Source organism: Pristiophorus japonicus, chromosome 4 (assembly GCF_044704955.1).
Source record: "Pristiophorus japonicus isolate sPriJap1 chromosome 4, sPriJap1.hap1, whole genome shotgun sequence".
In the NCBI taxonomy this organism is placed as follows: domain Eukaryota; kingdom Metazoa; phylum Chordata; class Chondrichthyes; family Pristiophoridae; genus Pristiophorus; species Pristiophorus japonicus.
Genome location: NC_091980.1, coordinates 45389789 through 45533967, shown reverse-complemented (window position 1 = coordinate 45533967; position 144179 = coordinate 45389789). Strand labels below are relative to the sequence as shown.

The 144179-nt window shown below is 42.8% G+C and overlaps 2 protein-coding genes and 1 non-coding gene across 4 annotated transcripts in view; 1 reads left to right on the top strand and 2 right to left on the bottom strand.

Moving 5' to 3' along the window:
- Window positions 1–66658, bottom strand: part of LOC139262887 (gamma-aminobutyric acid receptor subunit beta-2) — a 454786-nt gene extending 388128 nt beyond the window's left edge. The window contains exons 1-3 of one of the 2 annotated variants that reach the window (XM_070878139.1): window positions 65900–66658; window positions 65657–65748; window positions 64880–64947 (exon numbers count right to left, since the gene is read on the bottom strand). In XM_070878139.1, coding sequence (XP_070734240.1) covers window positions 64880–64947; window positions 65657–65748; window positions 65900–65976 — 237 coding nt within the window. In that variant the 5' untranslated portion in view covers window positions 65977–66658. The remainder of the gene's footprint in view (window positions 1–64879; window positions 64948–65656; window positions 65749–65899) is intronic. The other variant, XM_070878141.1, reaches the window with a different exon arrangement.
- A 7091-nt stretch (window positions 66659–73749) lies between these two features.
- Window positions 73750–126920, top strand: gabra6b (gamma-aminobutyric acid type A receptor subunit alpha6b). The gene is made up of 9 exons (XM_070877208.1): window positions 73750–73808; window positions 74321–74541; window positions 74639–74721; window positions 84454–84597; window positions 90694–90846; window positions 92611–92825; window positions 97767–97779; window positions 110453–110484; window positions 126492–126920. Exons 1-9 carry the CDS (start codon window positions 73806–73808, stop codon window positions 126780–126782), a joined length of 1155 nt encoding a protein of 384 aa, XP_070733309.1. The 5' UTR covers window positions 73750–73805; the 3' UTR covers window positions 126783–126920.
- LOC139263617 (U2 spliceosomal RNA) lies at window positions 124638–124834 on the bottom strand. Its single transcript, XR_011593175.1, has one exon. It is a non-coding gene; the product is annotated as a U2 spliceosomal RNA (small nuclear RNA).
- Window positions 126921–144179: the final 17259 nt, after the last annotated feature.

Genomic DNA, 144179 nt, shown 5'->3' with positions numbered 1-144179 from the left:
GGACTTTACACTAAACATTGTAAGAATAAAAGTGTTTAGTAATGATTAAATTGATTTTATTTATATATATGTGTATGTGTATGTGTGTGTATATATATATATATATATTAAAAGTTAGATTATATGGAAAAGCTGCATTGTTTGGAGAGAAAAATGGATACCTTCCCCAAATTCATGTCTCCTGGCTGGGCAGAGCTCAAGTTACAAAGCAAGCATGGCTTTGAAACTCACCAAACGAGAAGAGATGTTAATTGGAAAGCCATTAACCTAATCAAGGAATGGCACCAGCCCGCCAGATAGATAGACACATGTATGAGAAGAAGCCAATCAGGAATGACCCGGGAAACAATACCCAATCCTGAGGCTCTCAGAAAGAATAGCCTTAAAGGATATTAAAAGTCAAGCCAAAGGTTGCTGTTTCCCTGATAGATGTGCATGTGTGTGTGTGTTTAATAAAATTATTCCAAATTGTTTTAAAAGAATTGGTCTTGCTGTCAATTTAATGCCAGAGATTCAGAAATCTTACAAAATTGGGGGCTCGTCCGGAATCTGGCGAAACAGCTTTTAATCATTCTTTTGCACAATTGGAAATCTCGGGAGGTGATTCTAACCTGTGTTGCGAAGTGTAAACTGTAAACTTTTAAACAGATCGGGAGAATTTGCGTCTTAAGGAGCAATCGTCTCGATAGTTGGAACTGTTTAAGTAGGGACCTACCAGTAGTTAAATTCAAAAGACACAGGATGAAGGGATCGATCATGTACAGAAAACCATCAAAAGATAGAGATAGTCTATCAGGATAAAGTGTATGAAAAGGTATCCATAAAGAATATATAAGAGTTACCGTACTTCCGTAAGGGCCAACATGCATCCTTTCCGGAGCTCGTGGCATTTATCCAGGAGAAAGTAAATCAAGGAGAGCCAAGGCCAAAACGGGTAAATGGTCTCTTGGCATTCTGTGCACATTACTGCGCTCAGAGAGATAAGGAATTAATGAGGCAGGATGCAAAAGAGATTCAAATCTGCCAAACGTAGTCCTCCAGCCTGGCACAGCAGCCGATGCAGTCATGACTGAGATCCTAAACCATTTTGGGATCCAAAATTTAAACTTAGTGGCTCTGCTTAATCAGACCAAGCAGCGCCCAGAAGAGACCCTTAGAGCCTTAAGTAATCGCCTGTACAATATCTATGAATGTACCCAGAACCAGGCACCGGTAAATGCTGCAGTAGGAAAGAATCAGGAACAACTTAAATTGATGTTCCTGACCCAACTCCACTCTTTAGTTAAAATCACCCTGGGCATAGCCATGAGTCCCACCAATCAGTGGATAAATAGAGAGACCAGCACTCAAAATAGCCTGGGAGGTGGTAAAAGATCAGTTAAAGGTGAAGTCACCACCCACTGCAAATAAACCAGCATCAACGATGAAGGGATCTAGGTGTTACCCCTTTAAGGGACAGTGCTTTCATTGTAAGAAGGTAGGCCACCGAGCAAAAGACTGCAGCAGGCCCAGACAGGCACCGGACCACAGTGCAATGCATAGATACCTCCCGAGGGACGAATCCAAGCCCTCTGGGACGGACCAACGATTGGCTCAGTTGCCACGGCGGGGGGGGGGGGGGGGGGGCGGGGTTGGAGATGGGGAGATGCAAAATCATTTACCGGTGCAGGCAATCGCCGATGCATACTCATTACTGAGACCCCTTCAAGGATCCACCCATGATGGAGATCGGCCCCCAAAGATTGGTCGGAAGTGGGGTTCCAACGTGATAGTAGCGGGAGACCAGTAGTCCTTCTTGTCTTACAAGGGGGCTGGCAGCAGATTATGCTTATCGATACTGGCTCAGCTGTTATCATCATCCACACCCCATACCCTGAACACCATGCAGCGGCGGGCAAGGGTTGTATGACCCTTAAAGAGTTTAATGGTGATACAACCACCGCATATACAGGGAAGGCCACTGAACTTCAGTTGGAAGGCCTCACCTGTAAGGTCCCAGCACCTATGCTGATGACCAACCCCGACGGAAGGGGTATTGTAGGGACTGATGTGTTGGATGAGTATGGCGCGATGATACATTACAATCAGGACTGTATGTGGATAGGATTGAGAGATAATGCGAGAGTGATAGAAATTTCAGATGCTCACTCGGTTTTTGCTATTAAAAAGCCATCCGAGTATGACCCTCCAGGGAGCGAAAATTAAGCTGTGGCAAAACGGCCCTGGAAACAATACCCAATTCTGAGGCTTTCTGAGCAAGAATGGCCTTAAGGGATATAAAAAGTCAAGCCAAAGATTGCTGAGTCTCTTCCCCTTAGCACACAGCAAAAGCAGGAACCTCACTCCACAGTAGAAGCAAGGACGAACACCATGTGCTTGTGCTTTGCCAGAGGGAAGTAAAGTATACCTTTTTTATTGTAACATCATTGTATCTGTTGTAACTAAGTAGATCCGTAGGATAGCTGAGAACTGCTGTTTCTCTGATGTGCATGTGTGTGTTTAATAAACTTATTCCAAATTGTTTTAAAAGAATTGGTCTTGCTGTCAATTTAATGACAGAGATTTAGAAATCTTACAACATCTGCTCTATGAGAGCTCCAGTTCTGGTGTGGCTTTCACTGTTTGAATGCTGAGAGTCTCTGCTTTGGTTCCAGCCTGATGTCATGAGCCAGGTAGTCAGGGGATAACTCATCCCCAAGTAGCCAGCCTCCACTGCGGGAAGAGGGGTTATTGAGGACGGGCACAGGGTTTAACTCCCAAGTTTCGCTCAGTATAATAGTAGCCAAAAATACTGTCAAAAACCACCAAAACACTCACCAGCACTTAATCAGATTTACCCAAAAAAGATGAGTGTACCTTTAAATAGTGCTTTTGCAACATGCTTCCTAACTGTTAAGGCAATAACTTCATGTTGCGGTTAAAACCCAATCAATCAGGAGTTTCTACACACAAATTCAGGAAATGGGTCCTTATTCAGGTGCAGGACCCTCTTTTTATTTTTAAAATCTATGCTGTGCTCCTTACAGGTGGCCACCAGAGGCATCTTTAAAAAAAAATCTCAGGGCAAATTTAGCAGTGGCCCGGGCATACGGACGTGTGCTGTCGCATTACTAAATTAAGCACCTTTGCTCCTGTTTCACGCCTCAACAATGGTTGCAACGGTGATAAATTTAGATCTATTACTGTTATAGAGATCTGTGCTCTCCTGCTTGGGTTTGAGCTCTTCTGCTTGAGTCTCAGTTCTTCTGAAAGCTGGAGCCAAGAAATAAATCAAAAAGACTTCTAAAATGCAGTTTGTAACATTAGATTTGAATGGTCAAACATCTCAAGTGTTTTAACAATATTACATACAGTATACTGCATCTAAGTGAGGTGATTTAGTAATTATATATATATATTATGGACAATTATTTTCATGAACAATGGGCCTAACATCCATTTCAGGCGAGGATCCTGGAAGCCTCGTTTTATGCTGTTACCAATATGATTGGTGCATTTCATCCGCCATATTGAATGCTTTGGCACTTGTTTGACACCTGTCAAACAAGCACAATGTCAACATATTTATGGGTCTTTATATGTGCAGCTTACAAGGTAATTTTTTTTTTTTAATGGAAAAATTGAATTGTCTGATTGTTATAATGAATAAGTTTGTTTCGTGATTTTTTTCAAACAGATTTTTGTGCTCAAGAGTACAAAACACTATTCCACTCTTGACACCTTAGACCCCAAAAATTGTGACGCTCCACTGCTGGCACAGTGAATGTAGGTTGGTAGGTTGGTGCAGCTTTATAACCCTATCCTCGACTGACCCTCATGTCTAGCAATGCTCTGCGCTGGAAACAGAACTTAACAAATCAGCACTTCCAGGTTAGAATTGCATAGGTAAGCCCAACTATGTGTTTTGACTCCAAATTTAGAATCTAGTGCAATATTTTCATTTTCCATTTGCGATTCAAATAAATACTAAATCATAAGCAGGGAAACTAATAATGAATCAAGGACTGGAACTCATTACAGTTAGCGTAAGCAAGAAAACAGTATTAGAAAAAATAATAGTCCTAAAGACTGCCGAATCCCCAGGTCCTGATGGTTTGCATCCCAGGATTTTAAAGGAAGGAGGTGAGGAAGTTGTAGATGCTTTAGCCAGAATCTTCCAAAGCTCAGAGAGTGGTGAACCTGTGGAATTCTCGACCACAGAAAGTTGTTGAGGCCAATTCACTAAATATATTCAAAAAGGAGTTAGATGTAGTCCTTACTACTAGGGGGATCAAGGGGTATGGCGAGAAAGCAGGAATGGGATACTGAAGTTGCATGTTCAGCCGTGAACTCATTGAATGGCGGTGCAGGCTCGAAGGGCCTACTCCTGCACCTATTTTCTATGTTTCTATGCTTCTATTGATTCAGGAATGGTTCCATTAGAATGAAAAATTGCAAATGTATCTCCATTATTTAAAAAAGGAGAGAGAAAATCCAGGAAATTATAGACATCTGTTGTGGGGAAATTATTGGAATTTAAAATTAAATGCCAAATGACTGAGCACTTAGAGAAATTTGAGCTGATTAGAAAGAGCCAACATGGATTTATATAGAGTAGATCATATCTAATGAATCTAATTAAATATTTTGAAAAAGCAACTAAAGTAGTAGACAGGGGAATTAATTGTATTAGTCATTAATGGGATATAAGCGTCGCTGGCAAGGACTGCATTTATTGCCCATTTCTAATTGCCCTTGAAAAGGTGGTGGTCAGCCTTGACTACATGTCTATGGTGTAGTTTATATGGACATCCAGAAGGCATTCGATAAGATTCCACATAAAAGAGTATTAGCTAAAATTAAAACTCATGGAACTAAAGGCAAATTATTGACTGGGTTAGGCAGTAGAAGACAGAATACAGGTATAGGGATAATGGATAAGCACTCGAATTGGAAGGAAGTACCTAGTAGTGTCCAACAAGGAACTGTGCGGGGGCCTCAACTATACACAATATTTATAAATGACTTAGATAATGCAAGAGAGAGTCAAATATCCAATTTTGCCAATGACACAAAGTAGTGTGGAGGGAGCATAAGATTACAAAAGGAGAGTGATAGATTAAGCAAGTGGGCAAAAATGTAACAGATGCATTTCAACGTATTTTAGACCAGAAAAAGAATAGGTCAAAGTATTTTTTACATTTTGAAAAGCTAGGAACAGAGGAGGTCCAAAGAGATTAAGAGGTCCATGTACACGGATCACTATCGGTACAAAAAATAATCAAAAAGGCTAATGGATTATTAAGATCATAAGAAATAGGAGCAGGAGTAGGCCATTCGGCTCCTTGAGCCTGCTCCGCCATTCTATAAGATCATGGCTGATCTGATCTTGCGCTCAGCTCCATTTCCCCGCCCACTCCCCATAACCCTCCACTCCCTTATCTTTCAAAAATCTGTCTATCTCCACCTTAAATTTATCCAATGACCCAGCCTCCACAGCTCTCTGGGGCAGAGAATTCCACAGATTTACGACCCTCAAAGAAATTCCTCCTCATCTCAGTTGTAAATCGGCGACCCCTTATTCTTAAACTATGTCCCCTAGTTCTAGATTACCTCACGAGTGGAAACACCCTCTCTGCATCAACCTTGTCGAGCCCCCTCAGTATCTGATATGTTTCAATATGATCTCCTCTCATTCTTCTAAACTCCAAAGAGTATAGACCCAAACTGCTCAACCTTTCTTCATAAGGCGGCAACCCCTTCATCTCAGGAATCAATCTAGTGAACCTTCTCTGAACTGCATCCAAAGCAAGTATATCCCTCCTTAAATGAGACCAAAATTGTATGCAGTACTGCAGCTGTAGTCTCATCAAAACCCTGTGCAGTTGCAGCAATACTTCCCTGCTTTTATACTCCATCCCCCTTGCAATAAAAGCCAACATTCCATTTGCCTTCCTGATTAGTTGCTGCTAACTGCATACTAACTTTTTGTTTCATGCACAAGGACCGTCCCTCCGAACTGCACCATTTAGTAATCTCTTTCCATTTAAATAATAATTTGCTTCTTGATTTCTCCACCAAAGTGGGTAACCTCACACTTTCCCACATTATACACCATCTGTCAAATGTTTGCCCACTCACTTAGTCTGTTTATATCCCTTTGCAGATTCTTTGTGTCCTCCTCGCATCTTGCTTTCCCACCCATCTTTGTATCATCAGCAAACTTGGCTACATTACACTCGGTCCCTTCATCCAAGTCATTAATATAGATTGTAAATAGTTGAAGCCCCAGCACCGATTCCCATGGCATCCCACGAGTTACCGTTTGCCAAAGGAAAATTACCCATTTATCCCGACACACAGTTAGCCAGTCCGCTATCCATACTAATATATTACCCCCAACCCAGTGAGCTTTTATAAGAACATAAGAAATAGGAGCAGGAGTAGGCCATATGGCCCATCGAGCCTGCTCCGCCATTTAATACAATCATGGCTGATCCGATCATGGACTCAGGTCCACTTCCCTGCCCACTCCCCATAACTCCTTATTCCCTTATCGGTTAAGAAATTGTCTATCTCTGTTTTAAATTTATTCAATGTCCCAACTTCCTCAGCTCTCTGAGGCAGCGACTTCCATAGATTTACAATCCGTTGAGAGAAGAAATTCCTCCTCATCTCTGTTTTAAATGGGCGGCAACTTATTCTAAGATTATGCACCCTGGATCTAGTCTCCCCCATCAGTGGAAACATCCTCTCTGTATCCATCTTGACAAGCCCCCTTAATCTTATAAGTTTCAATAAGATCACCTCTCATTCTTCTGAATTCCAATGAGTAGAGGCACGACCTACTCAACCTTTCCTCATGTCAACCCCTTCATCTCCGGAATCAACCTAGTGAACCTTCTCTGAACTGCCTCCAAAGCAAGTGTATCCTTTCGTAAATATGGAAACCAAAACTGTACGCAGTATTCCAGGTGTGACCTCACCAATACCCTGTATAACTGCAGCAAGACTCTAACCCCTTTGCAATAAAGGCCAAAATTCCATTGGCCTTTCTGATCACTTGCTGTACCTGCATACTAATCTTTTGTGTTTCATGCACAAGTACCCCTAGGTCCCACTGTACTGCAACACTTGGCAATTTTTCTCCATTTAAATAATAACTTGCTCTTTGATTTTTTTTCTGCCAAAGTGCATGACCTCACACTTTCCAGCATTATACTCCATCTGCCAAATTTTTGCCCACTCACTTGGCCTATCTATATCCTTTTGCAGATTTTTTGTGTCCTCCTCACACATTGCTTTTCCTCCCATCTTTGTATCGTCAGCAAACTTGGCTACGTTATAATCAGTCCCTTCTTCCAAGTCGTTAATATAGATTGTAAATAGTTGGTTCCCAACACTGATCCCTGCGGCATCCCACTAGCTACTGATTGCTAACCCGAGAATTAACCATTTATCCAGACTCTCTGTTTTCTGTTAGTTAGCCAACCCTCGATCCATGCTAATATATTACCCCCAACCCTGTGAACTTTTATCTTGTTCAGTAATCTTTTATGTGGCACCTTGTCAAATGCCTTCTGGAACTCCAAATACACCACATCCACTGGTTCCTCTTTATCCACCCTGTTCGTTACATCCTCAAAGAATTCCAGCAAATTTGTCAAACATGACTTCCTCTTCATAAATCCATGCTGACTCTGCCTGACTGAATTATGCTTTTCCAAATGCCCTGCTACTGCTTTATTTAATAATGGACTCCAGCATGTTCCCAATGACGGATGTTAGGCTAACTGGTCTATAGTTTCCTGCTTTCAGTCGGCCTCCTTTTTTAAATAGGGGTGTTACATTTGCAGTTTTCCAATGCACCGTGATATCTGGTAGATTACAACAAATGCATCCACTTGTTAGGCTAACTCGTCTATAATTTCCTGCTTTTTGTCTGTCTCCTTTTTGAAATAGGGGCTTTATATTTGCAGTTTTCCATTCTGCTGGGACCTCCCCAGAATCCAGGGAATTTTGGTAAATTACAACCAATGCATCCACTATCCCTGCCGCTTTGTAGGATCTTGCGTGGACATCGTTGGTGGTATTTCTCCAGCGACTTGAGGTGTCTACTGTACATGGTCCATGTCTCTGAGCCATACAGTAGGGCGGGTATTACTACAGCCCTGTATACCATAAGCTTGGTGGCAGATTTGAAGGCCTGGTCTTCAAACACTCTTTTCCTCAGACGGCCAAAGGCTGCACTGGAGGTAGTGTTGAATCTCATTGTCAATGTCTGCTCTTGTTGATAAGAGCCTCCCCAGGTATGGGAAATGGTCCATGTTGTCCAGGGGCATGCCGTGGATCTTGATGACTGGGGGGCAGTATTGTGCGGCGAGGTCAGGCTGGTAGTGGATCTTCGTCTTACGGATTATCAGCGTAAGGTCTCCGCAAGATCCTACAAATCCCCCGGGGGTCAGACGCACCAACGTTAGCGTCCTCGACCAGGCCAACATCCCCAGCATTGAAGCACTGACCACACTTGATCAGCTCCACTGGGCAAGCCACACTGTTCGCATGCCAGACACGAGACTCCCAAAGCAAGCGTTCTACTAGGAACTCCTTCACGGCAAACGAGCCAAAGGTGGGCAGAAGAAACGTTATAAGGACACCTTAAAAGCCTCACTGATAAAGTGCAACATCCCCATTGACACTTGAGAGTCCCTGGCCAAAGACCGCCCTAAGTGGAGGAACTGTATCCGGGAGGGCACCTCGAGTCTCGTCGCTGAGAGCGTGCAGAAATCAAGCACAGGCAGCGGAAAGAGCATGCGGCAAATCTGTCCCACCCATATTCCCTCAATGACTATCTGTCCCACCTGTGACAGAGTCTGTGGTTCTCGTATTGGACTGTTCAGCCACCTAAGGACTCATTTTTAGAGTGGAAGCAAGTCTTCCTCGATTCCAAGGGACTGCCTATGATGATCCCTGCCGCTACTTCTCTTAAGACCCTAGGATGCAAGCCATTATCTTGTGCAGTAACCTTTTATGTGGTACCTTGTCGAATGCCTTCTGGAAATTCAAATACACTACATTCACTGGTTCCCCTTTATCCACCCTGCTCGTTACATCCTCAAAGAACTCCAGCAAATTTGTCAAACATGATTTCCCGTTCATAAAACCATGCTGACTTTGCTTGATTGAATTATGCTTTTCCAAATGTCCTGCTATTGCTTCTTTAATAATGGACTCCAGCATGTTCCCAATGACGGATGTTAGGCTAACTGGTCTATAGTTTCCTGCTTTCAGTCGGCCTCCTTTTTTAAATAGGGGTGTTACTTTTGCAGTTTTCCAATCCACCGTGATCTTTGGTAGATTACAACAAATGCATTCACTATCTCTTTTAAGACCGTGGGATGCAAGCCATTAGGTCCGGGGGACTTACCATCTTTAGTCCCATTATTTTACGCAGTACTTTTTCTTTAGTGATAGTGATTATTTTAAGTTCCTTCCTCCCTATAGCCCCTTGATTGTCCATTATTGGGATGTTTTTAGTGTTTTCTACCTGAAGACCAATACAAAATATTCTGCCATTTCTCTGTTCCCCATTAATTCCCCAGTCTCATCCTCTAAGGAATTAACGTTTACTTGAGCTACTCTCTTCCTTTTTATATACCTGTCGAAGCTCGTACTATCGGTTTTTATATTTCTTGCTAGTTTACTCTCATAATCTATCTTTCCTCGCTTTAATTTTTTTTTAGTTATCCTTTGCTGTTTTTTTTAAAATTTCCAATCCTCTATCCTCCCACCAATATTGGGCACTTTGTATGACATTGTTTTCAGTTTGATAACATCCTTTAGTTCCTTAGTTAGCCACGGATGATGTGACCCCTCTATTTTTCATACCAAAATGTAATACCTCACATTTATCAGTGTTGAAATTAATTTGCCAACTATATGTCCATTATGCAAGTTTATTAATGTCTTCCTTTGTTGAGGGTAAGAGAGGATAAAACCATTGGTCCATACAGATTATATCCATACATTTTCATTTCTAAATCTCATCATCTGATGTCAGGTCCACCCTGTTCTGTTTCCCTGGTAAATACTGAAGCAAAGTAATTTGTTGCAGTCCTCAAGATTGACTATTTCCCACCTCACCCCACCCCCAAATTTAGTGTCATCCGGAAATTTAGAAATGATTTTTGATTCCAAACTCTAAATCGTTGATAGAAATTGTGAACAACAGTGGTCCCAGCACTGATCCTTGTGGAATACCACTTTCCATCCTCTGCCCTCTGAATAGCTACCCTTTACACTTGCTCAAAAGCAAAATACTGCAGATGCTGGAATCGGAAATAAAAGCAGAAATGCTGGAAATCTCAGGTGGTCAGACAGCATCTGTGGAGAGGAAGCAAAGTTTTTATTCCTTTACTCTTACTCTCTGCGTTCGGTCTTTAAGCCAGCTAGCTAGCTATCCATTCTGCTACCCGTCCCCTGACTCCGCATTCTCTAACCTTATCCATAAGTCTATTATGTGGTACCTTATCAGAGGCCTTTTGAAAATCTAGATCAAGTACAACTACTGCATTACCTTGTCTACTCTGTTACAAAAAATTCAATGAGGTTGGTCAAGCAAGACTTCCCTTTTGAAATCCATGCTGAATATTCATTATTATATTTTTGGTATTGAGATATTCTTCCATTTTCTCCTTTAGTAGAGATTCCATTATTTTTTCTACCACCGATGTTAATCTGACTGGTCTATAGTTCTCTGGGCATGGTCTATCTCCCTCCTTAAATATAAGAATTATATTAGTTATCCACCAGTCATCTGGCACTACACCTTTTTCTAACAAATTATTAAATGTGTGTAGTAATGCCTCTGCTTTCTCTTCCCTAGATTCTTTTAAAATGTGCAGATATAATCCGTCCGGATCAGTGGTTTTATCTTCTTTAAGTTTGATTAGTTTATTTAATATATCTCCTCTTTTTATTTTCAATGCAGCTATTTCATTTCTAATCTCATCATCTGATGTCAGGTCCACCTGTCCTGCCTCCCTGGTAAATACTGAAGCAAAGTAATTATTTACTATTTCTGCCATCTCTCCATCACTGCCTGTGGTATTATCCTGTCCATCCCTTAGTGGCCCTATTCCCATCCCGACCTTCATTTTTTTTATTGATGTGTCTGTAAAATGTTTTAATATTTTGTTTTACGTTCCTTAATAATTTAATTTCATAATTCCTCTTTGCCTTCTTAATTGTTTTTTTTAAACTTCTCTCCTAATCTCTTTGCATTCTCCCTCATCATGCTCTCCCTTGCTGTCCATGAACTTAATGTATGCCACTTTCCTTACCCTCAATTTTCCCTTATGTCTTTATTAATCTATATATTTAGCTTGTTCTTGTTTTTTAGCAGAATATATTTTTCCTGGACTCCGCTGAACACAGTCTTAAATATTTCCTATTGCTGTTTTACATCACTGTTTGCCAATATTGTTGTCCATTTTATTTTTCAAAGTTCTATTACCAGCCCCTCAAAATCATTTTTACTTCAATCTATTACCCTTGTCTTCTTCATACTTACATCCTTCTCAATTATTATCTTAAAGTGTATTATATTATGGTCACTATTGTCTAAATGTCCCCTTACTTTTACTTGTGTTATCTGCTCTGGTTCATTCCCCATTACATGATCCAATAGCAAATCCTCCCTTGTTGGGCTTTTTACATATTGGGGTAGAAAGGAGTCCTGTACACCTTATAAGAACTCCATTCTCTTATCCCTTTTACCTACTTCTTCTGGCCAATTAATATTAGAGTAGTTGAAATCCCCATGTTCTTTTACTAATTTCCCTAATTTGTTGGCATATTTCTTCCTCTGTCTTCCTTCCACTATTAGGTGGTCTGTAGACTACTCTTACTAGTGCGATTGATCCTTTAGTATCTTTTATCTCTATCCACATGGATTTTATTTCTATCTTGCTGATAGCTGCATCACTTTTTCCGACAGCCATTATGTTAACCCTAATAAATACAGCTATTCCACCTCCTCTTTTACCGCTCTCTATCTTTTCAAATTTGTTATACCCGTTATATATGTAAACTTGTATTTACTCTGTACAGCCACCAGAGGGCTCATTCCCTGGAGTCCCAAGGGATCCCACAATCCCTTGGGAGCACAGGTATTTAAGGAGGCTTCACAGGTTAGAGAGGCACTCTGGAGACCTGCAATAAAAGACTACGGTCACACTTTACTTTGAGCTCACAGTGTTCAGTCTGACTCTTTCTCCATACACAATACCCTGCAATGTTTAATTCTCAGTCCTGATTTTTCTGTAGCCATGTTTCAGTAATCCCTACTATGTCTGGTTCCTCGTAACATTTTATTGCCTCCGGCTCCCCTGTTTTATTACGGGCACTGTGTGCTTTGCTGTACAGACAGTTTAACTCGTTTTTAATAGCAGTTACTCTCACTATTTTCAAACCATCTTTTTACACTCCTGTTCTATAACTGTATTTATTCCTTGACCATCAATGTCCTCCCTTAGTTTATTCTTTCCTATGCTCTCCAGTTTTGTTTATATTTAGGCAGGTTGCATTTCTTGTAAATTCCTTCCCCCGTCTTACTAGTTTAAAGCCTTTGCCATCTCCCTACTTACCCTTTTCCACTATGACATGGGTCCTTTCCTGGTTCAGGCGGAGCCTGGTCCATCAGTACAGCTCCTTCCTGTCCCAGTACTGGTGCCAGTGTCCCATGAAAAGGAACCCCTCTTTCCTACACCAGCCCTTTAGCCATGTTAATTCTCCTGATCTGACTATTTCTATGCCAATTTTCACGTGGCTCGGGCAATAATCCGGAGATTATTACCCTCAAGGTCCTGCTTTTTAATTTAGCTCCTAACTCCTGATACTCCCTCAGCAGGACCTCCTCCCTGATCCTACCCATGGCATTTGTTCCGACATGGACCACGACAACTGGATTTATCCCTTCTCTTTTCAAACTCCTCTCGATCTGCCACAAGATATCCCTCAACTAAGCACAGTGTAGGGAACACACCCTTTGGGATTCTTGTTCTTGGCTGCAGCGGATGCTAGCTATCCCCCTATCACTACCACATTTCTATTCTGCTCTTCCATCCCTGTCTCCACCTGATCCAAGACTGCTATCTGAGCCATGGTGCCTTGGCCTGCATTGTAGCTGTTCTCCTCGCAGTCATTCTCATTGTCCTCAGAGGTAGCTAGTACATCGTACCTGTTACACAGGATCAGTGTCTGAGGGACCTCCTTCTCAACCTATTCCAAGTCCTCGCTACCTGGCTCTCTGACAGTCACACCAGCCCTTTCTTGAACCTGTGCTTTCCACTGGTAAGTGACTGCATTCTGGATAAAACTACCCAGAAATTCCTCTCCTCCCTTATGTTTCGGACTGTCTCTAACTCGTACTCCAGCTCAATTACTCTGATCCAGAATGACTGAATGTAGAGACATTTCCTGCTGATGTGGGAATCCGGGACAGTCTTGCTGTCTACAAACCACCACATACTACAGTCCCGACGCAAAGCTTGCCCTACCATCTCTAGTCTTTATTTATTTGCTTATTTAATTAAAGATTTTTAGTAAAATTATTTATAGTAAGTTAGTAAAATAAAAAGTAATAGTTATAGTTCCCCAGCTCTTAGTTTAAACTACTGCCTAGCTTAGAAAAAAAACAAAACATTGTAATACTCACCAACCAATCACCTACCTGCTGTCCTGTGATATCATTACTTGATTTTTTTTGCGTACCATGTACAGTTCTAGGCACCTCACCTTAGAAAGGATATATTGGCCTTGGAAGGAATGCAGCGCAGATTCACTAGAATGTTACCAGGGCTTCAAGGGTTAGATTATGAGGAGAAATTACATAAACTAGGCTTGTATTCCCTGGAATATAGATGATTAAGAGGTGATTTGATTGAGATTTTTAAGATTTTGAAAGCAATGATACAGTAGATAGAGAGAAAACTTTTCTGCTGGTGGCGATGTCTAGGACAATAGGACATAATCTTAAATTCAAAGCCAGGTCATTCAGGATAGAAGTTAGGAAACACTTTGCCACGCAAAGGGTATTAGAAGTGTGAAACAGTTGATACTAACTCATTTAATCATTTAAAATCGGAGATCGATAGATTTATACTAGCCATGGGTACTAACAGATATGGAGTCAAGGCGGGTGGATGGAGTCAGGATACAGAGCAGCCACGAATGACCTCATTGCAGGCTCGAGAGGCTGAGTGGCCAAAATGAAAAATGTCTTTACCAAGACTAATTTTTTAGTTCTTATTCAAATTTTACTTCAATTAATGAAGGTAAAAAAATTGTGGGTCTATTTCGTTTTTGATGTTAATGTCCCCTGCTAAGATTGTAGCAATCTCTTCTTGCATGAATGTCCAAGGAACATTTGAACCTATCAAAGGGCATTTTTCTCAACTGGAGCAATACACTTCTCCATTCGTCCCGAGCCTTGATGTGGACCCATGTTTTCAAGCAACTTGATTGAGATCTACACTCAATCCCATTTCAATTAGAACCTTTAAAGCCACTGGAGGGGAAATTTTCATCCCATCAGTCAAGACTGAATTTGAATCCAGATCCCAGGGATCATCGGGTAGTATTCTAATCATATGCTAACCAGTCTCGTAACCACTATGAGTTTAGACAAAGAAAAATGCTATGTTTAATTAATGTAACTGATTGAAAACAAGACTATTTGAAAAGCTTCACAGAATCATGACTTGGAGTTTGCTCTGTATAGGCAGGAGTAAACCTGGCATTAAATTAGTTCCTGCTCATTTTCTGCACTTTGCACATCATAATAACCACAAATCTGAATATTTAAATATCCACATAAACCATTTAAGCAGCTGGCACCAGTAGTATGTAGGGCAGGAACTTGATGTGAGTGGCAAGACAAGAATGGTGTTCTTGTGGCCTCCTCCCAGTGCGATTTGAATACAGGGCTATTGCTCCACTGCACCATGTCCAAGAAGAGAGAGAACTTTAAATAATACAACTGCGTGGAAATAAGCCAACCTTATCTCTAAGCTTTATAAAACCGACAAGAGAAGGATTGATAATTCCCATGATTAACCTTATTTCAAAGGAATTCCAAATATAAAATGATTCAGAAAGTACTAAAATGTGGCAAATATGGAAAATTATATACATGGTAATAAACTAAAGCATCATTTGATCTCATAAGTAGCAGAGAAAGTCAGTCTTCAATAAGGCAAACTCCTTGATAATAAGTACTGCTTTGTCTGTGCCTGTCAACTTGTAATAATGATATTTGACTGCAGTTGATGAAACAGTGGAATCATGGGACATTGATAAAGTACAATGGCTGGACCTCAAAGATCTCAACATACGAACATGTATTTGAGATCATACTGCGAAATCATATGTAAAAGAACAAAATGAATGCAAGGAAAATCATCTTTCCTTAAAGAAATTCAGTTATCCAATTAGTCAGAAGCCCTGATCACTGATGAATGCTTGGCTTCTGACTAAGGAGGCACTTACTCTTAAAAGTATTCCATGATCTGTAACCACTGCTGATCTTTTATGGTTTGCTTGAAAACTAGAAACATCTAAACGGAACTGCAGCTCTGTAGAATATCAGACTTTGCTTCTGCAGTGTATTGTAGTAATCTGGCTTTAGTTATAGTCAGTTGCTCTACTGTGGAGGACAGATATACTGAAGGTTATTCTAGCCAATCAGATTCAAAAGTATGTCAATTCTTATGAAATTAATTAATTAAATTGCTCATAAGTTGCCATAAATCTCCACTGAAGTTTCTATTGCTGTATACCACTTGGAAGAAATGATCCATTATTTTCTTTGGAAAAAAGGAACTAAATTCAGTTAACTAAAATGGGTACTGTGTGCAGCGTCATTTTTGTACCAGTGTAAAAGATTATATATGTGCTTGAGTGTGTCACCTTTGTAAATCGTGATTTCGCAGATATCACAAGAATATAGACCCAACTAACTGCACTCCAAGGCCACGTTTAGTAGCCCCAAGCACCTTTCCCTGTTATACCACACCACCTCTCCCATAGTTATCACTAACAAAATACTGAGGCATGTAATGCTAACAAAAGCATTATATCACTTATGTGTTACGGGGCCCAGAAGAGCCGAGGACCCAGGGGCAGCACGGGCCTGCCCACACTGCGATAAGTGTGCGCACTAGGTCCGTGCAGCAGAGCAGGTCTCCAGTTGTCCTGGTTAACCCTTGCCACTGGATAAAGGCCTAGCTCTGTCAAGTCCGTGTGATGGCTGGTGCGCTGGTGTCACCACACGTTAAAAAAATTCACGCACAGGCATCTTCCACACCCCCAATTGGAGTTCAGGACTGGAACATCGGATCATTCATTGAAACACCTGTGAACTCATGGAAGCAAGCAAGTCATCCTCATTCGAGGGACCGCCTATGCATGCAATGCATCACTTATGTTCCTGAAATTGCTGTGTAAACAAAACTCATAATAATGCCATCAGGTATATCGAGGTAGGATTCTAGAAAAAAAAATCGCCAAGGATTAAAAGTGAATAAATAAATAAGAAGAATGTCAGTTCGTTCCCTGTACAAGAAGGCCTGGTATTTCAAATCTTGTAGAGGCTTTGAGACACACTCAGCTGACAAGGTATACAACCACCTATATGTAAAAGACTAAACATAAATTATTTAACTAAACTGTCATTGGTTTATAATGACAGTTCAATAAAAGGATTTTTCTTGAACTTGGCACATAAAGTGAAATGTATGCCATGCATCGGCTTAGGCAAGAAGAAACAACTGCACTGACAGAATACAGAAATGAATCCAGTTCATTTTTGCCTGCCAATCCAGAGCAGTCCTTCATTTTCTAATACAGTTGCTGGAAAAACTGCAGTAAAAGTGATTTCTGGTAAAGTATCTTAAACTGTGAAACAATGCTCTGTTCAAATCCTTCAGATCTTGCAGTGGATAGAGTAAAAAAAAACTAAAATCTATCCTGAGCACAGAGCTTGGAGATTCACAAACTGAGTGATTCACAAGCAGAGTGAGGAATTTTGTGAGCGCGGGAATTCGGTGGAGAGCAGGAAGGCAGTGGAGATGTTTGACTGAAAAGGAGGAGTGAATCTACAGAACCCAAGGTCTCTAAGTTAATAGACACGAGAGCACACGAGGGCAGACCTGCGGACAGCGAGGAGTGGCCGCAGATAAAGGAAGGCCGAAGAGCCCGGAGGGAGCGCAAGTGTCAGGCAGCAAGGTAAGCGATGTCATCACAAGGGAAGGGGCTGATTGATGAGTAGTTGGTGATTGTTTTTTTTAAGTCTCAACCTTATAGATGTTAACTAACATTTTTCTTTTTTTAAGTAACTTAATAGTCGAATAAATAAAGGCATGGCAGAGCAGCTCAGTCCAACGGAATGCACATCCTGTGCCATGTGGGAACTCCGCGACACTTCCCATGTCCACGACAACCATGTGTGCAGGAAGTGTCGTCAGCTGGAGGAGCTCGAGCTCAAGGTTTCCGAGCTTGAGCAGCAGCTGGCATTATTGCAGTGCATCCGGAATGCTGAGAGCTACTTGGATAGGATGTTTCAGGAGGTGGTCACCCCGCAGCTAAGGAGTGTGCAGGCAGAGAGGGAATGGGTGACTGCCAGACAGAAGAGGAGAATCAGGCAGGTAGGGCAGGAGTCCCCTGAATGCATCTCGCTCTCTAACCAGTATTCTGTTCTGCGTACTGGTGAGGACGATGGTTCCTCTGGGGAGTGCAGCCAGAGACAAGTCCATGGCATCACGGGTGGCTCAGCTGTACATGGGGAAGAAAGAAGAATGGGAGAGCAATAGAGTTAGGGGATTCGATAGTTAGGGAAGCAAACAAGCGTTTCTGCGGCCACAGATGTGACTCCAGGATGGTATGTTGCCTCCCTTGTGCCAGGGTTAAGAATATCACTGAGCGGCTGCAGAACATTGAGGGAGAAGGGTGAACAGCCAGAGTTTGTGGTCCATATTTTTAGTACCAACAACACAGATATAAAGAGGGAAGAGGTCCTGCAGGGACATTTTAGGGAGCTAGGAAAGAGATTAAAAAGCAGGACCTCGAAAGGTGGTAATCTCTGGATTAGTCCCGGTGCCACGAGTGAGTATAGAAATAGGAAGATAAAGCAGATGAATGCATGGCTGGAGAGATGGTGCAGGAGGGAGGGCTTCAGATTCCTGGGGCATTGGGGCTGGTCTGGGGGACCTGTACAGGCTGGACGGATTGCACCTCAACAGAACCGGTACCAATATCCTTGCAGAGAGATTTGCTAGTGCTGTTGGGGAGAGTTTAAACTAAGTTGTCAGGGGAATGGACACCAGGATGTAGCATTAGAAAGGAGAAACAAAGGGCAAAAGGGATTGGGAGAGATGGATAGCAGTAAAGCAAGAAATAGTAAGGTAGTAGGCAAGTTCAAACTAAGAGAGAACACAGGATGATCTAAGAGAGGTTTACAGTGGAACCCCCCAAACATAACAAACAGCATATGTATCTGAATACATAGTAAACAAGGTTGGTGAACTGCATGTGCAAATAGCCACATGTAAATATGATGTTGTGGCAATAATGGACACCTGGCTCAAAAAAGGGCAGGATTGGGTATTAAATATTCCTGGATATAGGGTGTTCAGGAAAGATAGGAGGTGGTGTGACAGTATAAGAACATAAGAATTAGGAACAGGAGTAGGCCATCTAGCCCCTCGAGCCTGCTCCGCCATTCAAGAAAGATCATGGCTGATCTGGCCGTGGACTCAGCATCACTTACCCGCCCGCTCCCCATAACCCTTAATTCCCTTATTGGTTAAAAATCAATCTATCTGTGACTTGAGCACATCCAATGAGCTAGCCTCAACTGCTTCCTTGGGCAGAGAATTCCACAGATTCACAACCCTCTGGGAGAAGAAATTCCTTCTCAACTCGGTTCTAAATTGGCTCCCCCGTATTTTGAGGTTGTGCCCCCTAGTTCTAGTCTCCCCGACCAGTGGAAACAACCTCTCTGCCTCTATCTTGTCTATCCCTTTCATTATTTTAAATGTTTCTATAAGATCACCCCTCATCCTTCTAAACTCCAACGAGTAAAGACCCAGTCTACTCAATCTATCATCATAAGGTAACCCCCTCATCTCCGGAATCAGCCTAGTGAATCGTCTCTGTACCCCCTCCAAAGCCAGTATATCCTTCCTTAAGTAAGGTGACCAAAATTGCACACAGTACTCCAGGTGCGGCCTCACCAATACCCGATACAGTTGCAGAAGGACCTCCCTGCTTTTGTACTCCATCCCTCTCGCAATGAAGGCCAACATTCCATTCGCCTTCCTGATTAACTGCTGCACCTGCAAACTAACTTTTTGGGATTCATGCATAAGGACACCCAGGTCCCTCTGCACCACAGCATGTTGTAATTTCTCCCCATTCAAATAATATTCCCTTTTACTGTTTTTTTTCCTCCAAGGTGGATGACCTCACACTTTCCGACATTGTATTCCATCTGCAAAACCTTAGCCCATTCGCTTAACCTATCTAAATCTCTTTGCAGCCTCTCTGTGTCCTCTACACAACCCGCTTTCCCACTAATCTTTGTGTTATCTGCAAATTTTGTTACACTATACTCTGTCCCCTCTTCCAGGTCATCTATGTATATTGTAAACAGTTGTGGTCCCAGCACCGATTCCTGTGGCACACCACTAACCACCGATTAACAACCCGAAAAGGACCCATTTATCCCGACTCTCTGCTTTCTGTTTGCCAGCCAATTATCTATCCATGCTAATACATTTACACTGACCCCGCGTACCTTTACCTTCTGCAGTAACCTTTTGTGTGGCACCTTATCGAATGCCTTTTGGAAGTCTAAATACACCACATCCATCGGTACACCTCTATCCACCATGCTCGTTATATCCTCAAAGAATTCCAGTAAATTAGTTAAACATGATTTCCCCTTCATGAATCCATGCTGCGTCTGCTTGATTGCACTATTCCTATCTAGATGTCCCGCTATTTCTTCCTTAATGATAGTTTCAAGCATTTTCCCCACTACAGATGTTAAACTAACCGGCCTATAGTTACCTGCCTTTTGTCTGCCCCCTTTTTTTTTTTAAACAGAGGCATTACATTCGCTGCTTTCCAATCCAATGGTACCTCCCCAGAGTCCAGAGAATTTTGGTAGATTATAACGAATGCATCTGCTATAACTTCCGCCATCTCTTTTAATACCCTGGGATGCATTTCATCAGGACCAGGGGACTTGTCTACCTTGAGTCCCATTAGCCTGTCCAGCACTACCCCCCTAGTGATAGTGATTGTCTCCAGATCCTCCCTTCCCACATTCCTGTGACCAGCAATTTCTGGCATGGTTTCTGTGTCTTCCACTGTGAAGACCAAAGCAAAATAATTGTTTAAGGTCTCAGCCATTTCCACATTTCCCATTATTAAATCTCCCTTCTCATCTTCTAAGGGACCAACATTTACTTTAGTCACTCTTTTCCATTTTATATATCTGTAAAAGCTTTTACTATCCGTTTTTATGTTTTGCGCAAGTTTATCTTCGTAATCTATCTTTCCTTTCTTTGGTTAAGGAAAATGTTAGTGCTGTAGAGAGAGGATGTCCTGGATGGATCAAGGACAGAATCTATTTGGTTAGAGTTAAGGGCGCCAAACTTGGTGGCAACTAAGTTCCGCCGAGATCCCGACGGTACTTTGGGCAGAAGTTTCATGAAAAAATCTTGGAAAGACCACCCGGCATCAAAAATGTGACTTATGCCCTGAATTTAGACAGCAGCTCCCATTCTCAGCGGCAAATGCCCTCAGCAAAGTACTGCCAAGGATTGAGTCGGGTCCAGGGAGGGGGGGAACTGATATAAAAACGTTTCAAAAAATACACTATCCACTTGAATCGCTGCAATAAAAATAAAGAAAAGTGCACTAACTTTTTTTGCAGGTCTTCATACATACCGTTGAGGTTAGACCTGCTCCATGCAGTGATTTTTTTCCCCTGCTGCAGCGGATGACCTCCCAGACCAAACTGGCTGCTCGGTGGGCGGGAGGACACTTATGCACGCCGGCGGGACACCTCCTTCAAACTCGCTCAGAGGGGAGACCGCCCAGAAAACTCCGAGGCAGGGGACGGCAAGTCCACCAATTTCGGCCCCCAAAAATAATAGAGGTCCCATTACACTACTAGGTGTATTCTACAGGCCACTAACTAGTGGGAAAAATATGTAGGAGCAAATTTAGAGAGAAATTATAGAAATGCGCAAGATCTATAGAGTAATGATAATGGGGGACTTCAACTATCCTAATGTAGACTGTGATAATAACAGTGTAAAGGGCAGAGAGGAAAAACTTCTGAAGTGTGTTCAGGACAAGTTTCTTGTTTTTTGATGAGGTAACAGAGAGGGTTAATGAAGGCAATGCAGTTGACGTGGTGTACATGGATTTCCAAAAGGCGTCGACAAAATGCCACATAATAGGCTTGCCAACAAAGTTGAAGCCCATGGAATAAAAGGGACAGTGGCAGCATGGATAAGAAATTGGCTAAGTGACAGGAAACAGAGTAGTGGTGAACGGTTGTTTTTCGGACTGGAGGAAGGTATACAGTGGTGTTCCCCAAGGGTCGGTACTGGGACCAATACTTTTCTTGATATACATTAATGACTTGGATGTGGGTGTATAGGGCACAATTTCTAAATTTGCTGTTTACACAAAACTTGGAAGTATAGTGAACAGTGAGGAGGATAATGATAGACTTGAAGAAGACATAGAAGACAGGCTGGTGGAATGGGCAAACACATGGCAGTTGAAATTTAACACAGAAAAGTGTAAAGTGATGCATTTTGGTAGAAAGAATGAGGAGAGGAAATATAAACTAAAGGGTAGAATCCTAAAGGGAGGTGCATGCACAGAGAGACCTAAGGATATATATGCACAAATCGTTGAAGGCGGCAGGGCAGGTTGAAAAAGCGATTAAAAAAGCTTACAGGATTCTGGGCTTCATGAATAGGAGGTATAGAGTACAAAAGCGTGGAAATGATAAACAAACCTGTTCAAAACACTGATTCGACCTCAACTGGAGTATAGTGTCCAATTTTGGTCACCGCATTTTCGGAAAGATGTGAAGGTCTTAGAGGGTGCAGAAAAGATTCATGAGAATGATTCCACGGATGAGGGACCTCAATTATATGGATAGACTGGAGAAGCTGGGGTTGTTCTCCTTAGAACACAGATGATTGAGAGGAGATTTGATAGAGGGGTGTGGACAGAGTAGATAGAAACTGCTCCCATTAGAAGGGTCGGGAACCAGAGGACACAGATTTAAAGTGATTGGCAAAAGAACCAAAGGCGACATCAGAAAAACCTTATTTACACGACGAGTGGTTAGGATCTAGAATGCACTGCCTGAAGGGATAGCGGAGGCAGACTCAATCACTGCTTTCAAAAGGGAGTTGGATAAGTACCTGAAGGAGAGATATTTGTATGGCTACGGGGAAAGAGCGTGAGAGTGGGACTAGCTGAAGCGCTCTTGCAGAGAGCTGGCACAGGCTCAATGGGCTGAATGGCCTTCTTCCGTGCTGTAACCATTCTATGATTCTATGATCTTGATAAACACTGCTGAAGAAACTTGTTAATGAGATGGATCCACTCTGGGTCACTGTTCGGAATGTATGAACATAGGAATAGCTTGACCAAAAAAGACCAAATTCAATCTAGATCACCTTCTATCATCAGTTGTATGATGCAATAATAATGGAGCTGTTGAATACTCATGGCAATCAATCTCAATCAATTACTCTACAACAGACCCAGCCATGAGGTGAGGAAAAACTCCCAGTGGTGGAAAGCTTTGAGAAGCATACTTTCAAAGTCACCTGTTATTTAGAAAGACACGGATTAATCAAAGACAGTCAGCATGGATTTGTTAAGGGAAGTTTGTGTCTGACTAATCGATTGAATTTTTTGAGGAGATAACAAGGAGGGTCGATGAGGGTAGTGCGCTTGATGTGAAGGGTTAATGAGGGTAATGCGCTTGATGTAGTGTATAAGGATTTTAGCAAGGCTTTTAATGAGGTGCCACATGGCAGACTGCTCACAAAAAAGCCCATGGGATCCAGGGAAAAGTGGCAAGTTGGATTCAAAATTGGCTCAAAGGGAGGAAGCAAAGGGTAATTGGTTGATGGGTATTTTCGTGACTGGAAGGCTGTTTCCAGTGGGGTTCCACAGGGCTCAGTACTAACTCCCTTGCTTTTTGTGGTGTATATCAATGATTTAGACTTGAATGTAGGAGGTATGAATAAGAAATTTGCAGATGGTACTAAAATCGGCTATGTGGTTGATAAAGAAGAAGAAAGCTGTGGACTACGGCGAAAACGAAGGTGGGGCGGGAAATTTATCGCCCAACTAATGTTTGCGCTTTGTGGAGCAACTTTCGTCATTTGGGCTTTGCACCGGACACAAAGAGATGCTTTTTGTACTTCTTTCACGGCGCAAAAACGGGATCCTCACCAACTTTAGTGTGGGGCGGGAGCACTCCGAGAGAGCACTTGGGAAAAAATTCACAAAAACTTTAAAAACATTGGCAACACCCTTACCACACAAATCGCTGCAAAAAAAATAAATACTTTAACTTACCTTTTTTACAGTTTATCCAAGTCACCGCCGCTGGCAGAGCTCCACAGCTGTTTTCTCCCTGGCGGTCATCGCGGGGCGCGTTTCGCGGGAATGAGTCGCGTGATTGACGAAACCTGTGCCAGTGTCGCAATGCTCCCAGGCAGTGCTTCTAAGCGCCGCTGCAAAAACCAACCCAAGGATCGTGCCTGCACAAAAAACAGCTGACCGCCCCATTTTTTGCCGCAGACGGTCAAAACGCGGGGAAAACCAGGTCACAAACGATCCAAAAATCCAGCCCGAAAGCTGTACACTGCAGAAAGATATCAATGAACTGGTCAGGTGGGCAGAAAAGTGTCGAATGGAATTCAACCCGGAGAAATGAGAGGTAATGCACATGGGGAGGGCTAACAAGGCAAGGGAATACACATTAAATGGTAGAATACTAAGTGTAGAGGAGCAAAGAGACCTTGGGATGCATGTCCACAGATCCCAGGTAGATAAGGTGGTTAAGAAGGCATACAGAATACCTGCCTTTATTAGCCAAGGCATAGAATTCAAGAGCAGGGAGGCTATGTTTGAACTGTATAAAAAACTAGGTAGGCCACAGCTAGAATAATGTATGTAGTTCGGGTCACCACATTACAAGAAAGATGTGATTGCATTAGAGAGGGTACAGAGATTTACGAGGATATTGCCTGGACTGGACAATTTTGGAATGAGGAAAGATTGGATAGGCTGTGTTTGTTTTCTTTGCAACAGAGGAGGCTGAGGGGAGACACTATTGAGGTGTATAAAATTATGAGGGGCCTGGATAGAGTAGATTGGAAGGACCTATTTTCCTTAGCAGAAGGGTCAACAACCAGAGAGTATAGATTTAAAGTAATTGGTAAGAGGTTGTGAGAGGATTTGAGGGGAAATTTCTTCCCCCAGGTGGTGGGGGTCTGGAACTCACTGCCTGAAAGGATGGTAGAGGCAGAAACCCTCACCACATTTTAAAAGTGCTTGGATGTGCACTTGAAGTGCCGTAACCTACAGGACGACGGACCAAGAGCTGGAAAGTGGGATTAGGCTGGATAGCTCTTTGTCGGCCGACGAGAACACGATGGGCCAAAATGGCCTCCTTCTGTGCTGTAAATTTCTATGATTCGATGATTCTTCCTCCCAACCATGCTACACTTACCATGTCATGTCTCAAATTACTCATATACTGTACCTCAAAATATAATTTTCTGAAACAAATCTATCTAATTTGAATTTAAATGAATAAACACCATCTGCTTCCCCCATCTCCCTAAGGAACCAGTTCCATATATTTACCACTTGCTCAATGAAATAATGTTTCCGCAGATTAGTGTTAAATTTACCCCACCAACGCAAGCTGTGTCCTCCGGTAATGGTCCAGGTGAAATAACATGCCTGGTCTACATTAACTAGTCACTTAAGAATCTTAAAAATGGCAACAATATCACATCTCAAGCTTTTCATTTCCAGTGAGAACATGCCAATTTAAGTAATCACTCATGAGAATTCAATCCCTCCGGCCTCTCAATCATTCTGGTTACCCTCTTCTGTATTCTTTCAAGAGCAGCAATGTCCTTTTTGCACTCTAGCGACAAGAACTGTACATCGTATTCTAATTGTGGTGGTACCAATAATTTATAGGGCTGGAAATTCAGTAATTACCGCCACCGCCCACGTCTCGGCGGTAAATGCTGATCGCGTTTTTAGTACAGCCGGAATACCGCTAAGAACGAAAGCTGCCTGTTTTGTGAAAATTTGGCCAGCAGTAGCAGTAGCAGTAAGTATCCGGTGGTGGTGGTATTTTTGGTCGTGCAAGGCTAGCGTCCGGGAAAACGGGCCTTCTGTGCATGCGTGATTTTTTTTTTTCTTCTCCGATATTTTTACCATGATTCGGGGTCTAGGGTCGCCCACGCATGCACAGGGGGGGGGGGGGGGAAAGAGAGAGAGAGAGAGAGAGAGGAGCGAGCGGATATTTCAAAAAGAGGTCGTTGAGCAGGTCTTATTGATATTAATAACTTGAATTTTAGAATTATAAACAACTGTTTTGTAGAATCCACAACGGTTTTGAACATTTTGTACATTCTTTGAATATTTTCCTTACAAATAATGGAGAGAGAGAGAAACATAGAAACATAGAAAATAGGTGCAGGAGTAGGCCATTAGGCCCTTCGAGCCTGCAACGCCATTCAATGAGTTCATGGCTGAACATGCAACCTCAGTACCCCATTCCTGCTTTCACGCCATACCCCTTCATCCCCCTAGTAGTAAAGACTACATCTAACTCCTTTTTGAATATATTTAGTGAATTGGCCTCAACAACTTTCTGTGGTAGAGAATTCCACAGGTTCACCACTCTCTGGGTGAAGAAGTTTCTCCTCATCTCAGTCCGAAATGGCTTAGCCCTTATCCTTAGACTGTGACCCCTGGTTCTGGACTTCCCCAACATTGGGAACATTCTTCCTGCATCTAACCTGTCTAAATCCGTCAGAATTTTAAACGTTTCTATGAGATCCCCTCTCATTCTTCTGAACTCCAGTGAATACAAGCCCAGTTGATCAAGTCTTTCTTGATATATCAGTCCCGCCATCCCGGGAATCAGTCTGGTGAACCTTCGCTGCACTCCCTCAATAGCAAGAATGTCCTTCCTCAAGTTAGGAGACCAAAACTGTACACAATACTCCAAGTACAACTGTAGCAATACCTCCCTACCCCTGTACTCAAATCCCCTCGCTATGAAGGCCAACATGCCATTTGCTTTCTTAACCGCCTGCTGTACCTGCATGCCAACCTTCAATGACTGATGTACCATGACACCCAGGTCTCGTTGCACCTCTCCTTTTCCTAATCTGTCACCATTCAGATAATAGTCTGTCTCTCTGTTTTTACCACCAAAGTGGATAACCTCACATTTATCCACATTATACTTCATCTGCCATGCATTTGCCCACTCACCTAACCTATCCAAGTCACTCTGCAGCCTCATAGCATCCTCCAAGCAGTTCACACTGCCACCCAACTTAGTGTCATCCGCAAATTTGGAGATACTACATTTAATCCCCTCGTCTAAATCATTAATGTACAATGTAAACAGCTGGGGTCCCAGCACAGCACCTTGCGGTACCCTACTAGTCACTGCCTGCCATTCTGAAAAGTACCCATTTACTCCTACTCTTTGCTTCCTGTCTGACAACCAGTTCTCAATCCATGTCAGCACACGACCCCCAATCCCATGTGCTTTAACTTTGCACATTAATCTCTTGTGTGGGACCTTGTCGAAAGCCTTCTGAAAGTCCAAATATACCACATCAACTGGTTCTCCCTTGTCCATTCTACTGGAAACATCCTCAAAAAATTCCAGAAGATTTGTCAAGCATGATTTCCCTTTCACAAATCCATGCTGACTTGGACCTATTATGTCACCTCTTTCCAAATGCGCTGCTATGACATCCTTAATAATTGATTCCATCATTTTACCCACTACTGATGTCAGGCTGACCGGTCCATAATTCCCTGTTTTCTCTCTCTCTCCTTTTTTAAAAAGTGGGGTTACATTGGCTACCCTCCACTTGATAGGAACTGATCCAGAGTCTATGGAATGTTGGAAAATGACTGTCAATGCATCCGCTATTTCCAAGGCCACCTCCTTAAGTACTCTGGGATGCAGTCCATCAGGCCCTGGGGATTTATCGGCCTTCAATCCCATCAATTTCCCCAACACAATTTCCCGACTAATAAGGATTTCCCTCAGTTCCTCCTTCTTACTAGACCCTCTGACCCCTTTTATACCCAGAAGGTTGTTTGTATCCTCCTTAGTGAATACCGAACCAAAGTACTTGTTCAATTGGTCTGCCATTTCTTTGTTTCCCATTATGACTTCCCCTGATTCTGACTGCAGGGGACCTACGTTTGTCTTTCCTAACCTTTTTCTCTTTACATATCTATAGAAACTTTTGCAGTCCATCTTAATGTTCCCTGCAAGCTTCCTCTCGTACTCTATTTCCCCTGCCCTAATCAAACCCTTTGTCCTCCTCTGCTGAGTTCTAAATTTCTCCCAGTCCCCAGGTTCACTGCTATTTCTGGCCAATTTGTATGCCAGTTCCTTGGCTTTAATACTATCCCTGATTTCCCTTGATAGCCACGGTTGAGCCATCTTCCCTTTTTTATTTTTACACCAGACAGGGATGTACAATTGTTGTAGTTCATCCATGTGGTCTCTAAATGTCTGCCATTGCCCATCCACAGTCAACCCCTTAAGTATCATTCACCAATCTATCCTAGCCAATTCACACCTCATACCTTCAAAGTTACCCTTCTTTAAGATCTGGACCATGGTCTCTGAATTAACTGTTTCATTCTCCATCCTAATGCAGAATTCTACCATATTATGATCACTCTGCCCCAAGGGGTCTCGCACAACGAGATTACTAATTAATCCTCTCTCATTACACAGCACCCAGTCTAAGATGGCCTCCCCCCTAGTTGGTTCCTCGACATATTGGTCTAGAAAACCATCCCTTATGCACTCCAGGAAATCCTCCTCCACCGTATTGCTTCCAGTTTAGTTAGCCCAATCTATATGCATATTAAAGTCATCCATGATAACTGCTGCACCTTTATTGCATGCACCCCTAATTTTCTGTTTGATGCCCTCCCCAACATCACTACTACTGTTTGGAGGTCTGTACACAACTCCCACTAACGTTTTTTGCCCTTTGGTGTTCTGCAGCTCTACCCAACTAGGGGGGAGGACATCATCCAAGCTAATGTCCTTCCTAACTATTGCATTAATCTCCTCTTTAACCAGCAATGCTACCCCATCTCCTTTTCCTTTTATTCTATCTTTCCTGAATGTTGAATACCCATGGATGTTGAGTTCCCAGCCCTGATCATCCTGGAGCTACGTCTCCGTAATCCCAATCACATCATATCCGTTAACATCTATTTGCACAGTTAATTCATCCACCTTATTACGGATACTCCTTGCATTAAGATACAAAGCCTTCAGGCTTGTTTTTTTACTACCCTTTGTCCTTTTAGAATTATGATGTAGTGTGGCCCTTTTAGTTTCTTGCCTTTGTTTACTCGGCCTTCCACTATTGCTTTTTACCTTTCTACCATCTGTTTCTGACTCCATATTACTTCGCCCTATCTCGCTGCATAGGCTCCCATCCCCCTGCCATATTAGTTTAAACACTCCTGAACTGCATTAGCAAATGTTACCCCTAGGACATCAGAAGGAGAGGGAGGGATGGAAAGAGGGATAGGGGGAAGGAGGAGGGCCAAAAGATGTTCTATGGACACCCAAGAGGCTTTGGTCCATGAAGTGGAAGCTAGATGGGGTCAATTAACCCGAGGTGGATCCGCCCCAGCAAAATATCAGCGTATATGGAGTGAGATTTCAGAGGCGGTGTCCTCAGTGGCACAGGTCCATCGGAGTAGCTGGACAATTAGGTTAAACATTGCTATTGTCATCTTGGCAGAAGAAAATATCCAGCAATCATGCTGAGCGGCGGTGCACGGGTTGAGGCCCACCAAACCTAACGAAGTTGTCCGCCCTGGTCAGAGCTTGGCTACCCATAGTGGTGCTGAACCGGTGACAGCAGAGGGCAAGTCTTGCATAATCCCCAGGCTATGTTGCGGTCATGTAATTTAATATTATGTCAATATAATGTTGAAATAATGTAATGTAATGCTGGGACCATGAAATGTTTCTGTCCATTCGGTTTAGGCTAATTTCATGTATTGTCTCTCGGCGGTCCTCTAGATAAGCCTGCGTGTGTGTACTCATGTCACCCTGACCTCCTCCCCTGCTGTCAACCACTCATAATGGCCCTGAAATCCCAGCCTCCTGGGTCCGTACGGAGTGTGTACGGACCCAGGAAGACATCGCAAAAGCCGGTTTTCGGCACGCAATCCGCATGCACCAAAAAACGGCTTTTCCGATCTGTCAAATTTCTGGCTTGACAGATCGCACGCATCTCGGGGAGAAGGACATTCCCACGGCAGAGATTGGGTATATTTGCCCATCTATTGCCCGACGATTGTCCTTAAAACCCTTGCGCCTGGTAAAAACAGGCGCATAGCCTACCTTTACCAATGTAGATGTGGCCCTCACGGCTAAAGGGATCAAGGGGTATGGAGAGAAAACAGGAATGGGGTACTGAAATGCATGATCAGCCATGATCATATTGAATGGTGGTGCAGGCTCGAAGGGGCAAATGGCCTACTCCTGTACCTATTTTCCATGTAAGAGTTTTAAAACATACAAAAATAAAATTTTAAAAACACATTTTAATGTTAAATACTAAGGTACGTTTAATTAAACCATAATTAAAACTTTTTTTTTTTAAATCGGCAAATATTTGTGTTTCAAAAACATTTCCATCAACTTTAATTTCTATAATGTATTTGAGGTGTTCTTTAAATTTTTTTGGTCGTGTTTGAGTGTTTCTCATTCATAGTAATAGGAGTTTCAGTCTTATGAAACTCCTATTACTACGAACGAGAAAATACTTTACCGTGATTGAGTGTCCAGGCCCACATGACTCCTACGGATGCTCCGTTGCACAAGAAGAGGAGGCCTCGAGTCCAGGAGCTCTAGTGAGCGTTCAACCAAAAGGTAAGTGCGTATCTTTTCACCTATTTTTAGTCGAACGCCTGCGGGAAGAAGAAACCGGGATTTCAGGGCCATTATGTTTTCTAGTGCACAGGAGGAGCAGCATGCTGTCCAGGCTACAGGAGTGTTCACCTCCACCAGACAAATATGGGTGTCTGAAGAAGATTCAACAGAAGACGACGTTCGCCCGGATGACCCGCTTCAAACTGTTGTGGTCGGGTGGAGGGTTGGAGAGATTGTAGAATAAGTGCAGGAGGAGGATGAGGATGAGGATGAGGATGAGGATGAGGATGAGGATGAGGATGAGGGTTGGAGAGATTGTAGAATAAGTGCAGGAGGAGGAGGAGGAGGAGGAGGAGGATGATGATGATGATGATGATACTCAGGGGTCTATTTTACTTACGGCCACCTCTTCCTCATCAAGATCCCTTTTTGTTGGGTTCCCCTCAGAGGAAGAAGCGGGACCAAGCGGTGTGCAGCAGCGTACCCAGAGTGTTCCATTCCGTATGCCGAATCCGCGGAGGTTGATCCGGCAAAGCAGGCAGACGTCAACCTGGACACGGTGGGACTGTCTAGGGTGAGCATCAACGTAGGCTGAGAGCTCTTCCAGGCCATAGGTAGCATAGCCGGAAACAGCGCCGCACAATCCGCATGTCAATTGGAGGACATGGCAGAGCTGATTGCGGCGGTGCAGTGAACCGCCGCTTCCATCGATGCCATGTGGCAATTGAGAAGTCAACATATGGCACTGCACCCCACAGCAGCAGAGGTACTCTGCAGCACAACGTCATGATCCCAACACGGCTAGGGTAGGGGTAACGGGAAAAAGCAATTGGGGATAAGGTGGAGGGGTGGGTGGGGAAAGGCGATGGGAATGGTGGCCGCAGGTAGAATTGGTGCTGGGTAAGGGGTGTTGTGGGTGTTTGTATGTAGTTTTTACTGTTTGAAATCTAATTTTTAAACTTCAATCAAAAATTATTGCAGGTTGGGGGGTGTTGGTTGTTGTTAATGTTTGTTTTGTGTTGTTATAATTCAATGAAATATTTTATTTCACACATTTTATTTTAAAACATTTATTATTTAATTTTAAGTTTTACAATGTTCTTCAAAATGTCAAATTTTATGAAAGTATTTTATTCAACTTAACCATTCTTGTGCAGTTTCTCATTCACTTTTAGAAAATGAGGGGTAACAATCATTTTAGGGTTGCATACAATGGCCAGGCAAAGGTGAAAGGTAACTCTCACCATTCAAGCAAAGCGTTCATTTATGAGCTGCTGACGTAGCAGTTTTACAGTTGTGAAAGCTCCATGAGGCTTCCCCTGTGGTGTTGGGGGGAGTGGGGGGGGGGGGGCAGTGGGGGAGTGGGGGGGGGAAAGGTGGTGGTGGTGACGGCATGGGTTCACCACCAGGCTCCTCCCCTCTCTCCTGAGTTGGTCCTGCAGTCTCCTGTGGCAATTCCTGTCCCCTCATGATGGCTAAGTTGTGCATCATGCAACACATCACAATGAACTTAGCAACCTGCTCAGGATGGTATTGCAAGCTGCCTCCAGAGTGGTCCAGGCATCGGAGGCGCTGCTTCAGCACTCCAATTGTCTTTGACAATATTGCATGTGGCTATATGGCTGTTATTGTTGCGATGCTCAGCATTTCTACAGAAAGGGGCGTCATGAGCCAGATGGTGAGACCGTATCCTTTGTCCCCCAGCATCCAGCAGTGACCTTGTGGCTGACAGTTAAACAAGTCAGAGACCGTGGTCTCACGCAAGATGTACGCATCATGGATTCTCCCTGGAGAATTGGCATTTACTGCCATGATGCGCTGCGTGTGATCGACGACGAGCTGCATGTTCAGGGAGTGGAATTCCTTTCGGTTTCGGTACACCTCTGGCTCCTCTAAAAGGTGCTCACAGGGCGATGTGTGTACAATCTATGGCAACCTGGATGTTGGAGAAGTTAGCAATTCTTGAAAAACCCAAAGCCCTCTCACTCTGTGCCTCCCGGTCCTTGGGAAGTTTATATAGTCCAGCCTGCGTGCATAAAGCGCATCAATTACCTGGCGAATGCAGCGATGTGTGGCGTACTGAGAGATGCAGCATATGTAGCCAGCTGGTGCCTGAAAGGAGCCGGATACATAGAAGGCAAGAGCCGCAGTCAGCTTCACCTCAACGGGCAGTGCGGTCCTGTTGGTGCTGGTAGGCAGCTAGTCTGCCCTTATGAGCTGGCATGTCTCATTGATCACCTCTTTTTGGAAGGGCAGCCTTCTAACGCACTGTGTACCGGACACTTGCAGGTATGAGCACTTCTCCCTGTAAATTCGTTTGGGGTAAGGCCTCATCTTCCTCCCAAGTCTACGACCTCTTTGGGCACATACTGCTCTTCAATAAACCTTCTTCCAGCTCTATTTCGCAGCATGCAAGTAGTCAGCAATATTGGCACAGAAATTACAGGCCCATTCCTTTTAATGTCCTAAAATGTCCTCAAGTATCCTCAAATAACCACAAATGTCCTTTAAATTAACCACAATGTGCTCAGATTCTCTCAAATATATTCAAACACCCTTTAAATCTACTCACAAATAACTTTTAAGCTCTCACTGATTTCAAACAGCCTTTCCTCAAGATCCTCCAATTTTATGGCGCCCCTACCGCTGGGTTAGGATCAGGTAAGACCCGGGTTTTCTGGGCAGTATTTTAGTCCAGCGGTTAAAATGGGCAATTTGATTAATTTACCGCCGGCAGTATTTTTGGGCAGTATTTGGTCATTGCACGAAATAGGACGTCAAAATAGCTATGAAAAAAATGGGCGGGCAGAATAGTTTACCACCGGCGATAATTGACTGACAAATTTATCGCCGGCAATATTTGGGCGGTAAATGGCTGGTCATTTCGAGTTTGGCCGTCATTTCAGCGGTAAACTGTTTTCCATTGGTAAATGGGAGCTAAATGGGTGGAAAGGTGATAAATTTCCAGCCCACAATGTGGCAGGATTGCCTCAATATTGACCTTTTAATATATCCTAACATCTGATTTACTTTATTCACTGCCACCGAGCATTGTCGTGATTGACAATAAATTGAAACTATCAGGATCCTCAGATCTCTCTCATTTTTCATACACATTGGGCCTGAAATTCCGATCGAGGTCATCCCGCGGGCAAACGACTGAAAAAGTTTTTAAAAAGATGCGCACCTACTTGTTCCTGCTGCGCCCGCATGAACTTCCGATCCTGAAGCCTTCGCTCCTATGCATCAGAGCGCGTGCACATCGGGATGTGCGAAGGCCTGGAGCTGGAGTCACATGGCTCTGGGCAGCCAATCAACTTACAGTATTTTCTCATTCATAATAATGGGAACTCCATAAGTTGGAGTTCCCAGTATGAATGAGAAACCCACCCTCCCCCCCTCCCAAACACACAAAACACTAATAAAAAATAGAAAAATACAGTACATATTTAAGATTCATAAACTAAATTTCTTTTTAAAAAAAAGTCAGGAACATTTTTTTTTTTATAAGTTTTTTTTAATTATGCCTTAAAATAAACTTACCGTTGTGGGGAGGGTTGTTAACAATAAAATGTGTTTTTATAACTTTATTTTAAAAATGTTTGTGTGTATTTTTAAACACTTGCGCCTGTAAAAGTAGGCTATACGCCTGCTTTTTCAGGCGCAAGATTTTTGAGGATGTTTGCTGGGCAAGATATGCGTAAATATCGGAAATCTTGCCCTGCAAGTGTCCTCCCTCCCGACACGCGCGCTGAAAACCGGCTTTTCCAATGCCTTCCCGGGTCCGTTGAAACTTCATACGGACCCGGGACATTGGAATTTCAGCACCATTATTTTCTTTTAATTTAAGTGGTAGTCTCTGCCTGGATTTTCTGTCCCTGTGTTAAGCACTTCGCATTAAATTTTATCTGCCACCTGTCTGCCAATTTCCGAAGTATATCAAGTCCCTCTGTAGGCACCTCTCTAGTATCCAGTGATTTCTGGAAGATTTATGCCAGAGTTCCTGTAATTACCTCCCTTAGTTCCTTAAAGATCCTCAAATGCAACTTATCTACCGCCCCCCCGTTTGCTATTGTGGTGAACCAAGAGATCATACCAGTGCAATGGTGTATGGGACCGCTGCCTCAGCCCATTCACCTCATATCTTTTTTTATATATATTCTAAGAAGGAACAAACCAGTAAGGCAGAGATGCTTTTTAAAATAAATGCCTTTTACTTTGTCTACTAAGTAATAACAGTTTAAAATGCAGTTCAAGACTCAAAAATGGACTAATCTAACCAGTTACATATCTTCGCACTGACATTTTATTTTCCTCGATTATAAAACAGGAAAAGCATAAATCAAAATGTCAAGTATGGATTAGGTTGTGCACAATGTGAAAAAGTATTATATTGGATTTCACTTGTTCTCCTGAGACTATCAATAAAAACGTCTGATTCTACCACGTCTGATCTATTGATACCCTGTACCCATAAACTCAGTCCCTTTTGACATTACACCACTTTACATCATAAACCCAAAAATTGTCTTATCAACCTGCACGCTGTCCCTTATACATATTAGATGATCACCCATGGTGTACTTATGATAAATTGGATGATATGCATTTTATAATGGGAAGAACATTATACCACCTAACATCAATGGGATTGATTTTAACTTTGGCCAGACTTCAGTTGGGTGACGGGCAATGCAATCCCACTGCGTACCCAAAGTCTCTGCCGAGTGGTCCAGGCCATGTTGAAGGCTCGGCTTCATTTATATTAGACTGCCAATCTGCGACTGCTATTCCAGCTCGCTGGTCGGGCGGCTGGGAGCAAAAGGCAGTACCAATATATAATTCTGCTTTAAGATGAAGCTGTATCCCTTATAAAATACAAAGGCGTGGAAATTCGGTCGCTCCTTTGTTGCGGTATTAACCCAGGCAGAGCGGTAAATTTTGCACTCGGAAATGGTTTGCGTCAGCCGCAAAATTCACCAGCTCGGCCGAGTGTGGAACGGAGTGTGAAGGAAGGCGTTCCGCACCTCTTTTTAGGGCACTAGGCCAACTGAGCAAATTAAAATCCCAAGGTAAACAGCCGACCTCAGAGCGCCCGAAGAGAAGCTTCCATGAAAAAACAAATCTGAAAAAACCCACCATAAACATTCCCAATACTTTCTTGATGTCATAGCCGCATGAATCGCAAAAATTAAAAAATTTAAAACAATCACACTTACCTGAGGTAGACATTCCTTCCTTCACCACGGCTGCTACAGTTGTAACTGCCAGTTGTCAACAGGCAGTCCCACTAGGGCGTGCTGCGGTGCACTACGAATTGGGCGACTTTCAAATTTCAAGCCGGTGTCACAACCAAGACATTGTACACTGGGTCGCCTTTCCCGGGCGGTACTGCTCCGCGTCCCCGCAAACCCAGCACCAAATGTCACGGCGGGGTGCTGGAAGCTGGCCGCCCACCCGGAAATGTTTTCCACTACCACTAACCGAAAATCAAGCCCAAAATCTATTGCTATTAAGTAAGCCCAGGTAGTAGTCCATCAGAATTGAATTGCTCTTTGGCAAGAGTAATCTGCAGATTAGAAGATTCTTGTACATTTCAAGCTGATCCTTGGATGAAATATCTGACACTCTCTTTGTTCAAAAAACAAGATAGAATTTTTTTACAGATGCAAAACTATCATTTATGTGTCAGTTTGGTTCAGTTGGTAGCACGCTTGCTTGCCTCTGAATCAGAGATGGTGGGTTTAAGCTCCTCTATCACATTGATCATATAAGGATAGATCTTCTGCTGCAGATACATTAAGGTGCATATCCAGCAGCAAAAAGAGCCAGATTTTTTTTTTTTTAATTTTCAGGTTTCCTCATGCAATCCAACACTGACTGCACAGACCCTGGCATCAGACAGAAATTTTCCAAACATAATGGTATAAAGTTAATGGTATTTATGGATTCTGCATATTCTAGCATTAACCAATTTGTGTCACAAAGCTGCCAATAAGAAAAGTCGCTTGCTAGCTGTATGGCTAGCATTAAGCACCAGCATTGCAATACTGAATGTCTGGGAGCTGTCCCTTGCATGAATTGCTGGAAAATAACGTAATGATCTTACTAGCTCAGGTAAAGCAATAGAAGGTAGCCGCACCAAACATTTCTGCCACTTATAAAGACATCCCTTCACACTGCCCCAGAACCAACACTTGTGCCCTTCACATGCCCAGCCTTCATCTAAAAATGTTTTCATTCACTCATAGCCTTACATGAGATATTAAAAAAATCAGGTGAGAAATAAGCTTCAGATAGTACTTATAAAGGTTCAGTCTAAGCCCTTGAAACTTTCTTCCACCATCTCTGTCCCACCAAGCAAACTTGGACAACCAGTTTATAATGAATGAATTTGAATCAGCACAAATGAGGCGGAAATTACATCACCACCTCATTATTGCCTCATTTGCATGTATCTACCCAAAATTGATGGGCTCTTCTGTCAGAAATCAGAGTGGAAAATGGTGTTACTGCTAAAGTGGATGGAAATACAGCACACAAATCTCTTGCTCATTTCCTGCTGCTGCCACCCCCAATTAACGTCGCAGAATTGGGAAGAAGCCAGTGGGCTTTTGTCCAAACGTTTGCAAACAAGGATGTCTGCACGAAACACAAAAGGATAGTATGCAGGTACAGCAAGTGATCAGGAAGGCCAATGGAATCTTGGCCTTTATTGCAAAGAGGATGGAATATAAAAGCAGGGAAGTCTTGCTACTGCTATACAGGGTATCGGTGAGGCCAAATCTGGAATGCTGCGTGCAGTTTTGGTTTCCATATTTACGAAAGGATATATTTGCTTTGGAGGCAGTTCAGAGAAGGTTCACTAGGTTAATTCCAGAGATGAGGGAGTTGACTTATGAGGAAAGGTTGAGTAGGTTGGGCCTCTACTTATTGGAATTCAGAAGAATGAGGGGTGATCTTATCGAAACGTATAAGATTATGAGGGGGCTTGACAAGATGGATGCAGAGAGGATGTTTCCACTGATGGGGGAAAGACTAGAACTAGAGGGCATGATCTTAGAATAAGGGGCCGCCAATTTAAAACTGAGATGAGGAGAAATTTCTTCTCTCAGAGGATTGTAAATCTGTGGAATTCACTGCCTCAGAGAGCTGTGGAAGCTGGAACATTGAATAAATTTAAGACAGAAATAGATAATTTCTTCAACGATAAGGGGTTATGGGGAGCGGGTAGGGAGTTGGAGCTGAGTCCATGATCAGATCAGCTATGATCTTATTGAATGGCGGAGCAGGCTCGAGGGGCCGTATGGCCTACTCCAGTTCCTATTTCTTTTGTTCTTGTGTTCTTATAAAGAACAATAAACTGGGGGAAATGAACTGGTACAATGGTACAGGTCTAGGTCGTTTCCAAGTCAGGACCAAGACCACCCCAACCTCTGTTGTCGAGCTACAGTACGCGAACGACGCCTGCGTCTGCGCACACACAGAGGTTGAACTCCAAGTCATAGTCAACGTACTTACTGAGGCATACGAAAGCATGGGCCTTACACTAAACATCTGTAAGACGTAGGTCCTCCACCAGCCTGTCCTCGTCCCTCATCACTGCCTCCCAGTCGTCAAGATCCACGGCATGGCCCTGGGCAACGTGGACAATTTCCCATTCATCGGGAGCCTCTCGTCAATAAGAGCAGACATCGACGATGAGATCCAATACTGCCTCCAGTGCACCAGTGCAGCCTTCGGCTGCGTGAGGAAAAGAGTGTTTGAAGACCAGGCCCTCAAATCTGCCACCAAGCTCATGGTCTATAGGGCTGTAATAATACCCACCTTCCTGTACAGCTTAGAGACATGTACTTGTACAGTAGACACCTCAAGTCGCTGGAGAAATACCACCAACAATGTCTTCGCAAGATCCTACAAATCCCCTGGGAGGATAGACGCACCAACGTTAGCGTCCTCGACCAGGCCAACATCCCCAGCATTGAAGCACTGACCACACTTGATCAGCTCCGCGGGGCAAGCCACATTGTTCGCATGCCAGACATGAGACTCCCAAAGCAACGCTCTAATCGGATCTCCTTCATGGCAAACAAGCCAACGGTGGGCAAAGGAAACGTTACAAGGACACCCTCAAAGTCTCCCTGATAAAGTGCAACATCCCCATTGACACCTGAGAGTCCCTGGCCAAAGACCACCTAAGTGGAGGAAGTGCATCCGGGAGGGCACTGAGCACCCAGAGTCTCATGCCGAGAACAGGCAGAAATCAAGCGCCGGCAGTGGAAAGAGCATGCAGCAAACCTGTCCCACCCACCCTTTCCCTCAACGACTATCTGTCCCACCTGTGACAGGGACTGTGGTTCTCGTATTGGACTGTTCATCCACCTAAAGACTCATTTTTAAAGTGGAAGCAAGTCTTCCTCGATTCCAAGGGACTGCCTTTGATGATGATGACAGGTCTTGGATTTCTGGAGATTTAAAATTAGGAGATCATATGCAGTACTGCCTACGTATGATGTTATAACCAGATTTTATGATAAATTTCTATAGAATGTGGACCATGTGGAATGAAGCCAAATGCAAGATATGATATACATATAGTGAGTCTAAATTCTCCCCAAGGAGAACTGAAATAAAAACAATCTTGCATAGGATAAACTGCACAGAAACAATCCATTTGGCCCAACCAATCCATGCCGGCATTTATTCTCCACTCAAACCTTCTGTCTTTCCTCATCTAAATCTATCAGCATAACCCTATATTCCTTTCTCCCTTATATGCTTGTCTAGCCTCCCCTTAAATGCATCTATACTATTCGCTTCAACCACTCCCTGTGGTAGCGAGTTCCACATTCTCACCACTCTCTGGGTAATGACATTTCTTCTGAATTCCCTATTAGATTTCTTGGTGACTATTTTATATTGATGGCCTCTAGTTATGCTCTTTCCCACAAGTGGAAACATTCTCTCTGTATCTACTCTATCAAAACCTTTCATAATTTTAAAGACCTCTATTAGGTCAACCCTCAGCCTTCTCTTTTCAAGAGAAAAGAGACCCAGCCTGTTCATTCCTTTCCTGATACGTATACCTTGCATTTCCGGTATCATCTTTGTATATCTCCTCTGCACCCTCTCCAGTGCTTCTATATCCTTTTATAATATGGCGACCAGAACTGTATGCAGTACTCGTGTGGTCTAACCAAGATTCGATACAGGTTCAGCATAACTTCCCTACTTTTCAATTCCAAACCTCTAGAAATAAATCCTACTGCTCAGTTTGCTTTTTTTATGGCCTTTCTAACCTGTGTCACAACTTTTAGTGATTTGTGTACTTGTACTCCAAGATCCCTTTGTTCCTCTACTCCACCTAGATTCGCAGCCTCCAAGTAATAATTGACCTCCCTATTCTTTCTACCAAAATGTAATAAATACATCACATTTATCTGTGTTGAACTTCATTTGCCAAGTATATGCCCACTCTGCAAGTTTATTGATATCCTCCTGTAATTTGTTGCAGTCCTCCTCAGTATTGACTACCCTTCAATTTGGTGTCATCCGCAAATTTAGAAATTGTGTTTTTGATTCCAAAGTCTAAATCGTTAATATAAATTATGAACAACAGTGGTCTGTTGAACAGCACAGATCCTTGTGGATCATCACTATCCACCTTCTGCCACTGTGAATAACTACCTTTTACCCCTACTCTCTGCTTTCTGTCTTGAAGCCAGCTAGCTATTCATTCTGCTTCTTGTCCCCGGACTCCGCATTCTCTGACCTTATTCATCAGTCTATAATGGGGTACTTTATCGAAGGCCTTTTGAAAATCTAGATAAATTGCATCTACATCATTACCTTTGTCTACTCTCGGTTAGCTCGTCAAAAAATTCAATGAGGTTGGTCAAGCAAGACTTTTTCATTTGAAATCAATGATGATTATTCATTATTATATTTTTAGGGGCCGAAATTGCCTCTTCCGATAAGGCCTCTGTTGGTGCACTAATTGTTTGATCAGCAGTAAGGCTGCCCTTAAAGGGGAGGTGGTGATGCCAGCGACGCCATTTTATTTTTTATTGCTGGCCGACTGCCAGGTCGGCCCAACAATTATGCCCCCAGGTTCAGCCGGGCTGCTAACTGGCAGCCTGGCACCCCCTCTTGGGTGCCAGGCCATTGGTCCGGCCTAAACCCTCCTTGGTGACCAGTATTTGCCGGTAAGTTGCTGCTATGCATTTTTCAATTCTTTCACTGTGTCCGGGCATCTGCTGCACTGCTTTCCTTACCTGCGCCAATTTCCTTAACTCTAGGGAAGGTTTTTCTGGAGAGGCCACATACGCTGGCCTAATCAGAACTGGAGTAACTCAGCTGGCCAAACTTCCCTAAATGGCCAGAAGTGGCGTAGGTGACTGGTTACGCCCCTTTGGTTGAAAAAAAAACTGACCTTAAAAAAATCGTAACTAACTGAGTTATACTGGTGCAAATTGATTGGGCAAATTGGTTTTTCAACTTAGGCCAAAAAGAGCAGCCTGCTCAAAAAAAACGGCACACATCACTGGGGAAAATGGAGCCCTAGATCTTCGAGAGTCGAGAGTCAGTGGTTAACAGACCTGACACCAAGCAGCGGGGGAGGCAATTTACATAATTAAGAACTAGTTAAAATCCAATTAAAGATAGTTTTACCCACTACTTCCCATTTTTCCAGCATTTTGACAACGTTCATGGCGCTCGATGATCACATCAGGTAAGTAGGTTGGATTTTCAATGAGTATACATTCTCCTGAATAGCTGACAGCTGCAAATGTGGTATAAAAGCTACCATTTCACAGCTGTTCACTTTGCAATCTTAGAAGTTGGAGCCTTCGGGATTTGAAATACACTTTTGAGCTTTAGGCAGGTTGGAAGTGTTTGGAGTAAACTCTATCTACTGTCACTTCCTTGGAACAATCTCTCTCATCATTGACAGATCACTTCTGTCATCTCAACTTCAGCTGCCATCTATTCCATCAGCATCAGTGCCCTTGAAGAAATCTCACCATGGTCCTCAGAATTCCACCACGATCAGCACCAACACCATCATCAGGCACACCAACATCATCAGACACACCAGCAGCATCAACCTTCTCTGCAATCACCTGACACTGCACAGTACTTCAGCACCTGACCACATCTCTGCCTGCGAAGCCAGGGATGGGCATCACTATTGTCAGATTTACTTCAGCTGATGCTGTAAACCCTGGCTGCCATGTGATGCACCAGGTTGTCACCACCACACACCAGCTCCATAAAGCATCCCTGCAATGCCCAAGCCATTCCTTTCACACTCATCACACTTGTGGGGGCACTCATGTCTCACCATTCACTGCAACTCACTAAGCCACTTCCAAAGGTGCACATAAATCTGTCCAAAAACGCCGTGTTGAAAATGATTTCAATGTTTGACAACACATTAACAGATACTTTACATGAATATTGGCTAAAACACCTAGTGGCTACCCTTGTGTGTTGTTGGTTGGCATGATTGGACTAGGATGAGGGTGAGGTTAAGGGGTGGTTAGTAAGATGGAGAAGTGACAATATAGGTAGAGCAGGATGGGTGTAGGTGCAAGGTAAGTTGGTGTGAATAAGGATGTGCAGGAGTAGGGTAGGGAAGGCAGTGTAATGGGGATGTGATGAGGGGCACAGCAGGATGAGGTTGAGTTTGGCTTTGCAGTAACGTTTCATTATCTACTGAGATCATTGAAAGGCGTGCGCCACTGCAGCCAGATCCTCCTGACCACATCACTGCTTGTGGTTGCCTGGACAATGTGCCACCAGGTTGCACTGATCTCCTGGGGCTGTCTCTTCTGTCCATTGAAAAGGAAGAGAACCTCCCTGCATGCTGTGACCCCCTTCTTAGAAGTATGGAGTGTGTCATGGGAGAGCCTGGGTGCAGCTGTGCACCTTTGTGCAATGCTGGTGCAATGCAGTGTTTGCAGCATCTTAATGCTGTAGACCACGGACAGCACAACTGTCAAAATCAATGTGGCCATGCTCCCTTTAAATTAAATCGGCTGATGATGCATCATCAAATAACATAATCTGACTCACTTCCTTTTAATTGGTCGGCGGGCGGGCTTAACAAGCCCCATCAATGGAAAATTACTTGGAGACAGTAGGCTGCTGCCAGTGTGCGGGTCGGAACCTCACTAAAGACCTTGGCCGCCCCCGGATTTGCCACGGTTGGCGAAATCACGGCCAAGAATTCAAATCTGAACATAGCAGGTTGAGAATTCGAATTCAAGTTCTGGAAATAAAAAGCTGTTGGATTGTTCAATATTGCTTTTTAGAGAAAGAAACCTGCTGGCCTTACCCAGTTTGGCTGATGTGTGACTCCAGTCCTTACTAATTCCTTGTATACATTGTTGAACAGTTTTGCTTTATTTTCATCAACACAGAGCTTCTTTTCAGTTTTAAGGCATTTTTGCTGTAATTGTTTTGCACAAGGGCTCATTTGGTAATTAGCTACTCCCTGAGCTTACTGTGAGCACTGGTCAGGAAATCTTTGGCCTGATGTGACTGATTTTATATACATCACTTTATTTCAATCAAAAATCAGGCACTGCCAGGCCACAATTGTACACTCTGTGCTTCCTGTGCATGCTGGAATGCCCAATCGGTAATTAGCATTATACATCTCAGACCACATCTATTTTTTCAGCGCTATTTAAGAGAGATTTCACACTTGGGACAAACACATGCTTTGGAATATCTTTGTCTCAACAAGCTCAAAGTATGCACCTCTGCATATAACACTTAACATCCACAAATGAAGCATCTGATTTCAATGTTTCACATTTTCCTAAATATTTCTAAATGTGCTTTGTTTCCTACATGTACTTCATCTGCCTGGGACAGAAATGAAGAGAATATTTGAGTCTCAACCTTGAAGCATTTATCCACATTATTCTCACATCTTGTAACAAAGTGCAGTCACCCCTCATTAATTCAAGCTGAAGAGTTTTCTTTAGGGCTGCTTTTGGTGGTGTGCAACAGAAGAGAGGAAGCCGTTTGTGGAGAATGGCTCAGTGAAGATTGGTTTAGCATGTCTTTCTTGCACTGTTTTGTCGTACTGTTCTTAACCAATTTTTTAAAATATAATTGATTGCGACCGACAATTGCATCCATCACTTCATGTCAAATACCTGATGGTCAGTACCATTTCCATTAAATGAGTTGTCATGTTCCTTGATAGCCATAAGGGAAGATACATAGTTGACAAAGGACGAGCACACACAATGTTTTATTAATTCATCGACAAGGCCGGCATTTATTGCCTGTACTTAATTGCAGTTCAGAAAGAACTGGTGGGCCGCCTTCTTGAACCACTGCATATACCTGTTCATGATGGGGAGAATCACAGAATTCGACAGCACAGAAGGAGGCCATTCAGCCTGTGCCAACTCTTTGAAAGAACTGTCCAATTTACTCCCACACCCAGCTTTTTCCCCATTACCCTGTAAAATGAGTCCTCTTCAAGTACATGCCCAAGTGCTTTTTGAAATTTCCTATGAAATCTGCTTTCACCACCCTCGGGTAGTGCATTCCAGATTTTAACAACCCTGCGTGTGAAGAAATTCCTCAGTTCCCCTCTAATGCTTTTGCCAATTATTTTGAATCTATGACCTTTGGTTATTGACTCACTTGCCAGAGGAAACAGTTTCTCCCTACTTGCTCTATCAAAACCCCTCATAATTTTGAATACCTCTATTAGGGGTCCCCTTAATTGTCTCTGCTCCAAGGAGAACAATCCCAGCTCCTCCAATCTATCCACATAGCTGAAGTTCCTTCATCCTTGGTATCATCCTCCTCTGCATCCTCTCCAAGGCCTTGACATCCTTCCTAAAGTATGGTGCCCAGAATTGTATACACTATTCCAGCCGAGCCTAACCAGTGATTTGTAAAGATTTAGCATGACGTCCTTGTTTTTGTATTCATTGCCTCTATTTAAAAAACAGTAGAAATTCCACATTTAAGAAGAGCACCTTTTTTTTGACGCTAATTGCGAATAACGCCCATTTTTTAAGCCGAAATAACGGCAAAAAGATAATGCCCAAGTTTCGTCAAAAGTTTTTTAAATTTTGGCGTAGGGTTATAATACCACCGTTTTTAAGGATGGCGATAAAAATGTTTGCGTTAAAAATAACGGCCATTCTGCGCATGCACAAAAAAAAAATTTTAATGTTAAAAATTGCCCGTTTTTCATGTGACGGATGCGCCCATGCATGCGCAGTGCACTTCCTGGTCTTGATCAGCTATTTTTAAAGATCATTGTAAGTTTCAGGAGATTTGCAAGTACTTCCACACAAGAGATGCAAAATGAAAAATGGAGTCTGATTTGGAAAGGAAAAGGGCCAGGAAGTTTAACCAAGCCGCCAATGAGGCCCTGGTAGGCACTGTGGAGAGAGGATGGCACCAGATTGGCAAGAAGGATCTTGGTAAACTTAAACCAACATCAATAGTTCAAGCTTGGCAATGCGTTGCAGAACAGGTTTCCTCAGTGGGGTCCATCAAGAGAACTGGCCAGCAGTGCCAGAACCTTTGCCAAGCAGTTAAAGTAATGTTTTTATTTATGCACTATAATTACTTGAATTGTAAATGTGACTGTGTATGCCATGACAGCAGGACGCCCCTCATGTAAAATTTTTTATTGCCATCTTTACAGAAGGTGGTGTCCAACAACCACCGAGAATGGACGAAAACTGGTGGAGATCCGCCAAGACTGTGCCCAACAACAGCTTTGAAAAGTAGAATTGGTAGGTCCAAAAGATCGACCACCCGTGTGGATGCTGGGCCCAGGTTGCAGAGAGAGGGCAAGTTCTGCAAAATCCAGTCTGGGTTGGCACAAGTGGGCTACGCTTTGGTTTATGCGAGGTACTCTCCGTCGGCTACACTTCAGTTTATGCGATGCACTATCATTCGTTGTGGTCCTTCAAATGAGTTTGCGCTATGTGAACCTACTCATGTCACTCTGCCCCCTCTCCTGCTGCTAACCATTCATCCACAAACAGAAGTGGATGACCCCGACGACCTCGACGTACTGAAAAAGTTCCACAGGACGATCAGGAGGAGGATGAGCAGGAGGCTGACACTATTTTTCAGGGGGGGGGGGGAGGGAGGGAGGAGAGAGGAGGATGATCAGACAGTGCTATTGCAATTGGAGGAGGTGCAGGCCACAGATGTACCAAGCGTTTTCAACAGCTCTACGCGCGATGGGACATTTCTGGGTCGTCCAACTTACGAGGTCGTGGGTCCCAGTGGGTTGTAGGAAAGCACACCCAGGGCAGCAGCAGGCCCGTCTGTACAGAGGAGGAGGAGGAGATCTGAACAGCGTTCTCTTGAAATGCATGCACCACGGGAGGTGGTACAGCTCATCGCAATGAGTGAGAAGAGCGTTCAGGGAGCAGAGAGGTCTTACTACAGTTGTACAGGGCCTTGGTGAGGCCACACTTGAATATTGTGTACAGTTTTGGTCTCTAATCTGAGGAAGGACATTCTTGCTCTTGAGGGAGTGCAGCGAAGGTTCACCAGACTGATTCCCAGGATGACAGGACTGACATATGAAGAAAGACTGGATCGAATAGGCTTATATTCACTGGAATGTAGAAGAATGAGAGGGGATCTCATAAAAACATATAAAATTCTGATGGGATTAGACGGTTAGATGCAGGAAGAATGTTCCCAATGTTGGGGAAGTCCAGAACCAGGGGTCACAGTCTAAGGATAAGGGGTACGCCATTTAGGACCGAGATGAGGAGAAACTTCTTCACTCAGAGTTGAGATCATGTGGAATTCTCTACCACAGAAAGTTGTCGAGGCCAGTTCATTAGATATATTCAAAAGGGAGTTAGATGTGGCCCTTACAGCTAACGGGATTAAGGGGTATGGAGAGAAAACAGGAATGGGGTACTGAAGTGCATGATCAGCCATGATCATATTAAATGTTGGTGCAGGCTCGAAGGGCCGAATGGCCTATTCCTACACCTATTTTCTGTGTTTCTATGTACAGCTTACAAAATCGCTCGAGGCCATGGGTGGGATCAAGGGAGAAATAGCAGCACTACCTGCTGACATTAGGGAGGGCATGTCGGGAGGAATAGCAGCACTATCCGCAGGTATGTCGGAGATAGTCCCTGCAACACGGGGACATACTCGGGCTATCATTGCTCAGCGGCAATTGACGGTATCAAGTGATGCCACTCCCACTCCAATTCCCAGACCAACCTCAACAGTCAGTGTGCAGGTTGATCTACAGGCTGAAGAGTCCCATGCCAGGCCTCCTGTGTCTTCCTCCAAACAAGCAAACGCCGTACCCGAGACACTAACAAAAACCTTGGGCTCACCAGGAAATAGCCGAAGGCTAAGGAAACAGCCAAGGCTAGTGACAAGTCCAAGAAGGGCGAGGGCAAGAAGGGCATGCGGCGTGGCGCTTTTTAAATGGGGGGGTGGGGGGGGTAGGGGGGGGGAGGAGATAGCTGCAGCTGAAGTTTGTTTGCTGCTGTTGTTGTTGTGCTGTTGATTTGTTCTTCTTTTGTTATTTAAATTATGTTAATTTAAAAGTTTAAAGTTTAATATAACATTTTTTATTGTTAAATGCAAGTGTACAAATGTTTAATAAACGGCAAATTATTTTTTCAACTAAAGCAAACTTATGTAGTATCTCATTCGCAGAGCAACAGGTGGAAATAGTCAACATGGTGGGATACAATATCAAACTTGCCGTTCAGCCTTCATGCAAAGCGGTGAAGTATCAACAGCTTAACACAAGGCTCTTGCAATGGCGTTATGTCCAAGAGATCTCCTCCCCAGTCATCCTGCGGGTTGTAGTGGTGCAATGGGTTCCTCGTCCTCCTCCTCCCCTCTCTCCTGAGGTGGTTCTGCAATCCCCAATCTGCAAATCCTGTTCGCTCATGGTGGCTAAGTTGTGTAGCATGCAGCACACTACAGTGAACTCACCAACCTGCTGAGGGAAGTATTGCAGGTCCAGGCATCGGAAGCACTGCTTTAGCACTCCAATTGTAGTCTCAACGATGTTGCGTGTGGTTGTATGGCAGATATTGTAGCAACACTCACCTTCTGTCTGCGTTTTGTAGAGGAGGGTCATGAGCCAGGTGGCTAGCCCGTAAACTTTGTCCCCCAGCATTCAGGTCTGCCCTTCTGGCTGCTCCTCAAACATCTGTGAGACACTGCTCTCACGCAAGATGAGAGCATCATGGATGCTCCCTGGATATTTTGCATCTACTGCCATGATCTGCTGAGTATGGTTGCAGACGATCTGTACGTTCAGCGAGTGGAATCCTTTTTGGTTTCGATAACCCTCCGGATCCTCAAAAAGGTGTTCGCAGGGCAATGTGTGTACAGTCAATAGCAGCCTGCACCTTGGGGAAGCCAGCAATTCGTGCAAAGTCGACAGCCCTCTCATTCTGCGCCTCTCTGGTCATTAGTAAGTTGATGAAGTCGTCCCTGCCTGCAAACAGTGCAGCAGTCACGTGGCGAATGCAGCTATGTGTAGTGTGTTGCAAGATGCAGCATATGTCCCCAGCTGATGCCTGAAAGAAGCCAGAGGCATAAAAGGCAAGTGCCGCAGTCACCTTAACCTAGACGGGCAGTGCAGTCCTCCGACCGCTTGAAGGCTGTATGTCTACCTTAATGAGCTGGCATATCTCTGTGACCACCTCTTTTCAAAAGCGCAGCCTTCGAACGCACTGTGCCTCAGTCAGGTGCAGGTATGAGCGTCTCTCCCTATAAACTCGTTGGGGGTAAGGCCTCCTCCCCATAAGTCTGCAACCTCTGATTATGCTGATAATGCTATTGAATAAGCCTCCTTCTATGATAATCCAGGATAACATAAGCACTCACCACATATGGAGAAGATAGAATATCCCCCGTTCTTTAAATGCTTTTAAATGTCCCTAAAAACGCATTATAAACTCCCTCCAAAAAAGCTCAGTTTCCCCAAGATGGCACCACTAACGCTTTTCTGATGGGGCTCGACCAGGTACGGCAAGCTTATTCAAAATCAGTATTTAACACTGTCCTTCAAAATGTCCTGATTAGGGAATCTCTCAAAAATGGTGTTACCGTTGGTTTTGATGCCGTGATGTCACAAAAACGGTTCTCAAAAAAAAAATCAGCCTTTTTTTTTAAGGACGGCGTTCCACCACTGGCGAAACTAGCAAAATGGCATTAAATTTATTTAGCTGAAAAAAAACTTTGCTCCAAAAATTTCTAGCCCCAAGTATCCCATATGCTCATATGCTTTCTTAACTGCCTTATCAACTTGTGCTGCCACCTTATAAACCCCCAGGTCCGGGGGGTGGGGTTGGAGGAAACTACTGGAACTGTTCCAGGGGACTTCAACATTCTTCATATGATTCTGCACAACAAATGACTCCAATATGGACAAATTAGTCACAGCAACATTGAAGATCCTAAATATTCTACGTCCAAAAAGGCACACCAAAAGCAACACCAGCAGAAACAGTTCAATCTCAGCCACACATACCCAAACCTGCCAAGTGCTCCCACTCTTCATGCCCAACTTTGAAAGAGAACTGCAAGATTCAAAAGCAATGACATCATCCTATGTGACAATACTGGGAAAGTCTCCACTTCAGATTCACTTACAATCTAACCTTAAATATAATCAATTTATACTATTTAAAACCGAGTTGAGAGGGAATTTCTTCTCCCAGGGGGTTGTGAATCTGGAATTCTCTGCCCAGGGAAGCAGTTGAGGCTAGCTCATTGAATGTATTCAAATCACAGATAGATAGATTTTTAACCAATAAGGGAATTAAGGGTTATGGGGAGCGGGCGGGTAAGTGGAGCTGAATCCACGGCCAGATCAGCCATGATCTTGTTGAGTGGCAGAGCAGGCTCGAGGGGCTAGATGGCCTACTCCTGTTCCTAATTCTTATGTTCTTATGTTCTTATGTTCTATTATTAATTGCAGATTAAAGATTTCATTATGCAATTGTTGCACTTATAATCATAGTCGTAAACCTGTTGTGAAATGCCCTGGATAGCTCTGGTTTGGGAGGCAAGATGGAGGAAAACTAAAGGCTCATGGGTCCTTCGTGACCAAAATTTAAAAAGGCTATTTCAGCATTTTCTCATAAAAGAACAGCTGCCTGTAAAACAATAAGGGCAGCTTGGCAAGATTAGAGAGAGACCCTGATAAGGTACAAAGGATAAGTCATAATGAAAGCATAACTGTTCACTTCCCAGATGAGATAGATGACGAACAAGGACATCATGTATAGTTTGAATTAGACACTGCAAAGAAGTGAAACACAGATGATGTCAGGAGGAGGAGGTGGTCATGGCGCTGATGGCCTGGCCGTGACATGCAGATCAGTAACTACGTGGCATCCCTGTATTTGGATAGTGAAATTCAGGTACAAGTCCATGATTGGGTTAACTGGTTCCCATAGACTTTGCTGTGAAGAGGTATAAGGGTTGTCTTTTGGACATAAGGATTGTAGAGGTATTCAGCTGAAAGCTTGGAACCATCCAACAGTCGGGCCAAGGAGGAATGGGCTGGTGGAGGCACTGACTGGACGAAAGAGCCTGGAGGCACGGGCTGGAGAGTGTACTCGTGGGGATCACAACCTTTCTACCCAGGGCATAACGGGTGATAGAACTCTTGATAGTGCCTTGTTAACTACTGCTCAGATGATGTAATGTATCAAGTCCTGCTGAAATGTCTAATCACTGTCACCAATACGGATCAAGTTAGATCCTTCGGAACTTAAGAATGAAAGAGTTAATTGGCCAGAACCCAGAAATGCAATACCTAGTATGGGTGATTTACATAGAACGCTATATGCTTGTGTGAGCAACAACACAAGAGATCCACGAGAAAATGAAAAAAAAATGTTTTTTTAATTCTTTAAAAAGTTATTTTTGTTAAAGCATGGTATGTAATTTAATAGCATTCCTATATATATATGTTTAATGTAAACATCCAGCAGAAAACCACTTAATAGTTTGTGAACTGTTTTTTTTTAAATAAACTTTCATGGTTCGTAGAAAGAATGTCAATTATCATTCTTTAAGAAATGTGGCGACTTGGGACATTTTACTATGTTAAAGGCGCGAGATAAATGCATGTTATTGTTGAGACAGGTATACTTCTAAAAACATTCATCAATTAAAATTTGTGCAAGAAGCGATGGGAGCAGAAATCTGTCAAGACCCAAGAGCTGAAACATTCTGGTGCTCGTTGTTCCTTTTTCCAATGACATCTGACTGGATTTTATTGAATAAAATTGCAGCTGCTCCTGTTTTACACAAAGAAGAAGAAATGGATGGGAATTCAAACAATTCAAATAGCCGGAATGAATGATACAAGGAAAATAGCCGAGTTCAAATGTCAAACTTCAGAAGCATAGTAATATTGTCCGAATCTAGAGATGTGTGGCAGCATTTACTATTCTATGGAACTCGTAGTTGTCTTGACTAATACTTTCCCATATAACATCCACAGACTTTAATTTAATTTAATATTATAGGAAACTAACATAACTCACATATTTCCTGTGAAATGCTGTTAAATAAAATTCCATGTTAAGGCAACACAAACAATGTGACAAAAGCATTTCAATGTTTATCACTTGATTAAATTATAAGAGGCCATGGTGGATAGATTTTTGTTTTCACAGCTCTGGGCGATAATCTGGCGAAATGGATCGCTCGCCAATTACAGAACTGCCCATTTTTTGGTAATTTTTGGCCAGATTACCACCCAGGTGGTGAATACGAAAATCTACCCATGTCCATTTGTTTTTAGGAGATTGTCTCTGCTACAGATCTATCTTTAGTCACCTAAAATGGTTAAAAAAATGTATCTTACAATGTATGTAGCTCAAAATATTGTTTAGTATACTTTGGTTACCTCAAATACAAGAATCTAGAAGTTATAACAACCCAGCCAGGACTACTTCCATGTGAACTACTGATAATTTAAAAATAAATTGAGCAGCTGAATGCTTACGCAAAATTAGTAGCAGCTACAACAACTCCCTCACAGTGACAAGCCGTAAGTATTTTGAAGCATCAGTAGCAAATTGACCGAAACTTACACAAACACTACCTAAAAACCAGAGAACCCCAAAAGAATTCCCGACTTCTGACAGTTCTCTTTTCTAAAGCTAGTTTCCCCATGGTAATCGATTGACCAAATCACCTTAGAAGCCCTCAATAATGCTGGATGCTCGGAATGCAGAAGTATCCCTAGCGCCCAACGTTTCCAGGGCACAGGTAATGGGAAATAGATGCATTTTCCGCATTTGTCTGCTGCTATAATTACCTAGTCATAGGTGGGCTGATGTATTATGAGCCTACCCCCACTAAAACAGAAATTTTATTTGGCTAAAAAAGGGGTGAGGACACTGCCTAACTGGATAACTAATTCATGTACCCAGACTTTTTTTTTAAAACTTACATTGGAAACCAAAAGGAAATTTAGGGCCTTTATTGTTAGGGGTATATATTGGGCTTGTGAAAGTAAATTGAGTATCTCAAAAGAGTTTGAAAAAATATTCAGGTACTCAACTGCTTGCTTGTTGCGCATTTAATACTTTTCAATGAATGAAATCTTGTTATAAAGAAGTTTGACTTCAAACATAGGCAAAATGCTGGTAGGGATCATAAGACATGATCTATGATCACTTGAATAGAGAAGGAGCTTTCAAATACTGGATATGGCTTCAGGCAAAACTTTTCCATCTTACTAATTAGACCGAATGTTTTGAAGAAGTTACTACGAGGGTAGCTACTGTCTACTTGGATTTTGAGAAAGCCTTTGACACTTTACCTCACAATAGATTACTCCCCAAGTTACAATCTTGTGGAACTGGTGGGAAGTTGCTTCAGTGGATTAAGAAGTGGCTACATTTCTGGAGGCAATAAATGATTATTAATGGTTGTGAGTCAGCTTGGAGATCTGTTACCCTTCGGGATCAATGTTGGGGCTGTTGTTATTTATTATTTTTATTAATGACCTGGATATAGGTGTTGGGGAAAACTGTAAACAAGTTGATGAATAATGTGAAGATTTGTGCAAGTGTTAGGACCGTGAATGAGAATTAACTACTACAAATGGATCTTGATACAATACAAGAATGGGCCCATGTTTGCCAAATAATATTTCACTTAGCTTTCCTTCCTCAGCTATGCAGGTCCTTCTCAAGTGTGAATTTCCTTCGGTGCGAATGTCTTCAGGTCTATCAGAGGGTCGTAAACGTTCTCAGACATGCCCCAAAGCATCCAGAAGATAGAAGGGGAGCAGGCAGAAGGCTCGCCCGCTGCATCACCACCTATGGAATTTGGATCACTGGTGGTCAAAAACCAGGTAGACCTAGGTTCTACCCTAAATTGTGCACTTCCTCGCGGGTGAGCTGCCCATTTTACACTCCTCCTGGTTCCTGGAACTTTTATTTTAGGTTCGATCATTCATTAATATATAGCCTATGGCTTTTCTTTAATATTAACAAACTTTCTCTTCAAATTTTTAATTGAAAAGCACATGGGACAGTTTTCTAGTCATTAAGACAGAATATTTATTCGCTTGGTGCCAATGACAGAAATTAGAAGCAGAGAGCCATGACATCCTTTGTATCAGCTTTCCCTCAAAAAAAGGGATCGCGCTTGCAATAAGGACATATAAATAGGAGCAGGAGTAGGCCATTTGGCCCCATGAGCCTGCTCCACCATTCAATAAGATCATGGCTGATCTTCTACCTCAACTCCACTTTCCTGCATTATCACCATACCCTTAATATCCCAAATTATATCGATCACTGTCTTTAATATACTCAACGACTGAGCCTCCACTACCCTCTGGGGTAGAGAATTCCTAAGATTCACCACCCTCTGAGTGAAGAAATTTCCTTTCATCTCAGTCCCAAATGGCCAATCCCTTATTCCGAGACTGTGGCCCCTGGTTCTAGACTCCCCAGCTCGGGGAAACATCCTCCCTGCATCTACCCTGTCAAGCCTTGTAAAAATTTTGTATGTTTCAATGAGATCACCTCTCATTCTTCTAAACGCTAGAGAATAACCCTAGTCTCAATTCATTATGCTCTCTCTCCTATCCTCCCTTAATCTCTCCTTCCAAGTAAACTCCCCAACCCATATTCACGGCCACCCCCTCAACCTTGTCATCTCTCGTGACCTCGCCACTCCCATCGTGTCAATCGCAGATAAGGCCATCATCTTTGACTACTTCCTCATATCGCTCTCCACCCACATAGCCCTTCCACCCCTCCCCTCGAAAACCTACCTCCTCCTGTGTCCGCCCCTGGAAAAAACTCTCTCCCGACTTTCTTACACTGCACATGAACTCCCAACTATCCAGCCTTTGGCCCTCCATACACCGTGACATTTCTGCAACTACCGATCTGCTCAATCACACTGCAACCACCACTACCTTTGATGCCCTAGTCCCTGTTAAAACAAGGACTCTCTCATATCCTGGCCGTCCCCCTTGGTACAGCCCTGATATTTGCTCCTTTCAGTCGACAGGACACAGACTTGAACAGATATGGAGGACAAATGGTTTCGCCATTCACCGCCAGATCTGGCTGGGCCATATAAAGCTTTATCGGGTCCTGCTCTCGTCTGCCAAAATTGCGCACTATTCTAGAATCATTTTGGAATTTAAAGATAAACCCCTGTACAGTTTATTGAACTTTACAGCAAGACATTATAAATTAAAAATTGGTTTAGAGGAAATAGAAACAAATGGCAGAGTAGGAGGGGCATTGGATCTATGCAATTGGAAGAAAACCATAGGAGCATATTAGGGAGTAAAGAAATTGTTATCTGTTGCTTTAATTCTACATTATAATAATCATTACAATTCCATAACAATTACTTCAGTAGGCAAAAAAGCAAGCTAAAAAAATCATCTAAGTTATAATAACTGCATATTAACTGTATACTTTGCAATGATGAAAGAATATCAGCATACCACCTCACTTTTATTCCTATGGAGTCACTCCTTAGTGGTTCTGATGGATTAAATTAATCCACAAACCCTATTAATCTTTCATATCTTCTATTAGTTACCAATCAAAATAACCTTCTTACACAGCAAAAGATCGATTTATTGTCTAATCACTTTCTAGTTTTACAAAAATAACTTGTTCATCAACTAAATAAAACCTTGGACATAAATTAAAACTTCAACCTTCCCCACATGTACTTTAAAAAGCTTATTAAACTATGTATTTAACCTACTGAACTAACCCAATAAATCACAAATATCATCCTCTTTGTGCCATTACCAAAAAATTGTTTGATTTTCATATTTTAATTACAATTATTTCTAATTAAAATTAATGTTAGTACTGAATGAGTACTTTGCATCTGTCTTCACAAAAGAGGATGCTGCCAATAGTGCAGTAAAGGAGGAAGGGTAGAGAAATTAGATAGTATAAAAATAGATAAAAGGTTGGCAGCACTCAAAGTAAAAAAAGTCACCCAGTTCAGATGGAATGCATCCTAAGTTGCTGAGAAAAGCAAAGGTGGAAATAGCAGAGGTTCTGGACACAATCTTTCACTCCTCTTTGGAAATTGGAGTAGTGTCAGAGGACTGGAGGATTACAAATGTTACACTTCTGTGCGAAAAAGGAGAGAGGGCTAAACCCAGTAACTACAGGCCAGTCAGCCTAATGTCAGTGGTAGAGAAACTTTTAAAAACCATAATCCGGGACAAAATTAAATGTCACTTGGGAAAACATGAATTAATAATTGACATCCAACACAGATTTGTTAAAGACAAATCATGTTCAACAAACTTGATTGGGTTCATCGATGAAATAATGAAGAGGGTTGATAGAAACATAGAAAATAGGTGTAGGAGTAGGCCATTCGGCCCTTCGAGCCTGCACCACCATTCAATAAGATCATGGCTGATCAATCCCTCAGTACCCCTTTCCTGCTTTCTCTCCATAATCCTTGATCCCCTTAGCCGTAAAGGCCATATCTAACTTCCTCTTGAATATATCCAATGAACTGGCATCAACAACTCTCTGCGGCAGGGAATTCCACAGGTTAGCAACTCTGAGTGAAGAAGTTTCTCCTCATCACAGTCCGAAATGGCCTACCCCTTATCCTAAGACTATGTCCCCTGGTTCTGGACTTCCCCAACATCGGGAACATTCTTCACTGCTTTCCAAATGCGCTGCTATTTCATCCTTAATGATTGATTCCAACATTTTCCCCACTACTGATGTCAGGCTAACCGATCTATAATTACCCGTTTTCTCTCTCCCTCCCTTTTTAAAAAGTGGTGTTACATTAGCTACCCTCCAGTCCATAGGAACTGATCCAGAGTCGATAGACTGTTGGAAAATGATCACCAATGCATCCACTGTTTCTGGGGCCACTTCCTTAAGTACTCTGGGATGCAGACTATCGGGCCCCGGGGATTTATCAACCTTCAATCCCATCAATTTTCCGAACACAATTTCCCGTCTAATAAGGATATCATTCAGTTCCTCCTTCTCACTCGACCTACTGTCCCCAGTACATTCGGAAGGTTATTCGTGTCTTCCTTCGTGAAGACAGAACCAAAGTATTTGTTCAATTGGTCTGCCATTTCTTTGTTCCCCATTATAAATTCACCTGAATCCGACTGCAAGGGACCTACATTTGTCTTCACTAATCTTTTTCTCTTCACATATTTATCGAAGCTTTTGCAGTCAGTTTTTATGTTCCCTGCCAGCTTCATCTCGTACTCTATTTTCCCCCTCTTAATTAAACCCTTAGTCCTCCTCTGTTGAATTCGAAATTTCTCCGCGTCCTCGGGTTTGTTACTTTCTCTAGCCAATTTATATGCCTCTTCCTTGGCTTTAACACTATCCTTAATTTTCCTTGTTAGCCACGGTTGAGCCACTTTCCCCGTTTTATTTTTACTCCAGACAGGGATGTACAATTGCTGAAGTTCATCCATGTGATCTTTAAATGTTTGCCATTGCTTATCCACCGTCAACCCTTTAAGTATTCTTTGCCAGTCTATTCTAGCCAATTCACGCTTCATACCGTCGAAGTTACCTTTCCTTAAGTTCAGGACCCTAGTTTCCAAATTAACTGTGTCACTCTCCATCTTAATAAAGAATTCTACCATATTATGGTCACTCTTCCCCAAGGGGCCCTCCACAACAAGATTGCAAATTACACATCACCCGGTCTAGGATGGCCAGCTCTCTAGTTGGTTCCTCGACATATTGGTCGAGAAAACCATTCCTAATACAATCCAGGAAATCCTCCTCCACCGTATTGCTACCAGTTTGGTGAGCCCAATCAATATGTAGATTAAAATCGCCCATGATAACTGCTGTACCTTTATTGCACACATCCCTTATTTCTTGTTTGATGCTATCCCCAACCTCACTACTACTGTTTGGTGGTCTGTACACAACTCCCACTAGCGTTTTCTGCCCTTTGGTATTCCGCAGCTCCACCCATACCGATTCCACATCATCAAGGCTAATGTCCCTCCTTACTATTGCATTAATTTCCTCTTTAACCAGCAACACCATCCCGCCTCATTTTCCTCTCTGCCTATCCTTCCTAAATGGTGAATACCCCTGGATGTTGAGTTCCCAGCCTTGGTCACCCTGGAGCCATGTCTCCGTGATGCCAATTACATCATATCCGTTAACTGCTGCCTGTGCAGTTAATTCGTCCACCTTATTCCAAATACTCCTCGCATTGAGGCACAGAGCTTGCAGGATTGTCTTTTTAACACACTTTGCCCCTTTAGAATTTTGCTGTAATGTGGCCCTTTTTGTTTTTTGCCTTGGGTTTCTCTGCCCTCCACTTTTATTATTCTCCTTTCTATCTTTTGCTTCTGCCTCCATTTTATTTCCCTCTGTCTCCCTGCATAGGTTCCCATTCCCCTGCCATATTAGTTTAACTCCTCCCCAACAGCACCAGCAAACACTCCCCCCAGGACATTGGTTCCGGTCCTGCACAGGTGCAGACCATCCAGTTTGTACTGGTCCCACCTCCCCCAGAACCGGTTCCAATGTCCCAGGAATTTGAATCCTTCCCTTTTGCACCACTCCTCAAGCCACGTATTCATCTGAGCTATCCTGCGCTTCCTACTCTGAGTAGCACGTGGCACTGGTAGCAATCGAGGTCCTACTTTTTAAATTTAGCTCCTAGCTCCCTAAATTCGTCTCGTAGGACCTCATCCCGTTTTTTACCTATATCGTTGGTACCTATATGCACCACGACAACTGGCTGTTCATCCTCCCCCTTCAAAATGTCCTGCACCCGCTCCAAGACATCCTTGACCCCTGCACCAGGGAGACAACATACCATCCTGGAGTCTCGGTTGCGCCGCAGAAATGCCTATCTATTCCCTTACAATCGAATCCCCTATCACTATAGCTCTCCCACTCTTTTTCCTGCTCTCCTGTGCAGCAGAGCCACCCACGGTGCCATGAACTTGATGAATCATCCCCCTCAACAGTACCCAAAGTGATGTATCTGTTTTGCATGGGGCTAACCGCAGGGGACCCCTGCACTACCTTCCTTCCACTGCGCTTCCAGTTGGTCACCCATTAACTATCTGACTGTGTACCCTTTACCAGCGGTGAGACCAACTCGCCAAACATGCTATTCACATCATTCTCAGCATCGTGCATGCTCCAGAGTGAATCCACCCGCAGCTCCAGTGCCGCAATGCGGTCCGTCAGGAGCTGGAGGCGGATACACTTCCCGCACACGTAGTCATCAGGGACACCGGAAGCGTCCCTCACTTCCCACATAGTACAGGAGGAGCATAACACATATCCGAGCTCTCCTGCCATGTCTTAACCCTTAGATTAACTTAAATTGGCAACAACAATGCTAAATGTTACTTACGGATATAGAAAAGAAAAAGAAAACTACTTACCAATCACCAGCCAATCACTTACCTCCTTGGCTGTGACGTCACCTTTCGATTTCTTTCTAATTCTTTTTGCCTCCCTGCTGCAGCTGCACCAGTAGGCCTCCGACGTCCCCGGACTCCCCGCTGCTCGCACTCCCGCCTCTCCGATGCGTTGGGCCTTTTGTAGGCCTCTGACATCCTCGGACTCCCTGCTGCTCGCACTCCCGCCTCTCCGATGCGTTGGGCCTTTTGTCGGCCTCCGATGTCCCCGGACTCCTTGCTGCTCGCACTACCGCCTCTCCGACGCGTTGGGCCTTTTGTTGGCCTCCAACGTCCCCAGATTCCCTGCTGCTAGCACTCCTGCCTCTCCAATGCGTTGGGCCTTTTGTCGGCCTCCGATGTCCCCGGACTCCCTGCTGCTCGCACTCCCGCCTCTCCGACGCGTTGGGCCTTTTGTAGGCCTCCGACGAAGGTAGTACCATTGATGTTGAGTATATGGACTTTCAAAAAAGGTAATTATTATGTGGTACTTTATCAGACTTGTTAGCAAAATTAAAGTTTATGGCATTAAAGGGACAGTGGCAACATTGATACAAAAATAAGAGACAGAAAGCAGAGAGTAGTAGTGAACAGTTGTTTTCAGACTGGAGGGGAATATACACTGGTATTCCCCAGAGGTCGGTATTAGGACCACTGTTTGCTTTATATATATTAATGATATGGACTTGGTTATGAGGGCATAATTTCAAAGTTTGAAGATGACACAAAACTTGGAAATGTAGCAAACAGTGATGAGGATGGTAACAGATTTAAGAGGTCATAGACATCCTGATGAAATGGGCAGCACATGGCAGAGAAGTATGAAGTGAGGCATTTGGGAAAAAGAATGAGAAGAAGCAATATAAATTAAATGGTACAATTTTAAAGAACATAGAAACCTGAGGTTCACATGCACAAATCTTTGAAGGCCATAGGAAAAGTTGATAAAGCTGTTAAAAAAAGCTTTATAAATAGAAGCAAAGAGTACAAAAACAAGGGGATGTTATGCTAAATCTTTATAAATCATTGGTTAGGTCTCAGCTTGGAATATTGTGTCCAATTTTAGACAGCACACTTAAGGAGGATGTCAAAGCCTTGGAGCGGGTGCAGAGATTTACTAGAACGATACTAGGGATAAGGGAATTCAGTTATGTGGAGAGACTAAAGAAGCTGGTGTTGTTCTCCTTAGAGCAGTGAATGTTATGGGGAGATTTAATAGAAATATTCAAAATTATGAGGAGTTTTGATGAACTAAATAAGTGGAAATGGTTTCCATTGGCAGAAGGGTCGATAACCAGAGGATGCATATTTAAGCTAATTGGCAAAAGAACCAAAGGGGCGACGAGGAGATTTTTTTCATGCAGTGAGTTACTTTGAATTGGAATGCACTGCTTGAAAGGGTGATGGACCACATTTAACAAGCACGGGCCTTACGCTAAACATTAGTAAGACAAAGGTCCTCCACCAGCCTGTCCTCGCCGCACAGCACTGCCCCCCAAACATCAAGATCCACGGCGTGGCTTGGATAACGTGGACCACTTCCCCTATCTCGGGAGCCTCCTAACAACAAGAGCAGGCATTGATGATGAGATCCAACACTGCCTCCAGTGTGCCAGTGCAGCCTTCGGCCGCCTGAGGAAGAGAGTGTTTGAAGATCAGGCCCTCAAAACTGTCACCAAGCTCGTGGTCTACAAGGCCGTAGTAATACCCACCCCCCTGTATGGCTCAGAGACATGGACCATGTACAGTAGACATCTCAAGTCGCTGGATGTCTCTGCAAGATCCTGCAAATCCCCTGGGAGGATAGACGCACAAATATTAGCGTCCTCGTCCAGGCCAACATCTCCAGCATTGAAGCACTGGCCACACTTGATCAGCTCTGCTGGGCAGGCCACATTGTTCGCATGCCAGACATGAGACTCCCAAAGCAAGCGCTCTACTCAGAACACGTCCACAGCAAACGAGCCAAAGGCGGGCAGGGGAAACAGTACAAGGACACCCTCAAAGCCTCTCTGATAAAGTGCGACATCCCCACTAACACCTGGGAGTCTCTGGCCATAGACCGCCCTAAATGGTGGAAGTGCATTCGGGAAGGTGCTGAGCTCCTCGAGTATTGTCGCCGAGAGCATGCAGAAATCAAGCGCAGGCAGCAGAAGGAGCGTGCGGCAAATCAGGCTTCCTGCCCACCCTTTCCCTCAACGACTATCTGTCCGACCTGTGACAGAAACTGTGGTTCTCGTATTGGACTGTACAACCACTTAAGAACTCATGCTAAGAGTGGAAGCAAGTCTTCCTCGATTCCGAGGGACTGCCTATGATGACGACGATGATGAGTAACTTTTAAAAAGGAATTGCATATATACTTGAAAAGGATAAATTTTCACGGCTCTGGGAAAAGAACAGGGGAGGGGGACTAATTTCATAGCTCGTACAAAGAGCCAGCACAGGCATGATGGGCCAAATTGCCTGCTGTATGATTCTATGAAGACACTATTGTTTTGATTACTGTATGTTTTTGTTAAAGATGTTTTAATTGCAGTTTAAATTTTCTCCATGCTGGATTGGATATTCCTCTCATGAAACTCCATGTTAACATTTAAAACACTATATTAAACACATCCTCATAATATATACACATTTCAATATGTGTATGGCATTCTGATTACACAGGACATTCGTTTCACTGTACCCTGTATAATTCAAAAATTTTCCTTTTATCATGCAGTACCTCGTATATACATTCCAAAATGTATTTTATGTCATGAGATATGTGCACTGACTGAGTTTTGTCCCTAAAAAAAAGACTGCATAATTGCTTCATTTTGAAAAAGATTGTGCCTAGTTCTACTAATGCATATTTTGTTCTCAAACTAATTGTAAAGACCAACTCTACACGTCTACTGCTTACTTGCTAGCAATGGAATCTCCAGCACGTTAACACATCTAGTTCTCCAATGCTAGTGGTAAGATTTTCAGGATTTTTAGATGGCTAATTGCAACATCTGATTTCATTCTTTGTAAATCTTTCAACCCACAATGCAATATAAATGCCTACTTACAAGAATCTCTCCCAATCCAGTTTACACAATCAAAAAAGATCAAGATCCCTGTTTGCACTATATTTAATTCCAGGGTATGGAAATCAACATCAAATGAAACTTATAAAGTGCACACCTCACATTCCTCTAATAAACAACCTTCCAAGAATGGAACTCAGAATGGTATAGTCTCCCACCCTTGGCCAGAGTGACAATAGATCTACACTACTGGTGCAGGCAATAAAGGGAATGGGGTACAACCAGAATATGGTACAATATCTTGAATATTATGCACCAAAGTCCAAAGTCTGTGACACTTTAGAACAGTATGCACCTTAGATCTCATCTCAGTATGGTATAAAGTGAGTCATGCGACAGTGACTTTCAGTACAGTGGGAGCAGAGCGAACACTGCACAGAAGAGCGTTATATTGCTTCAGCAAAATTTAACAATTGAAAATATTAAACTATTGATAAAAAAAAATCAGAGTACACTGCTCCCAAACTTTTGTGCTACTGTTGCAATCTCTTTGTTACTGATATTCCTTGTCGCAAGTCAATGTCACTCAGTATAGAGCCTCTCTGAAAAACCTTTAAACTATAGCTTTAAGACATATACAGTGCCACAAGACAAAATAAATGTGAAAGTTAAATCAAGTTTCCAATCATCAGGAATCTAGTTCTAACTTTATTAATTATTGTGTCACATTCAAGTTTGATGAACCCTGGATTTAAAATAATGTAAACATGTTGGCATAGAGAAAGGAACTTTTTTTAAGTCAGAACTGAAATATTGCAATACATCCCAGTCTAAAAAGGAAAATAGAATTGTTTGAATATGCTAACAATAGCACGATAAACACCGTCCTTTTCATGGTCCAACAACAAAGCATGTAATTCAGAAAATACATGTACTTTTACTAATGTGTTTCCACATTACAACAGTGACTGCACTCCAAAAGTACATAATTGGCTGTAAAGCGCTTTGAGACGTCCAGTGGTCATGAAAAGCGCTGCATAAATGCAAGTCTTTCTTTTGTGTACTTAAGTAGACTATCTACTATCTTCATAATTTCAACCATATATGCAAGTGTACAATACTAAATCAGTTGCATTTCATATTAATGCATAATTAGGGAAAGGAGAAATTAATAGCATTATCCATATTATCAGAATAATGATCCAATGGCTATTCAAGAGATGTAACTATTCAATTACAAACTGACTGAACCAATCAAAGGCAAAGTGTCACAGCAACAAGTGAACAACAGTAAATGGATATAAAAGCAACAACTGTCATCAAAAGATAGGTCTCAAAAACTTGGATTTATTACCCACTTTTGCAAACTGTTTGTATAAAGGTGTTCAATGCACCCTCCAGGCACTTAGAAGCTCTATTTTGTTTTATTCTATACCAGTTGATCTCAATTAAGTGAGACTTGGCACGTGAGTAGACCCACACCCGTTTACTAAACAAAGTAGATGTTTTCTATCTCACCAAGTGCTGGAACGGTGTGCTTTATCCAATAAGTAGTAACAAAATCAGTACTTACACATTTTCTAATGGCCCAACAAACCAAACTTTCCCATTTTTGTTTAAGAACCAGAACTTTGTTGTACAAGAAATACCTTACAAGTATCTGATAAGTAAACAAGTTGCTGCCCAAATTGCCAGTTTCATAACACTTATTGCACATTACATAAGAAATTCACTAGTATATCCTGCCTGGCTACAAAAACATTTAAAAACAATGTGAATAGCCTGGAACAAAACTTCAATAGCAAAATAACAGTTGAGATGTACAAGATGTCATGTGGGTTCATAATCTTGTGTTCACAATGTGCCACAAATCACCACCTACCCACTAGTAGCATCTGCTGACATTTTAAAATATATTGATCAGTGATTCTACATAGGATACTAGAGGATGCATGGAAAATGGAATTAATCATATTGCACCTAATCAGGCATTAGCTGTTAGCTTAGTGGGGTGGGGAGAAAACACGAGAAAATAAGCTGCAATCTAGTGTTCAATAATAGAATGAAGAGGTGCAATGGAAGATCATACAGTTGCAACCAACAGTGATCACTTTTTTATTTGTAACCAATATATTTAAAGCTAAAATGCTTACTAAAAAAGCTCAGTGTTTCAGTGTATACCTTTAATCAACCTATTTAATGAACTAATCTGGAAAACACATTCTAGTTTAATTGTTCTTCCTGTTGACTGCCCCTATTTTCAACAGCTGCTACTAACCTTTGTGTAATACATGGTAATACTGCAACACTAGATGGCAGTGCCAGAGGTCATTCTAATGTGGCCTACATAACTGTTCTATAAAACTTTAGAAATCATTATGCTTTTCTAAAGTTGTAATAACTTCAGTTGATATCATGTAAATAATATTCCTTACTTAGCTGTTATTTATTGTTACTATTATTTTAAATTATGCTTAAATAAATAGTATTGGAATTCTGACCCTGTCCATATTTAAAATTATAATTTGGTGCAAAGTAGGTTATGATTTACAGTGTGCAACAAAATCCCATGCTCACAAGAGAGAGAGAGAGAGCGAGCACCCTAAAATAGTTTTTCCACGGATTCAGAAAAATGGTGAGTTTCATCGTGTCCAGATAACTCGGGTTACGTTTTTCTATCCGATCCTTTAAATTGCAGTAAATCTAAAATGTTCAAAGAAACCGGGAGTAATTCATGAACAACTGATATAATTCGAGAGTCCTTGCCGTCCTTGGAAGATATGGTACACTGAAGCATATGTGCCAGCAGTTACCAGACGAGATAACACGCGGAGCTACCAGAGTTCCAGCTACACATCTGGTGACCTTGAGATTGCGATACGAGGGTGGGAGATTCCTCTGTACGCTAACAAACCCGATAGGGAAATTAACATTTATAAACACACACATTTGATGTTATGCTTTTGTAGTGATTGCAGGTCTGACTTCAAAAAATGTATGTATCTAATATGTTTGAGAATGAAATTTACAAGATTCAAAGACCGGACAGGTAGTCCTTTCAAACGACACTTCTTGCATAATGTTAACACCACCCCTCAAATAAAAAACTAGTGGTTTCAACATATAAGCATTGAGTTTATTTATCTCTTCGGATAAAGACGTTAACCGAGATCAATGCTCATAAAGCTCTCAATAGTCTTCAAGCCACTGTTATGCATGTCGGCGAGTGGATTCGTGTATTTTGTGCTGTCCTTTGACATGTTGTGTGTAATAATCAGCAGGGGGCGCTATTGCACGAAGCAAATACTTCAATACCTTGACTAAAGGTTGCTCAAAATTCCTCTCTGCTCAGCTGCTAAAACCAATGCCTAGTGCATTCTAATATTCCCTTCTTTATTCTTGCTAGTGCTTTGTGTTTTGGTAATAACATTCATATCACTCGTAAAACGTACATAGCAGATCATACAATTCAGTAGATGCTGACTGAAGGAAATGTTTGATGTCAATGAACGCACAGTATTTCAAGCGTGTGGGCACTCCGGAGTGAAAACTTATCACACCAATTCTACAATCAAAGGCTTCGTGGAGATAGTTGCTGGAGGATACTGATGTACTCACCATATTGACTTCAGAAACCATATCTATACTGGCAATGTCTATGTTCATGCCAACAAGCACAGGGTCACCTGCAGACAAACAAGATCGTCCGCAATGTGATCTCTTTACATTTAACTCTTTGCTATCAACCAAGATCGTTTTACAACACAATAGCAGGCAACGTGGTTCCTTTTTTTTTCCATTAACGTGCTTTAAAATCACATTTCTTTAAATTAAACACATACACAAAACGCACTGACAGTCGTTTCCATGCAACATTACAGTATGTGACCGGCATTTGCTATCCTGTTTTACTACGACGAATTTTTAAGAACCAGATAGCGGTAGAGTCCAGAAGAGACGGTTAAAATGAAAATGGTGCTAAAATGTTTTATTTAACATACATTTTAAAACTAAATTTAGCTAAATGTGCTTTTCTTTTGCGGGGGGGGGGGGGGGGCGACGCTCAGAATGCATTGCAGGACTGTCTCTCGCCTACTAAGTGATTATTTTGAAGCCCTTCTTAACTGACAATCTAATACCTAATTACTGATATGTAGCTTTAATAACTAATAGCACAACTTATTGGACTGACGTCTGGGCATCAAATATAGATGGCTATAAAAGACCCATTAAAGATGATACTGGCGAAACGGTGTACTGTAAGTGTGGAATTCAGTCAACTTGGGTCCAAATAATTTTAACTTTTAAATCATTCTAGATCCGTAGCCAAGAAGCAAGGGCAAAAACCACAGGGACAAGACTGTAAGAAATCACATTAATACTAAATCAAATTACCTCCAAAATCTGGCCTCAAACGGATGTCATAGCCCTTCAACAGTCTATCAACGGTCTCCTTCACCAATGACATATTACTGGGGTCATTGACACTAGATGAGAGAGAGAGAGAGAGAAAGAAAAGGGACAGCGAATACTTGAGAATGGCAGATCTTTTAAGCTTGAAGTAATGTGGCATTTGCCAATGATGAGGTGCAGAGAGAGAGAGAGGCACCTCTCTATCTGCCCGGCGCTATGGCTTACCTTTGTGCACAGACCATCGCCACTAGCAAGGGAAACGACAAAGCCCTAAAGTAGCCCCTTTTCCGAACTCTCAGCATCCCTAAGTTTTCAGATGATTTCGGGTTTTTTCAGCGAAGGCAGGAAAGATAGAGGATCCAACTTATTCTGACCAGTGCAGTAATTCCAAGGTGGGGGCGCCTGCGCACACTCCTCACAACATCAAAGCCAGTGGATGTGGGGAAGCGGCTTCACTTTGCAACAAAAAAATATACAGTAACAGAGAAAGAAGGGGGGGGAAAGGGAAAGAGAGGAAAATGGGAAGAAAGGGGAAGCAAGGACGGAAAAAGAGAGAGGAAGAAAGGTGAAGGAGGAGGAAGGGGGAAAAAAACAAGATGTCTGAGGCTGTTCTTTTAAGCAACGTCTGTTTTCTCCTCTCTTTTTTTTGTTTCCCCCTCTTTAGATGCTGGCTGTTAGAGCATCTGAAAATGCCGGGGAGGAAGGACACCGTGTGCTTGTCTCTTCCAAAAATCTTGGCGCATGGTGCTGTTTTAGAAACCGCTATCCTCCCAGCCGGCTCGTCATTCCCACAGAGCAGGAGAGAGAGAAAAATAAATAAAAGGAAATTTGGTTAATTCTGGGAGATGCTCAGTCAGTTAAAAAAAAAACACACACTACGCGCGGCTTCCTTTGGAAAAAGAAAAAAAACGCGGAGATGGGAGCCTGCCAGCTTCCGCCTGGCTCCACATTAATATTCGTGAGCACGCAGGGACACGTCCATCGCCTCCCTTCTCGCTTGCTTTTTTTTGATGGTGTATGGGGGCGAGTAATTTTCTTAATTTTTTCATTTATTATTTTTTTTGTACGTAGAAAATAAAAGAAGAAAAAAAAACGAACCGAGTGTTGGGATTATATTGTGAGACGGTCTGTGCGAGTGCTGTATTTTCGGTGTGACTGTGGTGGTGGGGGGGGGGTTGTTCCTCCACACGGTGAGATCGTTGCCCGCACCGAGCGCGAGCCCAACGGCTTTTTTTTAAATTAACGGACGCCTGGTCACGTGAGACCGGGCTCAAGGCGGGAAAGGGGATTCCTCGAGTCTCCACACGGAGAGGTACAGGGAGCAAAATGCACACTTGCACAACACGGCCCTCCAAATCTGTGTTTTCCCCAATTATCCATACATAATTCTACTGCCTTCATATATATATATCTATAATATGCACCCACTTATGGTTTTTCTATATATTGTCTCTGAAGCCACTATTCAGCGCCTGTATATATATATTATATATACACACACGCACATGTTTTTTAAATATTTGATGCCACTATTTAAGCCTTCTAAACACAGCGCTTTCCTAAAGACCCCATCAGATGGCATGGGGTTCTGAAACAGGTTTTCTTTTAAAGAGAGTGGTGGGAGGGAGAAGCAAAATGTTTCTTTTTTTTGGTGCTATGTTTGAGTAGTTACCTACACTGAGCAGCTCTGGGGGATTTGAGACTGGGTTTTACTATTCAATTACAAAATAATCCGCAAGGAGGTTTAACCGGTCGAATTAAAGTGAAGAACGCACTAGACTTCAGTTACAACCTCTTTAGCTTATCAGACTGTAGAAACAAATTCAATGCGGTGTCTTGATGCAACTTTGAAAAGGGAGAACTGCATTGTCCCATTCATTTCTTTAAATACGAGATACACTTAGTGAGAAAGATTGTAATACATAATAAATTGTACACTGCTTATGGCAGTTTTACAATATTGCGCCTACTTTTGACGACCAGCGGTTACAATGGTCATTGCTACACGAATTAGATGATTTTGTTTGACTTTATTCAGAGATGATGTGTGGGGCGTCGTTAACGAATAGAATGGGAATCTTTTTCATTCACACCAGATATTTTGTGGTTTCTAAGGTGAGCTATCCCCATCCAAATCCCACAGTTTGTTATGGAAACTAAGCCGTAATATTTTACATTGTTTGAAACCATTATTCCGAAAGACCTCAACATTATTGGGACGGTTTTGTTTTAAAGCTCTAATTGGTTAACATTTGAACTTAACAATTGTTGGACCAGAAAAGACCATGGTTCAACTAGTTTGCTTCTATCATCCTGATAATGGCTTGTTGACTGATCATAGCAACCGATCACCATCGTTTAGTCTACAACAAACAAATAAGGCGAGAAAACCCCCAGTGGTGGAAAGCTTTAGAAACTTAAATAAATATTCTCCCCATCAATTTATATTGGGCCAGGAAGGGAAAACTTTGACTAAAGATGTTTAAGAACAAAGATGATACAATTGTTCCGCATGTGTGTGGTGCATGGGTAGAACAAATGTATACTTGCACACAGCCTCATAAACTCTTGGCCATTCAATCTGTCACTCTGTTTGGATCCTGTTGCAGGATCGAGTGTGACTATGTTTCTTCTCTGTGCAAATGGACCGCAAGCATCGTCGTTTCCAATCAGTGGCACTTTAAAACTCCTCATAACTGTAAAGAAGAACAGACGTTGTTACATAGTGGTGGTATGTGGGTCCCCGCACTCTATTCCTCACATGGTGAGTTTGCCATTTTATTCCAGCCACGAAGAGAAACACGAAACTGATGGTCACGTGCCAGATGGATCATTAGTAAGCAAGTCATCCAACCCATTCTTGCACAATTCCGACATCTCAATTGCAGACAAGCAGAGCCCAGATATTCTACACATCTATGGTATAAGAAATGGGCACATTTTATAGAAAAGTTTCAGGAGTGATAGATAAATTACCAATGATTTAATTTTTTTTCCAAGGTGCACAATTTAAGTTATGAGGGACTTTTGTGCCAAACTTTTGGCTTAGACCTAATTAACTCACTTAGTTCAATGAATTTTATGATCACATGCAAAAATGTACTAAGGAGTTTCACAAAACCTTACATCTTTTCAAGATTATTGTGAAGTGCCTTGGGACATTTTCCTATGTCAAAGCACGAGAGATTATTAGCAAAAATGAGAGCACAGGGAATGATGTGGTTTGATAGTTGGATGGGAGGTAGTAAACAAAGAGAAGGAATAAAGGGAATGTTCTCCGATGGACAGGATTTGACAAATGGCATTCAACAAGGATCTGTACTGGGGTCTCAGCATTTCTTTATATATATTTATGAACTGGTTGAAGGAATTTCTATATCCAAATTTGCAGATCACCCTAAATTGGGAGGCACAGTAATTTGTGTAGATGAAAGATGAATAATTTACAAAGGGACATAGACTAAATGAGTGAGCAAAACTATGGCAGATTAAGCTCAATGTAGGAAATTGTGAGGTCATCCATTTTAAATCTGAGAAAGACTAATAGCAATATTTTCCTAATGGTGAGAGACTAAGAGCTGTGGAGGTGCAAAACTTTATGTTATCCATCTGCACAAATCACTAGAAGTTAGTGCAGAGGTACAAAAAGTAATCAAGAAGTTTAATGGAATGTTGACCTTTATCTGAAGGGGATTAGAATACAAAAGTGAGGAAGTGATGCTTCAATTGTACAGAGGCTTCATCGGACCCCATCTGGAGTACTGTGTTCAGTTTTGGGCACCGGACCTCAGAAAAGAGTTTTTGGCCTTAATGGTACAGTGCAAAGTTGCCAGAATGATATTGGGCTTTAAATGTTTAAATTACAAGGACAATAGGATAATATTGCATAATAGGAACAGGAGTAGGCCATTTAGCCCCTTGAACCTTGTTCTGCCATTCAATGAGATCATGGCTGATTTGTGACCTAACGCCTTTGCCCGATATCCCTTAATACCTTTGGTTAACAAAAATCTATCAATCTCAGATTTAAAATTAACCATTGACCTAGCGTCAACTGTCATTTGTGGAAGAGAGTTCCAAACTTCTACCACCCTTTGCATGTAGAAGTGTTTCCTAACTTTGAGTGATGATCTAATTGAGGTGTTTAAATTGATAAAGGAATTTGCTGGGGTAGAAACAAAGAAAATATTTTCTCTGATGGAGGAATCCAGTACAAGGGAGCATCACCTTAAAATTAGAGCTAGGCCATTTAGGAGTGAAATCAAGAGACACTTTTTCACACAAAGGGAACTCTCTCCCCCAACAGGTTGTGGATGCTGTGTCAATTGAAAATTTGAAGACTCAAATCCATAGATTTTGAATTGGTAAAGGTGTCAATATATAAGAGGCTCCAGAAGAGGCAAGGGCCCAGAGGCAGCACGGGCCAGCCCACACTGCGATATATGTGTGCACTAGGTTCGTGCAGCAGAGCTGGTCTCCTTCATCTTGATTAATCCTTGCCACTGGACCAAGACCTAGCTCTGTCAAGCCCGTGTGGTGGCTGGTGTGCAGCGGCCACCACACGTTAAAAAAAATCCACGCACAGGCATCTTCCACCCTTCAACATGTAGGTCGGGATCCGGAATATTAGATCCTTCATTGAAACACCTGTGAACGCATCCCATTTTGGAATGTCAGCAAGTCATCCTCGATACGAGGGACCACCTAAGAAAGAAGTTCTTACATACATGCATGTTATTGTGGTGGTTGTGCTGGTGGGAAGTACCCACTTATGCAACCACCATGGAGACATAGGCATCATTATTCCCAGAGTTAAATAGAATGTTGATGGTCTCTTTAGGCTTCTTCAACTAACCCAATGGTAAACCCCACCAAGCCTTTATAATGTGCCTTATTTGCAATAAAACATTGAATATAATACGTTGACAATGTAAAAGAATCCACTTGATAAATGTTTAATAAGTTATCATGTAATATCGTACGACGCTTTGCCGTTAATATACATGAGCTAATTATCAATTAAATATTTTTCCTGATTTACAGCCTGGAGCAGCATTCTTTGAAGTGCAACAAAGTATTGTCGCAATTCGCAGTCAGTCATCTCCAGCGGGGCTTTTCTCATCTAGATGCGAAGTCCACGCAAGTTCTACCCGAAGCGCTACAGGGGATTTGTGTTATAATCCGGCGAAGTATTTTATTTCTCCCAAACACTGTATCAGTCAACACAAATATTGAAAATATTTTATTAAATATTAACACGTGATTTTCTCTTCGGAAATCATTTTTCAATGTCGGCGTCAATTCTTGATGAAATTAAATTAAATAAGACGTATTTGTCCAGGCGCAGTTTTGTGCAGAAAACCTTGGCGGTAGGAATGGAAATGAAAAAGTTAATTATTCCCTGTATCGAATAGCCCTGCTTGATTCAAAGCGCGCTTCCCTTGTATTGCGTTGTGGCTGGTTTAGCAACACCAACATGCGCGAATTATGCACGAAGGAACTGCTACTAGAATGTTGTTCAATATATATATGGACTGACCTTCCTGTAAAGTCATAACTTAAACTAGTGTGAAAGTTCCTATTTTACTATTATAAAAACACTGGCTATTGTTTTACGGGTAGGGGGATAATGGTTATCGCACAGAAAGACGCTAATAAAAAATTCGCTAATAAGAAAAACTGTAAAGACAAGAACCTTAACTATATCCCGTTGCTCGGAGAAAAAAAACTATAGCAACCATGAATTGGACGCTGAATGTCATCACGTGAGACCACAGTGGATTACATTGGTTGTTGGCTGTCCTGTTCTGCAAGGTTACTAGGACAGGATATGTATCATTTTATGTTAGCCCGTAAGCATGGACGCGTCGTGGGTTATGAACGGCCCCGCCCCTCCCCTCCAAAAAAAATGTTTTTCTCTCTCTCAGAATCTAGTCTCTCCAGCATTCAGGAAAAGCGCCAGTGTGCATATGTATACATATGGAACTTGGAGAGGCGTTCCAAGTCTCCATATAACATCGGGAGGTTTAATATAAATTGATCTGTAGTGGCTCAGGTAACACCAGCGAACGATTCAACTGTGGAAAAATATATGATTGGGTGATCCATTAGCATTAGTTTAGCTTAATGTAGGTGTAGGCTATCCTTGGTGTGGTGGTGGAATTGGTGGTGAGGACAGCGATGGGAGTATTGGGGTGGGGGTCATAAATAATTTCCTTGAAAATTACTGCCGAGTAAATTTGCGAACTGGCAATCCATATCTAATTGTAAAATGCATTACAATATATATACGGTATAGATTAATTAAGATTTTAATGTTTGTTAGATATTGTATTCAAACGCGAAAAATTCCACGGATTACATTTGTATTGAATGAACAATGAAATGGAGGTTTATAGAATTACAGCTCAGAAACAGACCATTCGGTCCAACAGGTCTGTGCCGGTGTTATACTCCACAAGAGCCTCCTCCTACCCCACTCCATCTAACCGTATCAGCATTAGGTTAATAACAGTGTACCTTAATAGCAATTGGGCTATTAAATGGGTAGACACATGAATAATGGAAAATGCATGTTTAATAGAATATTAATTCACCGTTTGTGAATTAAATTAGGAAGTTAAACGCCGACAACATTTTGACTGTGACTGCTCACCAACAAGTTTTGGGGTCGCCGAATAACGCAAGGATTATGCCGTGTAGCAGTCAACATATTCGCTAATATTCCTCCTTCCACTAATTCTGATTATCTAGTTTATCTATGATAAAGACCTAACGCCGTCATTTAAGTCCCTGAATCCATCTCAAATTTGTTGAGGGAGGAGGATAGAGAGACATCAAGTGTGATAATCTCAGATTGATTCTTGGAGACTGGCAATGTAAAGCACTGATAAATAACGAGATGGATATGAGCTATTTGTTATTTTAAATAAATATAGTATCAGAAGAAATGCAGTAATTTGCAATCTAATCTCTCTCGGCTGGGTGTCCACGCCTTGCCAGGATTCCTGACGGCTCCTCTCTAATTCCTGCCAAAAGTATCAGTGGATTTCTTGCTTTTAATCTCCCATGATGCCTTATTCGATTATTGTCAATGCTCGCCATCCCGGACCGGCTGTTAAACTCTTTAGTTTTAAACTGAGCCACTCAGTTGAGCCTCGACAGCAGCGGAGAAATAAAAGGAGAGTGGAAAATTGCCTCCCTCAAGAGAAAAAGGCTCAACATTGAGGTACTAAAGTGTTTTTTTTATCGTTTCTTTTATTCTTCATGAAATGGCACAATGACGGCAAAAGTGAGGAGGCTTAGAATATGAGACATGCAAATGGTTACTGCTGACATGAGATCTGTGGTTACAATGTCTACCAGCCGTGTGGGTTTACTGATTTTTGTCTGTTGCACAGCACTGTGGTGGTGAGTCTATCTTATTTACATTTCTACTAAGTTGAATGCCTGTTTTTGTTCTCCCCACGTATTTTATGATGTTTTTTTTGTAATGTCGTATTTGAATAGATTGATAGCCAAGCGAAAAAAAAGACAAACACTTTCTTCTTTGATTGCCAAAGGCGCCCTTGACCTCAATGTTAATCTGTATTTACAGTATAGGAGAGACGCTCGGAAATAGATCTTCCAATCAAGACAATGAAGTAAGAGTCCATTCGGAAAACATCACACGTATTCTCGATAGACTTCTTGATGGATATGACAACAGGCTACGACCCGGGTTTGGAGGTAAGAAATATGTTTTTCTTTCACATGCCCCTTCGTCTTGCAAACAGATTCAAACCTATTCGCACCCCTTCCTTATATGACGTACTTCTTAATCGATGCGATTTGAAGTCTGAACTAATCGTAAATGTTTACACTCTATTGCAGACATGTCCACAATAATAGTTTTGCAAGGACCGAGATGATTTTGGAACAGAATGCCGCGCATCAACATTGTCGCCCAAACTTTGAGTTTTTAAAAATTGTATTCTATATTTTTACATGTGACACATGAGTGTATGTGGCACTCACAGAAACGCGCAACCCAAGATGATGCTTTAACGTTGTTTGGTCTTTTCTAGGCCCTGTCACTGAAGTGAAAACCGACATATATGTGACAAGTTTCGGTCCTGTATCTGACGTCGAAATGGTATGACACTGAAAATAAAAGATTCACTAGTGTTACTGATGTTTGCTTTATTCAAACAAAATCACTCAGACTAGACTTGGTAACCAGTGTAAGCTTCCCATTTCACCGCCTGCAGACACGTTCGTACTGGTTTTATTATTTCGGCATCTGGGCAGAATGTCATTAGAGGAGATTATTCGCCTTAATCTGTTTGACAATCACTCAGTGATCGGTTCATCATTTGGCAACAATCAACGCTATACTAAAATAGCGTAATCGCTTGGAGAAAGAACCCTTTCATTTTAAGGAGGCCAAGCAAATCACTAAACATGTCAAATCACTGGAAAGTCAGGGTTTATTTTTATAGTGTGGATAATGACATTGAGTAAGCCATTGTGCTCTTGTAGCTTTGTGCAGGGCAGGGCATTAGTGACTCTGAATTATGTATACACAGGCACAATGACCATTTTGTATTCATGCAGTAAAAGTGACGCAATGTGATATTTTAAAGTGATTTTATTATACTTTTATAGGAATATACGATGGATGTCTTTTTTCGTCAAACTTGGATTGACAAGAGACTGAAATTTGAGGGGCCCATTGAAATCCTTAGACTGAACAACTTAATGGTCAGCAAAATTTGGACTCCGGACACTTTTTTCCGAAATGGGAAAAAGTCCATCGCTCACAACATGACTACTCCTAACAAGCTTTTCAGGATCATGCAAAACGGCACTATACTTTACACCATGAGGTTGGGCATAGTAGTTTGGTGAGACATTACATTGTCCCATTTGATACTTAGATAATCATATTTAACATAACATAAACTTTTTCTCCTCCAATTCTAGACTAACCATAAATGCGGCGTGTCCTATGAGACTCGTGAACTTCCCAATGGATGGGCATGCATGTCCCTTGAAGTTCGGCAGCTGTAAGTTTCAGTGTTCAATGCGTTTTTGACATGTCTTCATTAAAACTAAGAACTATCAACAGACTAGTCAACAGATGCCTGGGCTAGGGCGAGGGTTCAGGAGTCTCAAACAATCTTACAAGAACCATCGCAGTACACATTCTAGAAGAGCAAAAGGCCACTCATGTAATATTTATTGCAAATTGCAGATCACGAATTATGAATCAGTTTAGAATAGTGTGTTAGCCTTGATTTAGTATTAACACTCTCACCTCTGAGTCAGAAGGTTGTGGGTTCAAATTCCACTCCAGAGACTTGAGTACTTAATCTAGGCTGACGCTCCAGTGCAGCACTAGATGTTAAACCTGGGCCTTGTCTGCCCTCTCACGTAGATGTAAAATATTCCTTTGCACTACTTAAAGTAGAGCAGTGATGTTATCCCTGATGTCCTGGCTAATAATTATTCCTCAACCAACATCATTAAAACAGATGATATGGTCATTATCACATTGAAGCTTGTGGGAACTTGCTGTGCAAAAATTGCCTGCCGTGTTTCCTACATTATAACAATGAACTGCACTTCAAAAAAGTAATTAATTGGCTGCAAAACCATTTGAGAGATCCTGAAGGTGTGAAAGGCAGTATATAAATGCAAGTTTTTTCTTTACATGTATTTGTAGTGGCCTATAAGCAACTGGCAATTAATTATACTATACAATGTACATTTCCAGAAATATGCTTTAATCTAATGGGTTTTGTTCAGGTCATGACTGTAAGAATGAAGTTCCAGCAGAATATGAAGTTAGCTATGTTTCTTACCATTGAATGACACCCTTAAACTCACTGTCAGTTACTTTATACTGTAACATCTTCAGCATTGAATGGCCGAATGGCCTACTCCTGCACCTATTTTCTATGTTTCTATATTTCTATACAATTTTCTCCTTCATATACCTTTTATGCTGTCTAAGGGTGCATTTACACTACAAAGTCTAGGGTTAGTAGAAAGCAATTTGGGCTTTGCAGAAACACAAAAGTGCCCATGTAAATCTGGAGTCAAGGCCAAACTTGACTCCTAAGTGAAATGGAGTGAGATTGCTTGGAGAGTGTAATCTCACAGTCCTTTGGTTTGGCACCACATTGAGTGTAAATCCAATGTGATGCCAAAACTTTTCATCAAATTGCTCATGGGATTCCCTTGGCACTTTACAAACCCACCTCACATCAAATTCAATGTTTGGAGAGTAGGGATTCTCTTTTTCCTACTTTCTAAGAGGTAATTCTGCCTGCACCTGTATCCAGCATGTGCACAGTCTCTTCTGGCATGATTACTACAGATTGAGCTAGGCAAGAGCCAAGCAATGCAAACACGGTTCTGTCCGGTTAGAAACTGAACTATAGCTGCCAGTCTTAGACTGATAGATGCAGTGTAAATGTTCCTTAGTCGCAGTGTGCAACACATATGTGGTTGCAACTTAATTTGATTTTTCATTTACCAAATTACAACTATAAAGGAGACGTGGAATATACAGACGAACGTGACTTACACATTGGAGGTGAAATTGGTCCTGGGTGGTAGAACTAAATGGATGATAGCGAATCAGCATCCTGTTTTGCACCCCGCTTGATTTGTTTTTCCATTAAGGTCAATGGAAAAGAAAATCGGGTAGAGTGTAAACTAGGCTGTCAACTTGCTGTTGCTATTTTGCACTACTGCACACAATCAATTTCACCCCCATTGACTTTATAATGTGTTTTTTAAATGTTCTCCCCTCTCTTCTGAAGGCTCTAACTCATACTGCTGTATGGTTCTATCGATGCCAGCTGCCCATCTCTGCCTTGCCCAAGTGGCCATTTATGTTGTGTGAGCATTGATAGTCCCGAAGGAGACATCTTGGATGAGCCCAATCCTGCCTTCTTCGGGAGTGAGGGGGGGTGGGGGGGGGGGGGGGCGGTGGTGGTGGGAGAGTGGATGTGTAATCGGGAGGTTACATCCAAAAGTATGCCCATTTATGCACCCATTTTGCCAATGTCTATTTACACCCAAATTGCCTGCTAAAGTATAGGAGCAGGAAGGTCTTGCTGCAGTTGTACAGGGCCTTGGTGAGACCACACCTTGAGTATTGTGTGCAGTCTTGATCTCCTAATCTGAGGAAGGACATTCTTGCTATTGAGGGAGTGCAGCGAAGGTTCACCAGACTGATTCCTGGGATGGCAGGACTGACATATGAAGAAAGACTGAATCGACTAGGCTTATATTCACTGAAATTTTGAAGAATGTTAGGGGATCCCATAGAAGCGTATAAAATTCTGATGGGATTGGACAGGTTAGATGCAGGAAGAATATTCCCAATGTTCGGGAAGTCCAGAACCAGGGGTCACAGTCTAAGGATAAGGGGTAAGCCAAAAAAGACCGAGATGAGGATAAACTTTTTCACCCAGAGAATTGTGAACCTATGGAATTCTCTACCTCAGAAAGTTGTTGAGTCCAGTTCGTTGGATATATTCAAAACAGAGTTAGATGAGGCTCTTACTGCTAAAGGGATCAGAGGGTATGGAGAGAAGGCTGGAGTGGGGTACTGAAGTTGCATGATCAGCCATGATCATTTTGAATGGTGGTGCAGGCTCGAAGGGCTGAATGGCCTGCTCCTGCACCTATTTTCTATGTTTCTAAACTGCTTAACATACACCAGAATGTAAAATGAGTGGCAATCAGTGTAAACAATCGCGGCCTGAGGACATCACCGAGTTCACACTCTATATTCCTTCTTTAAGTATGGAAATTTCAAGCCATCTAAATATTATTTATGCACATTGGGCACAGTATGCTTATAAACAAGCAATTGTGGAAGCTTGTCAGTTTTTAATGTAACTTATAAGATGATATAAAAATGGATTCAAAGAAAGCGAAAATACAATCTAAGTCTCAGTGAGGATAATGTTTTAAAAATGACTCAAAAAGTCACAATAAGACACTAGAAATATGGCACGGCTGTACCTACAATTCTGCGCATAATTTTAGATCTGTTTTGAACCAGAGGAACTGCAGGAAATTCATGTCTATGAATCTTTAGCTCAGGGGTGGAGTCATTATAATGAGCCGAGATATGTTCGGGTGCTGGGATCAATGGACCCTCTCAGTCAGAAGATTGTGGGTTCAAGCTTTCCGACAGAGCCTTGTGCACAAAATCTAAGCTGACACTTCAGTTCTTACAAATCAGGCATTAAACTGAAGTTTCCGTCTGTCTTCCCAGGTGACTATAAAAGATCCAAAGAAGAGCAGGTGAGTTCTGGTCAACATTTATCTCTCAATTAATACCAGTAAAACAGTTTAATTGGTCATTTATCTCATTGCTGGTTGTGGGACCTTGCTGTGTGCAAATTGGTTGTTGTGTTTCCCTACATTACAACAGTGAGTGCACATCCAAAAGTATTTGACTGTAAAGTGCTTTTGAATGTTCTTAGGTTATGAAAGGCACTACATAAATGCAAATTCTTCCTTTTGCATCCATGTTTCCTTGATCTTTAATGCCACGTATTTACTTTAGAAGAAAGGAAGACTTGCATTTATATAGAACTTTTCATGACCACTGGACGTCCCAAAGCACTTTATAGCCAATGAAGTATTTTTGAAGTGTAGTCACAGTTATAATGTGGGAAATGTGGCAGCCAATTTGTGCACAGTAAGCTCCCACAAACAGCAAATTGATAATGACTAGATAATATTGGCCAGGACACTGGGGATAAGTACCCTGCTATTCTTTGCAATAGTGCCGTGGGATCTTTTACATCCACCTGAGAGGGCAGACGGGGCCTCGGTTTAACGTCTCATCTGAAAAACAGCACCTTCGGCAGTGCAGCGCTCCGTCAGTACTGTCCTCGAGTGTCAGCCTAGAGTTTTGCGCTCAAGTCCCTGGAGTGGGACTTGAATCCACAATCTTCTGACTCAGAGGTGAGAGCGCTACGCGCTGAGCTACAGCTGCCCCGGAATACACGGAAAATTCCAAGATGTCTAAACAGAATTATACCTGGGACTTTCCTAGTTTATATCGCTTAGACTACCAGGTGAACTTCTTACACTGGATTTAATGGTAATATACACGTAAACATGGATTCTACTTTTTTCCCCACTATGACATGGGTGATCTTAATATTCTTGTACAGCAGAGAAAGCAGGTGAAAAGGTACTATATATATTGTATTTGATTAAAAATGTTATGATTTTGGGGGAGGGGGGGATGTTGAGGTTAAAGGAGTGGTTTATTAATAAAAGTACCACTCAGGAAATATTGTAGTATTTCACACAGCAATTGTAGAAATCGCAGCATGGTTTACTACCAATGGTTTATGGATCTCAGACCCAGAAAAATATTCACATGTCTCATTCCCATGCCCTTACCTTATAGCACTCAGGCCAAAACATATTTAGTAGTTACTTTTGTCTTTAACTCACTCCTGATCTGTTTCTTGAATTTCCCTCCTTTCTTTTCTACATCTTGTTATTTTCCATTTCTCTCCAAATCCTCCCACTCCTTTGTATCAGATTGATGCCTTTCCTCATTGTTTTTTTCCTTGTTACATTCACTGACTTTGGCATGCTTCTTACCTTTCTGTTGTTGCTACTCAGCTTGATATTCTCTTTCAAGCTGCTCTTCCAGATTTTCTCTCGAAGGGGAGTTTATGGTTCTTGCCTTTTTTGTTGTTTAATGTGATTGGTAACTCATGCAAATACACACTGCGGGCCCAATTTACCACTAAGTTCCGAAGATAAGAAATATCCTATCTTCCCAAAAATCCAGTAACAAATTCAGAACCTTAAAAGTTGAAAACCACAAGGCTTTACTCGGAAATATATAATTTATCATCAGCATGTGTTATAACAGAATATATATTGATTCATGTAAATGGTACAGAGTACCCACAGAAAATATGCCAGCTGTAACATTTAGTTATAGCTTATTTTCCAGAATTCATTACTTTCTAGCTTACCTTCAATATACTTGCTCTTCTGTGGTTCTGATATATTTAATGACTAGACCAGTAACAGTCCAGCAGAGTACTCATTTTGACTAATAACAGTCAAATATATCTTCAAGTCTTTTTATGGTAGAAATATTTTGATAGATTCCTATCAATAGATAAATATAAATGAGCTCCATGACTTTAAAGGCCAATGCATTCTCAATATAGTGTTTAGAAACATTTAAGAGCAACTTCTGTTAAGGGCCAGTATGCTCCATTCAGAGTCTCCCTTTTTGAATTCAGTAGTATTAAATGCTATATTTTTCTCCGATGGGTAAATTTCACAAAAATAAAGTGGACAAAAAGTGCAGAATGCTACTTTTTATCCACACCTACTTTTGAACAAAGTTTAGCAAAAGAGGAAAATATGCCATTAATTCCTATTAAGAAATAATGGTATTGAGGTGGATGATCAGCCATTATCTTATTGAATGGTGGTGCAGGCTCGAAGGGCTGAATGACCTACTCCTGCACCTATTTTGTATATTTCTATGTTTCTATAGTGGGGCCTAAATTTATTAGCGCTTGAAACCGGGCATGATTAGGCAGGCGTGCATGTCACAACAGAGAGGGTTGAAGACAGTCCTAAATTCTTCCTTAGGCCTCATCATCATATTTCTGGCACCTTGCCTGTCAGGGCCGAACTAATTTCAGCTAGCGCCAACAAGGCAAGGGAATATACAATAAATGGTAGGATACTGAGAAATGTAGAGGAACAAAGGGACCTTGGAATGCATGTTCACATCCCTGAAAGTAGCAGGACAGGTAGATAAGGTGGTTAAGAAGGCATACAAGATACTTTTCTTTATTAGCCGAGGCATAGAAGATAAAAGCAGAGAGGTTATGCTTGAAATGTATAAAACACTAGTTAGGCCACAGTAGAATACTGCGTACAGTTCTGGTCATCACATAACAGGAAAAATGTGATTGCACTAGAGAGGGTACGGAGGAGATTTACGAGGATGTTGCCAGGACTGGAGAATTTTAGCCAAGAGGAATGATTGGATAGGCTGGGGTTGTTTTCTTTGGAACAGAGGAGGCTAAGGGGTGTATAAAATTATGAGGAGCATTGATAGAATGGATAGGAAGCACCTATTTCCCTTAGCAGAGAGGTCAATAAACAGGGGGATTTAAAATAATTGGTGGAAGGATGAGAGGGGAGTTGAGGAGAACTGTTTTCATCCAGAGGGCGATTGGGGGGGGGGGGGGGGGTGGGGGGGGAGGCGGTCTGGAACTCACTGCCTGAAAGGGTGCTAGAGGCAGAAACCTTCACCACATTAAAAAGTACTTGGATATGCACTTGAAGTGCCATAACCTGCAAGGCTACTGACCAAAAGCTGGAATATGGAATTAGGCTGGATAGCTCTTTTTCGACCGATGCAGACACGATGGGCTGAACGTCCTCCTTCTCTGCCGTAAGTTTCGATGATTCTATGATTCAATGCGCACAGGTAAGTCTGGAGGGGGCATATGACCAGGGGCAGATGGGAAGTGAGGGCAGGCAAACAACAGCCCACAGTTGTTTTTTTGGAGCCCGGAAGAGCATTCTGCTCATTCTGATTTCATAGAAAATGAGATTTATCTTTCTCTTCCTGAGCAGCTGCCTGTGGTCCCTTTAAGGACTATTGGTTAGGTCGCTCAAGACCCGGAAATACTAGTCCGAGCTTGCATATCCAGGGTTTCCCAAAAAACGACCCCGGTCAATTTAACAGTGGCCTAAACTGCAGATTAGGTGCAGGTATCTGCCCTGCTCAATTGGTTATTGTTGTGTCCATTTTATGCTTGTAGCAGGGGTTCAATAATGTTGAATTTATGCTCCAGTTATTCCTTAAGGTTTTTAATCAGTTCTACAGTAATAGCAAGAAATCCAAGGATCAGTTGTACTAATCCTATTAGAAAGTTATTGTGATGTATCTTACAGATTTCTCCACTGAAGAAACACATGTGGTTTAGAAGCAATTTAGCCCAATGTATTATTGGAGGCTTGTTAGTACCAATATAACAAGGAATTCCTGAGGGACATACTTGATACAACAGAAGCAAGGTTTTTTTCTTGACAAATTGAACTTATTCTTAACAGACCTTAAAAAGTAACCAATTTAATGTGTAAATTATCTATTTTTTTAAATTCAAAGATCTCTATGGAAAGAGCAAAGCCTTATAATTAGTGATACTTGAAGTGGCATTATCGTTTTGGGAAATGTATCAGAAATTGCTTTACTGTCTTTGTAGTCAACACATCACAGGGTTGATTTTAACTACTTGTGGAGAACAAGCAGGTGTGGATGCCAAACAGGCGTTCCACTGCAGTTCGCTGATTTTGGGAGGGAGGGCAATCTGCCAGCTCCCACACAGTCAACCAACATTCAGATGCAGGGATGGGGAGGGATGCAATCCCAAAGGAGGCATCAAGGGAGCAGGAAGCAATCTAGATTTTTTTTGTGGGTCCAGGATGAGCTCCTCTTGTCCATGCCAAAAATTAGATATTTCCTGGGTCGTTTTGTAAGCGGCCTCCAGTGGTCCCTTTCTGGACCGTTGATTCGGTCACTCACCATGTCGGTGGTGCTTGCTCCACACATTTGTGCTTCGAAATTGCAATGTACATAGAACCCCAATTTATGTACAATAATGATGCTCTCACCTGCTTCAGAGGGACATTTGGGCCACAATTGTAAAGGCCCCGGGCAAAATGGCAGTGGGCAGGATCAAGTGTAAATGCAACATTCTGTTCTCAGTGAACTGAGTTAACATTGGCCCTTACAGATAGACCTGGTGCTATTTTGATTATCATTTTAACAAAAACGAAGATACAATATGTTGTGTATGCAATAACTGTTAGATTGAGTACTGTTTAACTCCAAGAGTATGACCGTGGCTCTGCTTTATTAAGGCCCAAAGTGACTAATATACAAAATGATTGGCCTTTTATACTTGGGCCGCACACACATGCGTGCAGCCCAATGGCCTCCAACAGTGACCCCATCTAGTGGTTCGTGATCCCAAAAGTACATACATGACACAATATATTAAATGTTCCAGAGTAAACATTCCTTGGTGACATTTTTGAGGCAAGTTGTATTAAAATGTAAGCTTGGTAGAAAATTTCCTAATAAAGAAAAGCTGAAAGATAGCAAGTAAGCCAGTTAATTTTTCAATCGAATGCACATTTAACTAAATACACCATGGTGGACTCAGTTTTCATTGTTCTAAAGTTATATTTTCTTTTCTGTTCATCAAATTGAAAAGCACCACATTTTAAAAAAGAAAAATACAATAAGGTTGTGGGGTTCAGGCAAGTGAAGTAAACAAAAATGTTTTAAAAAGTTCGTAGGAATAGAAACATAGAAATTTACAGCATGGAAGGAGGCCATTTCAGCCCATCTTGTCCATGCTGGCCGACCAAGAGCTATCCATCCTTATCCCACTTTCCAGCTCTTGGTCCATAGCTCTGTAGGTTACGGCACTTTAAGTGCACATCCAAGTATTTTTTAAATGTGGTGAGGGTTTCTGCCGCTACCACCCTTTCAAGCAGTGAGTTCCAGACCCCCAATACCCTCTGGGTGAAGAAATTTCCCTTTATATCTTCTCCAAACCTCCCCCCAATTACTTTAAATCTATGTCCCCTGGTTGTTGACCCCCTCTGCCAAGGGAAACAAGTCCTTCCTATCCAATCTATCCAGGCCCCTCATAATTTTATACACCTCAATCACGTCACCACTCCGACTCCTCTGTTCCAAAGAAAACAGACCCAACTTCTCCAATCTTTCCTCATAGCCAAAATTCTCCATCCAGGCAACATTCTTGTAAATATCCTCTGCACCCTTTCCAGTGCAGTCACATCTTTCCTACAATGTGGTGACCAGAACTGCACACAATACTCTAGCTGCGGCCTAACCAATGTTTTATACAATTCAACACAACCTCCTTGCTCTTGTATTCCATGTCTTGACTAATAAAGGCAAGTATTTTATATGTCTTCATAACCACCTCATCTACCTGTCCTGCTACCTTCAGGCATCTGTGGACCCGCACTCCAAGGTTTCTTTGTTCCTCTACACTTTTCAGTGTTGTACCTTTTAATGTGTATTCCCTTGCCTTGTTAGACCTCCCCAAATGCATTACATCACACTTCTCTGGATTCAATTCCATTTGCCACTGTTCCACCCACCTGACCAGTACATTGATACTTTCCTGTAATCCGCAGCTTTCTTCTTCATTATTAACCACGCAGCCTATTTTAATGTCATCTGCAAATGTCTTAATCATACCCCCAACATTCAAGTCCAAGCAATTGATATATACCACAAAAAGCAAGGGACCCAGCACTGAGCCCTGCGTAACCCCACTGGATACAGCCTTCCAGTCACAAAAACACCCATCAACCTTTGCTTCCTGCCTCTGAGCCAATTTTGGATCCTACTTGCCACTTTGCCCTGGATCCCTTGGGCTTTTACTTTCATGACCAGTATGCCATGTGGGACCTAGTCATTGGGTTGTTAGAAAGGAACTGTTAACAAGCCACACAATTTTTGAATTCATTCTAATATTTGTACACTGGTTTTTCGGCATTTGGTGCTCCAGGGTGCCTTCTGTTGCTGTGCTTGTGAATCATTATTGATGTAAATAAGCATGGTGATACTGTTAACTGGTGAAAACAGTTTATTAGGCAATTAAAAAAAACAAGCAGTATACAGTGGGAGCATCGGCTGAAACATGACATTCAATTTGCAGATGCCTACCCTAGAAGTGAAATAATTTACACATGGAAGAAGGGCCCCCTGTACTCAGTAGAAGTACCGAATGAATCTTCAAGCCTGCTTCAGTATGACCTTATAGGCCAAACAGTATCCAGTGAAACTATGAAATCCAACACAGGCAAGTGTATTTATTTTTGCAGTTATGTGCTTTAACTAATAAGTATTGGTTGTTTTTAGCTTCAAATATAATTGAAGCAAACAGGTTTTACTGTTTAAGACAAAGTTCTCAATTATCAATCAACTGAAATAGGAAGAGGTGATCTACTGGTAGTACACGATGATTGCACCCTGGACTCAACATATTGATGGAATTGACTAGCTAAATTAGAAAATGTTGTGATTTTGATGTTAGAAATAGAAATACTTTATAAAATCTGTTTTGATATTTGATGTGATTATTACACAACAATGCATGAACTGGTTTGTGTTGCAAGACAGCAACACATTGAAAAGTTAAATAATATCCTATTAGTGCAGCATCAAGTGGTTTCACAGTCATCTGAACACTAAGATATGTTTTTAGTCTGGAACTATATTCCTACCTATGTAACTCTACATAATAATAAGTACTTGCCATTTGATGAAAATTAGATTTGAATGGTAAGCTTCCAGATGGCAAGCACCTGCAACTCTACAACCTGACTCAAGCTGCATGATACAATCTTAGAATCCTGCCATCTGTTTGAAATAGAACTGCTTGCACTGTATTGAGTAATCATGTCACTCGCTCCTGTTTTACAGCAAAAAAAACTTTCAAATCTTAATTTTTTTTCTGATTTAAGTTTAACTTACCAAACCATCCACACGGCTCCCACAAGTCACATAAACTATTTAGAATGCAGCTTCTAATGACATACGTTCACTAGATGTTTTTTGTATTTTTTAATGTTTTCCACATATTTTATATCTGACTTTTAGAATTTCATTACTTTTGAACTTGTAAATGTACAAAAATAAAAATATCTGCAAGTCTTACTGGATTTATTTTGCTGAACAATACAGTATTACTTTTGATTTACTTTAAGTTTAAATTAAAATTATTTTAAAAATACAATTATTAAATCTGTATATATTTTGAAGAATAGCACAAGTAGAATGTGATTTCTAGATAGTAATAGATCTAAAAAAATATTGATAAACTACCTGATCTTCCCTCTCTCATTGCATGACATTATTTCAACCCTTCAATGTGTTACTGCCCTGGAACATGCTACTACCTATGAGTAATTCATAAATATGCATGTCATAGGTGAGTAACACAAGGCATTGAGATGATATAAAGTGTAAAAAGAAAGATGAAGCAGTTTTTCTCTAGTATCTCAGTATAGATATTTGTTACTGCCTTAGGGCAGACTCCAAGCTGTATTATAATTCATAATATGCAGATGGTAGTTTCCAAGTGGCATTTTTATTTTATTTTTCCAAGTCATGTTTTGCTGGGGCTGGTATCCTAGTCGATGTTAATAAACAGCAGACTCATGATTGAAAAATGGAATTGTAACAAGTTATTTGAACTGAAGTGATGTGAGGTTTTATTTTACTGAATGTCGAAGGAAAATATAAGTTACACACATGTGTAACTCGAAAAATGTCACATAATGTAAAACAAAACCACATGTTTATGTATGGTAACATTGCCTTTGAAATGACTTTTCAAGATGTAATCTGTCTCACAGATGATGTGAGATACTTTCCATCACCACTAAGGAGATCTCCAGTAATGGGAAGAAAAATATAATTATTCGAACAACCTGATCCAAAGTTGATGGCAATGGAACATTAAAGATAGACTAAAATTTCCATCTGTAGGTCAAGTAAAAGGATACAACTGTAACATACTGTTAACAATGACAGGGGAAGCAGTAAATAAAAAAGCAGAACCACAAAGGTAATAATCTCTGGATTACTACCTGAGCCACGAGCAAATTTGCATGTGGTAAATAAGATCAGAGGGATGAATGCGTGGCTCAAAGATTGGTGTGGAAGAAATGGATTTCGATTCATGGGGCACTGGCACCAATACTGGGTTAAGAGGGAGCTGTTCTATTGGGACGGGCTACACTTGAACTATGCTGGGACCTGTGCCCTGGCAAATTGAATAACTAGAGCTATAAACTAAATAGTGGGGGGGGTGGGGGGAGGGTTCAGGTGAGGGGAAATTTAAAAAGTCAAAGAGAAAGTAAAAGGCAATAGTGCAGGGAGCAATAGGGGTAATGATAACCAGAGTGTGACACGAAGGGACAGAGCGTATAAACATAAGAGTGCAGCAGAAAGTAGAGTCAGAGAAGGGAAAAATGGTAAAAAGACAAAATTAAAAGCTCTTTATATGAATGCACACACCATTCATAACAAGATAGATGAGATGACCGAACAAATAGAAATAAATGGGTATGATCTGATAGCCATTACAGAGACATGATTGCAAGGTGACCAAGGCTGGGAACTGAACATTCAGGGATATTTGACATTTCGGAAGGATAGGCAGAAAGGAAAAGGAGGTGGGGTAGCTCTGTTAATAAAGGATGAGGTCAGTGCAGTAGTGAGAAATGATATTGGCTCAGATGATCAAGATGTTGAATCAGTTTGCCTGGAGATAAATAATAATGGAAAGAAGTCACTGGTGGAGGTAGTCGTTGGCCCTATAACAGTAGCTACATTATTGGACATAGTATAAATCAAGAAGTAATGGAGGATTATAAGAAAGGTACGGCAATAATCATGGGTGATTTTAATCTTCATATAGATTGGACAAATCAAATTGGTAAAGGTAGCCCTGAGGACGAGTTCATAGAGTGTATTCGGGATGGTTTCTTAGAACAATATGTTATGGAACCAAACAGGGAGCAGGCTATTTTAGATCTGGTAATGTGTAATGAGATAGGATTAATTCATTATCTCATAGTAAAGGATCCATTAGGGAAGAGAGATCATAGCATGTTAGAATTTCAAATTCAGTTTGAGGGTGAGAAAATTGGGTCTCAAACTATTATCATGAACTTAAATAAAGGCAATTACAAAGGTATGGACAAAGTTGGATAAAGTGGATAGGGAAAATAGATTAAAGGGTAAGACGATAGATAAGCAGTGGCAGACATTTAAGGAGATATTTTATAACTCTCAGCAAAGATATATTCCAATGAGTAGGAAAGACTCTAAAAGAAAGATAAACCATTCGTGCTTATTAAGGAAGTTAAGGATGGTGTCAAATTAAAAACAAAGGCATACAATGTTGCGAAGATTAGTGGTAGGCCAGAGGATTGAGAAATTTTTAGAAACCGGCAAAGGGCGATTAAAAATATAATAGAATGAGAAGATAGATTATGAGAGTAACCTAGCAAGAAATATAAAAACAGACATTAAGAGCTTCTACAGGTATATAAAAAGGAAGAGAGTAGCTAAAGTAAACGTTGGTTCCTTAGAGGATGAGACTGAGGAATTAATAATGGGAAACAGGGAAATGGCAGAGACTTTGAATAAATATTTTGTATCGGTCTTCATGGTGGAAGACAGTAAAAGCATCCCAATAATAATAGATAATTAAGGGGTTATAGGGAGGAGGGAACTATCACTAGAGAAAAAGTACTAGGCTAACTAATGGGACTAATGTCCCCTTGACCAGATGGCCTGCATCCTAGAATCTTAAAAGAAGTGACTGCAGAGATAGTAGATGCATTGGTTGTAATCTACCAAAACTCCCTGGATTCTGGAGAGGTCCCAGCAGATTTGAAAACCACAAATGTAACACCCCTATTCAATAAAGAAGGGAAACAGAAAGCAGGAAACTATAGACCAGTTAGCTTAACATCTGTCATTGGGAAAATGCTGGAGTCCATTATCAAGGAAGTAGTAGCAGGACATTTAGAAAATTATAATACAATCAAGCAGAGTCAGCATCGTTTTATGAAAGGGAAATCACGTTTGACAAATTTTCTACAGTTCTTTGAGGATGTAACGAGCAGGGTGGATAAAGGGGAACCAGTAGATGTAGTGTATTTGGATTTCAAGAAAGGCATTCGATAAGGTGTCACATAAAAGGTTACTGCACAAGATAAGAGCTCACAGGGTTGGGGGTAATATATTAGCATGGATAGAGGATTGGCTAACTAACGAGATAAAGGTGACATTTTCAAGTTGGCAAACTGTAACTAGCCACAGGGATCACTACTGGAGCCTCAACTATTTACAATCTATATTAATGACTTGGATGAAGGGACTGAGTGTAATGTAGCCAAATTTGCTGATGATTAAAAGATGGGTAGGAAAGCAAGTTGTGAAGATGACACAAAGAATCTGCAAAGGGATATAGATAAGTTAAGTGAAATGGCAAAAATTTGGCAGGTGTAGTATAATGTGGGAAAATGTGAGGTTATCTGCTTTGGTAGGAAGAATAAAAAAGCAAATGATTATTTAAATAGAAAGTGACTACAAAATGTTGTGGTACAGTGGGATCTAGGTCCTTGTGCAGGAAACACAAAAAGTAAGCATGCAGGTACAGCAAGTAATTAGGAAGGCAAATGGAATTTTGGTCTTTATTACAAGGGGGATGGAGTATAAAAGTTGGGGAGTCTTGCTATAACTGTACAAGGCATTGGAGAGACTACACCTGCAGTACTGCATGCAGATTTGGTCTCCTGATTTAAGGAAGGATATTCTTGCATTGGAGGCAGTTCAGTGAAGGTTCGCTAGGTTGTTTCCCGCGATGAAGGGCTTGTCTTATGAAGAAAGGTTGAGCAAGTTGGGCCTTTACTCATTGGAGTTTAGAAGAATGAGAGGTGATCTTATTGAAACATATCAGATTCTGAGGGTGCTTGAAAGGGTAGATGCAGAGAGGATGTTTCCCCTCATGGGGGAATCTAGAACTTGGGGGCATAGTTTCAGAATAAGGGGCGCACATTTAAAATGGAGATGAGGAGTAATTTCTTCCCTCAGAGGGCTGTGAATCTTTGGAATTCTCTATCCCAGACAACTGTGGAGGCTGGGTCATTTAATATATTTAATTTGGGGAGTCAAGGGTTATGGGAACATAAGAACATAAGAACATAAGAATTAGGAACAGGAGTAGGCCATCTAGCCCCTCGAGCCTGCTCCGTCATTCAAAAAGATCATGGCTGATCTGGCCGTGGACTCAGCTCCACTTACCCGCCTGCTCCCCATAACCCTTAATTCCCTTATTGGTTAAAAATCTATCTATCTGTGATTTGAATACATTCAATGAGCTAGCCTCAATTGCTTCCTTGGGCAGAGAATTCCACAGATTCACAACCCTCTGGGAGAAGAAATTTCTTCTCAACTCGGTTCTAAATTGGCTCCCCCGTATTTTGAGGCTGTGCCCCCTGGTTCTAGTCTCCCCAACCAGTGGAAACAATCTCTCTGCCTCTATCTTGTCTATCCCTTTCATTATTTTAAATGTTTCTATAAGATCACCCCTCATCCTTCTGAACTCCAACGAGTAAAGACCCAGTCTACTCAATCTATCATCATAAGGTAACCCCCTCATCTCCTTGATATTATCATCTAATTGATAAGAATCAGCCTAGTGAATTGTCTCTGTACCCCCTCCAAGGCTAGTATATCCTTCCTTAAGTAAGGTGACCAAAACTGCACGCAGTACTCCAGGTGTGGCCTCACCAATACCCTGTACAGTTGCAGCAGGACAGGACAGTGGAGTTGAGGCTATGATCAGATCGGCCATGCTTATTAAATGGCGGAGCAGGCTCGAAGGGCCAAATGGCCTACACCTATTCATATTTCTTATGTTCTTATGTAAATGTAATTTAAGCAGCCGTTCTAAGTTTTAATTCCTTTAAATTTTGGCGTTATCTTAAGTCTCAGAGCTAAACCTCAATGTTACTGGGTAACTCAGAGCCGCAACATCTTATAATTTACACGTGACCTCCAAGCTATGACAGTCTTCATTAATGGTAATTCTAAAAAGTGATAGAATATACATGTCTTTAATTTTGTATCAACAGAATACAATCTGGAAACGTGTGATAGGGTACATATATTTTTCTTGTAAGGATGAGATGCAAACAAAATTGGACCTTTATCACTTGCAATGTATTGTGATATCATTTCTCATGCTGTATTCTCTATTTTCTTGATACATCCTTTATGCATTACTCAATCTACAGTATGTCATCCCATATGAAGAGAACAAAATGTATAATATAATGTTATGATCACAACAATGTTCACATTTGTCTTCGAACAGGTGAATACATAGTGATGACAGTGTATTTTCACTTAAAAAGGAAGATGGGATACTTTATGATTCAGACTTACATTCCATGCATTATGACAGTAATTCTCTCTCAAGTGTCTTTCTGGATTAATAAGGAGTCTGTCCCAGCTAGAACAGTATTCGGTATGCCTTGATTTACAACACCTTTTTAATCGCTGTATTCATTATCCAGTCTTTGTTTATATACCATCATCATTTATCCATTTCAGGTGAATACTCCATACAGATAGTATATTTTTACCTACAAAGTAAACTAGGCTATTATCTCACTCAGACTTACATCCCATGCACCATGACTGTAGTTTTGTCTCAGGTTGTGTTCTGGATAAATAAAGAATCTGTCCCTGCTCGTACCATGGCGGGTATGGAAACCTTTACTGTCTGTTTGTACATCATTGTGTGTGGTGACTTGGAAGCTGAAGCATTCGATCTGTTTTCTCATTGTTTTTTTTGTCATTTATGTAAGTTTATGTCAATGAATTATGTGAAGATTTTTTTTTAATAATGAACTTAAAGAATAAGTGATAATGTTTTACAGTTTTCTGATTAATGTGTGCTTTTCATGTACTATTTGTTCCCTTTGGCATTTTCTAGCGATGTTGTAAAACTCTAAAATGCAAATACGTGAGAAGTGGTGACATACTGAATTAAGAATTCTGCCCAATTTTGAATCCAGTCCAGATTTGGACTGTAAAATTGCCCTGTTGTGACTGTGAAAGTGATGAGTGCATTAAGTTTGGACAGTCATAGTCGAATTTCTAGTGGGCAAGGGTCCATGCCACGAAATGTACCATAATTTGACATTTAGGAATAATAACAGCAATAACTTTAACATAGTGAAATGCCCCAAGGCGCTTCACAGGAGTATTAATCGCTAAAAATTTGACAGTGAGCCGCATAAGTAGAAATTAGCACAGGTGACCAAAAGCTTAGTCAAAGAGGTATGTTTTAAGGTGGGTCTTGAAGGAGGAAAGAGAGTTAGAGAGGCGGAGAGTTTTAGGCAGGAAGTTTGGGGCCTAGGCAACAGTAAGTATGGCCACCAATGGTTGAGCGATTACAATCAGGGATGGTCAGAAGTGCAGAATTAGAGGAGCCAGACATCTCTGGGGCGGGGGTTGGGGGGTTGGGGCTGGAGAAGATTACAGAGATAGGGAAGGGGTAGGCCATGGATAGAATTTTGAAATCAAGGTGTTGCTTAACCGGAAGCCAATGTAAGTCAGCAAGCACAGGGTTGATGGGTGAGCAGGACTTGGTGTGAGTTAGGACATGGGCAGCTGATTTTTGAATCATCTCTAGTTTACATAGGGTAGAATGTGGGAGGCCAGCCGGGAGTGCATTGGAATAGTGAAGTTTAGAGGTAACAGAGGCATGAATGACGGCTTCAGCAGCGGATGAGCTGAGGCAAGGACGGAGACGGACGATTTTACAGAGGTGGAAATAGGCGGTCTTAGTTTAGCTGCAGATTTGCGGTCGAAAGCTCATTTCAGGATCAAATATGACACCAAGGTTGTGAACAGTCTGGTTCAGCCTCAGACAGGAGTTGGGGAGAGGCATGGAGTCAGTGTCTAGGGAACGTAGTTTGTGGCAGGGACCAAAAACAATGGCTTCGGTCTTCCCAGTATTCAGTTGGAGAAAATGTCTGCTTATCCAGAACTGGATGTCAGACAAGCAATCTGCCAATTTAGAGACTGTGGCGGGGCAGTGAGGTAGAGCTGGATGTCATCAGCCTACATGTGGAAACTGCCGCTGTCTTATAAGGGATTAATAAGGGATTAAAGAAATTCAAAGTAAAAAAATTAAAAACAATTATTGACCTTCTAATCTGTTATCAATTCCAAATACTAACAATGCTCAGTAGATTAACTGTTTTCTTTTTAATTGCTGAAGGAATCACTACAGTTTTGACCATGACTACACTAAGCATCAGCGCACGCCACTCGCTACCAAAAGTGTCCTATGCTACTGCAATGGATTGGTTCATAGCTGTATGCTTCGCTTTTGTCTTTTCTGCACTCATCGAATTTGCAGCTGTAAACTACTTCACAAATCTTCAGGCTCAAAAAGCCCAAAGGAAAGCAACTAGAACAGCAGCATTGTCAGCAGTGACTGGAGTGCCTGAATCGGAGGAGATAGTCTCGGTAAGTGAGCCCACACCTGTTGACAAGAAAAGGCAAAGCCATGATAACACATCATTTGTAAATTGCCTGCTTAATCTTATTCTTATCTGGCATAATAAAAATGTCTTTGAATTTGTTTCCAGAAGATAACTTTATGCAGAGTGTAAGATAATTTCAAGCATGGTGTATAAAATTAGTGAAATGGAATGTTTATGCAACACTCGACACACAAGTCCGTTTGGTACAAATTAAAAGCCGTTTATTTTTACTTGCAAGGGAGAGCAATTCACGCCTGAGTTCCCAACTCAGTCCAACACCCAATCTCTCTGAACAACATTTTGTCAAAATATTTATACATTTACTTGATCAACTAAGAATATACACCAGGTACGCGTGCCAGTTACGGTTAACAACATTCAGCAGTTTTTAAGTGTAATCAATTTAAGTGTAATCACGTCTGATCACAGCCATTGTTCTTCGTCTATGACGTGGGTCATGTGTTCTTAGTCACTCTGAACTGGTGTGTGTGTGTCCTAATTATATTTCTAAGAATTGATTAAGTGGAAATCCGTAGCGTGCAAGGTGCAATGTTAACCCCTTCATTGCTGAAGAACGGTTTGTCCCCCACTTTTGGTCCATGGCTACCCCGACCAAGGCTACCAACTATTAGTAAGTTACCTGCCTTATGCATCTCACTTCCGATTGTGGTGATCAGCCGCTAGGTTAGGGATGTATATTGCTTCTAAAACAAAATAATCCCTGAGTCTTGCACACTCTTCCCAAGCAGCTTTCCCTGCTCTGTGATGGCTTTCACCATTCTCTGGTTTCTGCATCTCCTGCAAAAGGTACATGCCATGATAACCCAGCTCAGTGCTAGCAACTGCTGCACAGTCACTGGGATGTGAGAGATTATACTAATCCAAGGGTGAATGTTTACATTCAGCCCCCAGTTCCATGCTCGGAGGTACCCTTGTGCATCTCGAAGTTCCTTATCGATCTCCTTGCCTAACATGGCCAGGTCATGTTCTAGGACATGATACCGTTTAAGGGTCTTCCGGAGATTTTTCTTAATCTCCTTCAGGTCTTCTGGTGAAGAATTGGAGCCCTCACCGGTTCCCCATTCTGTTCTAATTCGTCTGTGAGTCTGTCAGTGATGTTTAGGGTCATCTGTTCTCTGGGGTGGATATATACCATTCAGGCATGTCCAATATTTACTGGGACCCGGGGTTTAAAAGAGAATCATGCCCACTAGTTGTCGGTGTAAGTCCACACACCCTTACACCACAGGATATACCCTTGTCATTCCTTTCAGTGTACATGTATCCAAAGCCCCAGGCAGTTGTGCAATGTCATGAAGGTGGGTACTGTTTATCCAGTCGGGCACCTCGCCCCTTTGGATCTGATTCAGGTAGTGTCTTACTTGCCTGATGGATCCAGTTACCATAGGAGTGACAAATTTCCCTCTTTACAGAGACGACGGCATCATCATACTCCCAGTCAATCAACAGGTTGATGGTGGCGGTGTGTCCTTCCATTACAGCGATCCCCTTTAATAAATCCTGCACTGTCCATTCCCCAAGCTCCACCTTGTTTGGATGGCCTGGTTGTCTTTTTGTACCAGGGGTTTTCAACAACCCTTTCAAGTGCTCTGCCCTGGCCTGGACACCCTGTATGTCTAGGGCATTGACAAGAGATGTCCCTGTGTTTACTCCAGTTAGAATATCATTGACTAGTCCTCGCTTATGTTGATAGAGTTCTTCTGAGTGTCCCCTGAAGCAGGATGCCCTGTGGCATCAGCGGCTTCCCTCAGCACCGTATATAATAATCTCTCTTACAGCTTATGCAGTCTTACGTTGCACCTACTTGGTAATCCTAACTCTGTTAAGTTTACTATAACTGGCACAATCTTGTGATGTACATTGTCATACAATTCCGTACCCTCTGCCCTTAAGACTATCCCACTCGGGGGACCTGGCGTCAATTCAGGGCAACGTAACGGCTCGAGTGGGGCAGTAGTTGCTAGCCACTCGTCGACCCACTTCACTCTTAACGGGGCGACGGGCACGACCCGGCTTCATTTTCACAGTTATAGATAAATCAGACCCTTATCTCACTTGACCATACACATATTGCGCCCGTCTCGGGCTCATATATGGTGACTGCTCGGAAAGCATTGTGCGGTAAATTAAATGGGTCCATAAAGTCTTTCATATTCTTTAGTGAGAATGGTCCTCTCATTCATCGACTATGCAAAGGACAATACATACATATTTTTTTATTTTTTCAGTACAAGTATATCCATCAGATTTTGACCAGGTCTTCACATCCACGTGTTGAAGTGTCATCGTAGTTTGGCAGCCATCCTGTCTGCCCAGGCTGGAAGATCCCATATATTCTGACTCCGTCGGGGCTTATGTGTTATCTGTAGTCCGGGTCATTTGGGTCTTCACCATCGTCTGTGTACACCTGAGTTGTCTCTCGGAGCAGCAGTAGCATTTTCCAGGATGCCATCCTATAAAGAGAAAGGGTGGATGCCCTCAGGCTATCAGTTGGTTTCCACTGGGACCAGTGTTTCCAATGCTCTTTTCCTTCCATTTCCACACACGCGCAGGTATCATCACTTATCAAGATTTTGTACGGCCCGATCCCCCGAGGGGTGAACCCTGTTCCTTGACCATTACCTTTTCTCCTACCTGCGGCACGTCTGCCGGGGATCCTAAGTCCTCATCATGGTCCTACATTCCTGTTGCTCCCTGACTTCCTGGCTCATATCTTTTAACTGCTTAATTCTGCTACGTACTGTGTGATTCAGTCCCGTAATGGTCCCAGGTCCGGTCTTCCTGTAATTATACCCTCCGGTAATTTCATGACACGTCCTGTCATTAGCTCATGGGTGTTAGCCCTGTAGTCCGATTTGGGGTTGCTCACAATCTCATTCATATTCTGGGTAACAATTCCAGCCAGGATTGCCCGGTTTCCTGTATGTCCTTGGCCAGTGAAGTGTTAAGAGTCCGATTCATTCTCTCGACCATCCCTGAACTTTGGGGGTGGTACGGAATGTGGAACTTTTGTTTAATGCCTAGAGTCTTACAGACTTCCTTTATTACTTTCCCGGTGAAATGATTTCCCTGGTCTGAATCAATCTGCGTGGGTATTTCCCAACGGGGAATCACCTCCTCAGCCAGTATTCACGTGGTACAGTTGCGGGTTGCGAAAGCTCCACCCACTGTGTGAATTGACCTATTATTACGAACAATATTTCCTTTCTCGAGAGTTTGGTAGTGGCCTTGTAAAATCACTCTGGAGATTTTCCTATGATCCCCGCTGGCGGGGCTGATGGGGCACTGGGATCTTTATAGCCTGGTTGTGTTGGGCGCATGTAATACATTGTTGACAGTATTTGGCTGCCCATCCGCCCATGGCCGGCCACCACCATCCCGAGAAACACTAGTAGTTACACCATTATGTCCGCAGTGATCCATCCCGTGATGCAGTTCCATCAAAATACGTCGTATGCATTCGGGTGCAATCACGCTGCCATCCCATCTCCATATGGAGTCTGAACCCTGGGCCCCGCCCATGTCCTTCCAATCCTTCTCTTTTTCACTTGTATCTTCCTGTAGTTTCCTTGCATCTATACCGTCTTCCCCAAGCGCCAGGGTGCTTACGGGTTCTGGGTTCTGGGCTTTGGACTCTGAGGCCCATTGGGCTGTGTGGTCCACCGCCTAATTTCCTTTCTGTATCTCATCCACCACTCATTGGTGGGCCTTCACCTTTATCACTGCCGCTTGGGCAGGTTTACTAGCAGCATCTAATAGCAGCCTAATAGGGCCCTCATGCTTGATGGCCTCGCCCCTGAGATGACGAACCCGCGTCTTCCCCAGGCAGTCATATAGTCATGTATGAGGGAGTGCAGCGAAGGTTCACCAGACTGATTCCCGGGATGGCGGGACTGACCTATCAAGAAAGACTGGATCAACTGGGCTTGTATTCACTGGAGTTCAGAAGAATGAGAAGGGACCTCATAGAAACATTTAAAATTCTGACGGGGTTAGACAGGTTAGATGCAGGAAGAATGTTCCCAATGTTGGGGAAGTCCAGAACCAGAGGTCACAGTCTAAGGATAAGGGGTAAGCCATTTAGGACCGAGATGCGGAGGAACTTCTTCACCCAGAGAGTGGTGAACCTGTGGAATTCTCTACCACAGAAAGTTGTTGAGGGCAATTCACTAAATATATTCAAAAAGGAGTTAGATGAGGTCCTTACTACTAGGGGGATCAAGGGGTATGGCGAGAAAGCAGGAATGGGGTACTGAAGTTGAATGTTCAGCCAATAACTCATTGAATGGTGGTGCAGGCTGGAAGGGCCGAATGGCCGACTCCTGCACCTATTTTCTATGTTTCTATGTTTCTATGTACTACGCCGAAAGCATAGATATAGATATTGACCCGTTTTCCCTTGGCTTGAGCTTCGGTCAGTGCGGTCAGTTCTGCCACCTGTGCCGATAGTCCTCCGTCTAAAGTTCCATTCAATATGGTCTCTCGTCTCTGATTTACTGCAGCCCTTCCAATATGGGGGACTCCATCTATATATTTTCGGGACACGTCGACATACAACACCAGATCGGGATCGTCTAAGGGTATAGAAACATAGAAAATAGGTGCAGGAGTAGGCCATTCGGTCCTTCGAGCCTGCACCACCATTCAATAAGATCATGGCTGATCATTCCCTCAGTACCCCTTTCCTGCTGTCTCTCCATACGCCTTGATCCCCTTAGCCGTAAGGGCCATATCTAACTCCCTCTTAAATATATCCAATGAATTGGCATCAACAACTCTCTGCGACAGGGAATTCCATAGGTTAACAACTCTGAGAGAAGAAGATTCTCCTCATCTCAGTCCTAAATGGCCAACCCCTTATCCTAAGACTATGTCCCCTGGTTCTGGACTTCCCCAACATCGGGAACATTCTTCCCGCATCTAACCTGTCCAGTCCCGTCAGAATCTTATACGTTTCTATGAGATCCCCTCTCATCCTTCTAAACTCCAGTGAATAAAGGCCCAGTCGATCCAGTCTCTCCTCATATGACAGCCCTGGAATCAGTCTGGTGAACCTTCGCTGCACTCCCTCAATAGCAAAAACGTCCTTCCTCAGATTAGGAGACCAAAACTGAACACAATATTCCAGGTGAGGCCTCACTAAGGCCCTGTACAACTGCAGTAAGACCTCCCTGCTCCTATACTCAAATCCACTAGCTATGAAGGCCAACATACCATTTGCCTTCTTCACCGCCTGCTGTACCTGCATGCCCACTTTCAGTGACTGATGAACCATGACACCCAGGTCTCGTTGCACCTCCCCTTTTCCTAATTTGCCGCCATCCAGATAATATTCTGCCTTCGTGTTTTTGCTCCAAAAATGGATAACCTCACATTTATCCACATTATACTGCATCTGCCATGCATTTGCCCACTCACCTAACCTGTCCAAGTCACCCTGCAGCCTCTTAGCGTCCTCCTCACAACTCACACCACCACCTAGTTTAGTGTCATCCGCAAACTTGGAGATATTACACTCAATTCCTCAATATAAATCGTTAATGTATATTGTAAAGAGCTGAGGTCCCAGCACTGAGCCCTGCGGCACTCCACTAGTCACTGCCTGTCATTCTGAAAAGTACCTGTTTATCCCGACACTCTGCTTCCTGTCTGCCAACCAGTTCTCTATCCACGTCAGTACATTACCCCCAATACCATGCGCTTCGATTTTGCACACCGATCTCTTGTGCGAGACCTTGTCAAAAGCCTTTTGAAAGTCCAAATACACCACATCCACTGGTCCTCCCTTGTCCACTCTGCTAATTACATCCTCAAAAAATTCCAGAAGATTCGTCAAGCATGATTTCCCTTTCATAAATCCATGCTGACTTGGTCCAATCCTGTCACTGCTTTCCAAATGCGCTGCTATTTCATCCTTAATGATTGATTCCAACATTTTCCCTACTAAGGATGTCAGGCTAACCGGTCTATAATTATCCGTTTTCTCTCTCCCTTCTTTTTTAAAAAGTGGTGTTACATTAGCTACTCTCCAATCCATAGGAACTGATCCAGAGTACATAGACTGTTGGAAAATGATCACCAATGCATCCACTATTTCTAGGGCCACTTCCTTAAGTACTCTGGGATACAGACTATCAGGCCCCTGGGGATTTATCGGCCTTCAATCCCATCAATTTCCCTAACACAATTTCCCTCCTTCAGTTCCTCCTTCTCACTAGACCTACTGTCCCCTAGTACATTCGGAAGGTTATTTGTGTCTTCCTTCGTGAAGACAGAACTGAAGTATTTGTTCAATTGGTCTGCCATTTCTTTGTTCCCCATTATAAATTCACCTGAATCCGACTGCAAGGGACCTACATTTGTCTTCACTAATCTATAGAAGCTTTTGCAGTAAGTTTTTATGTTCCTGCAAGCTTCCTTTCGTACTCTATTTTACCCCTCTTAATTAAACCCTTAGTCTTCCTCTGTTGAATTCTAAATTTCTCCCAGTCCTCAGGTTTGTTGCTTTTTCGAGTCAAATTATATGCCTCTTCCTTGGCTTTAACACTATCCTTAATTTCCCTTGTTAGCCATGGTTGAGCCACCTTCCCCGTTTTGTTTTTACTCCAGACAGGGATGTACAATTGCTGAAGTTCATCCATGTGATCTTTAAATGTTTGTGTCATGTATTTCACCATCTTGCAATGACTATAAGTATGTAACTGTAACTCATGCATACTGTACCTGTACCCTTGTAATGCACACCCTGACCACAGGGAGTGAGCTCCTCACCTGGGCTTCCAGGTATAAAAGGGGAGATCCCACCCAGGATCAGCACTCTTCAGTCCTGGAAATAAAGTGAAGGTCACAGAGTGACCGTGTCTGATATATCCATGCCTCGTGTGAGTTTGTAACAAGGTGCAGAGACACTACAGTTTGCCATTGCTTATCCACCGTCAACCCTTTCAGTATCCTTTGTCAGTCTATTCTAGCCAATTCACACCTCATACCGTCAAAGTTACCTTTCCTTAAGTTCAGGACCCTAGTTTCCGAATTAACTGTGTCACTCTCCATCTTAATAAAGAATTCTACCATATTATGGTCACTCTTACCCAAGGGACCTCGCACAACAAGATTGCTAATTGATAAGAAGGTTCCTTCTTATTACACATCACCCAGTCTAGGATGGCCAGCTCTCTAGTTAGTTCCTCGACATATTGGTCTAGAAAACCATCCCTAATACACTCCAGGAAATCCTCCTCCACTGCATTGCTACCAGTTTAGTTAGGCCAATCAATATGTAGATTAAAGTCGCCCATGATAACTGCTGTACCTTTCTTGCACACATCCCTTATTTCTTGTTTGATGCTGTCCCCAACCTCACTACTACTGTTTGGTGGTCTGTACACAACTCCCACTAGCGTTTTCTGCCCTTTGGAATTCTGCAGCTCCACCCATCCCGATTCTACATCATCCAGGCTAATGTCCCTCCTTACTATTGCATTAATATTCTCTTTAACCAGCAACGCCACCCCGCCTCCTTTTCCTTTCTGTCTATCGTTCCTAAATGCTGAATACCCTTGGATGTTGAGTTCTCAGCCTTGGTCACCCTGGAGCCATGTCTCCGTGATGCCAATTACATCATACCCGTTAACTACTATCTGCGCAGTTAATTCATCCACCTTATTCCGAATACTCCTCGTATTGAGGCACAGAACCTTCAGGCTTGTCTTTTTAACACACTTTGCTTGTTTGGAATTTTACTGTAATGTGGCCCTTTTTGTTTTTTGCCTTAGGTTTCTCTGCCCTCCACTTTTACTATTCTCCTTTCTATCTTTTGCTTCTGACGCCATTTTATTTCCCTCTTTCTCCTTGCATAGGTTCCCATCCCCCTGCCACATTAGTTTAACTGCTCCCCAACAGCACTAGCAAACACTCCCCCCTAGGACATTGGTTCCGGTCCTGCCCAGGTGCAGACCATCCAGTTTGTACTGGTCCCACCTCCCCCAGAACTGGTTCCAATGTCCCAGGAATTTGAATCCCTCCCTTCTGCACCACTGCTGAAGCCACGCATTCATCTGAGCTATCCTGCGATTCCTACTCTAACTAGTTATTGGCACTGATAGCAATCCTGAGATTACTACTTTTGAGGTCCTACTTTTTAATTTAACTCCTAGCTCCCTAAATTCGTCTCGTAGGACCTCATCCCGTTTTTTACCTATATCCTTGGTACCTATATGCATCGCGACAACTGGCTGTTCACCTCCCTTTTCAGAATGTCCTGCACCCGCTCCGAGACATCCTTGACCCTTGCACCAGGGAGGCAACATACCATCCTGGAGTCTCGGTTGCAGCCGCAGAAACGCCTATCTATTCCCCTTACAATTGAATCCCCTATCACTCTCCCACTGTGCAGCAGAGCCAGCCATGGTGCCATGAACCTGGCTGCTGCTGCTCCCCCCTGATGAGTCATCGCCCTCAACAGTACCCAAAGCGGTGTATCTGTTTTGCAGGGGGATGACCGCAGGTATTTTGCCAATGTTCCCCGGGGCATCTTCTCACTCGACTGGGTGGCACTCATGTGGTTCTCCCATGCCCAGAATTCCTCCTGCCAGGTTCTCACTGGTGTCCCTCACTATCTTTACCAAGTCATCCCGGGGCAACAGGATAGCTTCCCATTTTGCCCTCTGGGCATTGGAGACGGCCCGGAGTTTTCCCGTGTTTAACATTTCTACCAGAGTGTGTTTCGTATGTAACAAGATATCTTCGGTCGTTACTTCCATTTCACTAACTTTCACTGCCCATATTGTACAATCTCGTGCTGCTACACAACTGGACAGTCCTGCCGCCACCAACAACTGTTGGATCGAATAGTAGGCGACGGGTCTTTGCCGGTCGCCACAGGCTTGGGTGACCACGGCTCCAAAGAAACTTCCCTGGTTATCACAGTAAATATGGAATGGTAGCTCCATGTTGGGCAGTTCTAGTGCCAGGGCAGACATGAGGGCTTCCTTTAGGCCCTTATATGCCGCTTCCTACTCTGGTACCCAGTCTGTGGATTCAAAGGAAGGCTTTCCCCCATTCATCAATCGCTGTAGGGGTTCCGCGAGCACCACGAAGTTAAGGACAAAATTTCTGCAGTAGTTAAAAAGTCCCAGTACCTTCCTTACCCCCCTTACAGTAGTTGGGCATCTACCTAATGGCGTCCTGTCTGTCATTGGACATGGCCCGATACCCTTGTGAGATTTCGTGCCCCAAGTACTGTATTTTGGGCAGTCCTATCTGGGCTTTCTTTGGGTTCACTTTAAACCCGGATCTCTGGCGCGCCTCCAGGATTTCTACGAATGCCCCGGTGTGGCCTTTTGTGCTTTCGGAGGCTATTAACAAGTCATCTACATATTGTAGGATGGTACTCCTGTAGGGAGTCAGGTCTACGTTCTCCAACACTCGGCTCATAGTCCGGTGGGATATGGCCAGGCTGTTGTGGAATCCCTGTGATACCCTGGTCCAGGTGTACTGCCGTTCTCCTACGGTGAAGGCAAACTTATTTTGTGATTCTCAGGAATGGGGTACTGACCAGAATCCATTGGCTATGTCTAATATGGTAAAGATTTTATGTTCGGGTTTTAGACAATTAAAAATAGTCACTGGAGTGGCTACTACGGGGTGTTCCCGTGGCATGACCTTTTTCAGCGCAGTGTAGTCAATAATCAGTCAGTGTGATCCGTCTGGCTTCTTGACTGGCCACACTGGTGACTGTTTCCCTAGTACTCTGTCGGCCACCAAGTCTTGGACGATCCGGGCTACCGCCTCGCGGGCCTTGGGTCGTATGGGATACTGTTTACGTGCCTTATGTTCTGGACCCGCTAGTGTGATGGGCTCTGTGTCCATGAGTCCACAGTCCTGTTTCGATGTTGCCAATACCTCCTGAGATATGAGCAAATTGTTCCCCATCTCCCTTCTTTAGACCAGTCCCGGGTCAAGGACTGTATGCTGCTTACGTGAGCATGATTCTCTAGCTTGTTACGGCCCCACAGGGTCATCCTTTCTCGACTCGAACAATCTTTCCAAATTATCTTTTTTCCTCTGGGGTCTATTAGTGCGCCCAGTTGGTCTAATAGGTCAATTCCCAAAATAGTTCCTTCAGGATTATTGCACACCCAGAATTAGGCTGATATTAGTATCCCTGCCATGTCGAGGACCATCACTTCACTTTGTAGTGCCCGGGTCGTGGTTCCACCTTCTCCCCGTATCAATAGTGATTGTCTAGTAGTTGGCAGAGGCATATCTGTTATGGAGACTGACATGTCAGACTGCCAGCCCCCTAACAGTGCAATAACGTGAATTCGGGGTTCATTGTCAGTCTTCACAGGGGCCGATGGCCTTCATTCGGTGGCCATCGTTTTTATGATTTTTAGGAGTTGGTCCTTAGGCAACTCCTCCATGCCTCCCTTTTCGGTGGTCCGGGAGGTTTGTTTAGGACTTTGCACTGCCTGACTTCCGCCGGGACCCCAACACTGATTTTTGGTGTGCCCGGAGCCGTTACAATTACTACATTTCACATCCGACCCGCCTTTCTTTGGGAGGTGACAGTCTTTGGACATCTGTCCCGGTTTACCACAATTAAAGCAATTCCCATTAATTCTCTTGGATTTAACACCTAGAGGGCTTACCGGTAGCAGCTGCACCGCAGTGGTTCCCCCGGGGACTTTATTATCTAATTGGCACGCCCAGAGTATTATACCGTCGAAGTCTTGGGCCGCTACTACTCCAATTTGTAACACCTTTTGGTGTTTGGCCGAAAGCCCGTCTTTAAACATTTTTAAGAATGCGGGGTCGTCCTTACTGCTTGTCCAGAATATTCCTGGTAGGCCGTCCACATTCGTTCTCCATACTCATTACTCTTTTCTCCTTTCTTCTGTTTTATCCCTAATATTATTGTATGATGCTGCATGATCAGCTAGGTGACCCCTAATTCGGGGACCCACATCTGATTCTTTATGGCATTGTCCAACAAGTTTCATTTATCCCTCAGGCATTTTGCACGAACTAATTGATGTACATCTCTTTCAAACATATTGTATGTATCATACATTTCTTCTAATATTCTCCAGAAGTCAGTGTTGCTGTGTCTGGGTTTCAATGATGGCAAGTCCTTCAGTATGGATTGTTTCTCTCCAGGAGTAAACACTTCATACTTGAGGAGTACATCCAGTGGAACAACTCCCTGCACCTTCAGTGTACAGGTCCGGGCAGCCAACGGTGCCACGGGGACCACTTCTCCTTCTAAGTCTGGGGCGCTCGCTGTGGCATAGAGTGGCAGGGTGTCCCCTGACTCACCCTATCCTTTATCTGTTGGATCGTCGATCAGTCCGAACATAGTCATCTCGCTCTTTGTCTATCTTAGTCTGGTCAACTCTTTTAACATAGGTTTCATCTTTTCACTAAATCTCAGACACTGCCAGGTAATTAGAATCTTTATTTCCTCTTTCTTTAGTTTGTTTTTTCCACCAAACCCTTTGGCAGGTTCGACTGACAGGTCCCATCTGTCTTCTTTCATTTTGAGAATTAATTTCTTATGTTTATCCGCAAAAAATTTGGTCAGTGACCCCTCGGGTCCCCAATCATCTTCCCCGGATTTCACCATAGTCCCATTATGTCTTACCTTATAACAGCTATAGTCTCACTATGTCTTACCTTATAACAACTTTTAATTTATCCACAGACTTTTTACCTTGCTCAAGTTCCCCGGCTGACTGACACATAATGCCATAGATTCCAAGGGATTTTGCCAGTGGTATAATAACGTACTCACTCAGTGATGGTCTGTCATGGTCAGTGATCTGTCCTCCAGGTGAATCTTGCCGACTACGCCAAATTGAAGTGAATGTTTATGCAATACTTGACACCCAAGTCTGTTTGGTACAAATTGAAAGCTGTTTATTTTTACTTGCAAGGGAGAGCAGTTCACACCCGAGTTCCCAACTCAGTCCAACACCCACTCTCTCTGAACAATATTTTGTCAACATATTTATACATTTACTTGATCAACATTCAGCAGTTTTTAAGTGTAATCAATTTAAGTGTAATCATGTCTGATCACATCCATTGTTTTACATCTGTGACGCGGGTCATGTGTTGCTAATCACTCTGAACTGGTGTGTGTGTGTCCTAATTATATTTCTAAGAATTGATTAAGTGGAAGTCCGTAGCGTGCAAGGTGCAATGTTAACCCTTTAATTGCTGAAGGACGGTTTATCCCACTTCAATTCGTCACAGTGTAAATTTTACTCCTCTGTCCATTATCAAAGTGAAAACCTCAGTCATATATATTTCTTATATAACTTTTTCTGAGTTATCAACTGTAGGTTGTATTTACATACACTATATACACCGTAATTATATCACCGCCATTATCCCTGCAATATGACCATCATGTATTAATGACATGGTGTGGATCCTCAGTCAGCTTCAGCACTGATAGCTGCCATTTCTCCACAAGAGTAGATTTAAAGCAAATAAAACTAACAAATGGTAACGTTTTCACCACAAATTGAAAGGTTTAGAACTATTTTGTCTGTAATATTGCACAGATAGGGTGATTTCATTTTACATTCAGAAATAGCTTCAGTATTAAAGAAATCAAGGTATTGTATGGATAAATACAATTAAATCATGTCCAAAGACTACCAGATAATTTCTGGGCTTGATTTGGTGTTTCAGTAACTAAAAAAAAATCTGGCACCTTTCATGACGTCAGGACATCCCAAAGCACTTTACAACCAGCAGTCAATTTTCACGCAGCAAGGTTCTACAAACAGCAATGAGATAAATGACCAGATAATTTGTTTCAGTGATGTTGGTTGAGGGATAAATGTTGGCCAGTTAAACAGGGAAGCTCTTATGCTAGATCAGATACTCAAGTCTCTGGACTGGGACTTGAACCCATAATCTTCTGACTAAGAGCTATAACTGCTCCAAGGCTGACAGCTAGAAAAGAACAACTGACCCTAACTGGTACAGACTGCAGTATTTGAATCCTCACTCTCCCAGCCATAGTTTCCCACCTGCCATTTTTCTCTCTCACATGCATGCCATATAAGATGAGGAAAAGAGAAGTTCACTTAATGACGAAAGTTATTGGCATGGATTTTGCAGTCAGCGGCGAAGGTACAGCACTTGCCATTCACCTTGCTGACAACTGCCAATAATGTTTGAGGGCTTTAGAGTGCAGACTTGCTCTAATCTGGCATCTGATCCAGCATGCTGCTCTCTAGAGGGCATCTGTGGTGTCTGTGAGCAGGTCAAGGAACAGCAAGGTCCTTCAGCCAATCAGTTTGAAGAATTGTTACTGAGACACGCAGGCCGCGATTTCGCCTACTGAGGCCAGAACGAGGCGGGCGACATCGGTAGCGGGGTGCAAACCTGCTGCTGTCTCCATGCCGGCTTCCCACATGACTTTCCCTGATTCGTCTTGTTAAGTCCACCCAACAAGGTGCCCGGCCAATTAAAAGGAAGCACATCTGATTACATAATTTGATGACGCGTCATCAGTTGGTTTCCTTACAGGGACCATGCGCAAATTGATTTTGACAGTTGTGCTGTCACTGTTGTACAGCATTGAGCTGCTGCAAACACTGACCAGCACTGCACAGAGGTGCAGGGCTGCACCCAGGCTCTCCCATGACTCTGTCCATATGATTATGGAGGGAGTCACAGCTCCCAGGGAGGTTCTCTTCCCTTCCAATGGGCAGAAGAGACCTTCCCAGGAGACCAATGCAGCCTGGTTGCACATTGCACAGGAGGGCACAAGCAGTGATGTGGCTGTAGTGGCGCAAATATTTCAATGATCTCAGTAAATCATGAAACGTTACTGCAAAGCCATACTCAACTTCATCCTGCTGTACAACGCATCACATCCCCATCACTCTGCCTTCCCTACCCTACTCCTGCACAGCTTTACTCACACCAACTTATCTTGCACCTCCACCCATCCCTCTCTCTCTCTCGATGCACAACCAGGCTGCATTGGTCTCCTGGGGAGGTTTCTTCCACCCATTGGAAGGGAAAAGAACCTCCTTGCATGCTGATAACCGGCAGAGGCTCGATGGGCTGAATAGCCTTCTTCTGTGCTGCAACCATTCTATGATTCTATCATTCTATCTACGTTATCACTTCCCCATCTCACTAGCCACCCCTCATCCTAGTCCAATCATACGAACTAACAACACACAAGGGTAGGCTCTTGGGTGTTTTCACCAATGTTCATGTAAATTTTCTGTTAATGTTTTGTCAAACATTGAAATCTTTATTTTCAATACTTTGCCTTTTTGTACAGATTTGTGTGCACCTTTGGAAGTGGCTTGGTGAATTAAAGCAAATGGTGAGACATTGTAGAAACATCGAAACATAGAAAATAGGAGCAGCAGTCGGCCATTCGGCTGATCCTCAATCTCAACACTATATTCCCGCCTTTTCCCCATACCTCTTGATGCCTTTTGTCTCTAGAAATCCGTCTATTTCCTTCTTAAATATATTCAGTGACTTGGCCTCCACAGCCTTCTGTGGTAGAGAATTCCACAGGTTCACCACCTTCTGAATGAAAAAATTTCTCCTTATCTTGGTCCTAATAGGCATGCTTAATGGTGCTGGTGTGGGATGGTGCCAACCTGGTGCACCATGTGGCAGCCAGGTGTACAGCAACTGAAGTCAATTTGGCCATGGTGAGTCCAACCCTGGCGTCCTGGGCATCATTGTGGTCAGGTGCTGATGCCCTGTGCCCTGTGCAGCATCAGTTGATTGCGGAGAAGGTTGGTGTTTTTGGTACGGCTGGTGTGCCTGGTGCTGCTGGTGTTGGGGATGATTGTGGTAGGATTCTAAGGACCAAGGTGAGAGAGTATAAACGGTACCGATGCAAATGTAACAGATGGCAGGTAAACTCGAGATGACAGAAGTGATGTGTCGATGATGAGAGAGTTTGTTCCAATGAGTGACACTTGATAGACAGATTGCTCCAAAGACTTGCAACCTGCATAAAGGTAATGAGCCTTCCAATCGCAGTAAGCAAGAACTTCTAATCTTGGAACGTGAACAGCTGTGAAATGGGAGCTTTTATAGCATATTTGCAGCTGTCAGGTAAAGAAATGAATTCATGATGACACAAATCCTGATGTTCTTACCTGACATGATCCCTGAGCAACGGCAACCTCCTAGAAAACCTGGAAAAATGGTTAGTTGACCTCAAAATTGTCTTTAATATCATGCAAACAAGCTCTTAATCACCTAAATTGCCTCCCCCTCCACCGTCTGTTGGGTCTGTTCAGCGTTAACAGACCCAACTGCTGGCAAAGTAGCATAGAAACATAGAAAATAGGTGCAGGAGCAGGCCATTCAGCCCTTCTAGCCTGCACCGCCATTCAATGAGTTCATGGCTGAACATGAAACTTCAGTACCCCCTTCCTGCTTTCACGCCATACCCCTTGATCCCCCGAGTAGTAAGGACTTCATCTAACTCCCTTTTGAATATATTTAGTGAATTGGCCTCAACTACTTTCTGTGGTAGAGAATTCCACAGGTTCACCACTCTCTGGGTGAAGAAGTTTCTCCTTATCTCGGTCCTAAATGGCTTACCCCTTATCCTTAGACTGTGACCCCTGGTTCCGGACTTCCCCAACATTGGGAACATTCTTCCTGCATCCAACCTGTCCAAACCCGTCAGAACTTTAAACGTTTCTATGAGGTCCCCTCTCACTCTTCTGAACTCCAGTGAATACAAGCCCAGTTGATCCAGTCTTTCTTGATAGGTCAGTCCCACCATCCCGGGAATCAGTCTGGTGAATCTTCGCTGCACTCCCTCAATAGCAAGAATGTCCTTCCTCAAGTTAGGAGACCAAAACTGTACACAATACTCCAAGTGTGGCCTCACCAAGGCCCTGTACAACTGTAGCAACACCTCCCTGCCCCTGTACTCAAATCCCCTCGCTATAAAGGCCAACATGCCATTTGCTTTCTTAACCGCCTGCTGTACCTGCATGCCAACCTTCAATGACTGATGTACCATGACACCCAGGTCTCGTTGCACCTTCCCTTTTCCTAATCTGTCACCATTCAGATAATAGTCTGTCTCTCTGTTTTTACCACCAAAGTGGATAACCTCACATTTATCCACATTATACTTCATCTGCCACGCATTTACCCACTCACCTAACTGATCCAAGCCACTCTGCAGCCTCATTGCATCCTCCTCGCAGCTCACACTGCAACCCAACTTAGTGTCATCCGCAAATTTGGAGATACTACATTTAATCCCCTCGTCTAAATCATTAATGTACAATGTAAACAGCTGGGGCCCCAGCACAGAACCCTGCGGTACCCCACTAGTCACTGCCTGCCATTCCGAAAAGTACCCATTTACTCCTACTCTTTGCTTCCTGTCTGACAACCAGTTCTCAATCCACGTCAGCACACTACCCCCAATCCCATGTGCTTTAACTTTGCACATTAATCTCCTGTGTGGGACCTTGTCGAAAGCCTTCTGAAAGTCCAAATATACCACATCAACTGGTACTCCTTTGTCCACTTTATTGGAAACATCCTCAAAAAATTCCAGAAGATTTGTCAAGCATGATCTCCCTTTCACAAATCCATGCTGACTTGGACCTATCATGTCACCATTTTCCAAATGCGCTGCTATGACATCCTTAATAATTAAAGCATGGAGGCTGATTGACAGCCCACTGTCAATCATTTAAAATTTAACAGCTGACCCACCTCTGATCCCATCCTCTGAGTGCCAGCAAAGCTTTGGCTCCACCTGCTATAGTTTTGCCCACTCACTAAATCAATCTATGTCCCTTTGCAACCTTCTGCTCCCATCTACACTACTTACTGTCCTTCCTAACTTAGTGTCATCTTCAAACTTGGATATACAACTCTCTATTCCTTTACCCAAATTATTAATAAAAATAGTGAAATGTTGAGGCTCCAGACAGATCACTGGGGAACACCACTTGTCATGTCCTGCCAATCTGAGTATCTATCCTTTATCCCACTCTCTGGCCAGAATCTTCCCAGCCCTGTGAGTCCGGATTTGGAGGTGGGCCCACTGTCAAAATGGCCCTGATTGACAGCAGTTCGGAATCCTGCTTGGAACCTGCCTCCGTGTCAGTTTCTCAACTGTTAGGTCTGCGTGCGGATGGCAGAACTGACACTAAGCGGTGGGCTAGTTAATTAAAATACTTAACAGGTAGTTTAATGCTATTTAAGAGGATTAACAGCAGGCACTTCCAATTTTACAAACGTTTTGATGAGTTTGTTATCCCTTGGGGAACACAGCAGGTATGTGTGTGGGGTTCTCAGTGACTCTCCATTGCTTTGGCTATTTGACAGCTGCAGACGTGGTATAAAAACTACAATTTCACAGCTGTTCACTTTGCAATGTCAGAAGCTGAAGCTCAGATTTTGGAAGTGTTTGCAGTGAACTCTCTGTCCACTGTCACTTCCTTGGAGCAACTTCTCTCGCCATTGACAGATCGCTTCTGTCATCTCAACCTCACCTGCCATCTATTCCAGCAGCATCGGTGCCCTTGGAAAAAAATCTCACCTTGGTCCTCAGAATCCCACCACGATCAGCCCCAACACTAAAATCACTAAACGCATCAGCGTTGCCAACAGCACCAACATTCTCCGCAATTACACGCTGCTGCACAGGACACGTATGCCAAAATCGCCCTTTTCGATAAGGCCTCTGGCCGCTTGAAAGCAGCGGCCATGGGGCGGCGCGGAATGGTCGCTGAGTCACGGCAGACTGGCCGACATTTGAGGTGATACCCTCATGGGTTTTTCCGGCGATGTCAATATCCGCCCCGCTCCCCCCACTTCCACCCCACTCCTGCAGATGCATTGTTAACGACTTAATTGGAGCTGCACCGCCACGGACCCAACCCGAAGGTAAATTCACCTCAAATAGTCTTCCAGCCGCCTGTCGTTGCCAACGACAGGTTTTTGGGTCGGTCCACAGTGCTTGCTCAAGCCCAACAGTAGCCTTTAAAGGCGTGTTGCGTGTAGCAGTATTCTTGTCGGCAAAATTTTTTCGGACTTTTCCAAACATTGCGAATTGCTTGTTGGCAGCGGGATTGAGTGATAGTGTGCCAGGATCTTCAGTCTCGACAACAGTAATTCTGGAGGTTCTGTTTGCGGAGGAAAACTAAATGGGCTCAGTGCTGGCAGCAGAAAGCCTTCTGCACATTGTGCGCAGCAGAGAGGCTCTCAGGAGAAGGCGGCGCTGGCTCCAACGGCTGAAGAGGCCGTGGGCAAGGGACATAGCACACATGGCTGAGGGACATGCAGAAGACCATAGAGATGGCGACAGAGCTGAACCCAGAGAAGGACCTCAGGAAGGGCCTGGCGTCAGGAGGAGGGTCAGGTATGCCAACCCTGCGCACCACATAGTGGGCGAGATGAACAGGTGGCAGCATGCACATGAGGCAAATGCATGCCAGCAGCAGACTACCGAGGGTGTGCACCAACAAAAGCAGCTGTCAGAGGAAGACGCCAACATAGACGTGGGGGCAGAAGGCCCTACCGAACAAAGGGTCTACAGACAGCAGTTCTCATACATGGACCTGATGGATGACCAGTGTCTCCGGAGACTGCGATTCCACAAGGGCATTGTGATGGAGCTGTGCAATCACCTGCAGCCAGACCTCCAGCCTTAAACAAGGTTGAGGACAGCTCTGACTGTCGCATCCAAGGTCACCATCACACTAACTTTCTATGCAACTGGAACTTTTCAAGCTGCAACAACAGACCTCTCGAACATCTTCCAGTTCGCCACACATCGCTCCATCCACCAGTTGACTGATGCTCTCTAAGAGGAGGAGGGACAACATATCCTTCCCGAAGAGCAGGGAGAAACAGTTGGAGCGGCAGAACAGATTTGTTAGGATTGTGGGCATCCCCAGGGTTCAGGACGCCATAGACTGCACCTACCTCGCATTGAGTGCACCGCAGAACAATCCGGAGTTCTTCAGAAACCGTAAGGGATTCCACTCCCTCAATGTTCAGCTGGTGTGCGATCACAACCGCACAATCATGACAGTTGATGCCTTGCAGCAGACAAGATGCTTTCAGCCTGGGCCAAACCAACATTGCGGCTAGCTTCTTGGAGACGAGGGGTACCCACTCTGCACTTGGCTGCTGACTCCTCTTCGTAACCCGAGGACTGCTGCGCAGCAATCCTACAATGACTCTCATTCAGCCACCAGGTGCATCATTGAGCAGAGCATCGGAATCCTAAATCCGTTGCCTGGATCACATAGGAGGAGTGTTGCAGTACTTGCCTGAGCAGGTCTTCCTATTCATGGTCATCTGCTGCATGCATCACAACTTGGCAATCATGAAGGCACAACCATTGGAGGACGAGCCAGCAGTACCACCTGAGGAGGAGGACCAGAAGGAGGCGCAGGAGCAAGATGCGCAGGAGGAGGATGCATAGGAGGAGGACCAGGATGTGGATCAACGGCCATGCAGGAGGCGGCGTCGCCATGCCGACCCTGCAAGGGAAATGCTAAACCATCGCATTGCTGCTTGTTTCCGCTGAGTTCATGCACACTTTACCCTTCATCTGTGCATCTCCATTGCACACAGTGAAATGAGAGACCTGCACAGATATTGAAACACAAAATAAAGATTTATTACACACAAATAATAGATGTGCAAAACATACACATTATCAGTTCTTACCCTTGTGCATTTCCTTCTTACACAAAACTGTTCTGGAACTACGCCAGAGTGTCTCCCCTACGGCTGCATCATGGCTCCGGGCAGGCGCCTGAGTTTCAGATGAAGTAGGTCTAGGACGCCCTCGACCGGGTCTGACCCTGGAAGGGCCAGCTGCAGACTGGGCCGCATCCTCCTTGGTACCTTCAATTGGAATTGGCTGGGGTGATTACATGCTTGGCAGCAATGGCGGAGTGGCAAGTCTCGGCTCAGGACTGCCGTGATCCTGAGAGAGCACATCAGGATCCTGCTCCGAGGAGTTGGCGCCACTCCCCCGGGGCCGCACCTCACCATCCCCACCAATCTGCTGGAGCACACGTCAGTGGGGTGGCGTGACACCGGAAGGCCCCTGGTGGACCCAGCTGTGATGGCAGCAGTCAGATCTCACGTGGCATCCAGCTGAGACTGCATGAGAGCAGACACAGTCTCATAAGAACATAAGAATTTGGAGCAGGATCAGGCCCTCGAGCCTGCTCCGCCACCATAACCCTTCACTCCCTTATTGTTCAAAAAATCTGTCTATCTCCACCTTCAATATATTCAATGACCCAGCCTCTACAATTCTTGGGCAGATAATTCCACAGATTTACGACCCTCTGAGAGTAGAAATTCCTCCTCACCTCAGTTCTAAATAGGTGACCCCTTATTCTTAAACTATATGGGGGTGACGGCCGAAGTGTTGCTTGGACGGATACGGGAGAGGACGGTCCCAAGGTGGGAATGTGCTCCGAGCCATAAGCAAGATGTTGCTGCAGGCTCTCTTGTGGTTGGCAATGGGTGTGCATCACGTTGGAGTGCAGTGTGGCGCTCCAGGTCCACTGGGGGCTCTCTGCCGCCAGTGTTTCTGGCTACCAGCTCCAGGGCTTCCTCCATCCCTTCCATTTTATATGTTATTTGTTGGACAAAAACCCGGTGCCAACTATATTCTTGGTGCTTAGTGGGCTTTCTGTTGCTGGTGAATCTCTGTCGCTCCTCCCACAACAGCCAAGCAAGCACACACCACAACCACATGCGCCTTCAGTGCCTCTGAGCTCCTTCTCTGTCTCCTCTTCTGCGCATGTCATGATGACCCTTGACCTCCTGAATCGAGTGTTGCCATGCCGTTGCTAAGGTCGGCCACACTTTACGACAGAAGGTCAGAAAAATTTAACGCTACCACCCGTTTGATATCGCTCACGGTAACGCCCATTTTCAAAAATGTAAACTCGGTGTTTTGAGAATAGGCGAGGCCGACGATCTGGAAACCCTTTTTTAATGCCCACGCCAGAAATAACGCCCATTTTTGGGCGATAAGCTCAAAAGTGGAGGTTCTAGCCCTATGTCCCCTCGTTTTAGTTTCCTCTATGGTGTGCGCAGAGCTGTCCACAATGTGAGAGGCAGCCTCCTCCACGCTCCTGACCACTTGCGACAAGCTCTCGGACACCCTTGTCATTGCCCCCTACATCTGCGAATGCATGGACTCCACTCTTGTTTCATAAGCCCCAACATCGATGGGCCTGTCCGAGTTCTCTGCAGCAGAACACGCTTGAGAACTCGCCCCCCGGAGAGATGGCACCCGATATTGCCTTTGCCCTTGACCATGCTGTAGCCCGCTCGTCTCCGGTGCATCACCCAGTGCAGACCCTCCTGCTAAATCTGACTGTCCCGACCATGTACTTCTAGTATCTGAGCTGATGCGTGTGAGTGTAGGAAGCAGTGATGCAGTGCTGGCAGCAGTGTCCCCCTCTTACTCGCCCTCATCGGACATGCCGGTAATATCTGCAATGGGCTCAAGGGTGTCCTCCTGTCTATAGCTCCCATTTTCCTCAAGGGTGTCCTCATGACTCTAGCTCGCAGTCACCTCAAGGATCTCGGTCTTGCTCTGACTCACACTCTGGCTCTAATCTGCAACCATAAATGGCTCCCGTGAGAGTGAGGTAGGGCACTGTACCATGCAGCAAACAACTTGCACACAATCATAAGCAATGGCCTGGTAGGCGCTTGGACCTTCAGGGAGAGATGGCATCAAAGGAAGGCCTTCACTTAGCGATGCAGCCTCCAGCGGGATCCACACAACCGGCGGCCACAGGGAAGGCAACATGTGGACCCACTAGCTGTTGCACTCTTTCTTCAATATCAGTCCGCTGCTGGATATCGGCCTTGCGCCCACCAGGCCTCTGTTGCTCCAAACAGTTATGAGATACCTTGGCCTGCAAAGCAAAGAAGGGTTGCTGATTCGCAGTGTCATGAGGCTTCGGCAATTAGTGCAAATGTGGGTCCATTACATGCAGGTATAGCTCACACATGAAAGGGAGCCTCCATTGCGAGTATGCACACATATTTATACAAACCTCACCAATCAAATGTTGCTTCAGTGACTATATAGTGGTGGGAAATAAGAGATGGTGAAGGAGAGGCTGGCAGATAGAAGGTGAGTTGTTGGGGGAACATGTACTCACTTTCTTCAGTTGAATTATGTCATTCAGCCTTTTGTGGCATTGGGTGGCAGTGCGGTCATGAATGGAGGTCCCCGACACCTCCACAGCGATCTCTCTCAACACATTCACAAAGGTGGTCTGACTGGTTCTGCCTGTCTGGATAGAGAGCGCGCCTCCTTCCCTCCACAGCTTGCATCAGTGTCTCAAGTTCAACATCAGAAAAATGGCTGGCCTTCCTTAGATCTCCTGGAATTGCCATTCCTTCGCAAGCAACGGAGACAAATTTAGTGTCAGGGCCTAGCTGCAAAACCTGCCCTTTAAGAAGGCCAGGAAGCAGCTGCATCATTATCAGCAAATTGGCAACAGCTGAATTTCACGACCCAATCATCCACTTTGCCCAGTCCCGCCACCAATACCGCACCGCTCCTTAATTTCACAAAAATGCTGAATTTCCCTCTAATGGCTGCTGTAACCATTGGTGCGGCAGTGAACAGCAAAATGCGGTCGGTGCGCCTCGTTTCGGGTGGTGGGCAATTTCGGCCCTAGGGCATCAGCACTTGACCACATTGTTGCCCAGGAGGCCAAGGATGGTCTTACCATGGCCACATTTACTTCACTTGACGCTGTGCACCCTGGCTGCCACATGCACCAGGTTGGCACCACCCCACATCAACACCATAAAGCATTCTTGCAATGTCCAAGCCATTCCTTTCACACTCAACACCATTGTGCAGTGTACCCTTATGTCTGACCATTCGCTACAACTCATTAAGCCACTTCCAAAGGTGCACACAAATGTGTCCAAGAATACAAAGTTTTCAAAATAAAGATTTTAATGTTTGACAACACATTAGCAGAAACTCTACATGAACATTGGCTAAAACACACAAGTGTGTTGTTAGTTGGTATGTTTGGACAAGGATAAGGGTGAGTTTGAGGGTTGGCTAGTGAGATGGGGATGTGAAAATGTAGATAGAGGGATAGGTGGAGGTGCAAGGTCAGTTGATGTGAGTAAGGATGTGGAGGAGTAGGGTAGGAAATGCAGAGTGTTGGGGATGTGATAAGTTGCACAACAGGATGAAGTTGAGAGTGGTTTTGCAGTAACGTTTCGTGATCTACTGAGATCATTGAACGGTTTGCGCTACTGCAGCCAGGTCCTCCTGACGACATCCCTGCTTGTGCTCTCCTGTGCAAAGTGCAACCAGGCTGCGTTGGTGTCCTGGGAATGTCTTTTCCATCCATTGGAAGGGAAGAGAAGCTCCCTGCATGCTGTGACTCATGGGAGAGTCTGGGTGCCGCCGTGCACCTCTATGCAGTGCTTGTCATTGTTTACAGCACCTCAATGCAGTTGAACATTGATAGAACAACTATCAAACAAATGTTGGCCATGATCTCTTTGAGGAAACCAGCTGATGACGCATCATCAGATGACGTCATTAGACACGCTCTCTGTTACTTGGCCAGGGACCTCACAGGGCGAGCTTGACAAACCCAATCAAGGGAAAATTGTGTTGAGAGGGTGGGATGGAACCAGGAGCACGTTCCCCACATGCCACCAATGCCGCCACACCAGTCTCACGACTGTTGGCGAAATCGCGGCCATGGAGTGAGAAATTGGGAACATGCATTGGAGAAAGAGCAATGCTAGAGAAACAGAAGAGTGACAAAAATTTGAAGGAACATACGGGATATGAATTGATCAGGAACAGTTGTTCTTTCTTGGCTACTATTTGATATTCTTTTCAGTGTGAGAAAATGTCAGCAAGATTGGTACCATGTTCCTCTGTGGATTTTGGTAGAAAATTGATTGCTGTTACTGATTGTAGTAATGCTTGCATTATGAGCTGTGTGAAAATATAATTTGCTGTGTACATTTGTAAGATCTGACGTGTTTTTAATTTGAGGAGTACTGGAAAAAGAATAATGGGGAAAAACTTTGAAATATATGAACCATCAAAAAGATAGTTTTTTATACAATGGACAGAATTTTCGAAGTGCAGAATTGAAGATTGTATACATGCAAGGATGATTTTATGTGTCTGGTAATAGTAGTGTTCTGTGAACTTGCTTTGTGAAGCTGTCCTCAATCATCCTGCAGGATCCTCAATCAATTTCAAATAGATAAGTCAACAACCAACCAGATTACAAGTATATTGAAAACTGACATCAAATTTGAAATAATCACTTTCTATTGCTCTGTAATCTCTGGCTAATAACTAAATCATGTTACTTTCATATAGCTGTTATGAATCTCTGCAATTCTATTTTTCCACAATGGCTGTGGTAGTTTAAGTGCCAGGAGTAATGCTCAAAGAATAAGAGATACTGGAGTACGTCATGCTTAATTACCCAATGTTTAATTACATAAGACTCTAAAGTACAGTTTGGGCTCCAATTCTTGGGTAAATCCAATCAGTTTCACTGAATATAGTTATTTGCCTATCATGTTAACTTGTATGAGATTTTATTCCTGAGATAAATTCCCATTTGCTTGTTTGCAAAAATTATCACCATAGGCAGTCCCTCAGAATCGAGGAAGATTTGCTTCCACTCCAAAAGTGAGTTCTTTGGTGGCTGAACAGTCCAAAAGAGAGCCACAGACTCTGTCACAGGTGGGACAGATAGTCATTGAGGGAAGGGGTGGGTGGGACTGGTTTGCCACATGCTCTTTCCGCTATCTCCGCTTGATTTCTGCATGCTCTCGGCGTTGAGACTCGAGATGCTCAGCACCCTCTCGGATGTACTTCCTCCACTTAGGGTGTGTAAGGGAAAAATGGGAAGGCTTCTCCTCCCACGAGGATATAGAGGGTCGATGCTCACCCCAACCCATGTAACAGCCCCCGGAGTTAGCAGACAGAGACGAATGGCAAGGTATAACGATCTTTATTACGAATGTACGGGAACACCTCTCATCACAGCCGCCTGTGAGTGGAGATGCTCCCCGAACAGCAAAATCATACAACTTTTATACATTTCAAAAACCCCTCCGTTCCCGGGCAAGACCTCCTTCGATCTCTAATTGGACTACCTTATCAGTACTACTTCTCTCATTGGACTACCTTATCGGTGCTACTTTGGATTGACAGGCCAAGACCCTCGGAACCACCTTAGGCCGTGACTAGAATGACTTCATTAGGTCAGAATTTGTTGATTCTCCTTGATGCCCGTGAGTCTGCCTCGAGCCTCTTCGCAAGGTCTTATCAATGTCTGTTTAGGTTTTCACATTGTATCCTGTCGGAATATTATTGAATTGATAACTTCTGGAGCCTTGGTACTGGAATGTACAAGGCCAAAGAGAGGCCTTTTACCTCCTTATGGGTCGGTGCAGGAACCAGCACTTTAATCTTTGTCCTGCTGGTACCCCTAATGCCAAATTTTTCTCTTACAGGGTGGTCTTGGGCCAGGGACTCCCAGGTGTCAGTGGGGATGTCGCACTTTATCAGGGTGTCCTTGTAGCATTTCACTGCCCACCTTTGGCTTGTTTGCCATGAGGGAGCTCCGAGTAGAGCACTTGCTTTGGGAGTCTCGTGTCTGGCATGCGGACTATGTGGCCTGCCCAGCGGAGCTGATCGAGTGTGGTCAGTGCTTCAATGCTGAGGATGTTAGCCTGAATGAGGACGCTGATGTTGCTGCGCCTGTCCTCCCAGAGAATTTATAGGATCTTGCGGAGACATCGTTGGTGATATTTCTCCAGCAATTTGAGGTGTCTACTGTCTACTATGGTTATCGTGTCACTGCTATTCATGACAAAATGCTGTCAGTCAACTGAGTATTTTGCCCCCAGAAGCCTTCAACACCCCTCTGAAAGATTTCTAATACACAGGTTTATAATTTCTGGAGTGTAAGCAGTGGGAGGGGGTTTGGCAGGGTGGAAAGGTGGAGGGGAGTCTAGGGTAATGGAGACCGAGATTTTCTTTGTAGGGACCAGCAGTGGCTTACTGTTCTTCCTGGCCCCACAAAAGAAAGTTTAACTATTACCTTTTGTTGTGTCTTCAGTCTTCTGAGCGGGGTGACCACAGTCCTTCTGTCTCCCCATAAATGCAAGGAAAAAAAGAAACCTTAGCTTTTTGTTCATGGCTTTCAATAGTTCCTTTAAGGACCGCGATTAGGCATTTTATTTTTTTCATCAACTGTTTTCCGCAACCATCCTCTTCTAAAAATGTTCTTGTTAGGATCCAATTCCATAGGCAGCAATTGCTCTCCAGTTGATAAGTAGTCATTATTCACCTGTGAGTGCAAAAACTGAGTATTAGCAGATTATTCAATTGTGAGAGTAGAACTAAGCCTGATCGTAGAAGTTGATGTGGCTGTATATGACTAGGCTGAATCAAGATCTGATTTAGTTCCTTCAGCCAAAATATAAGCCAAGGCAAATTGGAATTTATCTGATCTAGATTGATATAAACTATGATCTATAATGTAAAGACTTATTAATACCTGTGCAAAGGTCCAGTTTGGGGCCTCTAGATTTTACTAGAGAATTTGCTAAATACTATCTATTTAATCTGGTGGCAAATCCGCACCTATTTTGCATGGAACTATTTAAACAATTCATAATCTTGAAAACCATACATCAAAGTCCCTTTTATCAAACAAAATATACCAAATCTTTTTAACCTTCCCTCACAACTTATATATCTGATGTCCCGCTGGACTGGAACTAAACTACAGAACCAGTGCGAACCTGTTCAACCTTCATGATCTCCAGGCCAAGTCCAAGACCGCTCCAACCTCTGTTGTCGAGCTACAGTACGCGGACGATGCCTGCGTATGCGCACATACAGAGGCTGAACTCCAGGACATAGTCAACATGTTTACTGAGGTGTACGAAAGCATGGGCCTTATGCTAAGACAAAGGTCCTCCACCAGTCTGTCCTCACTGCACAGCACTGCCCCCCAGTCATCAAGATCCATGGTGCGGCCCTGGATAAGGTAACCATTTCCCATACCTCGGGAGCCTCTTATCAACAAGAGCAGACATTGACGATGAGATTCAACAACGCCTCCAGTGCATCAGTTCAGCCTTTGGCCACCAAAGAGTATTCGAAGACCAGGCCCTCAAATCTATCACTAAGCTCATGGTCTGCAGGGCTGTAGTAATACCCGTCCTCCTGTATGGCTCAGAGACATGGACCATGTACTGTAGACACCTCAATTTGCTGGAGAAATATCACCATCGATGTCTTCGCAAGATCCTACAAATACCCTGGGAGAACAGATGCACCAACATTAGCATCCTTGACCAGGCCAACATCCTCAGTGTTGAAGCACTGACCACACTTGATCAGCTCTGTTGGGCAGGCCACATTGTCCGCATGCCAGATACGAGACTCCCAAAGCAAGCGCTCTACTCAGAACTCCTTCACAACAAATGAGCCAAAGGTGGGCAGGGGAAATGTTACAAGGACATCCTCAAAGCCTCCCTGATAAAGTGCAACATCCCCACCGACACCTGGGAGCCCCTGGCCAAGGACCGTCCTAAGTGGAGGAAGTGCATCCGAGAGGGCGCTGAGCACCTCGAGTCTCATTGCCAAGAGCATGCAGAAATCAAGCGCAGGCAGCGGAAAGAGTGTGCGGCAAATCTGTCCCACCCTCTCTTAACCTCAATGACTGTCCCACCTGTTATGTATGCAACACCTTGTAACCAGCATTCTACCGCCACCAGAGGGCGCATCTGTTGGAGTCCCAAGGGATCCCAACATCCCTTGGGAGCACTGCATATAAGTAGGCCTCCCATGCTGTGCCAGCACTCTGGAGTCAGAATAAAGAGACTAAGGTCACACTTACTCACGTCTACAGTACTCAGTCACATTGCTTTATATGAGACCTAACACCACCTGTGACAGGGACTGTGGCTCTCGTATTGGACTGTTCAACCACCTAAAGACACATTTTAAGAGTGGAAACAAGTCTTCCTCGATTCCGAGGGACTGCCTATGATAATGATGACATTTCAGATAACAGTAATGATCTTTTGGAGTTTTTATTCCAGCACTCATTTCATTCAGATTCCAACGGGATGGTAATGGCGGCGGTAGGGCGGTACAGTTTGCGCCTCAGTGATCAAAATTGGGCAGCTGGGCCCTGAGTCTGGGGCGCAGCACTAGGGAGGTGACGTCTCTTAGGGCGTTAGCATGGGAAAATCCCAAGTTAAAGAGCCGGGCTGGGAGCGCTCCGTGAGACGCCTGGGGAGAAAAAAACCTGAAAACCACTCCCACAAGAACTTTCCCAATACATAGCCCACACCACTACAATATAAACCGCAAAAAAAATTAAAAGAAAAAACAATCACACTTACCTTAGGACGGCATTACTCCGTCGGTATAGGTCGGACCACGCGATTTCCCAGGCGGTCACTGCGGGGCGCGCTGCAGGGCATTCAGGTTGGGCATTGCACACTCTTCTGGGCGGTACTGCTCCACGCCGCCGCAAAACTGGCCCGAAAACCTTGCGTGGTGCTGGAGGCTGACCGCCCCATCCAGAAGACCTCCCGCCGCCATTGCCAGGGCGAAAAACGGAGCGCAAAGGACCAGAAAAACCGTTCCCTTGTGTTTACACAACTACACCTAACTCAATCCTGTGCAGAATCATGGATCCTGTAAAATAAATGTGGCAGCTGGCTCACGTATTCCAGTCTCCCAAAATCTGAACTAAATGAGTACCAATAAAATAAACACTATAGTTGAACATCTTTGTACCCTCTCAAAGGCAATAGTATCCTTTCAGTAATTATGTGACCAGAACTACACAGAGTAATGTAGATATATCAGACCAACCCCTTATACTTTGGAAAGGTGAGGTAATTTTAATGAGACAGGTTGAAAAGCTGTGCATGTTTTGTTTTTGACAATAAAAGAAGCAATGGCCAAGTAAATACATGCACTTTATTAAAGACACATAGGGCTAGAAATTTGGGGTGATAACTTTTGTGGGAGTGCAAAAGTATCGCCGGGCGCTAATGATTTGATTTGGCTGGGAACTTCCGGTTTAGCACTCCAAGAGGGAAGTGGAGCACTAAATCAAGCGCAATCACTTCCCTTAGAGCGCTAAAGGGAGAGAGATGGGCCGTAGCGGCAGAGTGCTGTACAATGTTTTGTGCAATGCTGACGATTGTACAGGCTCCTTCCCTTAGGGAAGGGCCAATGCTGCAATGATTGAATCCAAAGGCTGTGTCTGTTGGGTGACGGCTCTTGCGATATGTGCATAGCAGGCCCAAGCACTCTAAAAAAGTGCTGTGCTGAGCAGTCACAGGATCCAAAAACAGCAAAATACAACCCACTGGGGACATAATTAAATTTTGCCCTACCTGACCATCACTGCCTTTGATTAGCACTTCCCAAGCAGCCAGCCGAGGTGACATCGCCTCCTGCAGCTGCCGTTGTTGATGCCCGGCTATGCTGCAGGGGACGGAAGCGAATTTTACATCCGTGGCGATAACGGGACATAGAAACATAGAAAATAGGTGCAGGAGCGGGACGCTGCGCACCAGATGACGTCATGGTCTCCGGGACAAAAGAGATTGAGACGTTAAGTTTTAGCGTCAGCACAAACCCGCTAGGGAGGTTCGTGGGCGTCGGTGATTTTGCCGCGCCTGGTCGGTAACCACTTAGCATCCTGTTACCGCCTCCCCCCCGAGGCGCTAACGGGAGGTGCAAATCAGGCCACTTTCTCCCTCAATATTGTATTTTTTTAGACTTAATTGCCTCTCTTGACTGTGTAGTATAGATCAGAAGCATTAAAAAAAATCACAATCGCATTCCTAAAAGTTTAAATCTATTTCTGTTGAAATAAATGGAAATGGTAAAACAGTTAAGTCATGTGGTGCATGTTTCTCCACATAGCTGTAATGTGACTTTATTCATGTGTGTGTTTATGTATGGTTCTTTACAATTTTAGGAATGTGTGTCTTGCATGTGTATACAGTATGCAGTATATGTTAGACTGTGTATGTGTATGCCTCTATGCTTCTGCATCCTTGGGGGGAAATTTAACCTCAAAAAATGAGTGGGTTGGGGTCTGGTGGGAGATTAAAGTTTTAAAAACCTGAATGCCGACCTCAACCCATCTCCAATCTGCTCACTTCTGGTATTAATGGAGGCGGGATAGGATGCGGGCAGTCAACCCAGGAGGCGGGTTGGACTTTAAATAATGAGGCTAGCAGCCTCGTATTTCAACTGCTGTGCAGGTTTAACAGTGGCTGACAGGGTTTCCCGGGTCTCGGGATTTCAAGCAGCTGTAGCGAGGTGAGCACAGCCTCAGGTGCAATCCTTGTAGGCTGGGAGGAGCAGGAGTGCATCCTCCTGGCCTGCCAAGCTCTCCACCATACAAACACCCCCTCTCCCCCGGTCAAAGATCTGACCCCCTCTGGCTGGATCATCAGACCTCTGGGGGCGAGGATAGGGCCTTCCCCACTGGGATCAGATCCCAACCCTCCACCCCACCTGTGGTTGCGGCCTCTTTTCCAGCGTTCCCCGCCCGACTGGAAGCCAGTCTGTCAATCAGGCTGACCTGCAGACGGGGAACCTGTCCATGACATCACACGCACACTGGAGTTAAAACTCCACCGCTGGCTTCCGGGTTTCCTGCAATCTACTGGGCCCCCGTTCCCGGCGGGTCAAAAACTTAAAATTCCCGGCTCATGTATCTCTGTATGGAACTATCAGCTGTGTGTATTTGTATATATTTGAGTCGTGAGTGCGAGTGGAGTGCACTTGTTCTGAAACAGCACGTAGCAATTTGAAAAGTCTTAACTCTAATGAATGTATTGGATGCAGCTACATGAACGGTTTTTGTTGTGATCCCACCAGACCTGTAGTACAGGGCAGATTGCCCATAAGTGAATACCATGACCCGGATCTGTAATAATACTCTGACTCAGCTTTGTGGGATTGATTTTATACTTCCATCCAAGTTTCTTACAAATAAGTTTATATATTTATTTCACGCATCTCGTAAATAGATGATTCGTGTAATATGAATTAAAGATGCTTGATTCATCGCGTTTAATTTCAATCCCAAGAAAGGATACAAATCTTGAAACCAGGTCACTTTTCCAGAATTTTTTCTGAGTTCCTTGAGTTTTTTTTTTCATTCTTTCTGCAAATAGTTGAATTGTTAAACAAAGAGCGAAGGAGAAAGCAGTGACCTGCAGTACATATGGAGTTCTTAATTTGCATCTGTTTGTGAAACAAGACTTATGTAAGATTCATCAGAATCATGAAACAACAGTTACAATTGACAATATTTCATGCTGTTCGACTACTTATTAATATACCATCTTAGCTATATTTTTGCAAATTTTTTTTTACATTATTATTAAAAAAACTTTCAGTCCTCCTGTGCACAAATTCTCCATAATCCAAATATTTTGCAACAGATTGGTAGTGGCAATAGACAAATAAAAGTTTTTTTTAAAATTCGTAGCCAATCTTTCCAATTCTTTGTCAAATCACAAAACGCCAGAGGTCACCTTGCACACATCAAGGATCACTCTGCGCCAATGCTCTTAGCCAAAAGGCCTAGAGCCACTGCACCGTTCCTGGAAGTACTGCAATACCAGGTTCGTGCCATGGAGGTGGATGGGTCAGGCCCCCCACACACCTCCGTGGAGGTGGATGGGTCAAGCCACCCCACCCACCTCCTATTTCCAAAAAGCATAGGAGAACCACCTTCCTGATCCAGGGAGAACCACTTTGGGGTCATGGTTACTCCCCTGTCAGGTCAGTTACGCATGATCTTAGCCAAAAGGCCGAGAAGCGATAGACAAATATAAGTTTTTTTTTGAAATTCGTAGCCAATCGTTCCAATTCTTTGTCAAATCACAAACGCCAGAGGTCACCTTGGGCCCATTCAAGGATCACTCTGCGCCAATGCTCTTAGCCAAAAGGCCTAGAGCCACTGCACCGTTCCTGGAAGTACTGCAATACCAGGTTCGTGCCATGGAGGTGGATGGGTCAGGTCCCCCACACACCTCCGTGGAGGTGGAGGTGGATGGGTCAAGCCACCCCACCCACCTCCTATTTCCAAAAAAGCAAGCATATACCTTCCTGATCCAGGGAGAACCACCTTGGGGTCATGGTGGCCACTCCCCTGTCAGGTCAGCCACGCATGATCTTAGCCAAAAGGCAAATATAAGTTCTGTTGGAGAATGGTGACCGGTAGCAACCTGTGTGCTTTAATGTGGGATTGTGAGGAGCACTCTTGCTCCTCCCAGCTCCACATTCAGGTAAGTATATTTTAAAATCTTACCTCATTGGTTGCAGCCTGCAGCAGTCCATTTAAGGACCGCGTATTAGTCTGCATGTAGACCTGGCTTTCCTCAGTGCAGCTGGTGCCGGCTGTCTCCGGGCAATCCAATATTACAGAGAGGGCTGTGAACAGCCCTATGTAGATATGCAAAGGGTCTAACAGGTGCTTTCGGCGTGGGCTCTGGATGCTGATTTATTTTTTGCCTATCCCAATATGGAGGGCGTCCGGCTTGTAATGAGCGGTGCTTCTTGCCCGCCATAAGGAGGCCAATAGCACCCAAAATACGGGTGCTGCACAGACAAATTTCTAGCCTGAAGTGTGTCACCAATAACCTCTATTTACATCTAATAGTCTCACTATCAGAAGAGATCTTTTGTATACTTTCCAAGTACAATAATATATGCCTTGAAATTACACTTTACAAATATTAGCAAATGCGCTCTTAAATATGGTTGCATGAAATTCTTTTGATTGCTATCTTAACAGAGGTGATAATACATTTAAAATAAATGGGTTAACATGTCAAAATCGCGAATAAAGGAATTTTGTGCAGATCTATTAAATGTTTCTATACCTGTATACGCACAGTGTAATCTTAAGTCCCTACCGTTTATAAAGTATAGATTTCACATTGAGTGTCAGATAATCATGAATGTTTTTTTTATTCATTCATGGGATGTGGGCGTTGCTGGCAAGGCCAGCATTTATTTCCCATCCCTAATTGTCTTTGAGAAGGTGTTGGTGAGCCCCCTTCTTGAATCGTTACAATCCTTGAGGTGATGGTTTTCCCACAATGCTGTTAGGGAGGGATGTCCAGAATTTTGACCAGCAACGATGAAGGAACAGTGATATATTTCAAAGTCAGGATGGTGTGTGACTTGGAGTGGAACTTGCAGGTGGTAGTGTTGCCATGTGCCTGCTGCTTATCCTTCTAGATGATAGAGATTGTGGGTCTGAGAAGACTAACTCTTGCATCTACAGACTTCCCTTATTTATTTTGTTAGCCCTGAACTAAACTGAATTTACACAACTGATTTGTGCTTTAATTGACTTTCGCTTGGTTTTCTCACCTTAAATACTGAAAACGTATTAAATGTAGCAAGCTAGCTTTATCATAAAAGAAGATAATTTCAATACATTTTCTAAAATGTTTTTGTTTTTATTTTTAGCATTCTGATTCCAATTGCAACTTAAAGAAAAGAATTAACTCTTTGGCACCTCGGAAAGAGTCCACAGCCAACATAGAACCAGATACTAACAACTTGTCCAGCAATGTGCCACCAGTTCTGTGCTCCTCTCCTGTTCTCTCTCCACCTGCTCAACCACAACCTGATACTGGCACCAGCAAAATAGACCAGTATGCCAGGATCCTTTTTCCGTTATCATTTGGAGCATTCAATTTGATGTATTGGATAGTGTACCTTTCAAAAGACACTATGGAAATGGGAAGTAATATATAACTTTCAGTGCCATATTTTACATGTATATGCAACCAAACCGTACTAGTATACGAGTATTATTATATACACAAATATAATGGATATTAAAGAGTAGGTTACAAGATAGCAGCACAGTGAAGGGTTCAGATGACAATATAATCTCTTGGGGGCAAAATGTGTTACTTCTGTTGAAATACACTTCTACATATTTTTATTCTTTATAATACATAAAAATTGAAAATACCAACTAAAAAAAGAAAGAAATCGACCAGAGTGGCAACAACTCAATTTGAAAGTGTAATCTGTACAATTTCTCATTTGAAGGACAGAGCTTAATGGACTAAATCTGCTTTACGCATTCTACACTTCTGTTCTTATGGAACATGATATGAGTATACCATATTTCTCAATCTATAATCATAGCAAGTTTTGGCTTGACTCTTGAATACAGGGAAATACTGTGGGTTGTATATATTGGAACCATGTAATATTTTGTTAGTTTTTTTTAGCTTCATTATGGAAGGATTTTGGAAAAGATTTATTTTGTGTGCTCACTGTGGTTTAAGTAAAACACTGCAATATATTATAACATTTATTTTTATTCTATATTGAAGGCTTTATTTGTTCACACTTTTGATTTGGTGAAAAAGTTGTGTAAAAAGTATATTTTTTTAGAAAACAAAAATCCAAATTTTAAATTGCAGTAATCACACTTCAACCATCCAACCTTGAGGAAGGACGAACAACTTAATTAAAGAGAAATCTGCACCATCAGGACTTCTTTATGAAAATCAAACAGTCACAGATGAAATATGATCAACTTTTAGATCTATTTCTGTTGATTTTTTTAAAAATTGTTTAAATAATGAGTGGTGATACATCATTGGGATGACTTGAAAGACTCAATGAACTCAACAATAGTACAGATTTTCTTGCCCGCATTCCATTGGAGTTATGACCGAGATTTTTTTTTTAGCTTGCTCTACCCTGGTAGTAGCACTTCCCCTTGTCTCACAGCTATAGTCCAATGTGTGGACTGAGGTAATGGGACATTGCAATGGAATTGAATTCAAAAAGTAAGAGTCAAGTAAACTAGACTGTTATATTAGACTAATATCTTGGAATTTTGTTTGACTGTCTTCAGGGTTTTATTTCCTGTGATTATTCATATTCCTCAGGAAATTAAACAAAATGGGAATAATCCATGAATGAGCACATTTTACCCAGATTGTTATTTACTAGCCTAGAGATGAAGTCAGCTAGAATTTAGCTTTCTTTCCACATTATTTGCTTTTTTAAAAAGACAGTGAGAGGCAAGAATTGTCATGGGCGGTAGCAAAAAACAGGTAATAGTGAATCGGCTGCCCATATTACACTCTACAAAATTTTCTTTTCCACTTTAATGGAAAAGAAAACGGGGCGGAGTAAACTAGGCTGCCGATTTGCTATTGCCCATTTTGCATTGCTACTGAAGAGCAATTTCACCTTCTTTGATTTAAAAAGAAACAGTTAAGGTGCCATCCTCAATGACGCTGGACTCTAGCTTTGATATTCAATGGGAGGAGGTATGAGCACCAATAAACATACTTTACTAATTGCAACTTGTTCTGTCTGCTTTGGATCATTACAGAAAAATGAGAGTCTGCCAGGCAGCCATTGAAATATTTGATCATGGCCATTACTGTCAGTATCCTGTATTAGAAAATTACCTAAAATGTGCAGGTAGATCTCAGTGCAGTGAAAAATCCAAGTCAGTGAGAAGGAGCTGAATTAACATTCACAGATTCAATTATAAAAAAGCCGTGGCACCCCAGCAATCTGTTGCCAATTCACCAAACTGTTGGAAGCAATCTTTTATTATTCACCCTCTCAAAACTTTTCATAATCTTGAAAAACCTCTATTGGATCTCCCCTTAACCTTTTCTGTTTTAGTGGGAAACGTCTCAATTTTTAATTTTTTTTTAACTATAACCTTTTATTCCTGTATCATTCTAATGAATCCTCACTGTGCCCTTTCCAGAACTTCTATAATGGGGTGCCCAGAACTGTATGCAGCACTCCAACGGTGGCCTGACCAATGTCTTGTACAAATTTAACATAATTTATGTGCTCTTATATGTAATGCTTCAATATAGAAAAAAAAATTAGTTATTAATTTCTGTTCAAGTTTTAAATAATTTTGATATGAACAGGAACCTCCTCTGGTGGAGTCAGTGAGGCAGTACTGAACTAACACACACAATTGAAATGACAACATTTCTGAAGAATCATGGGTTAAGGATTATACTCATAATAATTCACTTCTTTCAGAATGTTGGCCTCAGTAGCATATCCAGGCCAACGTTCTTATTGACCCCGACCTAAGGGGATGACCGTTTGAGCCCATAGTGCTCAGTTTATGTGAAACTGCTCTACAACTCTATTTGAAAAATTTTCATACTGACTACTTTATAAAGATGGCTTGTCTGGACATACGTAAGGACATCATTTTCCTGAAAAGTCAAAATGCAACTCACTATTTTCAATGTTTTAAATATATATTAAAATGATCATTGTAAGATAAATAATCTTCTCTACAATATATTGCAGCTATAAAGTGCCTTCTATTTGATAGTTGCACTAATAAAATTGTTGAATTTCATGGATTAATATAAAATAAAAACCACATAGCAAATTAGATAAGTGTCCCAAAGCAACAAACACATTATGATGAAACAATCAACTAATTTAGTCTCTTTGGAATATGTTATGCCAGTATCTGACAATAATTGTGGACTCGACATGGAATATTATTCTGCTGTTAAATCAGGCCTAACATGGATCAACTACATACCGGTGTAAATAATGCAATGCTATTCTTTCCTATATATAATGTTGTTTTATTGATTTCCTGCCATGATGACTATTTCTAATATTTACCTTGTTTTTATTGAGTTAACTGAATACTCAAAAGTAATATAAAACAAATGTTTGAGATCATATATAATATAAAATATAAATCAGCACTGGAAGATGTTTCAAACATTATTTGCTGCTTTGATAGTATGATTTTTTTTAATGGTTTATTGTAAATTCCCACTTGCCCAAAGGCCTGAGCTTTGAACTTTGATTTGAATTCTGAAGGGAAATAAATCCTTAAGAAAAAGGCATTGAAAGAAAGGTAGTTAGAAGGGCTCAGTAGAGAGCTAGATCGGGTCAAAAAGGAATAGATGCAGTAGGGAAATAGAAAGAAACATGAAGAATTGGAGATTGAGACAAAAAATATATTGATGCTGCTTACCAATTAGAGGGTTGCTTTGTTTCAGTTTGGTCATATCGGGAAAGTGACTCTTTTTCCAGGCTATTTGATGAGGTGAATTTTCCAATCCTAACAGAATTAACTGAGAGTGAAAGAATTGACAAGTTGATATGGAATTCCCCTCTGTTCCTCTGCCCCATTTTTCTACTCACGTAACATTGACGGAAAGATACATGCAGTACTGCTGTTGTGTTTTGCATGGTATGTTGTCCATTTTTTTCCCAATGGAGTAATTTACCTTTATACTTAGAAGTTTGCACAGTTAAAATGATATATATTTTTCTAAAAATATTTTCCATATTAAATTTATATATAGTGTCCCCCCCCCCCACCGACATGTTTATAGTGGAACATGCAGCAGTCTTTTCGTTTAAGTGTTTATTTTTTGTGATTTCCTGACCTTGAAAATGTATTAGTAAACTATGTACATAAGCAAAGAATCTTAAGACCATTTCAGCACATAGTAGACATTAGATGAAAGTTAAAATGATTCGTTCACATGTGGTAGTGTATGGTTCTCAGTGTTCATCTCCTGCAGTGTACATTACATTCCAGGTAAAAGCTGATCATTCAATCATGCCTTACATAATGTTGTTAGCTCCTGAATGTATATATCAGTTTACTTACATATAAACAGTATCCTTCACTAATAACTTTCATTGATATATATCACACTAAATAAAAGCTGGTAATTCAACCACATCTAGACTTTACAGCATGTGTATATTTTAATACGAATTTCTGTGCATGTGTTTGGCAAACTAGAGAAGTTTTACAGCTAGCAAAGCAAGGGATTCAATACTTAAGAGCAGGGAAGATGGGAAGATGATGGAAGAACTAATTTGTTCAATTTCTTAGATGGGTACAGTAGCAAAATAAATCACGCCCATCTCCCACACAAATTGAGTACAGCAGCAAGTACTGTAGTTTCTTTACAAAGCAAGATTATTCCATTGTTTGAATTTCTATTGAAAATGAGTAGTACAATGGCCCAAAGGTTGCTGGCAAAATAACGGCTAGACTAATAGTGCTCGCCATTATGTCAGTGGAAGCGTCGCAGGAACTTCAAGCAAGGGCAGATGCGCGATTAAACGGGGAAATTAAAAAGTTGCTGTCAGAGATGTGCCACTCCGCCATGAAAACTGCATCTCACTGTCTGGCTCCCCATTGAATGACATGAAGTTTCTATACATGCACTGTAAATAAACTCGCCATACACAATTAAATCAAGTCATTTCATGGTGTTAACTGTTAAGTACAGCCAATCAACCATTCTGAGACTGAAAATGAACTATTACAACATGGACGAAGGCTCAGCAACCTGAAACGTTAACTCTGTTTTTCTCTCCACAGATGCTGCCTGACCCGTTGAGATTTCCAGCATTTTCTGTTTTTATTTCAGATTCCAGCATCTGCAGTATTTTGCTTTTGTATTACAACATGGAGTCTCACTCCTTCAGGTTTTAATTGTTGTTGGAGATTTTTTTTAATGTTTTTTAAATTTTTCTTTCTGTCTCTTTGTCTGCTCTCTTAATCCAATCTTTCTTTCCCTCTCTTTACATAGAATGATATTGAATATACAGCACAGAAACAGGCCATTCACAACTAGTTTGTGCTGGTGTTTATACTCCACATGAGGCTCCTCCCATTCCAGCTAGCTTATCTCAGCCTTTCAACATAATTTTCTGTTCCTTTTTCTCTCATGTACTTGTCTAGCTTCCTTTTGAAAGCATCTAAGCTATTTGCCTCAACCACTTCCTCTGGTAGCGACTTCTACTCTCTGAGTAAAGACATTTCTCCTTATTTCCCTACTGGATTTATTAGTAACTACTATTTCTTTTTCTGTTCCTGATTTGACATTGAATTCTAACTTACCGTTCCTTGTTCAGACCATACGCTGTTCATTTGACAATCCTTCAATCCAATTGATTAACAAGATATAGGGCCAAAAATCGTGGTCTCTACGGGCGCCTACAATGCACGCACGCACCAGTAGAGGCCCCGCAAGGGCCGGTTCTTGTGATGCGAATGCACCAAATCCAGCACTTGCGAACTGTCAAAATTTATTTTCAAAGTTCCAATGCATCCCTGGGTGAAAGGCCATCCCGGGCAGAGATTTGAGCTATTTGCCAAACTCTTGCCCAACGAATGTCCTTCAAACTCTTACACCTGGTAAAAGCATAGTAACGACAGTAAAATTTGAGTAAGTCTCAGTTTTGCCATCTTCTGTTGCATCAACTTGTCCTAAATTCAATCTCATCGCCAGAACTAATTTGAAAAGTAAGCCTGTTAAAAAGAATTAGGAGTAACTTTGTTTTTTGTCATTCTGTTTTATTTAAACAATGAGATCTAATGACAGCACCAAGAGAACAACATGAAGGAAATACTAATTCTATTGATATTTGTGAACTGATGCACATATCTGAAGTACCCTGGGATAATTCTGCTCTGTTGCACAGAATTAGTAATTCCCTCAATATCTCAGTTGTGTCATTAGAACATATGAATTGAACAACATTTAAAATAAACAGAAGGAGAAATCAAAGGGGTGTTCCAGTTATTCACAACTAGGATAATAGATTTTTCATGGAGTTCAATTCTTTACACACAATCCCTGAAGCTCCATGATATTAGGAGACCACATGATTTGTGTAAAGTCTCCTAAAATATTTGTAAACCACGTCAGTGCAAATCATCCAAGTCTCCCCATTATTGTGAGTGTGAGGGACTTTGGGCAAAATTGCATTTTTGTGAAAAACATACAGCACTAATCATAATTCTCTGTCACTGTTTGATTCTTTGGAAGAATGGTCCTGATAGTGAAACGTCTTAAATTATCTAAATCAAGACATGATTAATATACAAAAAATATTTGTTCTTCATTTGTATTGCACAATTATTGAGTAATGGGAAACAGTTCAAAGTGTTTAGATACTCCACTTCCAGTATATGATTTATTTTCAGCCAAAGTAGAAATGTGCAATAACTTTTGAATTGGAATTTCTTTTAACTTGATTCTGTTTACCCCCAAAATATTTAGTTTTTAAAAAGTGCAAGAAAATGTTGTGATAAATTTCAAGTTGTTGAGAATATTGAGTCTTTGTATGTTTGGTATGTTACTTTGATTTAAAATAAAATCTATACTTCCATGTTTTTTATTGAGGATGTCTATTTGTTAGTGAATTTTTTGTGTCCACTTTATTCACCTTTTATTTATGCCCTTTTTATTGTTAATAACAGTAGCATTAGAATAACAAGCACATTGAGGAAGATATTCTTTAAAAAAGTATGTTCAGCAGTTAACAATGCTTTGAAAACTACGGTGTCACCAATCACCCACTCAAGGGAATGGAACAGTATTTATTTGAGATGCCAAATCAAGAACATAAAATGTGATGAACTACTATTCAATTGACCAGGTAATCCCTTCAGTTTTCCTTAACTGGCTACATAATATGAGTAATGTATGACTTTGTGTACACAAATTGAAATTACTCTGCTTTTTTAGCACATATATTGCATATTCTGCAGAGGAAGGGATTTTGGAAGGGGCCCAGTTTTGCAGGGAAACCATCCTTTTCTGCCAATGATCCAAATTTCCAATGTTACTGGTGAGCATTGGTTGAGGGGGTGGTGAGAGAGCAGATGTGCTGACAACCTGAGAAAGGGCAACACATACCCCTTCCACTTGGGTTGGGCTACAATGTTAGGTATACCTCTACAGTTCTTGGTTCTCTCCATTGCATTATGTGCTGTTTTGTCTTGCAGAAAGTGAGGGTGAGATTTGATGACTGGCTGTTATAAAGGTAAATGGAGATATGTAGGGCTTGTGCATATAGTGCATCTGCTGAAAGCTGGAGAAGAAGCAAGATGGAATCAGGATGCAAAGGTGATTAACCTGAAGCCAAGTGTGTGGAATGTGCAGTGAGGAAGGAGTCTAGGGAGGAGTTGGTGATTGGGCAAGTGCTAGGATGTGAAAATAAATCCTATTAGAGAGTGGTGTGAAGCGAGAAAATGAAGAGATGAGTGTGTTGAGAAGGAGACATGTTACAGTGTGCCCTTGTGATTGTATGTTGAAAGATGTGATGGATGGGAGAGAATTGTTGAGAGCGAGGGAGGGTGAACGGGGTTTTGCAAGATGTTGTAATAGAGATGGAGAGATTAAGAGGTGCACTTACCCATTTTTATTCTTGTGAGGTCATTAAATCTCTTCCTATAATGATATTGGGTTGTGGGGTAATACTGCTGGCAATGACCCTGTCAGCCACCATTGTTCAGGCCTTCTGGCTAATAAGAACATAAAAAATAGGAACAGGAGTAGGCCATACGGCCCCTAGAGTCTGCTCCGCCATTCAATACGATCATGACTGATCTGATCATAGACTCAGCTCCACTTCCCTGCCCACTCCCCATAACCCCTTATGCCTTTATCGTTTAAGAAACTGTCTATTTCTGTCTTAAATTTATTCAATGTGCCAGAAATTGTGCGGAGAAATTGAGCATTCGCTACAAGATAAGGTGGGCAGCCCATTAATCATATTAAAATAAGACCTGAGAGTTGAAATCGCCCAGAATTCATGTTGGCGATATCATGGGGGCTCCCACCTCCACCCCTCCCCAATTCCTCCTCTGAGCTAAAATCAGGGCTTATGTCAACATTTAAGATTAGATTGTAAAGCTGGAGGTAAAGGAATATGGGAACAGGGTGGTGAAATTGGATTAGGACTGTTTGCTCTGAGTAAGTGCCGACATGGAGTGGTTGGGATGAATAGCCTGTTTACATGTGGTAACTTCTATGTATATCGCTTTATGTATGTGCAATATATTTTATTTATTATACAGGTATGAAAGCAAAATGTATCAGTTGTGGCCAGACTAACATTATCAAAAGCCAATACTCTAATTTCCTAAGTATATTATACATTCCATTTATAATATTGGAACACAATATTTATTTTAGAAGTAATGAAGTATTAGCAATTCATCACGTGACAAGATCCTAATTAAGAAAGCTTCCAGTGAATGGAATTAACTTAGTATTCTACAGCTCCCTGTTGAGTATTCTGTTTTTACAATATGTATTGTACAATACAACATTAAAAAAAAGTCTACTAAATTATACAAATTACTAAATCTGTGGAAAATAAATTAACAGCACAGGACTGGTTTGCTTTTTTATTTCCCTAAATTATAGTTATTGGTCGATTGATTCTGAGGGTAAAGCTTTCTCTTTTTAAGCTTTTTTTCGTCCCTTTATTTTAATGAGGTCTTTCCACACAATACGCCATCCATAGCCAAAGCAGAGCTCAGGAGTCATGGATTAGGCCCTCAACAATGGCACTTTGAAGCCAGAAGGCGAAATGCTGGATTATCCAATTAATTTTCCACCCCTCTCTGTAGGGAGAGGCTTGACAACCAGCATCCCTATTATCGCTGGCACTATGTGGTGCCACATGAATGTTCCAATGCACTGTAGTGCACCCCTTTGAGTTTTTGACCAACCAAAAACTGTTGCTTGATCTGTATCCAAAAGAAATGAATCTGGGAAAGAATGAAATGTAAATTTTCAGTGGACAATGAGCTGGTTGGCAGAGTGGGGAACAGTTGCAAACCTCACAAAATGCAGCAGGAAAGCACACAAAGAAACAAATAAAAAGCAAATTACTGCGGATGCTGGAAATCTGAAATAAAAACAGAAATTGCTGGAAATACTCAGCAGGTCAGGCTGCATCTGTGGAGAGAGAAACAGAGTTAACGTTTCAGGTCGATGACCCCACTTGGTTTCTCTCTCCACAGATGCGGCCTGACCAGCTGAGTATCTTTAGTGCCTGTATTTCCAGCATTTTTTGTTTTTATTTAAGAAACAATTAAAGATTGGATGTCAAAGGAGAAAGATATGTCATGGGCCTGAAATTGATGCACTCACCGGCCACTGCCGCCGACTGCCACCGCCATTCCGCTGCTCGAACCGCCCAGTGCCACTATTCGACGTGGCCTGGAGTGGGCGAGAGGGGAGAGCCGCCAGGAAGCGCCTGCCAACGTCAGCAGACAGCCGATGCGCGTAAGTAGCCGATGCGCCCACCGAGATGCCATATTCATTCGGGCTGGAGTCGGCGGCAGGACAGCGGTGGACCGCTGCTTGGAGGCTGCTCTGTCCTCAATAGTAAGTGTGAAGATGGGGGGAAAACAGGTTAGTGACATTTAAAAAATGTATTTCTTTACAGGGATTTACCAGTATGGGGTCCCCTGAAGGCCATCAGATGTTTTTTTTAATGCCTTTTATTTTTAGGTGTTCGACCCTCCGTGGTCCCGACTCCATCCTTGGTGGCACTTGGGCGGCAAGCACATTTGCCGCCGAGAATAAGAGCCCCCGCCGGCTCCCGCCTAGATTGGCAGCGTACATCGCTGCTTTGCTGTCCGCCGACTTTCGAGAGACCTTGGTGATGAAAACCCCGCCCAAAGAACCGTCAGGCATCTCGGTGGCCATCGGCAGTCCTTTGGGCGACACTTGGGTGGGGGGGGGCCTTCACCAAATTTGGGCCCACGAATTACTCAATAGCTAATAAACTGCTTTATTTATTAAGCTACCCAAAGCTGGATAGTTACACTGCCTTTGGCCAACTGTGAGTGGAATATACCAGCTCTGGATAGAATGTGTGATAGTCTTTTTTAGTTTGTTAGCACAGATATGCGAGATAATGGAAATTTATCACAGTCGGCATATCCACAAGCTCTGAATTAATAGAATTTTACAATTGAATACACACAGATCAAATTATCAGTACTAAATTAGAGTTAATTTACTGCAACTTTTAATGAGCGCTACAGCTCAGAGTATACACTTTAACTTATTATGTAAATCAGGAATAAGGAATGGAAATTGTAGCACTGCCTATTTTACATCTCTTTACTGTTTCTATGGCTACACTGAGGTTATACATCAGTTGTGGTGCATGAAGATGAAAGATGTGAACTGACTGCATAAAAAGAAAATTCAAAGCCCTGGATGTAAGATCCAGCCAGTTTCACTTACATTATTACCGAATAAGTGTGTCATTCACCTATGTTAAATATAAATTGAAAGTCAGAATAATTTTCCACTTGTAGCCACTGGATCTATCTATCTGTTAGTTGGAATGCATTTAGCTGTAAGTTTCCATTAACTCTATAGATTTTGTTCAGAATAGTGCATTCAGTTTCTGACCTTATTCCCCCTTATCCACATCAATGGAAAAGAAGATAACATCATAACATTGTATTTGTTACTTTTGGATGGTTGTCCAGATTTATTGTCCAAGTTCATAGTGCATGATGTGTTTGTCACTATAATTTATTGTTAAAATTTGACTGGATGGATTGTACAAAAATGTTATGTATTTACTATTTCATGCATACACATGCATACATTGCTCCACAAAAAATGCTATTAATTTTTGAGATTATGTTTAAATGTTGATAGCCCATTTTAGGTAAGTGTAGCCTACTCAAGCAGCTGAAGAAAGGGTCATCATGAGATGGGATATGAGATTTAGGTGATACAATTCAAGATGGCAATCACTGTTGAAGTGAACTGATAAGAAGGAAAACATTACAGTCTGATCTAGTTCATGACAAACTTCTGTTAACTTTCAGACAAAAAAAATCCAAATGAATATTCAGTTGTGGAATAAATCATGAGGATATCATGCCGTTTAAGTCAGGTTACAGTGCGTTGTTAACATTCGGGATGGTACATAATTCAAAACATAACATGTTCTGTGTCATGAGAGAGATGCATACTGAGTAAAAAGCAACAATTCTGACACAACTAGTGTTGAAGTTAGTGTATCAGTGCCAATTGTCATAAGTATGGTAATGTGCATGCCTGCTGTACACTGAACAAATTCAGTGCATGCCATACAAATGCTAATCTAATTGGGTACAGTTTGGGTTAACATACAGATGAAAAGCCAGTACTTGTCCAATTAACAATGCTGAGGATGCCGTGAATAGCATGTTTAGTGAGTTGGTCATACTGCAGGTAAAGGGTACACAGACAGATAGGGAATGGGTGACCAACAGGAAGAGCAGTGGAAGGAAGGTAGTGCAGGAGTCCCCTGCAGTCATGCCCCCTCCAAAACAGATGCACCGTTTTGGGTACTGTTGTGGGGGGGGGATGACACATCGGGGAAGGCAGCAGCAGCCAAGTTCATGGTATCGTGGGTGGCTCTGCTGCACAGGAGGGCAGGAAAAAGAGTGGGAGAGCTATAGTGGTAGGGGATTCTATCGTAAGGGTAATAGAGAGAGGTTTCTGCGGCTGCAATTGAGACTCCAGGATGGTATGTTGCCTCCCTGGTGCAAGGGTCAAGGATGTCTCGGAGTGGCTGCAGGACATTTTGGAGGGGGAGGGTGAACAGCCAGTTGTTTGTGGTGCATATAGGTACCAATGATCTCGGTAAAAAATGGGATGAGGTCCTACAAGCTGAATTTAGGGAGCTAGGAGTTAAATTAAAAAGTAGGACCTCAAAGGTAGTAATCTCAGGATTGCTACCAGTGCCACGTGCTAGTCAGGGTAGGAATTGCAGGATAGCTCAGAAGAATATGTGGCTTGAGGAGTGGTGCAGAAGGGAGGGATTCAAATTCCTGGGACATTCGAACCGGTTCTGGGGGAGGTGGGACCAGTACAAACCAGACAGTCTGCATCTGGGCAGGACCGGAACCAATGTCTGAGGAGGAGAGTTTGCTAGTGCTGTTGGGGAGGGGTTAAACTAGTATGGCAGGGGGATGGGAACCTATGCAGGGAGACAGAGGGAAGTAGAATGGGAGCAGAAGTAAAAGATAGAAAAGAAAAGTGAAAGTGGACGGCAGAGAAACCCAAGGCAAAATTCAAAAAGGGCCACATTACAGCAAAATTCTAAAGGGGCAAAGTATGTTAAAAAGACAAACCTGAAGACTCTGTGCCTCAATGCGAGGGGTATTCGTAATAAGGTGGATGAATTAACTGCACAGGCAGCAATTAATGAATATGATATAATTGGAATCACGGAGACATGGCTCCAGGGTGACCAAGGCTGGGAACTCAACATCCAGGGGTATTCAACATTCAGGAAGGATAGACAGAAAGGAACAGGAGGTGGGGTAGCATTGTTGGTTAAAGAGGAAATTAACGCAATAGTAAGGAAGGACATTAGCTTGGATGATGTGGAATCTGTATGGGTGGAGCTGCGGAATACCAAAGGGCAGAAAACGCTCGTGGGAGTTATGTACAGACTACCAAACAGTAGTAGTGAGGTTGGGGACACCACCAAACAAGAAATTAGGGATGCGTGCAATAAAGGTACAGCAGTTATCTTGGGTGACTTTAATCTACATATAGATTGGGCTAACCAAACTGGTAGCAATACGGTGGAGGAGGATTTCCTGGAGTGTATTAGGGATGGTTTTCTCGACCAATATGTCGAGGAACCAACTAGAGAGCTGGCCATCCGAGACAGGGTGATATGTAATGAGAAAGGACTAATTAGCAATCTTGTTTTGCGAGGCCCCTTGGGGAAGAGTGACCATAATATGATAGAATTCTTCATTAAGATGGAGAGTGACACAGTTAATTCAGAGACTAGGGTCCTGAACTTAAGGAAAAGTAACTTCGATGGTATAAGACGTGAAATGGCTAGAATAGACTGGCGAATAATACTTAAAGGGTTGACGGTGGTTAGGCAATGGCAAAGATTTAAAGATCACATGGATGAACTTCAACAATTGTACATCCCTGTCTCTAGTAAAAATAAAACAGGGAAGGTAGCTCAACTGTGGCAAAGAAGGGAAATTAATGATAGTGTTAAATCCAAGGAAGTGGCCAGAAAAACAGCAAACCTGAGGACTGGAAGAAATTTAGAATTCAGTAGAGGAGGACAAAGGTTTTAATTAGGAGGGGGAAAATAGAGTATGAGAGGAAGCTTGCTGGGAACATAAAAACTGACTGCAACAGCTTCTATAGATATGTGAAGAGAAAAAGATTAGTGACGACAAACCTAGGTCCCTTGCAGTCAGATTCAGGTGAATTTAAAATGGGGAACAAAGAAATGGCGGACTAGTTAAACAAATACTTTGGTTCTGTTTTCATGAAGGAAGACACAAATAACCTTTTAGAAATACTAGGGGATCGAGGGTCTGGTGAGAAGGAGGAACTGAAGGAAATCCTTATTAGGCGGGAAATTGTGTTCTGGAAATTGATGGGATTGAAGGCTGATAAATCCCCAGGGCCTGATAGTCTGCATCCCAGAGTACTTAAGGAAGTGGCCCAAGGAATAGTGGATGCATTGGTGATCATTTTTCAAAAGTCTATCGACTCTGGATCAGTTCCTATGGACTGGAGGGTAGCTAATGTAACACCCCTTTTTAAAAAGGGAGGGAGAGAGAAAACGGGGAATTATAGATCAGTAGTGGGGAAAATGTTGGAATCAATTATTAAAGATGAAATAGCAACGCATTTGGAAGGCAGTGACGGGATCGGTCCAAGTCAGCATGTATTTCTGAAAGGGAAATCATGCTTGACGAATCTTCTGGAATTTTTTGAGGATGTAACTAGTAGAGTGGACAAGGGAGAACCAGTGCATGTGGTGTATTTGGACTTTCAAAAGGCTTTTGACAAGGTCGCACACAAGAGGCTGGTGTGCAAAATTAAAGCACATAGTATTGGGGGTAATGTACATGTCGTGGATAGAGAACTGGTTGGCAGACAGGAAGCAGAGAGTCGGGATCAACGGGTCCTTTTCAGAACGGCAGGCAGTGACTAGTGGGGTGCTGCAGTGCTCAGTGCTGGGACCCCAGCTATTTACAATATACATTAACGATTTAGATGAAGGAATTGAGTGTAATATCTCCAAGTTTGCAGATGACACTAAGCTGGGTGGCAGTGTGAGCTATGAGGAGGACGCTAAGAGGCTGCAGGGTGACTTGGACAGGTTAGGTGAGTGGGCAAATGCATGGCAGATGCAGAATAATGTGGATAAATGTGAGGTTATCCACTTTGGTGACAAAAACAGGAAGGCAGAATATTATCTGAATGGCGACAGATTAGGAAAAGGGGCGGTGCAACGAGACCTGGGTGTCATGGTACATCAGTCATTGAAAGTTGACATGCAGATACAGCAGGCGGTGAAGAAGGCAAATGGTATGTTGGCCTTCATAGCTCGGGGATTTGAGTATCGGAGCAGGGAGGTCTTACTGCAGTTGTACAGAGCCTTGGTGAGGCCTCACCTGGAACATTGTGTTCAGTTTTGGTCTCCTAATCTGAGGAAGGACAGTCTTGCTATTGAGGGAGTGCAGCGAAGGTTCACCAGACTGAGTCCCGGGATGGCAGAACTGACATATGAGGAGAGACTGGATCGACTGGGCCTTTATTCACTGGAGTTTAGAAGGATGAGAGGGGATCTCATAGAAACATATAAAATTCTGACGGGACTGGACAGGTTAGATGCAGGAAGAATGTTCCCGATGTTGGGGAAGTCCAGAACCAGGGGACACAGTCTAAGGATAAGGGGTAAGCCATTTAGGACTGAGATGAGGAGAAACTTCTTCATTCAGAGAGTTGTTAACCGGTGGAATTCCCTACTGCAGAGATGCCAATTCATTGGATATATTCAAGAGGGAGTTAGATATGGCCCTTACAGCTAAAGGGATTAAGGGGTATGGAGAGAAAACAAGAAAGGGGTTCTGAGGTGAATGATCAGCCATGATCTTATTGAATGGTGGTGCAGGCTCTAAAGGCCGAATGGCCTACTCCTGCACCTTTTTTCCATGTTTCTATGTTTCTATGGAAGAATATGGTTGTTGAACAAAAGGCGTGTATCTGCCAGTTGCTACTAGTATTACCTGTTACACTATGAGCACCATATAGTATACAGGATATGAAGAAGAACATTACATACAAACTTGGACAGACCTTTGCAAGATGATTTTTCACAACAGAACTCTGTGTCATCAATTCAGCATCAGAAGCCTAATGATACTTGTTTCCAATACTGGGCTAGAAATTCAGTTTTCTATTGCCTCCATTTAGCGCCCCGTAGAGTCGTTAGTGGCTTAACGCCCGGTTGCAGAGATTTTAGCGGCGCCCAGAAAGTTTGGTTTACTTTTACCGGCGGTGCTGACACTTATCACCTCGCAGTCTAATGACAGCCAGATCATGATGCCAGTACACACGCAATGCCCCGCTAACACCCGGGACACTAGCTTCGGTTTGTGCATCTCACTTACCGACAGCTGCTGAACACCCCAGAAAAAGCAGGCGGTCCCAGCTGCTTTGTGCGATACCGGGAAGGTAATTAAAGGAATGAGCAACCGGGTTACTTAGAGTTCACAGTGAGTGCTACGACACGTAGCACAGTGCGTGTATCTCTGTGATTGCTGAGGCAGTCTTCAAAATGACAGTTAGGTGATGATTTGAGGTGTGCAGTGCTAACATGCCACCCTCACCTCCTCCAAGCAATTGATAGGTGGCATTGACACCGAAGGGAGATTGGAAATCTAGGGCTATGAATGAGGAGACCCCGTAGATGTCGGAGGCCTTACTCTCCCATGGGTTTATCGGGAGCAATTATCATACCTAAACATATCTGAGGAGCACTCCCCTGATCATTGTGGTCTGCTGCATGCTGCACAACCTGGCCATCATGAGGGCCCAGATATTGCTACTTGGGATTGCAGCTCCACCTCAGGAGGAGGGAGACGAAGGGGAGCATGATGATGCACAGCATTGCGAGGCAGATGAGGAGGAGGATCAGCAGCCACGGAGGAGGCACCGTCCCAATGCTGATGCTGCAAGGGTCGCACGTCAGCACCTCATCCTACATCGATTCTGCTGAATAAATGACCAATTGATTACTGGGCCTCATAGTCACATCGCTATGTCCTAGGCTGATCCGTGAAATTCTCAATTAATGCACATGATGGCAATTTATTATCTCTAACAAGAGTATGCCCTCAAGCAGCGCACCAACAACCTTTCACCATCAACTAAAAAAGAATGTAACAAAAGCCCTTTGAAACAGCATAACGCACAAGCAACTTCATGATTATATATACAAGCTAGGAGCTAGATTAAAAAGTAGGACCTCAAAAGTAGTAATCTCGGGATTGCTACCAGTGCCACATGCTAGTCAGAGTAGGAATCGCAGGATAGCGCAGATGAATACGTGGCTTGAGCAGTGGTGCAGCAGGGAGGGATTCAAATTCCTGGGGAATTGGAACCGGTTCTGGGGGAGGTGGGACCAGTACAAACCGGACGGTCTGCACCTGGGCAGGACCGGAACCAATGTCCTTGGGGGAGTGTTTGCTAGTGCTGTTGGGGAGGAGTTAACTAATATGGCAGGGGGATGGGAACCAATGCAGGGAGACAGAGGGAAACAAAAAGGAGGCAAAAGTAAAAGACAGAAAGGAGATGAGTAAAAGTGGAGGGCAGAGAAACCCAAGGCAAAGAACAAAAAGGGCCACTGTACAGCAAAATTCTAAAAGGACAAAGGGTGTTAAAAAAACAAGCCTGAAGGCATTGTGTCTTAATGCAAGGAGTATCCGCAATAAGGTGGATGAATTAACTGTGCAAATAGATGTTAACAAATGATGTGATTGGGATTACGGAGACGTGGCTCCAGGATGATCAGGGCTGGGAACTCAACATCCAGGGGTATTCAACATTCAGGAAGGATAGAATAAAAGGAAAAGGAAGTGGGGTAGCATTGCTGGTTAAAGAGGAGATTAATGCAACAGTTAGGAAAGACATTAGCTTGGATGATGTGGAATCTATATGGGTAGAGCTCCTGAACACCAAAGGGCAAAAAACGTTAGTGGGAGTTGTGTACAGACCTCCAAACAGTAGTAGTGATGTTGGGGAGGGCATCAAACAGGAAATTAGGGGTGCATGCAATAAAGGTGCAGCAGTTATAATGGGTGACTTTAATATGCACATAGATTGGGCTAACCAAACTGGAAGCAATACGGTGGAGGAGGATTTCCTGGAGTGCATAAGGGATGGTTTTTTAGACCAATATGTCGAGGAACCAACTAGGGGGTAGGCCACCTTAGACTGGGTGTTGTGTAATGAGAGAGGATTAATTAGCAATCTCATTGTGCGAGGCCCCTTG

Bases quoted from the DNA above. Each gene is read 5' to 3' on its own strand.
- gabra6b (XM_070877208.1), top strand. The intron at 84,598-90,693 runs GCAAGTGTATTT...GTCTTCGAACAG, and splicing joins AACTATGAAATCCAACACAG to GTGAATACATAGTGATGACA. The intron at 90,847-92,610 runs GTATGCCTTGAT...TAATTGCTGAAG, and splicing joins CCCAGCTAGAACAGTATTCG to GAATCACTACAGTTTTGACC.